The sequence below is a fragment of the Anabrus simplex genome, chromosome 10 (genome assembly GCF_040414725.1).
Source record: "Anabrus simplex isolate iqAnaSimp1 chromosome 10, ASM4041472v1, whole genome shotgun sequence".
Classification (NCBI taxonomy): Eukaryota; Metazoa; Arthropoda; class Insecta; order Orthoptera; family Tettigoniidae; genus Anabrus; species Anabrus simplex.
In genome coordinates, this window is record NC_090274.1 from 7,104,010 (window position 1) to 7,245,089 (window position 141,080).

The following is a 141,080-nucleotide window of genomic DNA, read 5'->3' on the forward strand; positions in this document are numbered from 1 at the left end:
CCAGGGTGGCTGAGGTTGACCTCCCAAGGCTGAGTGGACCCTGTTTCTGCCCTCGCACCACTTTGTCAAATTTCGTGACAGAGCCGGGAATCGAACCCGGGCCTCCGAGGATGGCAGCTAATCACACTAACCACTACACCACAGAGGCAGACATGTAGTTCATTACTAACGATAATAGGGTTTCTTGTTATTTCTGTAAGCTATAGAAATGTGACACTGAAAATGTTGGTGCAACACCCAGCTTCAGATACCAGCAGCCGTCAGTGATAAATACATACCATTCCGGGAACTTTTTGAACCTAGACTCAATCAGTTGTTTACTAAGTGTTTTCTGAAATATTTTCAAAGAACGTGGAAGTTTTTCAAACGTTTCCCTTGATAAATTATTCCAATCCCTAAGTCCTCTTCCTATAAACTCGCTCAATTTCTCCTCTTGATTTCCAAATTTATTTTCATATTCTTTCCTACTTTTAAAATCTCCACTCAAACTCTACTATTGTCATTCCACACCATCTCTCCACTGACAGCTCGGAACATACCACTTAGTCGAGCAGCTCTTCCCTGCCGAAAGTTTGCAACATTTTCTTAACACTACTCCTTTCTCGGAAATCATCCAGAAGAGATCGTGCTGTTCCTTTGGATTTTTTTTTTTTTTTTCCAGTTCTCTAATCAAGTAGTCCTGGTGAGTGTCCCGTACTCTGGAACTACACTCTAACTGGGGTCTTACCAGAGACTTATACACAGTTTCATTTGCATCCTTAATACAGCCCTGCAGTGGCGTATGCTGGGATCAAGACGTGGGCTACCACTAGACTTAAGTTACCCCTTTTCGATGTCCGGCTCCATGGCTAAATGGTTAGCATGCTGGCCTTTGGTCACAGAGGTCTCGGGTTCGATTTCCGGCAGGGTCAGGAATTTTAACCATCATTGGTTAATTTCGCTGGCATAGGGGCTGGGTGTATGTGTCGTCTCCATCATCATTTCATCCTCATCACGACGCGCAGGTCGCCTACGGCGTCACATCAAAAGACCTGCACCTGGCCAGCCGAACTTGTCCTCGGACACTCCCGGCACTAAAAGCCATACGCCATTTCTTTTTTTCACCCCTTTTCGATAGGTGGTGAAACGTGAAGCCTTCAGCGATCCCCCTGTGGGTGGGGGCGGTAGAATAACACCCACGGTATCCCCTGCCTGTCGTAAGAGGCTACTAAAAGGGGCCACAGGGGCTCTGAACTTGGGAGCGTGGGTTGGCGACCACGGGGCCCTCAGCTGAATCCTGGCATTGCTTCCACTTACTCGTGTCAGGCTCCTCACTTTCATCTATCCTATCTGACCTCTCTTGGTCAACTCTTGTTCTTTTCCGATCCCGACGCTATTAGGTTTGCGAGGGCTAGGGAGTCTTTCATTTTCACGCCCTTCGTGGCCCTTGTCTTTCTTTGGCCGATATCTTCATTTTTCGAAGTGTCGGATCTCTTCCATTTTTCCGTCTGATTATTGTTGTATAGAGGATGGTTGCCTAGTTGTACTTCTTCTTAAAACAATAATCACCACCACCACCTCCTGTCTCGCGAGTACAGATCTTATTTATTTATTTATTTATTTATTTATTTATTTATTTATTTATTTATTTATTTATTTATTTATTTATTTATTTATTTATTTATTTATTTATTTGGGAAACCAAAACAGCGAGAAGCCGAATTACAGAGTTCCGCAAAGGAAAAATATATTTACAGTGGAGTAGCACAAAACAAACATTAAAAAAGTAAGTGGAAGAACAATGAGGAAAAATACATCTAATGATAAAAATAGAGGGAAAAAATTAAAAACTAACAAAAGAACAAAATAACTATAGAGACACAACAATTAAGAACAAAACATAAAGGCAAAGGAAACAACGAGGAAAATTGAAGATTGAACGTAAAACGAAGAAAAGGCACAGTAAGATAAATACAGATATAACACATAAGTAATGGTATAGTGCAGTAAAAAATAAATAAGTAAGTAAATGAATACTGCATTATGTACAAAAGAGAGGACAGCAATGAGAAGAGAGAAAAAAGGAATATGAAGAAAATGAACTAGGTTAGGTTAAGGAAGAATCGATTAAAGGAGGTACACGATGAAAAAACGTCCAAGTTCCTGTCAAGAGATAAGAGTTAAGGAGGGTTTGTATGCGGATAAATAAACTTCTTTGAACGAGAGAGAGGCGGCAATATGGAATATGAAGGGGCGGTTTAGTCCTGGTTTTGCGAGTTGGAACATGTAAGGAAAAGAAGAATGCAGATTCGGGAGAACGAAATAAACCGTTAACAGCGTTATATAGGAATCTAAGGTCGGCTACTTTCCTGCGAGTAGATAAGGGGCGAAGGTTTAACTTATCCAGTATCTGATTACTGCTCAAGTTTCGACAATCAGATTCTCTGGCTCTAACAATGACGCAGAAGAATGACTGTGATTCAGATTAGTGGGTGAAGAGGTAGACCAAATAGGAGACTCGAATCTACCAGCAACAATCAATCAATCAATCAATACTGATCTGCATTCAGGGCAGTCGCCCAGGTGGCAGATTCCCTATCTGTTGCTTTCCTAGCAAAAAGCCTTACCTCCGATTCCACTCCTTTACTCATATCATTTATATATATAAGAAAACATAAAGGTCCGATAACACTGCCTTGAGGAACTCCCCTCTCAATTATTACAGGGTCAGACAAAGCTTCACCTACTCTAATTCTCTGAGATCTATTTTCTAGAAATATAGCAACCCATTCAGTCACTCTTATGTCTAGTCCAATTTCACTCATTTTTGCCAGTAGTCTCCCATGATCCACCCTATCAAATGCTTTAGACATGTCAATCGCGATACAGTCCATTTGACCCCCAGAATCCAAGATATCTGCTATATCTTGCTGGAATCCTACAAGTTGAGCTTCAGTGGAATAACCTTTCCTAAAACCGAATTGCCTTCTATCGAACCAGTTATTAATTTCACAAACATGTCTAATATAATCAGAAAGAATGCCTTCCCAAAGCTTACATACAACGCATGTCAAACTTACTGGCCTGTAATTTTCAGCTTTATGTCTATCACCCTTTCCTTTATACACAGGGGCTACTATAGCAACTCTCCATTCATCTGGTATAGCTCCTTCGGCCAAACAATAATCAAATAAGTACTTCAGATATGGTACTATATCCCAACCCATTGTCTTTAGTATATCCCCAGAAATCTGATCAATTCCAGCCGCTTTTCTAGTTTTCAACTTTTGTATCTTATTGTAAATGACATTGTTATCATACGTAAATTTTATTACTTCTTTGGCCTTAGTCTCTTCCTCTATCTTGACATTATCCTTGTAACCAACAATCTTTACATACTGCTGACTGAATACTTCTGCCTTTTGAAGATCCTCACATACACACTCCCCTTGTTCATTAATTATTCCTGGAATGTCCTTCTTGGAACCTGTTTCTGCCTTAAAATACCTATATATACCCTTCCATTTTTCACTAAAATTTGTATGACTGCCAATTATGCTTGCCATCATGTTATCCTTAGCTGCCTTCTTTGGACTAGTTCGTTTTTGGGTGCCTTCATTCCTTCTGCTGACCTCACTGACCTGTTCGAACTTCCGTGCGGGTAGCAACACAGCTGTCTGCTGGGGGTCATCCCAGATCATTACAAATCTGACGAAACTGCGAGTCTGACGTCTGACAATACAATATGACGTTCTCAGTTAGGATTAGGCAGATCTTTTTCATAACTGGAGAGACCTTGATGACCTCTTAAAAGCCTGTCGTCAAGGGTACTGGGAGCATGAAACATTGCATTTTCTGATGATGTTAAATGAGGACCAAATTAGCCAAGACTCGATTAGATTTTGTATCGAAAACATTTCTCAGCAGATGAAGTAGGGGTCCCCATACTAAGAAAAGCGCAAAATTAAGCAGTTTCTTCAACTGTGCCGAAAGTTGAAGGACCCGGAAAGGTTTCAAATTGTGAGTCTTGGATAGCTCTATATATATATTAAAAAATTACCAATCGAAAATCACTTCCGGCCTAAATACAGTTCCGCAAAAACAGCCTAAAATCGCTTTTTTGTTTACTCGATTTCTTTTCTATTCAAATCCTAGCAAAATTAACATATTTACATAATTCTTTCCGTAATCTGTTCCTTGATTCAACGCTCCCAGGATTTTTTTTTTTAATTTTTTGAAAAATGTCCACACGGAATGTAGTTATAAGGGCTTAAGTGAAACTCCGCATTGACTTACATTAGCGCTCGTAGTGGTAGAAAAGGACAAACTGCTAATCTAATCGACCGGATAACAATGGTTAAGAAAAGGATTGTAATGTTTAGGAATAATAATAAAGTATATATTCTTATTATTATTTCGTATGGCGTATAGAGGGCACAGAGAAACTATATACACTTAAAGTAGATAGAACAGCAATCGGACAAAGGATCAGTGGATGGTAATATAACTTAAGCCAATTCACTGCCTCTTCACTTTCTTTCCTTCTTAATCTGTTTACCCTCCAGGGTTGGCTTTTCCCTCGGACTCAGCGAGAGATTCCACATCTACCGCCTCAAGGGCAGTGTCCTGGAGCGTGAGACATTGGGTGCTGGGATACAACTGGGTAGGATATCTAGTACCTCGCCCAGGCGGCCTCACTGCTATACTGAACAGGAATCTTGGTGGAGGATGGGAATATTGGAAGGGATAGACAAGGAAGAGGGAAGGAAGCGGCAGTGGCCTGAAGTTAGGTACCATCCCGGCATTTGCCTGGAGGAGAAGTGGGAAACCACGGAAAACCACTTCCAGGATGGCTGAGGTGGGAATCGAACCCACTTCTACTCTGTTGACTTCCCGAGGCTGAGTGGACCCCGTTCCAGCCCTCGTACCACTTTTCAAATTTCGTGGCAGAGCCGGGAATCGAGCCCGGACCTCCGGGGGTGGTACCTAATCACACTAACCACTACACCACAGAGCCGACCCTGCCTCTTCACTTGCTGCATGAAGTTCGTGGTATCCTCCCTGGAAGCTCCGAAGTTGCTTTACGTCCGTAGGTATGACCTTAACCTTAACCACACGTGTCCCCCGGGTGGTGCTAAGTAAGCAACAACATCGGCAGCTGGACCAAAATAAATTTTCTTGCGGATATCCCAGCAAATAGAGGATGCATCACAAGCGTGATCACGAGTACAAACGGTTCTTCTCAGAATCAAACAGCAACATAGGACCTAAGAATATATTCTCATACTTTATTATATTTTACTGTATTTACGTAAAATTCCTAGTTCATATCCGTTAAGAAGTTTTCAACACTGAAGCGCTACAACTGTGGATCTACTTTAGCTCGCACCGTCACAGGTAGGTCTTATGGCCACGATGAAATGGGAAGGGGCTAGAAGTGGGAAGGAACACCGTGCCCTTAATTAAGGTAGAGCCCCACCATTGGCGTGGAGTGAAAAGAGGAAACCACGGAAACCCACCCATCTTCAGAGCTGCCGACAGTGGGGATCGAACCCACTAACCCCAAAGCGCACAGCCACTAGCTCGGTGACTGGGTTAGTGAATGACGGGCTACTCATGGAATCGAAAACGGGAACCTCGGTTCGAATCTTATAGTCTGTACGACTAACCTTGTTAGCCACGCGGTACGTGTGCTTTAAGCTTAAATTCCGATCATCATCACCGGGCGAGTTGGCCGTGTGCGTAGAGGCGCGCGGCTGTGAGCTTGCATCCGGGAGATAGTAGGTTCGAATCCCACTATCGGCAGCCCTGAAGATGGTTTTCCGTGGTTTCCCATTTTCACACCAGGCAAATGCTGGGGCTGTACCTTAATTAAGGCCACGGCCGCTTCCTTCCAACTCCTAGGCCTTTCCTATCCCATCGTCGCCATAAGACCTATCTGTGTCGGTGCGACGTAAAGCCCCTAGCAAAAAAAATTCCGATCATGGTCGGTCCGAACCCGATTGTAGGCAACTCTCAACTGGGTCGAATAAATAACACCACCTTGCGCGTCTATAAGGCCAACTATCATATTTCAATAATAATAATAATAATCTCCGTCTTTTGCCGTTCATGCGGGGTGGATGTTTGTGACTAGTCATTTCCATTTTCCTCGGTCCCAAATGGCATTTTTTAAAACTTATTTTCCCTGAGATCCTCCCGCACACAATCCATCCATCTTCTGGGTATATCTCTCTCGCTCCTACCTTCCACCTCCATGTCAAGCATTCTTTTCCCGCATAATTTTCATCCCTGCGCTTAATGCGGCCATACCACAGCAATCGTCTTTCTTGGAGATATACAAGGAAAAGGGAAGGAAGCATCCGTGGCTTTTAAGTTAGGTATCATCCCTGCATTTGCCTGGAGGAGAAGTGGGAAACCACGGAAATCCACTTCGAGGATGGCTGAGGTGGGAATCGAACCCGAGCCTCCAGGGGTGGCAGCTAATGACACTAAGCTCTACACCACAGAGGCGAACATTATTATTATTTGGCCGGCAGAGCGCTCCGACACTTAATTATTTCGTCACGAGAAATTGGAAGCTCACCGTAGTGGAGAAGTGATGTCATCTACAAAATCGGAAGGGTACTTGTTCGAGTCCCGAGGACATCTATTTTTTCCTCTTAACTCTTGGTTAGAAGACTGTCTGAAGTCTGTCAGACGTCACAATCTGAGTGATGATAGCTATATCACTCCCCCTTTTTAACTACGTCACACATTATCAAGATCACCATGACCCGACCTACATTTCGCCATGGTTACGATGCAGATGACTTCAGAGGGCGTTGCTACCCGCGTGGAGTTGTTGATAGCGAGATAATCTTATCTCCAAGATGTAGAAAGGTGAAGGAAAAGACCTTGGTGCAACAGCCCCGAAGGGCCATGGCGTACCAAGCGACCGCTGCTCAGCCCGAAGGCCTGAAGATTACGAGCTGTCTTTTGGTCAGCGCGACGAATCCTCTCGGCCGTCATTCTTTGCTTCGTAGACCGGGGCCGCCATCTGTCCTTAGTTGTAATCAAGTGAGCTGATTGGACTTCGAACCACCCCTCAGATCCACGTAAAAACAAAAGAAAAAACACCACCACCACAACAACAACAACAAAAACAAGAACAACAACTTCACACTCGTACACGGATACAAACATGGATTAGAAGATGAGAGAGCGAGTACAGATTCTTTGATTGTTCCCCTCTTAGTAGCCTCCCGGATGCGCACCCCTAACCGCACGGCCAACTCGGTCTGTTAAAGGCTTCGAATGCTGTAATACCGTCAGTGTCGGAAAATAACAAGAGTTGACCGAGAGAGGTCGGATAGGAAAGATGAAAGTGAGGAGCCTGCCACAAGTGGAAGCAATGCCAGACTCATCTAGGGGAAACCCTGGTCGTCAACTCACGCTCTCAAGATGAAAGCTCCTGGGTACCTTTTGCAGCCTTTTAGGTAAAACTTCACCTAACCCTCACCAGTATAAATAGCGTAATAATCATGGCTGGCAGTGTTTCGATTGGACTCTGTCACTGGTTGAAGATTGACCCAATGAAACGTCATTCTCATAATTCAAGACCAACGTAGGCGGTATAAAAAGCCCTAAAGCGATGAGACATTGTTACCGACACACTAATCATCGTTTTAGTCGGGAGGAAGAATGGAAAGAAGAAACATGTAATTAATAACAATAATAACATCTCGCTGTCTTGAATTATGGGAGTGACGTTTCTTTGGGCAGACCTTCAGCCAATGGCAGAGTCCATTCGCGCCACCGCCAGTCACGGTTAATAATATCAATGGCAAGGAGAAAAAATAACATTTTTGAATGTTCCACGGCTAGCCATACAGTAATTTCGAATCTCGTCACCGTAAAGCCTAGATTTCGCTGATGTCACTCGTGTAATTCATGGGACAGAATTTACAGAAGTAGAATTGTGTACAGGAGTAATAACCTTTGTGAAAGGTCCAGGGCGAACCATTACGTTTGGTCCGAGGGAAATAATATCATTTTTAAATGGTCCAGGGCTAGCAGTAATGTTTCGTCCAGGAGAAAGGAAGCGTGATGATTATTGTCAAATTTGACCACTGTAAAGCTGATGTCAGTCTTATAATTGATATGAGAGAAATTATGAAAATAATATCTTTTTTACGGGAGGAATGAAAACATCTGTGGCTAGCCATATTTTTCTGAAAAGTAAAACTAATGGTCTAGGGTAGACAAATGCGGAAAAATTATTTCATACGCACACATAAACTAAGTATAACGTACGAAGGAAGAAGGAAGGTTTATACCGAAATTTAGCATACCTTATTGGATAAGTTAGCACCTAAAGAATAAATCGTTCCCTCGCCGAACACTGAGTTTGGTGCAATGCCCACATTTCTCACAATTCCTTTCCCTAGTTATCAGGCCGTGGTTAACATAAAACGACAATAAAACTTCAAACTTACTCTTGAAAACATTAAAATAAGTAATTTTGACATAGCAACCTCCGCACAGAACATAATCCATGTTTAACAGTAAGTCGTGGATTACCATAGGAACGAAAAATTTATTTATGACCGTAGCAACTAACCACGAATAAATTAAACAGCGCGCCCAAAGTAGGTAGTAGGAACTAAGTTAAGTTGGTTGTGAGTTCGGGAAGATTCATCGCCTTTTACAACTGGCAGGGGATACTCTGGGCGTATTCTACAGCCGCTAACCATAGGGGAAGTTATTGAGATGCTATATCACCATCCCTAGACAGATAACAAAAAAGAAGTCACCTGTGATGACCCGTACTTACTAAAGAATTTTATTGTTTGTTGGTGGTTGTCCTGGGAGAGCCATTCCAAACATTTCTCAGGAAGTGGTGTTCTTCTATTGTTCGCGTGACCCGACTGTTATTGAGATGCACTGCAAGCTCTTCAATATTTCATTAATCCATTGTTAATCCTTGAAACAAACACACAGGCTACCTCAACTTTTCCCAAATCAATAAACATAACCCCAATTCTTACGCACGCGTTTCTATTCCGACTGCTCCGACTTGGTAACACTGTTCACAAAAACAATTATCTATGTGGTAATTGAGCTTCATTCATTTTCGAGTTAAAACTTTCACTTCCTGATCCAAAGCAAAAGCCTCCGGTTAGTGACAGGGAAACATGCGCTACTGGTACTTCGGCGATGTAAATTGTGAATTGACATGGAAGAAGAACATTATTGCGATGGAGGTGCACAAAGATCGTAAGCTTATGAAAGACAAACATATCACGCCTGAGATTTGGCAGAATCTCTATCCAAAGACCTTGAAAATCTCTAACACTAGTGATCGCTCTACCTGAACTGATGCAGGGGCCCTTGGTGCTACAATTGAATATCTCGCCCAGGAGCCATATTCCCCCAACAATTTTAAATGATTTCAAAGCAATTGCAAGTTTATCAAACACCTCCTTTAATAATTTATTCCAATCCCTATTCCTCTTCCTATAAAAGAGTATATTTCCCCTTGAATTCCAACTTTATCTTCATATTGTAATCTTTCCTACTTTCAAAACCTCCACTCCAAGCCTTCTCTCCACTGACAGCTCAGCTTAAAACATTACGCATACTGCTGCTCGTCTCCTTCCTCCCAAGTCTTCCCAACCCAAAGTTTGCAACATGTTCATAACACTACTCTTTTGTCGGAAAACACCAAGAACAAATCGTGCTGCTTTCATTTGAATATTTTTCAGTTTTCATATCAAGTAGCGGGATCTCTGCGGGGCAATGTTTGAAGCTTATGAAAAGCCACGTCTCCACCAACGACCATGCTCAGTTGGAAAGCCAGCATTTCTAGCTATAGCTCGACAACGTAATTTCCACTGTAGCAAACTTTCTCGCAGAGCGAGGCTGATAGGCTTTCCAGAGGCCATTGATAATGCATGGACGTTTATTTCCTAAGGTCCTTTTTAGGTGTCTGAATGCACCGAAGTCGATGAGTGACCTATTGAGAGCCTTCACAGAGTGTCAGTAAAAGGAATCGCACGGATTCCATTTTCCATCTCCATTCTTTCGAAGAACAGACGGGTCGAACGACAGTGTAGTTGGATGCTTTATCTTGATGTACCCGTACCTGATTTTTCGCCCTTCCATACAGTGCTAGGATTCTGTGCTGTAAATGGGTGTTAAAACCTCTTGCTGACATGTAGAGTTCACCTTCGCATTATTAGCGACACGACAGATGGTTAACTTGCCACTGTAGCAGTATCCAGCGATGATCCTGAAACCCCTCGGAAAACTTTCCTGGCATTCTTTATACAATGTTTGATCATTCTTTTTGTCTCTAGGGCGCTAGTAAATCAAGTGGGATTTGTTACATTCATTAAGGTACACATATGCTTTGCCTAATGTCACCACATTTTCCCTGCCAGATAGCCCTCATACAACTGCCTTGTGTTAGTGTGACGTTCCGAAATGTGACGAGGCAACAGCTGGTGAAGTCGGCGCTTATGCTGCTTCTCTAATTTTAGATCCTTCTGAATTATGGTGTTAACTGTTGAAACAGAAATCCCGAACTTATGTGCGATAGTCCTTAGGGGGCGAGGGTTACCACCTGAGACAAGGGCCTTCACTTTTCTCACCACTTATGGTGTACGGCTGATCGTGGATTTGCCCGTATTTTCCCCTCTGGAATTAAACCCAGTCGGCCTTTGTCTTTTCTATTCAATAGAACACTGATCCCGTTCTTTGATATGACGCTTCTTGCACATTCGTTGAATTGCAGAACAGGTATATTTAGCATCGGAATTGGCTGTTATGTAGCCCTCCCAGTAGGAGTCAATCCGCTTCGATATCATTGCAGCTAATGTCACAAAACTCTACACACACATTCTCAGTACGGACGTGAATCATCACTCCCCGTTTTTACGTGCTCAAGTTGATAACAGCCCCGCTAGCGGCCTTCAAACTCTTCACCAGAGATCTCGAACGACCTTGCGTAACCCTGTTGAGAGTCTCTTACACTAGAACCATCTGCTTTTTTTTTTCTAGTGGCTTTACGTCGCGCCAACACAGATAGGTCTTGTGGCGACGATGGAATAGGAAAGGGCTAGGATTTGGAAGGAAGCGGCCGTGGCCTTAATTAAGGTACAGCCCCAGCATTTGCCTGGTGTGAAAATGAGAAACCACGGAAAACCATCTTCAGGGTTGCCGACAGTGGGATTCGAACCCACTGTGTCCCGGATGCAAGCTCAGAAATGCGCGCCCCTAACCGGAACCATGCTCTAACTGGAAATTTACCAGAGCGTATACAACCTCTCCTTTTCACCCTTTCTACAACACCTAAATACCTCCATTACCATATGAAGAGATACATAACCTTTAACTACAATCCCGGTTCTGTGATTACTCCACGAAGCTGTAGGTACTTACAGTAATACCCATTAGAAACTGTCATTGCGTCAACACAGTAATTAAATCTGAGAGGACTTTTCCTTCTGATGAAACTTTTAACTTGACTTTTCACCCCGTTAACCATCACAGCATTGTTTGGTATCCATCTCGCAACTTGATCGCTTACAATTCTTTAACTTATTTATTAGACTACTTTATACAGTGTAACAATATTATTTCATCTGAGTCTGCAGAAGATTTGGAGAAATTGCTGAATGGTGTAGGCACAGTGTTGGAGAAGGGGTCTTCTTCTTCTTAATCTGTTTACCCTCCAGGTTCAGTTTTTCCCTCGGACTCAGCGAGTGATTCCACCTCTACCGCCTCAAGGGCAGTGTCCTGGAACTTCAGACTCTGGGTTGGGGGATAAAACTGGGGAGAATGACCAGTACCTCGCCCAGGCGGCCTCACCTGCTATGCTGAACAAGGGCCTTGTGGAGGGATGGGAAGATTGGATGTGACAGGCAAGGAAGAAGGAACGAAGGAAGCGGCCGTGGCCTTAAGTTAGGTACCATCCCGGCATTTGCCTGGAGAAGTGCGAAACCACGGAAAACCACTTCCAGGATGGCTGAGGTGGGAATCGAACCCACCTCTACTCAGTTGACCTCCCGAGACTGAGTGGACCCCGTTCCAGCCCTCGTACCACTTTTCAAAATTTCGTGGCAGAGCCGGGAATCGAACCCGAACCTCCGGGGGTGGCAGATAATCACACTAACCACTACACCACAGAGGCGGACTGGAGAAGGAGTACGAGATGAAAATAAATGAGTCCAAAACAAAGGTCGAATTAAGTCAGGTTATACAGGAAATATTAGATTACGAAGTCAAAGGAAGTGGATGAATGTTGTTACTTTCGTAATAAAATAACTAGCATTGTATGGAACTGAAACGTGGACGATAACTAGCTCAAAAACAAAGCGAATATAACTTTTTGAAATGTGGTGTTACAGAAGAATCCAGAAGATGAGATTGGTAGATAAGAGATACTGAATCGAATTGGTGAGAGAAGAACGATTTGGTCAGATTTGACAGGAAGAAGAGAGAGAATCAAGAATAGGCGGTAAGAACGGTAGGGTTAGACAAAGGCATGAATATAAGACGTAGATTAAATCAGAATTAGGATGTAGTAGTTATGTAGAAATTAGAAATTTAGCACAGGATAGGGTGTCACGGAGTGCTACATCAAACCCAAACATCAACAACAGTATAACATCATCTGCATTAAGCTCTATCTGTAATTCCTGTTCTATAACGAAAGACAGAGGACCAATAACACTCCCTTGCGGTACCCCTCTTCTTTAATGATTACAGGATCTTCATCTCCGAGCTCCATATTCTAGATAATTGCCCATCAATTCAGTTACTTTTTGGCCTATTTGTCCTAGAAATTCAAGCTTACTCTACATGTTTTTAATTTATTTTTCATCACTGAAAACCTTTCACACAACTAAAGCGTATTCCTTCAAGGTCGTGATTGGTTGGTGTTTTGTTTATCATTTTCCATCACTGTAGTTCGATAGTCTATGTTCCTGAAAAAATATCGTTCCAGGTTTCTTCAAAGAAAAGAAAAGAAAGAGAGAAGTTTTTGTGCGGTCTCTCATTTCTTGCGCGACCTCCCCGCCAGCCCATCACTCGCACATATCGAGCGATGACGTATCTGCAGTAAATGGTTGTATATTAAATCAGTAATGCAGTAAATTGTTGTAATGATATATTGAGCGTCGTGATTTACTGCGCTGTAACTTTCTGGTTTATAAGAACTTCTTGACAATTTTGTACTTCTGCTGCTGACGTCAATATCTCGTTCCACCACGCGCGGTGAAACCAAATTAGAAGCTATATTTGAAACAAGCCAAATCCGGGAATATGCAGGTTGTCACAAAAGTTACTTTACCGTCGTACGAAGAAAATAATGAATATCCAACGATCGCAATTAAGAGGAAGGAAAAATTACTATACTTCCCCTTTTGAAAAATTAAAAAAAAAAAAGTTGCTTCAATAAAATGTGAGGCAATGTTACCTAGTAACCGTCCAGGTTGTAATGTGAAGTATTGTTGGATGGCCATGACATATAGCTCTCAAGGTGCTGTTGCTAGGTAACACGACATCACACTTTATGTTAATAGTGGTGGTGTTGGTGATTATTGTTTTAAGAAGAAGTACAACTGGACAACCATTCTCTATTAACACTAATGGTGGTAGTGATTATTGTTTTATGAGGAAGTACAACTGGACAACCATCCTCCATTAACGTTAATGGTGGTGGTGATTATTGTTTTATGAGGAAGTACAACTGGACAACCATCCGGTATTAACATTAGTTAGAGGGGAAAAAATCTAAGGGACCTTACACTTACAAAGATCTATCTGCTTCATTACTTTTGATAGGAGAGATGAGGTCATTCGGCCCCTTAAAATAAAATAAAGAAACGTTTAATTTTGTACTTCACCGCTTATGGTAACCTTAACACTAACGATATATTTTCTTGGTGCACGGTGATTGCAAGGCATGGTATGCAAACTCCGTGTTGAACAAAATTATGTCCTTACAGGAAAGAATATAATTGTGCACGGAGTACCGTAGTTGCGCACCTGTATTGTACACCCCTCCAGACTTAAGCTATCTGATAACGTCCTGGGCTAGCGGTCGCAGCAGCTGTTTCTCGTGCACGCAGAACTGTCAGTCATCTCGTCACTTTCATCAGCTGCCACCCCAGGAGGCCCGAGTTCGATTCTCACCTCAGCCGTCCTCGAAGTGGTTTTTTTTTCTAGTTGCTTTACGTCGCACCGACACAGATAGGTCTTATGGCGACAATGGGACAGCAAAGGGCTAGGAGTGGGAAGGAAGTGGCCGTGGCCTTAATTTAAGGTTCAGCCCCAGCATTTGCCTGGTGTGAAAATGGGAAACCACGGAAAACCATTTTCAGGGCTGCCGACAGTGGGATTCGAACCTACTATCTCCCGAATACTGGATACTGGCCGCACTTAAGCGACTGCAGCTATCGAGCTCGGTGGGGGATGGTAGCAAGGCCACGGCCGCTTCCTTCCCTCCTCCTTGTCTATCCCTTCCATTCTTCCCACCCCCCCACAAGGCCCCTGTTCAGCATAGCAGGCGAGGCCACCTGGGAGAAGTACTGGTTCTCATTCCCAGTTGTATCACCCTGACCCAAAATATCACGCTCCAGGACACTGCCCTTGAGGCGGTAGAGGTGGGATCCCTCGCTGAAACCGAGGGGAAAACCAACCGTAGAAGGATTAAGATAGAACAAAGATTTTTATTATTGTTATTATTATCTTCTTCTTAATCCCACCTCTAGCGCCTCAAGGGCAGTGTCCTGGAGCTTCAGACTCTGAGTCGGGGGATACAACTAGGGAGAATGACCAGTACCTTACCCAGGCGGCCTCACCTGCTATGCTGAACAGGGGCCTTGCGGGGGGATGGGAAGATTGGAAGGAAGCGGCCGTGGCCTTAAGTTAGTTACCATCCCGGCATTTGCCTGGAGGAGAAGTGGGAAACCACGGAAAACCACTTCCAGGATGGCTGAGGTGGGAATCGAACCCACCTCTACTCAGTTGACCTCCCGAGGCTGAGTAATCACGCAGCACATAAGTCTCTGAAGTTGTGGTAGGACGACCAGAACATCAGAAATGAGTCCAGTAAGGGAAATGAAAATGAAAATCCACACCCTGTTTTCCAGTCAGTGACCGGGTGAGGGATGGAATGAATGAAGCCCCATCTAGCGGCGAGGATAGGAATTGTGCCGGCTGCCGAATCACTCCTCTGGGGCAATGATTAATGAATAACAGATGAAATGAAATGATATTGGAGAGTGTTGCTGGAATGAATGACAGCGAAAACCTGAGTACCCGGAGAAAAACCTGTCCCGCCTCCGCTTTTTCCATCACAAATCTCACATGGAGTCACCGGGATTTGAACCACGGAATACAGCGGCGAGAGGCCGGCGCACTGCCGCCTAAGCCAAGAATACCAATAATTAAACGAGATAAAATTAAATGAGATAAAAGAGCGCCTAGTAGGACTGAGGCTGCTGGCGAGGTCCCATGGTGTAATGGTTAGCACTCTGGACTCTGAATCCAGCGATCCGAGTTCAAATCTCGGTGGGACCTAGAATTTTAATTTCGAGGTACTAACTGATTCATAATTCTCGGATTAATTTATTTCCATTCCCAAAGATTATCGGGAGACAGACATAGCCTGGCTATATCATCTTGTACTGTGCGTTTTCTGAACTTCATCGCACTCAAACATTGTTTCTCTACATACTTCATGTGAATGATCTGGAATTGTACAGTAATACTATCAGGCCATATTCGATGACCAAGCTAGTGCCTGTGTGGTTTGGGTGACGCAGCTATAAGCTTGCTTTCGGGAGGTAGTGGGTTCGAACCCAAAAGTCGAAAGCCCTGAAGATTGTTTTCCGTGGTTAACTGAACTTCCTGGTGAAACAATCACCATCACCATTAGTGTTAGTTGAGGATGGTTGTCCAGTTGTACTTCCTCTTAAAACCATAATCACCACCAACCACAACCAGATCAACTGCTACTTACCAGTCTCCTTAATCAAGGATGTGCTTAAGTTTACGGCGGTCATAAAGGAGAGAAATATTTCTCCAAACGATAATGTGTCGATCGCCGACGTGAGATAATTCGGCTGAGTGCTGTATACAATAATTGTGAGAACGAGGGCAATGACATGCTGCCTTAAGACCGTGGGATCGGACACCTGGTTAGCATAAGAAGTAGACAAAGAAAGGAAATCTACTCGGTGGATTCCAAGATCTACAGAACACGAATATCCTCAATTATTCCCTGGAGGTGCATTTTATTAAAAGGTTCGTCAATTAAGTTTGGGTAGCACATTGCTTTCACAATTCAGTGATGTGTTGATTTTATTTTTTTCATTGTTAATCCGTTTATCATCCAAGGTTTGTTTTTCACAACTCTACCGCCTCAAGGTCAGTGTCCTCGAGTGTGAGAGATTGGGTCGGGGATACAACTGGGAAGACTGGAAGGGGTAGACAAGGAAGAGGGAAGGAAGGGAAGTTAGGTACCATCCCGGCATTTGCCTGGAGGAGAAGTGGGAAACCACGGAAAACCACTTCCACTCCTATTCAGTTGACCTCCCGAGGCTGAGTGGACCCCGTTCCAGCCGTCGTACCACTTTTCAAATTTCGTGGCAGAGCCGGGAATCGAACCCGGGCCTCCGGGGGTGGCAGCTAATCACACTAACCACTACACCACAGAGGTGGACGGGATTGTAAGTGATAGACAATAAAGAGCGAATGAACTGGCTGCGGCGTTAAGTTAGGTACTATCCCGGCATTCGCCCGGAGGAGAAGTGGGAAACTACGGAAAACCATTTCGAGGATTGCTGAGGTGGGAAGTCGTATTACCAAACAACAAAATATGCGACTCTGTGTTGTAGTGCTTACTGTGATGAAATGCGACCCGCTTAGGCCCGGGTTGGATTTCTGGGACGAGTACTGGAACGCTGTCGACTGAGTCTCGGGAGTTCAACCGATTCCCACCTCAGCCATCCTCGAAGTGGTTTCCCACTTCTCCTCCAGGCAAATGCCGGGATGGTACCTAACTTAAGGCCACGGCCGCTTCCTTCCCTCTTCCTTGTATATAACTTCCAATCTTCCCCCTCAACAAGGCCCCTGTTCAGCATAGCAGGTGAGGCCGCCTGGGTCTAGAACAGTACCTCATCCTTCCAATTTGTATCTCCGACCAAATGTATCACGCTCCAGGACACTGCCCGTGAGGCGGTAGAGTTGTGATCGCTTGCTCAGTCCGGGGGAGAACTCAGTTGACCTCCGGAGGCTGAGTGGACCCCAAACCAGTCCTCGTACCACTTTTCAAATTTCGTGGCAGCGCCGGGAATCAAATTCGGCCCTCTGGTAGTGGCAGCTAAGCACACTAACCACTACACCACAGAGTTAGGCAATAAATAAATTAATAGATAAATAAAATCCGCATTTCCTAACGCCCGACAAATCAAAATGTCACCATGTTATACTTAAGACAATGTGATTCTACACAGATTTTAAAAATCTTCGACCGTGACAGGACTCGAACCTGCAATCTTCGGATCCGAAGTCCGACGCCTTATCCGTTAGGCCACACGGTCGTTGGCTGTGGATGGGCAGCGTTTCCTGATTGTAAAGGCAATCGATCTTTATAGTATATGTTTTGCGTCTGTCATTCGGGAAAATCTATACTGCAGATCGTCAACAAGGTTCATATATCTACCACAAGAGAATTCAGTCCCCGCGATAGGTCAAGGAATAATGACTACTTCTTTGTATTAGGTAACTTGGTTTTTGACTAACAAGTATAGGGCAGGTAACTTTGTTTTTGACTAACAAGTATAGGGGGTGTTGGGATTGCACTACGACTTCTCAACCAGATTCACAGGAATGCATGCACCAACCGGCACCTATGAGGGACATGGTATAATATATAACAGAGACTGATAGCTCTGAATATGGTTATCCATGGTTTCCCATTTTCGCAACAGGAAATGCTGGGGCTCTACCTTAATGAAAGCCACGGTGCTTCCTTCCTCTGCCCATATTAGTGTTGACTACTGTGCGTATGCTGCGAAGCTGTGTATCGATTCAACTATGCTTCCTTCAACTGTGCGATTGAATCGAATCACAACGACAGCGATCTCACGGCACACGAGTCAGCTGATTCGCAGCAGACAGTGCTGAGTGAAACGTGAATCAGTGGGACACAACACCTACGCGGAAAACTCGACATTGGCGGGGAGCCGAAGTTCCGCTGCGAGCGAGTCATAAAGAGCCATGCCTCACTGATACAATTGTACCGAGGACCCCGCCGCCCAATAAAACAATTCTCAAAACTCATTCAAACTAAAAATATCCCCCCACTAAGTTCCTGTCTAAATACCACTGAATCCAAATAGGATCTATTTACCCTTGGATTTTCCCTCGGATTCAGCGAGGGATCCCACCTCTACCGCCTTAAGGACAGAGTGCTGGAGCTTCAGACTCTGGGTCGGGGGATACAATTAAGGAGGATGACCAGTACCTCGCCCAGGTAGCCTCACCTGCTACTGAACAGGGGCCTTGCGGGCGGATGGAAGGGATAGACAAGGAAGAGGGAAGGAAGCCGCCGTGGCCTTAAGTTAGGTACTATCCCGGCATTTGCCTGGAGGAGAAGTGGGAAACCACGGAAAACCTCTTCCAGGATGGCTGAGGTGGGAATCGAACCCACCTCTACTCAGTTGACCTCCCGAGGCTAAGTGGACCCCGTTCCAGCCCTCGTACCACTTTTCAAATTTGGTGGCAGAGCCGGGAATCGAACCCGGGCCTCCGGGGGTAGCAGCTAATCACACTAACCACTACACCACAGAGGCAGATATCATAATCAAAAGTACTTTTTGTATTTTATGGAGGACTGTTAAATCTTGATTGATATCTATCAATTGCGTGTTTTTTATGTATGCAAGCTCTTAGTGGAAGAAAGAAGGAGAATGTAGTGAATTTTTTCCCTGGTAGGCATGCTAATCTCTAATTTCTTACTAATATATTTTACGTCAAAGCAAACGGAACTTGCCCTCGACATTGTGTCCGACACCTCTCATTTGAAACGTAATCACCTGATTGACGCATTTCGATGACATTTAACCAAGCGGTCATTATCCAACGATAGAATTATTTACTGTTATGTGTACTCTTGCCCTTGAACTCGATAAGAAATCAGTGCGTCATCAGATTACTGCCTGGGGCGGTTTCCATTTACCGGCGGAAAGCGAACACGTGTGCCTGGTGTCCTCAATACGGAAGTTAATTTCGATTGGTGTATGTATTACAGTGGAGGAATGCACTTAAAGTAGGTGTACGCACCCTGCGAAATGTCAGTGCGTCCGTACTTATTTTGGTTTTGAGGACAGAGGGGAAGCGCCAAGAAATAAAACACAGGCCATTTCTGTTCATCCACATACAGTGAGCACAGCCGGCTATGATAGAAGATCGTTACGCCAGATGACGCTCAGCTGCGTCAAAGTACATGGGAGTAAAGCTATTCTACTAGGTTGATATTTTTAACCTAGATTACCTTGATTTATTATTTTAGGATCTGCTTCGTCAAAAGCGAGCCAAAAGCCGTGGTCATAGTTACCATTGTTGAGTAGAATTTAAACGAATGGAGAGTTGCTATGGTAGCCCCAGTGTACAAAGGAAAGGGCGCTGAACGTAAAGCAGATAATCAGGCCTACAGGCCAATTAGCTTGACTTGTGTAAGTTCTGGGAATTGCTAAATGGTTTGAGAGAAGGCAGAAATGCCGTATGGGTTTTAGTGCCAAGAGTGTCCGAGATCAAGTTCGGCTTGGCAGGTGCACGTCTTTTGAAGTGATGCCCGTAGGCGACCTGCGCGTCGTGATGACGGAGACGACACATACACTCAGCCCCCGAACCAGGGGAATTAACCAATTATGGTTAAAATTCTCGACCCTGCCGGGAATCGAAGTGGGGACACCTGTGACTAAAGGCCAGCACGATAACCATTTAGCCATGGAGCCGGACTACTTGTAGAATTCCAGCAAGGTACATAAGATAATTTACATTCATGAGGTCAAATGGACTGTACCACTATTGACCTGGAGGGTGGAACATGCAGGATTATTGACGAAAATGAAGGCTATTAAAATAGACAAAAAAAATGACTGAATGGGTGACTAAATTCCTGGAAAAATAACTCAGAGAATTAGAGTCTTAGGTGAAGCGTTATCTCATCCTATAATGATTAAACAAACCATTTATATACGTAGGTCGAGTCATCAGTCATGGCAACTATTTTTTTCTCGCGAACAGGAGACAACACGGAAAATCTAACATATGCATTTGGAAACGCATGGTTTGTACTTGCAGATGATGTCACTAGATGGTGTATGTAAACAACAGAGTGGGTCTGAGCATGCCCCCAAGTTCAGTGTGTGAGCGAGAGCGTCACAAAATGGAAGTCAAGCAGGAGCAACGTTCGTATATTAAAATAGCAGTTCTCCGCGGCAGAAATGCACGCCAATGCCATGCAGAGCTGCGGGAAGCATTAGGTGTGCATGCCATGCCCTATAGAACAGTGGCGAGGTGGGTGGAGACGTTCAAACGGTGGAGAGTATCAACTGGCGATTTGCCTCGCCCAGGCTGTCCAGTGTCCATGGACAAAGATGTACGGATAATGGTGATCGATCAGTGTACAGTGCGAACCAAACGTCCAGATCTTTTGGACAACGCCATAATCCTACACGATGACGCGACAGCTCATACAGCAGTCATCGTTCAGCGTCGCTTACAACGGTGGGGATGGGAGGTTCTTCTTCACCCACCTTATTCGCCTGATCTGAGCCCATGTGACTAAGATCTAATCCCCAAAGTTAAGAAGCCATTATGTGGACAACGGTTTGCTAACAAAGAGGACATCGTAACAGCATTTCGGAGGGAGGTGTCACACGTTAGCGATACACGTGCAGCGAATGGCATTCAGTGCCTGCCCCACCGCTGGCAACGCACAGTGGAAGCCTTGGGTGATTATTTCGAAGGTCTGTAACCAGTGGAGAACTGCCCTTTGTACGTAGTCTTCTGTATTTGCTCTCTATACCATAATAAAACAATGTTTACCAATGGCCTGTGTTCTGTCACTTTCCTACGAGAATCTCCTGCAGTCAGAATTTGTCTTCAGGCACTATACATAAGTACATGCCCTATATTTCCAAATGTATATCTTAGAATTCCCATGTTGTCTTCTGTTCGCGAGAAAAAAAAAATAGTTGCCATGACTTATGACTCGACCCTCGTATATAAGGAAAGACAGAGGACCAATGACAGTGCCTTGCGGAAGATTTCACAATACAGTGAATATTGTTTTTTTCAGTGTATAACGAACTCTTAAAATTAAAAGTCACTGTGATGTTAGAGATTTATAAATTTAAACAATACTGAAAATAATTAATTAAACAATAAATTAAAAGCTACAAAAACATTTTGAACATTTGAAAAGACTTAAGAACAAGTTGATAAATAATTTCTGTTAAACTTAAATAATAAGTGTATGGGATCGACACCAGGTGGAGAGGAGCACGGTTTGTTCTGGCTGATTTCGGACAAATGAGTAGTGTTACGTAAATGCTGAAAACTTTGGGCTGATAAGACTTGGGAGTAAGGAGACGAGATGCTCGGCTAAGCGGTATGTTCAGAGCTGCCTGTGGAGACAGAATAAGATTGAGTTGAGTTTTGTAAAAGTAGGTAAGATAAAGTGGAATTTGTTCATAAGAAGAGGAATGATGGATTGGAATAATTTATCAAGGGGGGTGTTTGATACATTTCCAACTTGCTTGAAATCATTTAAGAACAGACTTGGTAAACAACTGACAGGGAATCTGCCACTTGGCCGACAGTGGTGACTGATTGACTCCGAGTGTGAAACATAACCTGCAGCTTATCAAACTGACTTCTTTATTCATTGGCTATAATTAGGCACTTTTTCCCTATTTACATTTGTGGATGGAAGTCTCAAATCCATCTGAGATAAAAACAGGCATGAGGCAAGGAGATAGAGATTCTCCACTCCTGTTTAATAGCATCCTAGAAACGTTCGTCGGGGAATGGAGGTCGTAATCTAATATTTCCTGCATCACTTGACTTCGTTCGACTGGACTACCATTACTTTTGTTTTATATTTACATCTCCAACACTCTGCCCACACCATTCAGCAATTTCTGCACACTGATTTCCATTACTACCTGTCTTGTATAAACATTGAAATAGAAAAGGGACTAACTGCAGCCTTACCTCACTCCCTTATGGATTGATGCTTCTTTTTCATAACCCTCGATTCTTATCCTGCATACTATTTTTTTTTTACAGATTGTAGATAATCATAATTTTTCGAAATCTGATTCCGATCACCTTTAGAATGTATGGTGCGATTATTATTTACTTCGATGGAGAAAGGAAGCATAGGTATATCTTTTCTGTTTTTCTTTTTACAATTAACTTTACGTCGCATCGACACAGATACATCTTGTGGCGACGATGGGACAGGAAAGGACTAGGAGTGGGAAGGAAGCAACCGTGGCCTTATTTAAGCTGTCTGGTGTGAAAATTTGTAACAACCTTCGACTATGATAACGATATAAATGTTTACGTTAAATTACAACATTGTTCATTTTTAAAAACAAAAATACAACACTTCCTACTGTACTTCCGAAGACATTTGAAGAAAACTTTTTTTATCGTTTACCGTGGTCTTGAAGGCAGATCAACAACGGCCTCCTTTTGGCTTTTGGTACGTCACTAGTGTTCTTACACGTGTATGAGGCGTATTCTTGCGACAGAACCTCAAGGTGTAATTTTTTACGAATTTTGCTCTTGTGATAAGCACTATCTCGTAGTCAGTTATCGGTGGGAAGTTGAAGGCGATATTGCTAAACACAATCTCTTTTGCAATACTAGCGGTCATTTTGCTCGTCATAGCACCACGTATCTATTATTGAAGTTCGATGTATAGGAGTAATTATGGGTTGTGAGCGAAACAAAGACTCAGGGCGAAAAGCTAATGATCATGTATATGTCTCAATATTATATCAAGGAGAATTGCAACTCTACATCAGAGGAACCTTACTTGTAGCCACAGCATCTTTGGCGACCAAGGCCTACAGTAACGACTAATGTGACGTCACTGACGGTACACTTTCTATTTCAATACACTCTGTACAAATCCACAGCCGCAGCATCATTGACGACCAAGGCCTACGGTAACGACTAATGTTACATCATTTCCGTCACACATTTTGTCGCGTCATGTTACACAAATTTTCGGATGACCCCAACCGTCAGACATATCTATGTCGAAGAGGGAGGAGGGTGGGGATTAAACCGTGGACAAGCAGAACTATATTCAGATCTATATCCCTTCCCAACCTAACATATTTTGAGTGATGGCATGACGTACTCTTTCACGAAAACTTACTAAAGTTTGTCCCTTTACCATGAAGCTAATGCACAATCTTACGTCGCAATAATAGGTAGGGCGTGCGGCAGTAATACCTTATCAACGTTCTCCAGTCCCGTGTTATGTCCACTGAACAGAATTTTACAACTACAACAAATAGCGGATTGCGAGCACACAGTCAAACGGAAGTGTAACTACGCTAGGGGTGTATCAAGAATCGGCCGAAAATGAAGTCACTTCGGAATTGGTTTTCATAACAAGGTTTGATCCACACAATATGGTAATGGGGTTATAACAACAATAAGAAGGCATTTTCCAGGTTTATGCATAAGTTTGTGCCTGTTTTGTGGTAAAGAAAACACGTAATTTTAAAGAGAAATTCATTTTTTGTTGATTCAAAATTTTGGCCTTCGGCTTCTACGCACTTCCCCCATCTTTCGGGTAAGTTATGGATACCATGCCAGAAAAACTGCTTGTCTTTTGCGGCAAACCGTTCGTCGAGCCATTTCCCACCTTCCTCGAAATTGCTGAAGTGCTGCTCTGCGAGCGCGTGTTCCAGTGATGCGAAGATGTGGCGTTGTGGTGAGGATTAGACGAAGCCCTCTATGGCACCCTATCCTGTGCTAACGTTTTCATATGTCTGTGTAACTACTGCATCCTATATATAATCTGATTGTCATGTTCATACCTTGATTACCCTCACCGTTCTTCCCGTCTACACTTCCTTCAAAAAGCAACTGAAAAAGTCTTGTCTGTCTCAAGATATGTTCTATCATTATGACTCTTTTTCTCGTCAAATTTAGCCAAATCGATCTCCTCTCACCAATTCTATTCAGTATCTCTTCATTTGTGATTCGATCTATCCATCTCACCTTCAGCATTCTTCTGTAACACCACATTTCAAGAACTCCTCTTCTTTTTCTTTCTGAGCTGCTTATTGTACACGTTTCTCTTCCATACAATGACACGCTCAAAAACATATTTCTAATTCCTATATCGATATTTGAATTGAGCAAATTTCTGTTCTTAAAAAAGGCCTTCCTTACTTCTGCCATCTTTATTTATTTTACTACCCAAGTAACTATATTCATCTACTTCCTTTAAGACTTCATTTCCTACATCACCCCACTTCGTTCGACTGCACTCCATTACTTTTGTTTTGGATTCTTTATTTATTTTCGTCTTGTACTCCTTCCCCAAGACTGTGTCCATACCATTGAGCAATTTCTCCAGATTTTCTGCAGAGTCAGATAGCATAACAATATCGTAGTTTTCATTTCATCTCCTTGGATTGTGATTCCCTTTCCAAATTCCTTTGTCATTTCATTCTATTACACTTATTTTTCATACTCTGACGTTATACTTAACAATGGTTTAGATAACTACGACCATGGCAGAGTACGCAGCTGTTGATAACGCTGTTCGATTGTCTCTTTTGAAAAAGTATTCTGCGATAAGACGTCAAGACATTCGGGCAATTTACTTGGTTTCACACGATATACCTATCTCTATGGTAACCAGGCTGTTCAGCGGGAAGTAAGCACGGCCTCCTGGAACTCACCGCGTATCGTGAGAACGCCCGCGTTGCGCAAAGCTAACCACAGCCTGCGTGGTGATGATGCAAGTAGGAAAGCCACACATACACCTTGAACAGGCTGTTAACACGTGCTTACATAGGGCGTACTTTGTTTCATCCTATATAGACCACACTGATTCGGTTCTCCAATCGATAAGTTATGGAACCCCAATGAAAAACACAATTTCAAAATTGAACGGGTTGCTTCAGAGCGGCCATCGCAAGGTTTATGACGTTAAATTCCTCTTTCTGACGGGCGTCCAATGGTGGAAGGTGGTTAGGCTTAGGTGCGTACCGGATCGCATCCGATCTAGAAAAAGGAGATACAGTACCTAACAAAAGTTTAAAACCACCAGCGAAAATCAGTTAATGAACTCCTGGTTCTATATTTGTGGTGCGAATTGGTCTGCAGAATTTTTTTTGGCTCACTAATGTTGATATGCAACTTTCGTTGAAATATCGAATGAAGTTTATAAGTTATAAATTGTTGAAACATTTTGAGAACTTATAAAAGTGCCGCGCGTTTGGGTGTAAATGCCATCCCGTTCATTAAACTACAGTTGGTATAATGACTACCATGGTTGAACTCATTTAGGACCTTTTTGCTTTCTTCTTCGCATTAAATTTTTCATGCGCTCATCTGTCCAGTAGTTCTGGTCTTGGTTTCTTCTGCAAATTGCTCATTATCAGTTTACATCAATCCCGTATAATTTCCTCGGTGATGTTCATTTCTTGGACGTCTGTTACAGTATCACTAAGGACAAGGTTGAACATTCTTTTTGTAATTCTATCCTTACTCATTTCCAGAATATGCCCATAGAATTGCAGTCGCCTTTTTCTGAAGGTGTGTGGACTTTTTTCGGCATGACAGTATATTTACTGAGATTTCCTTTTCATCCAGGTTCCATCTCTAGAAACTGGGCCGAAGATTTTCCGTAGAATTTTCCTTTCTTGCTTTTCTATGTCTTTAATCAATGATCCACCGTCCATGATTAAGATTTTCGATGTCTGTTATGCTTCGGGATTGATTATTATTATTATTATTATTATTATTATTATTATTATTATTATTATTATTATTATTATTATTATTATTATTATTATTATTATTATTATTATCCGCCTGTGTGGTGGTTAGTGTGATTAGCTGCCACCCACGGAGACCCGGGTTCGATTTCCAGCTCTGCCACGAAATTTGAAAAAGTGGTACGAGGACTGGAACGGGGTCCACTCAGCCTCGGGAGGTCAAACGAGTAGAGGTGGGTTCGATTCCCACTTCAGCCATTCTCGAAGTGGTTTTCCATGGTTTCCTACTTCTCCTCCAAGCAAATGCCGGGATGGTACCTAACTTAAGGCCATAAACGCTCCCTTCGCTCTTCCTTGTCTATCCGTTCCAATCTTCCCATCCCCCCACAAGGCCCCATAGCAGGTAAGGCCACCTGAGTGAGGTACTGGCTCTCCTTTCCAGTTGTATCCCAGGCCCAAAGTTTCACGCTCCAGAACACTGCCCTTGAGGCGGTAGAGCTGGGATCCTTCGCTGAGTCCGAGGGGAAAACGGATTAAGAAAGAAAGAAAGAAAGAAAGAAAGAAAGAAAGAAAGAAAGAAAGAAATACACCGACTGACAGTGACAATGCAACACCAAGGAGGAGTGGTTCGAAAGGGATGAAAGTTGGGGAAAAAACAGAGACGGCACGGATGAATAATTGATGTTTGTTTCAAACCGATATGCAGGTTACACAATGCGCACGGCATCGACTCAGTAGGATGTAGGACCACCGCGAGCGGCGATGCACGCAGAAACACGTCGAGGTACAGAGTCAATAAGAGTGTGGATGGTGTCCTGAGGGATGGTTCTCCATTCTCTGTCAACCATTTGCCACAGTTGGTCGTCCGTACGAGGCTGGGGCAGAGTTTGCAAACGGCGTCCAATGAGATCCCACACGTGTTCGATTGGTGAGAGATCCGGAGAGTACGCTGGCCACGGAAGCATCTGTACACCTCGTAGAGCCTGTTGGGAGATGCGAGCAGTGTGTGGGCGGGCATTATCCTGCTGAAACAGAGCATTGGGCAGCCCCTGAAGGTACGGGAGTGCCACCGGCCGCAGCACATGCTGCACGTAGCGGTGGGCATTTAACGTGCCTTGAATACGCACTAGAGGTGACGTGGAATCATACGCAATAGCGCCCCAAACCATGATGCCGCATTGTCTAGCGGTAGGGCGCTCCACAGTTACTGCCGGATTTGACCTTTCTCCACGCCGACGCCACACTCGTCTGCGGTGACTATCACTGACAGAACAGAAGCGTGACTCATCGGAGAACACGACGTTCCGCCATTCCCTCATCCAAGTCGCTCTAGCCCGGCACCATGCCAGGCGTGCACGTCTATGCTGTGGAGTCAATGGTAGTCTTCTGAGCGGACGCCGGGAGTGCAGGCCTCCTTCAACCAATCGACGGGAAATTGTTCTGGTCGATATTGGAACAGCCAGGGTGTCTTGCACATGCTGAAGAATGGCGGTTGACGTGGCGTGCGGGGCTGCCACCGCTTGGCGGCGGATGCGGCGATCCTCGCGTGCTGACGTCACTCGGGCTGCGCCTGGACCCCTCGCACGTGCCACATGTCCCTGCGCCAACCATCTTCGCCACAGGCGCTGCACCGTGGACACATCCCTATGGGTATCGGCTGCGATTTGACGAAGCGACCAACCTGCCCTTCTCAGCCCGATCACCATACCCCTCGTAAAGTCGTCTGTCTGCTGAAAATGCCTCCGTTGACGGCGGCCTGGCATTCTTAGCTATACACGTGTCCTGTGGCACACGACAACACGTTTTACAATGACTGTCGGCTGAGAAATCACGGTACGAAGTGGGCCATTCGCCAACGCCGTGTCCCATTTAGCGTTCGCTACGTGCGCAGCACAGCGGCGCGTTCACATCATGAGCATACCTCAGTGACGTCAGTCTACCCTGCAATTGGCATAAAGTTCTGACCACTCCTTCTTGGTGTTGCATATGCTCTGTCAGTCAGTGTAAATAAAACAAGAGTACTAGATCAATCAGAGACTATGCGACCAATGGTGCAAGTGTTAAATTGTTATAACACCTTTCACTAATGTATGGCTATTTTGCTGCAATAAATATTTTATTTATTATGATTATTATTATTATTATTATTATTATTATTATTATTATTATTATTATTATTATTATTATTATTATTATTATTATTATTATTATTATTGTTACCGAGTTTTGGTGGTAGGTAGAGGTGTAAGAAGGTGCGGGCGTGAATGGGTCTCAAACTACGGAATCTGTTGTAACCAAGGTTGAAATTTACAAACACAACTTTTATTTGCTTCACTTTATGATATTTACACAAATAACTGAAATTTATTTTGAAGCAAAAAGGAATATTGAATCTTGAGAAAAGTCTGTCTTTATACAATATGTACAGGTTTACAGTCTTTATATACACTTCTATCTTGAAAAGATAGTCTTTGTGAATTGACACGTTGATAGTCGAGAACTATCTGGCACACTAACATAAATGTCTTTGAGAGTCCTTGTTTGTTGAAGTGCCTGAATTCCTAAAAAGCAAGTTCAATTGATTGAAGAAATTCCACCTAGCGAAACTAAGGGAGCTTGCATAACTTAGGGAATGAAAATGGCTTGTGAAAGAATTACGGAACATAGGCAGCGGAAACAGGTAAGGGAGCGGTGACCAGAGGTGAAACCTCGTACTGCCAGAAATTCAGTCCACCTGGTCGAAGCACATTTTCAAGAGGAGTAGCCTCCGTGCTCGACGTAGGGTGTATTCTGGAGCTGGACACCGGGGCAAGTGGGCAAGTGAGCAGGCAGGGAGCTCATATTTATAGTACACTCGATGGTCAGGCACGCGCACTGAGGGCTGCGCGTCGAAGCTAGCAGAATGATACACAGGCGCGCGTGCAGCTGGCTGGCGGAGGCGAGAAGGGAGCGCCGGACATACAACAGAATCAAAGTTAATGTAAAAGTTAACAAGGTTATATTTCCTTTTCAATATTAAGTAATAACAAAGAACAGGTACTTAGTAGCCGAAACACAATTTGAAATGTACAATTACAGGGATTACAGAGTTTGGGCTTCGAGCCCTGAGTTCACAATTTTTGAGCAACTAGCCCAACTTTCCGATATACAAATTTTAACAAAGGGGCAGAAGACCCCAATCAAACCCTGGAGCACTTGCTCCAAATTACGCAGTAAAGCCTCCTCGAGGCATACAACACTCCGTTTCCAAAAGAGCCACACGCTCTTTAATTTAAGCCTCTCCTAGGCCACACCAAACTCCACCTTCAAGTTGTCCTCAACGGACACAAACACAGGGGTAAAATACCCAATCTACTGAGGTCTATTAAATGAAAAGCAGGTTAATTGAATGACCTCTAAAACAATTTGAGAGGAGGCGAACTTGCACTCCTAATACACTTTGATTTTAAAACCTACTTTGGCACTAGGCCGTTATTACAAGGGCTAATCCCATACTACAGAGGTGACTTAATAGCAATTTACATTACATTACGGAAGAATTGGTTGAGAGAATAAGTTCACCTCAAGACGATGTGAGTGGGAGCTCGAGAGGGTTAAGCACTCTCTATCCCGATATGTCGTTTTAAAATAGAATAGATACCAGTTGTTTTTACATTTTAGGAAAAGGTTACATGGTTGAACGCTTAGAACCCGCCCCGAAAGTTAAACTGCTGAGCAAGAAAAAAAAGAATTTATTAATCAGCCATTACCTTATTGTTGACCGCCGCCGAGGAAAGAGGCGCTTCCCGCCTCCTGCTATGTACTTAATACACTGAAAGATGGAACAGAAGTGGCCCGGAGACCCTAAAATCAGCAGTTTATATACTCTCGCGGAAGTTTCTAGGCGTTAGGGGAATGAAAACACCCGCCCACAATGTTTTTATTGGATAGGACCCCGCAACAGATACAAGTTGGGGGAAGATACACCAGATTGGTCAGAAATTACTAAAAGAAATTCGGGATTGGATAAATCTAAAACAAGGGGAAAAAGAGGGGTATACAGCCAACTTAAACAATAACAGAAAGAAATTTAACAAGAAATAAACTTTTGAAATAAAAATTTCTCCAACAAATCGTTCTTTGACTCCGCACTAGGGTGCGCTATTGTTGATCTTCAGTAGTGTCCTCTAGAAGAGAAAGTTCACACTTCTTACTTCAAGCGAAACAAAAACACATCAAAAGTGACACAGTTCAAAAACTCAAAATTTTCCACGTGGTGACATCTTCTGAGAAAGTAGAGAATTAATAGAGTAGATAAAGTTCAACCTTCCTCCAGAAGAGGAGTTTCAACTGGCGCAACTTTTAAATAAACGGTGTAGAGGTGTACCGCCCGGTACAGACCTCCCCCCCCAAAAGTTCCTCCAGGGGTGACACATGAAATCAGTTTGAAACAAAGTCCAAGTAATGATGTTGATACAAAGATAGATAGCAGAAGCATTTACAAGATTTCTTAATTCAGTTTCAAAATGTTGTTGTTGCAGGTGAATGAAAGTCTTTAAGTTTGTAGAATTTGAATATCTGAAGATAAACTTTTAATACTTAGAAGTGAAGAAAAATTTTTTGCACGGTCCACCAAATATTGCTGTAGAATTCCCAAATGTAGTTATCTCTTATAGTAACTGTCCATGTAGTTGATGTTGATGAAGTTGGATGGCCGGACCGGCCGTTGCAGCTTGCGTCCAAAAGGAGGCCGCTCGGACCCCTCAAGTACCCTGAGATACCGCTCGCCCGCACTATGAGGGGAGCAGGGGTGTTGAAGCACGCCGCGCCCGCGGTGAACATATACAGGCTGCGGGCAAGTAGCAGGTCGTGCGGCGCACGTCAGCCTTGGCCGGGAGGAGAGCTCCGGCTCGCCGTGCACATGTCGTCCTCGCTGGGGCCGAGGGGGCCCGACCTTGGCTCCAGTTGCTGCACGGCGCCGCGCGGCTGCGGGGGCACTGAAACATTAAGCTAGGCGGCAGAATTGTGTTGGACCATCATGTTTCTTTTAAGGGCACAGGCATGTAAAGAGATTGAGGGGCCAGCGGCGTGCAGATATCCATGGCATTTACTATTATGAAGCCACAGTGTAAGGTGGAGCAGGAGACGGGAGCGTGGTAATGGCCGTGGCAAGGACAGGATGGCAGTTTAACGGGTCGGGGCAGATTTTACACAAGGCTTACATCTAAAACCAAAATATTACAGAAGGGGCAGAATGCCTTAAAAGTGAAACTCAAAAAAAAAAATATAACCTTCATATCCTTTCAAAATAATATGAAGCAAGTTAACACAGAAATTACACCGGTTTCACCTGGGACAGGTGAACTCTAAATATCCTTTCGGTGGCTGGATTACTTAGCAATAAGGTAACCGGCGTAAGAAAATCGAGAATGATACAAGGCCCATGAAATCTGGGGGCAAGCTTGCCCGCGGGAACAAAATTTTTGACCATAACCTGGTCACCTACCTTCAAAGTGGTGGGTCTCCGTCCACGATCATACCTTTCCCTAACCTTTTCATGAGACACTTTAAGATTGGCTTTAGCCATCTTCCAAAGATCTTTAATATTGTCCGGATCTATTGTCTCGGGTAGAATGTCACTCAGAGACCAGAGGTTAGAGAGCGGCGTGTTGGGAACAAACTTGAACATCAATGAAGCTGGAGTGAACTTATGAGATTCATGAATCGCCGAATTCAAAGCAAAAGCTAACCAATGCAGGGACGTGTCCCACCTGGAAGGATCTTCATGATGATAGGCGATAAGTGCGGACCTGAGATTACGATTAACCCGTTCAGCCAGAGATGGTTGAGGGTAATAAGCAGAAGTGGTTACATGAGAGATGGACAAGTCAAAACAGAATTTACGAAAAAGATTTGATGTGAACGCCTTAGCATTATCAGATACAATATATTGGCACGGACCAAAAGAAGCAAAAATAGAATTTAGACAGGTAATGGTGGACTGAGCGGTAGCCAGCTTAGTCGGAAATAACCAAGAAAATCTGGTAAAACCATCTACACATACAAAGATGAATTTGTTGGCATTTCCCTTCGACTGGGGGAAGGGTCCTACATAATCAATATACAGGCGTTCCATGGGGCGCGACGCTTGATGAGAAGACAAAAGGCCTACTTTAGTGGACATGGTGGGTTTACTGATCAAACAAGATTTACAAGCTTTTACAAGTTCCCGAATTTCACCGTCCATACCTTTCCATATGAACATTTCACGAATCTTTTCACGAGTTTTAAAGATTCCAAGATGCCCCCCCAATGGGGTCTCATGATAGTATTTGAAGATCAAAGGTACAAGAACCGCTGGAACAACAACTTTCATCAACTTATCATGCCTCGAAGGGCAACATAGAACACCATTCCTCAGAACATAAGGGACAGCATGTTCCCCAGAAGAAAGGGTTTCCATTATCGGAGCCAGCGTCGGATCTTCACGTTGGTATTTCTCAATATCCCTAAAAAGCATGGGAGCATCTGTTAAGATGGCATTAACACCAGATAGTATGGACTCGGAAGGTGATGAACTGTCGACCGGTTCGTGGGTCTCTACGTCGTTATGAAACATACGGCTGAGTCCATCAGCAACAACATTTTCGGTACCTCTGATATGTCTAACATCAAACTGGAAGGCGGAAATACGAATAGCCCAGCGGGCTATACGACCAGTACGACGCGGCCTACCTAAAACCCAGCTTAAGGCTTGGTTATCTGTCTCCAGGTCGAATTTAACGTGTTCCAGATAGAGACGGAACTTTTCTAAGGCAAATAAGACTGCCAAACCTTCGAGCTCATAGATGGAATACTTGGCTTCTTGAGCCGACAATGTCCTAGACGCATAGGCGATGGGTCGCCTCCCTAGTTCAGTCTCTTGAAGAAGGACTGCAGCTACTGCTGACGACGACGCGTCGGTTTGGACGATGAATTTCTTCGAGAAATCAGGCATAGCAAGTACAGGGGCATTACAAAGAGCTAATTTAAGGTCTTCAAAAGCGGCTTGTTGAGAAGGTCCCCACTCGAATTTGATGCCTTTCCTACGAAGAAGGTTTAAGGGCGCCGCTCTATTAGCAAAGTTAGGAATGAACTTTCTGAAGAAATTCACCATACCAATGAACCTGGCGATACCTTTAATGTCCTTGGGAGGTTTAAAATCACGGATGGCCTGTGTTCTAGAATGATCAACTGCTACACCATCGGGTGACACAATATGCCCTAGGAAAGACATAGAGGGCTTAGCGAAGGCAACCTTGGACAACTTAACAGTTAACCCAGCCTTACGAAGGCGATCGAGAACTTCTCGCAGATGATCTAGGTGTTCTTCAAAAGTCTCAGAAAATACTACGACATCATCTAAGTAGTGATATAAGTACTCGAATTTGATGTCGGAGAAGACCCTATCTAGTAGCCTAGTGAGCACAGCTGCCCCCGTGGGGAGCCCGAAAGGCACGCGGTTGTATTCGTATAAATTCCAGTCCGTGGCAAACGCTGTAAGGTGTTTAGACTCTTCGGCAAGGGGAATTTGATTATAGGCCTGATTTAAGTCCAAGATGGTGAAGAACTTGGCCTTACGAAACTATGAAAAACAAGAATGAAGGTCGGGAAGGGGCACAGATTGTAACACCACCTTCCGATTGAGAGCCCTGTAATCAATGACAGGCCTGAAACCTCCTTGGGGTTTCGGTACTAGAAAAATAGGCGAAGAATACGCTGACTTAGAGGGCCTAATAATACCGTCCTTCAACATCTGATCGATGATTTCCTTCAGAGCCTTCATTTTAGGTGGAGATAGCCTATACGGTGGAAAACGGACAGGAATCGAATCCGTAACCTCAATTTTGTATTCAATAAGGTCAGTGACACCAAGAGTATCAGAGAACACCTCGGGAAATGACTGACACAGTTTGCGAATACTATCAGCCTTCTTCTCAGGTAGATGTCTAAGGTCTAACAACATCTCATCCTGGATAGGCGACATAGAAGAACATGACACAGAATTACACTTTAATAGTGGGATTTTACAACTAGAAGCAAATTTGAATGTGCACGACCTAGACTGCAGATCGAGCACAAGACCAGTGTGAGAAATAAAGTCAGCTCCCAATATAATGGGGCAAGACAATTGCTTGGCCACAAACAATTTAACTTTCCATGTAAACTTAAAAACACGAATTTTGACCAGTAAGGAACCTAGAATTTCTAATGGAGATGAATTAGCCGAAACGTATTGAACAGGAGAAGAGACATAGTCAGGAAGTTTACAAACCGTTTTCAATTTAGAATACCATTCAGCCGCAATAATCGAATAAACACTACCTGAATCTAAGAGAGCTGTTATAGGCTCGTTATTTACCTCAATCTTAAGAAAAGGAACAGGTGCGGGGGTATCCGCCGGAATCCTAAGACATTCTTTAGGGCATTCAAAAGATGAACTTGAAGGCTGATCGTTCTCTGCATTTACAATCTGTTTACTAGGGACTGAGTCTCGGGAAGATGGATTAGTCGACTCAGCCGAAGCCACTAGTCACTTTTTATTATTGGCATAGGTGGAATTTGCACCAGAAGTTGAGCAGGAGGGGGTGCTATTTGAGTTTGGGCAATTCTTGGCGATATGTGAGAAGGCCCCACATTTAAAACAGCCTTGTGCTGAACCAGCTCCATTATTTGCCCTACTAGACTTGATCAGAGGACACTTATTGCGCAGATGGTCAGGCGACCCGCAAGCATAACATTTACGAGGGGTAACTGATCGGCGAGGTGGAGGCCGAGTATTACTAAAAGAAGGCGGGGGTTCTTTTGCTACACGCAAAGAATCGGCGTATCTAACTCCTTCCGCTGAGACGGCCAACGCTTCAAGTTCAGAGAAAGTTTGCGGGCACGCCGCAAAACACAAGTATGACCTATAAGATGGTGAAATGCCTTCCACAATAGCTTGTACAATTTGATCCTCAGGGAAGTGAAGAGCAAACACCCTGGTATAAAACTTAATGTCTTGTATGAAATCAGCCAAGTTTTCATCCAACCTCTGTACTCGATAATAGTACTTTTGAATCAGAGATGACCTCGCGCGGGCGGGAATAAAGTTTGCAAGCAAGTGTGCATGAAAATCTTCAATAGATGACTGTTCAGCTATGGCTCTTACTATTTTGTCGGAGAGAATACCAATAGCATACGGATAGATAATTTGCAAGATTTGACATGGAGACAGAGAAAAAACAAGGGCATGATCCTGAAATTCCACTAGAAATCTTAAAAATGAAATTACGTCACTGGTGGTATTAACAGAAAACTTGGATATACCTCTGAGCAACATTGCCAATGGATGAGGCAAGCTACTAAATCCGGGTGACATAGTAGGTAAAGGTTTCAATGGCAAGGAAGTCAATTCAGAACGGATGTTACTCAATGATGCACGACGTTCAGATTCGTTGTCCAATGGGGCAGGGATAGTTTGAGCAGCAACGGTTATCCTATTAACTTCTCCCTTGGGAGGCGCTTCCTCACTACCTGGATTCACTATGGTGGGTTGATCAGATTTGGGAGGAAATTCCCCAGTTAACAATTGAGTGACCTTACTAGATAACTCGGAAATATTTTCCAGGAGCGTACTAGCTTCCTTCCTCTGAACGTCATTCAGTTTTAGAGACAACAGATCGTTAACCCTATTCGAAAAATGATATAGCCTGCCTTGCACACGCTTAATTTGATTTGGAGACGGATCATTTTCATCAAAAAAACTAACTACAGAAGCTAGCCCAGTAATATTCTCCGTGATCGTGGAAAGAGAGTCGTCAATTTCTTTCTCTCCCAAATTGGGGATGGAAATGGGCAAATCAAGGGACTCTCTAAGCTTGTTAGTGTCTACTGCAACCGTGCCTCCAGATTGTACATTTCTAATAGTCAATTCATAGATCAACTCCTCCTTGCGCAAATAGTTAAGAAGGAGAACATCGCGAGGGCCGGGCATGATGACAGAACAACTTGGAAAAAAATCAAAAAATTCCAGCAACTGAGAAAATGGTTAGAGTTCGGAACAAACAATGTTTAGCCGTCAAAAGGGGCTAAATTGAGACCCATTCAACCACGCTCTGCTACCACTTGTTACCGAGTTTTGGTGGTAGGTAGAGGTGTAAGAAGGTGCGGGCGTGAATGGGTCTCAAACTACGGAATCAAAGTTAATGTAAAAGTTAACAAGGTTATATTTCCTTTTCAATATTAAGTAATAACAAAGAACAGGTACTTAGTAGCCGAAACACAATTTGAAATGTACAATTACAGGGATTACAGAGTTTGGGCTTCGAGCCCTGAGTTCACAATTTTTGAGCAACTAGCCCAACTTTCCGATATACAAATTTTAACAAAGGGGCAGAAGACCCCAATCAAACCCTGGAGCACTTGCTCCAAATTACACAGTAAAGCCTCCTCGAGGCATACAACACTCCGTTTCCAAAAGAGCCACACGCTCTTTAATTTAAGCCTCTCCTAGGCCACACCAAACTCCACCTTCAAGTTGTCCTCAACGGACAATAAACACAGGGGTAAAATACCCAATCTACTGAGGTCTATTAAATGAAAAGCAGGTTAATTGAATGACCTCTAAAACAATTTGAGAGGAGGCGAACTTGCACTCCTAATACACTTTGATTTTAAAACCTACTTTGGCACTAGGCCGTTATTACAAGGGCTAATCCCATACTACAGAGGTGACTTAATAGCAATTTACATTACATTACGGAAGAATTGGTTGAGAGAATAAGTTCACCTCAAGACGATGTGAGTGGGAGCTCGAGAGGTTTAAGCACTCTCTATCCCGATATGTCGTTTTAAAATAGAATAGATACCAGTTGTTTTTACATTTTAGGAAAAGGTTACATGGTTGAACGCTTAGAACCCGCCCCGAAAGTTAAACTGCTGAGCAAGAAAAAAAAGAATTTATTAATCAGCCATTACCTTATTGTTGACCGCCGCCGAGGAAAGAGGCGCTTCCCGCCTCCTGCTATGTACTTAATACACTGAAAGATGGAACAGAAGTGGCCCGGAGACCCTAAAATCAGCAGTTTATATACTCTCGCGGAAGTTTCTAGGCGTTAGGGGAATGAAAACACCCGCCCACAATGTTTTTATTGGATAGGACCCCGCAACAGATACAAGTTGGGGGAAGATACACCAGATTGGTCAGAAATTACTAAAAGAAATTCGGGATTGGATAAATCTAAAACAAGGGGAAAAAGAGGGGTATACAGCCAACTTAAACAATAACAGAAAGAAATTTAACAAGAAATAAACTTTTGAAATAAAAATTTCTCCAACAAATCGTTCTTTGACTCCGCACTAGGGTGCGCTATTGTTGATCTTCAGTAGTGTCCTCTAGAAGAGAAAGTTCACACTTCTTACTTCAAGCGAAACAAAAACACATCAAAAGTGACACAGTTCAAAAACTCAAAATTTTCCACGTGGTGACATCTTCTGAGAAAGTAGAGAATTAATAGAGTAGATAAAGTTCAACCTTCCTCCAGAAGAGGAGTTTCAACTGGCGCAACTTTTAAATAAACGGTGTAGAGGTGTACCGCCCGGTACAATTATTATTAATACTGTACCGGGAGGTACACCTCAACGCCGCGCAATCAAAATTACCGCCTAAATGAACTCCTCTATTGGTAAAACAGGGAAACTGAAACTAAACCAACTCTGAACTTTAATCAGAAGATGTCACCAATAAAATAGTGAGTTATTTTGTTATTGTGAAGTTTCCTAAACTGATTGAATTTCTTTTAGTTTTGTTTGCTATACATCAATAAGTTTGGACATTTCTCCATAGGTGACACTACCAAAAAACTATGAACATGCAGCCTGAAAGAACTTATAATTTAAAGTTTTGTATTTCTAGGTTTTTGTAACTGATTGATGTTCATTTATTTTTTATTTTTGGGTTGGCAATATTTCCTTTTTCTTTCCGCCAGTTTTGAATCTAGCCAATCACTAATTTCTGTAAATAATTTTCAACCTATCACAGGCTTCTTGTTCGATTCTGAGTGTTATTTTTGAATTTAAGCAATAAAATTGAGAGGGTGTGGCTAGTTTAGTCTTGAATGATTTCGAACCTTCCCTGAGGGTTTATAAACTGCGGCTTTTCACGTTTCTTGGCCAATTGATCGACGCATATCTGAGTGTGTGTGTGTTTAGCAGGAGGCGGGCGGCCTCTTTCGTCGGCAGCTAGAACATCTACAAGGTAATGGCCACATAACTTTATTCTTTCTTGCTACCTCCGCAGTTTAATCCGAGGGAAAGGTCCGAATCTTTAACTGCAGTATGTAAATCATCTTTCGGCTAATGAAAAAATCTTTAACTGTAAATCGGGGATAGAGAGTGAGTTACCCTCTCGAGCTCCCCTTCATCTTGGTTTGAGGTGACTACGTTTTGTAACCTTTTTTTTCTTTTGTAAGGTAATTTCTATACGAGTCACCTCGTAGTTTGGGAATAGCCCCTGTTCCATCGGCCTAGAGCCCTTTAGGTTTCAAAGTGTTCATATCTAGGAGTGCAAGTATACGCCTCCAGTCATTTCGTGTTCGAGCCATTAATTGAACCTGTTATTATCCCACGAAGGACCAGTAGATTGGGTATTTAATCATCATCATCATCTGTTTACCCTACAGGTTCGGCTTTTCCCTCGGACTCAGTGAGGGATCCCACCTCTACCGCCTCAAGGGCAGTGTCCTGGAGCTTCAGACTCTTGGTCGGGGGATACAACTGGGGAGAATGACCAGTACCTCGCCCAGGCGGCCTCACCTGCTGTGCTGGACAGGAGCCTTGTGGAGGGATGGGAAGATTGGAAGGGATAGGCAAGGAAGAGGGAAGGAAGCGGCCGTGGCCTTGAGTTAGGTACCATCCCGGCATTCGCCTGGAGGAGAAGTGGGAAACCACGGAAAACCACTTCCAGGATGGCTGAGGTGGGAATCGAACCCACCTCTACTCAGTTGACCTCCCGAGGTTGAGTGGACCCCGTTCCAGCCCTCGTACCCCTTTTCAAATTTCGTGGCAGAGCCGGGAATCGAACCCGGGCCTCCGGGGGTGGCATGTAATCACGCTAACCACTACACCACAGAGGCGGACTGGGTATTTAATACCCCTGTAAAAATAAGTTCCATTTGTATATGGTGGTTTGAGAGACCAGATATTGATGTAATGTTACCTTGAAGAGGCTAGAAGATGCTGAGAGCCTGTTCGCTATTTTTCAAAGTTTTTGTAAGTTTAATGAATGCCTCTGGAACAAGTGCTCTTGAATTAGGGGATTTCTGCCCTTAACTAATACCACTTCCATTTTATAATTGTAAAACTAGGGGCTTGAACCCCAAAATTGTTAAGGTTCTGAATCTTGGATTTTTTCCTAATCTGGTTTCAAGATTGGCATTATACCTGATATGTTTTTATGTTCACCAAGTGAGAATTGTTAAGTTGTTGTTTTCTGAAAAAATATAACCTTCAGTTCAAGTTTTATATTAATTTTCATATTGTAGATAGACCCATTCACCTCGGCACCTTCTTTAACCTCTTTCTGCTCCAAGGGTAACCCCGTAACAATTAGTTAAACACATGAAAACCTAGACTATATATACGAATTAATTCTAAATTAGCTGATGGCTAGACGTCGGAACTATTTCCGGTCGTTCTCCCTTTACTTGAGATAAGCGAACCAGACTGCATGTCTGTGTCTCTTGCTCAGATGTCTGATATCTTGACATGTGACTCACCTCGGCTGACCTCGTTATAGCGGCAGATCAGTGGAGCCATCTGACGTTGACAGTAGCAGAGATTTACCACCTCCGCTCCTCAATCGAATTAACGTAAATAATGATTAAGCTGAAGTAGTTCCAGCGTTTCATCTTATGCAGTTTGAAAGTCAAGCCCAAGATTACAATTGTTAGGTTCGACTGCACTCCATTACTTTTGTTTGGGTTTATTTTTGAAATCGATTTGAGTACTGAATACGATCCTCGCTTACATGTAGTACTGAGTATCTTATTGAAACCGGCAAGCAAGCTACATCTGCTCTGATCTGTTTGTCATGTCTTGGTCTACCTCTACCGTTGTCACGGCCTACACATCCCTCAAAAACCAACTGTGCAAGTCCTTGGTGTCTTTAATTTCGTGTGGCTATTTCTAGCCGAGTGCAGCCCTTGTAAGGCAGACCCTCCGATGAGGGTGGGCGGCATCTGCCATATGTAGGTAACTGCGTGTTACTGTGGTGGAGGATAGTGTTATGTGTGGTGTGTGAGTTGCAGGGATGTTGGAGACAGCACGAACACCCACCCCCCGGGCCATTGGAATTAACCAATGAAGGTTAAAATCCCCGACCCGGCCGGGAATCGAACCCGGGACCCTCTGAACCGAAGGCCAATACGCTGACCATTCAGCCTACGAGTCGAACCTCGGTGTCCTAAGATATGTCCTATCATTCTATCTCTTCTTCTGGTCAAATTTCGCCGAATCATTCTCCTCCCACCAGTTCGACTCATTATCTCCTCAACTGAGGTAGTGGGTAGGAAGGGCATCCGGTCGTAAAACATGGCGTACCATTTCCTCTCCTACCAGGAAAGTGAGACTGCTGACTTGTCTAGAAATTGTGAGTCAAATCACGCCGGTCTGATTATTTTAAAATGATGTGGCCCATGGGGGAATCGAACCCACGACCTTCGGGTTATTAGCACGACGCTCTAACCAAGTGAGTGCACGATAACTCTGTTCATCTTCATGAACTCTGAACAGAGTGTATTTGTTCTGGAACAAAGCAGGTTGTAAGGTCTAGGATTTGAAAGTGGCGGGGAAACAGTTCATACGCTAATACAGAATTCAAAGGGAATGCAGAAATCTCCTCATTTTATTAGTCTACACATTTCTTAATCTGTTTACCCTCCAGGGTTGGTTTTCCCCTCGGACTCAGCGAGGGATCCCACCTCTACCGCCTCAAGGGCAGTGTCCTGGACAGTGAGACTTTGGGTCAGGGGGATACAACCGGAAAGGAGGACCAGTATGTATCTCGTCCAGGTGGCTATGCTGAACAGGGGCCTTGTTGGGGGGGGGGGGGGGGGGGGGGCGTTCGGAAGGGATAGACAAGGAAGAGGGAAGGAAGCGGCCGTGACCTTAAGTTAGGTGCCTTCCCGGCATTTGCCTGGAGAAGTGGGGAACCACGCAAAACAGCTTCGAGCATGCCTGAGGTGGGAATCGAACCCACCTCTACTTCCAACGTCAGTGTCGTGTCAGGTTGGCCGAGCGGTCTAAGGCGCCAGACTCAAGGGAGTACCTTGCCTGTTAGAAACAGGTCGGTAGAATTCTGGTCCTCTCTGAGGGCGTGGGTTCGAATCCCACTCCTGACAATGTTTTCCTTTTTTCTTGCTGGTTGATAGCTGAACTACATTTCCATATTAATGTAGGACTGGAAATACAACCTCTATTATATTTTCCATCCGGTGTATAGTGTTAATAGAGTTTCTTAGACAATGTTTACGTGATAATAGTAGAGGGGGAATGTACAGGAACAGACGCTGTTCCCCCCGAAGGTTTTGAGCAACAATACTTTCTTTCTCAATTCGTCCATCATACAGACTAGACGCACTACTTCATAGAGTTTCCTCCGAATGTGCATAAATTACATTTGGAACGGGGTCGCAGATCTGTTACCCTATGAATCTAGATCTTTACAGGAAAGAGCACAGCATCTACTCGGAAGAATAACTCATTTACGATTCAAGGATAGGACTAATACTATCTCATACAATAATCTCCGCTCCTTTAGATAGTATCTAGAGCTCTATGTCAATGCATTTGATACACCAATAAAAACTCATAAAAATCACTTGACCCCGACGTGATTTGAACACGCAACCTTCTGATCTGGAGTCAGACGCGCTACCGTTGCGCCACGGAGTCACTGATATTTTACTACCAACTACTATAAATATTAGAGCTGGAACACATAAAAACAAGCGTTTTATTTCTAACAGTTCGGAGACACAATTGTTCTTCAACGAAACGAAATAATTGCAAGAAAACACTTGTTGCAGTGCCGCCCTGCCACCCATCAAGTGACGTTTCATTCTGTTCGCGATCGTACCTTCCTTGAGACTGGACTTATAATCAATTCGAGCATGTTTTCTGGGCACATACGCGAATTTTACATCCCCATGGACGCAATACATCGCTGTAATGTCCCCAGATGTTAAGCTGATCGGTATTGTTAACATCCGCTACCTTTAACAACTTCAGAAGCTGTTTGAACTATATCCGCGTCGTTCTGGAACTAATAGAGAAGACCTGGATTGCGGCTGTCAGGATGGCCGAGCGGTCTAAGGCGCCAGACTCAAGGATAGTCCTTGCCTGCTTAACGCGGGTGTGAAGAATTCTGGTCCTCTCTGAGGGCGTGGGTTCGAATCCCACTCCTGACAGTATTTTTGGGAACTTAATTCCACTCTTACAATACGTGCCTGGTTTCTTGTCTCACACATTCATTTACTTAAGTTACAGTGTTTATAGTTTGGTGAGGGTAATGAGGTCCGCCTCTGTGGTGTAGTGGTTAGCGTTATTAGCTGCCACCCCGGGAGGCCCGGGTTCGATTCCCGGCTCTGCCACGAAATTTGAAAAGTGGTATGAGGGCTGGAACGGGGTCCATTCAGCCTCGGGAGGTCAACTGAGTAGAGGTGGGTTCGATTCCCCCCTCAGCCATCCTGTAAGTGGTTTTCCGTGGTTTCCCACTTCTCCTCCAGGCGAATGCCGGGATGGTACCTAACATAAGGCCACGGCCGCTTCTTTCCCTCTTCCTTGTCTATCCCTTTCAATCTTCCCATCCCTCCACAAGGCCTCTGTTCAGCATAGCAGGTGAGGCCGCCTGGGCGAGGTACTGGTCATCCTCCCCAGTTGTATCCCCCGACCCAAAGTCTAAAACTCCAGGACACTGCCCAGGACACTGCCCTTGAGGCGCTAGAGGTGGGATCCCTCGCTGAGTCCGAGGGAAAAACCGACCCTGGAAGGTAAAGAGATTAAGAAAGAAAGAACAGGATGAAGAACCCCTGAAGGGGTGGAGTGGACCACCTAGTCATTGTCGCCCTCTCTCTGCCCATTAAAGTAAGATAGATACATAAGTTTTGATGTGGATGATGATTGTGACCAGTGGTAGAGTCCAGCAGGAACTGGACAGCGATAAGCGAGTCGTGTTTACTAGAAAGCAGTGTTGATGTAGTTTCTGTGTGGCCCATTAGCTCAGTTGGTTAGAGCGTCGTGCTAATAACGCGAAGGTCGTGGGTTCGATCCCCCCATGGGCCATTATTTTATTTATCGCCTCTCCTGGTTGAAGAACGTGCTCGTCAACAAAAACATGAATTTCTAATGTTCAGACATTGGCAATAAATATATTGTGTCTTTCACAGATGTTAAAAATTAGGCTGTACAAATTTTTAATAGTCTTTAAGTATTTCTCGGTTCATTTATTCTTCTCAATCTGTTTACCCTCCAGGTTCGGTTTTTCTCTCGGACTCAGCGAGGGATCCCACCTCTGCCGCCTCAAGGGCAGTGTCCTCACCTGCTATGCTGAACAGGGGCCTTGTGGAGGGATGGGAAGATTGGAAAGGATAGGCAAGGAAGAGGCCAGGTACCATCCCAGCATTCGCCTGGAGGAGAAGTGGGAAATCACGGAAAACCACTTCCAGGATGGCTGATGTGGGAATCGAACACACCTCTACTCAGTTGACCTCCTTCGTACCACTTATCAAATTTCGTGGCAGAGCCGGGAATCGAACCCGGGCCTCCGGGGGTGGCAGCTAATCACGCTAACCACTACACCACAGAGGCGGACTGCGAAAAACAAATGATCATAAATATGTCTCTCGGTCGTGGCCACCTATTAACGGCTGCTAATTTCAGATGGCCATAAGACATAGCCAGCACGGTTGCTAGGTAACAATACTTTACATCACGGTTGCTATTGTTACATTTCCGTTACACAAATTAAAATCGGATGACTTCCAGCAATAAGACGTATTTATGTCAAAAGTTTCCAATACCATAAATAGAAGAGTACGTCATCAGAATATTTATATTTTCCGGAGATTTAACGTGAAGTAATTCTTGGTTAATATCTTCACGCAATTGTCAATAGTGTCCAATTTCAGCGATTGATCACATGGGAAAAACAAAGGGGCTCGAACCAACCACAACAAAAATACTTCTAAGAATTCCCTACTGTGAGTTGACATCCAAAGTCCAAAGCCACTACAAGTCACAAGAGCGAGTAACGGAGACTCTGGATACTGAAGGAAATTTCATGGCCTCCTCCAATGAGTAGGAAGTTCCGTGTCAGGATGGCCGAACGGTCTAAGGCGCCAGACTCAAGGGAATACCTTGCCTGTACGACGCAGGTGAGAAGAATTCTGGTCCTCTCTGAGGGCGTGGGTTCGAATCCCACTCCTGACAACGTTTTTCGTTTTTCTTACTGGTCGATAGCTAAACTACATTTCCATATTAATGTGGGACTGGAAATACAACCTCTATTATATTTCCCATTCGGTGTAGGATGTTAATAGAATTTCTTAGACACTGTTTACGTGATAATGATAGAGGGGGAATGTAGAGGAAGATTTTGAGCAACAATACTTTCTTTCTCAATTCGTCCATCATACAGACGAGACGCACTATTTCATAGAATTTCTTCCAAATGTGCGTAAATTACATTCGAAACGATGTTGCAGATCTGTTACCCTATGAATCTAGATCTTTTCGGGAAAGAGCACACCATCTACTGGGAAGAATAACTCATTTAGAATTGTAGGACAGGACTATTACTATCTCATAGAATCCTCTCGGCTCCTTTAGCTAGTATCGAGAGATTTATGTCAATGCATTTGATACACCATTAAACACTCGTAAAATTCACTTGACCCCGACGTGATTTGAACACGCAACCTTCTGATCTGGAGTCAGACGCGCTACCGTTGCGCCACGGAGTCACCGATATTTGTCAACCGACTACTAAACATAAAAACAAGCGTTTTATTATTAACAGTTCGGAGACACAACTGTGTACAACGAAACGAAATGGCAAGAAAACACATGTTGCAGTGCCGCCCTGCCACCCATCAAGTGACGTTTCATTCTGTTCGCGATCGTAGCTTCCTTGAGACTGGACTTATCAATTCGAGCCTGTTTTCTAGGTACAATACTCGAATTTTATATCCACACGGACGCAATACGTAGCTGTAATGTCCCCAGATATTAAGCTGATCAGTATTGTTAACACTCGCTACTTTTAACAACTTCAGAAGCTGCTAGAACTATATCCGCGGCTTCCTGGAAGTAATAGAGAAGAACTGGATTGAGGCTGTCAGGATGGCCGAGCGGTCTAAGGCGCCAGACTCAAGGATAGTCCTTGCCTGCTTAACGCGGGTGTGAAGAATTCTGGTCCTCTCTGAGGGCGTGGGTTCGAATCCCACTCCTGACAGTATTTTTGGGAACTTGATTCCACTCTTACAATACGTGCCTGGTTTCTTGTCTCACACATTCATTTACTTAAGTTCCAGTGTTTATAGTTTGGTAAGGGTAATGAGTTTTAGCAAAAAACGGTGTCAAACTATCTTTGGAGAAACCAAACGATATTAAATATGTCTTTCAATAAATGAAACTACCGAGCTCGATGGCTGCAGTCGCTTAAGTGTGGCCAGTATTCGGGAGATAGTGCGTTTCACAACAGACAACTGCTGGGCCACGGCCCCTTCATTCCCACTCCTCGCTCTTTCCTGTTCCATCGACCCCACGAGTCATATCTGTGACTGTGCATCGTAGAGCAACTTGTAAAAAATAACATAAAATACATCTTTAGTTTAGTATGAAGTTCAATTATTATATTAATATTCTTCTTATTAGTATTAATATGTTTACACTCCAGGGTTGGTTTTTCCCCCGGACTCGGCGAGGGATTCCACCTCTACCGTCTCACGAGCAGTGTCCTGGAGCCTCAGGCTCTGGATCGGGTGATACAACTGGCGAGGATGACCAGTACCTCGCCCAGGCGGCCTCACCTGCTATGCTGAACAGGGGCCTTGGTGAGGGATGGGATGATTGGAAGGGATAGACAAGGAAGAGGGAAGGAAGCGGCCGTGGTCTTGAGTTAGGTACCATCGCGGCATTTGCCTGGAGGAGAAGTGGGAAACCACTGAAAACCACCTCGAGGATGGCTGAAGAGTGAATCGATTCCCCCCCCCTCCCCCTACTCAGTTGACCACCCGTTCCAGCTCTCGTTCCACTTATCAAATTTCATGGAGAGCCGGGAATCACACTAACCACTACACCGCAGAGGCGAACTCCTTTTCTGATACATGAAATGAGTAGAGGAGTGTTCGGTTCCCACCTCAGCCATCCTGGAAGTGGTTTTCCATGGTTTCGCACTTCTCCTCCAGACAGATGCCTAACTTAAGGCCACGGCCGCTTCTTTCCCTATTCCTTGCCTATCCCTTCCAATCTTCCCATCCCTCCACAAGGCCCCTGTTCAGCATAGTAGGTGAGGCCGCCTGGGCGAGGTACTGGTCATCCTCCCCAGTTGTATCCCCCGACCCAAAGTCTGAAACTCCAGGACACTGCCCTTGAGGCGCTAGAGGTGGGATCCCTCGCTGAGTCCGAGGGAAAAACCGACCCTGGAAGGTAAAGAGATTAAGAAAGAAAGAAAGAACAGGATGAAGAACAAAAAGATTATAAACACTTGTAACTTTATTTTTTCACGAACCATTTTTCCTGTAAAACCAACCATAAAAAAGTGTTCATTCTTCTCCCTGAAGGGGTGGAGTGGACCACCTAGTCATTGTCGCCCTCTCTCTGCCCATTAAAGTAAGATAGATACATAAGCTTTGATGTGGATGATGATGACTGTAGTTTAAAGGGGCATGACGGCCAGAATACGTGTATAAATTCGGAACGTTAACATATCCCATTAAAGCAGTAACCAGTGGTAGAGTCCAGCAGGAACTGGACAGCGATAAGCGAGTCGTGTTTACTAGAAAGCAGTGTTGATGTAATTTCTGTGTGGCCCATTAGCTCAGTTGGTTAGAGCGTCGTGCTACTAACGCGAAGGTCGTGGGTTCGATCCCCCATGGGCCATTATTTTATTTATCGCCTCTCCTGGTTGAAGAACTTGCTCGTCAACAAAAACATGAATTCCTAATGTTCAGACATTGGCAATAAATATATTGTGTCCTTCACAGATGTTAAAAATTAGGCTGTACAAATTTTTAATAGTCTTTAAGTATTTCTCGGTTCATTTATTCTTCTCAATCTGTTTACCCTCCAGGTTCGGTTTTTCTCTCGGACTCAGCGAGGGATCCCACCTCTGCCGCCTCAAGGGCAGTGTCCTCACCTGCTATGCTGAACAGAGGCCTTGTGGAGGGATGGGAAGATTGGAAAGGATAGGCAAGGAAGAGGCCAGGTACCATCCCAGCATTCGCCTGGAGGAGAAGTGGGAAATCACGGAAAACCACTTCCAGGATGGCTGATGTGGGAATCGAACACACCTCTACTCAGTTGACCTCCTTCGTACCACTTATCAAATTTCATGGCAGAGCCGGGAATCGAACCCGGGCCTCCGGGGGTGGCAGCTAATCACGCTAACCACTACACCACAGAGGCGGACTGCGAAAAACAAATGATCATAAATATGTCTCTCGGTCGTGGCCACCTATCATCATCATCATCATCATCATCATCATCATCATCATCATCATCATCATCATCATCTGTTTACCCTCCAGGGTCGGTTTTTCTCTCGGACTCAGCGAGGGATCCCCGCTGTATCGCCTTAAGGGCAGTGTCCTGGGGCTTCAGACTCTGGGTCGAGGATACAACTGGGGAGGATGACCAGTACCTCGCCCAGGCGGCCTCACCTGCTATGCTGAACAGAGGCCTTGTGGAGGGATGGGAAGATTGGATGGGACAGGCAAGGAAGAGGGAAGGAAACGGCTGTGGCCTTAAGTTAGGTACCATCCCGGCATTTACCTGGAGGAGAAGCGGGAAACCACGGAAAACCACTTCCAGGATGGCTGAGGTGGGAATCGAACCCACCTCTACTCAGTTGACCTCCCGAGGCTGAGAGGACCCCGTTCCAGCCCTCGTACCACTTTTCAAATTTCGTGGCAGAATCGGGAATCGAACCCGGACCGGGGGTGGCTGGTAATCACGCTAACTACTGTGTGTATTATTACGAATTTAAAGGAACGTCAGAGTATTGTTCTGTATTAAAGATAATAATGTTACGGCCATAGTCACGATATTGATGTCTTAATGTCACTATCGTATTTTACGACTTATTCTCCGATTGTATCTCTAAACTAAGTTGTAAATGTCATAGCAACAGGTAGGATGCCGTCACTGCAACAAGAAAGAAACCTTTGCTCGTGTTGGCGAACTCGAAAAAAGAATCTGAAGTTATTGACGATGTACCTTCAAGCGCACAATCATTGGCCTTCTTTGAAATCCCTGTTGTTTTTAAGAGAATGAAAATATTGTGCCGGTGGTAGGATTCCTGGTATCATCTCTTCGGCCACCGGCTGTCCGCAGATTACGACGACAATGTCAGTTTGTGTGTAGGCGTGGCATCATCGCGGTGATCCATAGGGAAGAAGTCTATTGAAGCAAGAGGTCTGACGTTTCGAAGAACAGAGCGATCGGCAGGAAAGAAAAGGGGAGGGCTGTTAAAGTCGTGGTAGCGTTAGGGTTGGAGTAGATAACCAAGATGCTACAAACAGGCGTTTGCCTAACTTCTTTTTTGTGAAAAACATTCTTATGATCATAAAATTCGAGCATGCAGTATCTGTATAAAAAAGAAACCACTTTCTTATTTGCAAAAAAACAAATGATCATAAATATGTCTCTCTGTCGTGGCGATCTGTCAACGGCTGCTAATTTCAGATGGCCATGAGACATAGCCAGCACGGTTGCCAGGTAACAATACGGTAACAAGGTAACAAGGTAACAATACAATACGGTTGCTATGGTTACATTTCGCGTCACGTTACACAAATTAGAATCGGATGACTTGCAGCAATAAGACGTATTTATGTCAAAAGTTTCCAATACCATAAATAGAAGAGTACGTCATCAGAATATTTATATTTTCCGGAGAGGTAACGTGAAGTAATTCTTGGTTAATACCTTCACGCATCTGTCAATAGTGTCCAATTTCAACGATTGATCACATGGGAAAAACAAGGGGGCTCGAACCAACCACAACAAAAATACTTCTAAGAATTCCTTACTGTGTGTTGGCATCCAAAGTCCAAAGTCACTACAAGTCACAAGAGCGAGTAACGGAGACTCTGGATACTGAAGGAAATTTCATGGCCTCCTCCACCGAGTAGGAAGTTCCGTGTCAGGATGGCCGAGCGGTCTAAGGCGCCAGACTCAAGGGAATACCTTACCTGTACGACGAAGGTGAGAAGAATTCTGGTCCTCTCTGAGGGCGTGGGTTCGAATCCCACTCCTGACAATGTTTTTCTTTTTTCTTACTGGTCGACAGCTAAACTACATTTCCATATTAATGTGGGACTGGAAATACAACCTCTATTTTATTTCCCAATCGGTGTAGGATGTTAATAGAATTTCTTAGACACTGTTTATATGATAATAGTAGAGGGGGAATGTAGAGGAAGATTTTGAGCAACAATACTTTCTTTTTCAATTCGTCCATCATACAGACGAGACGCACAATTTCATAGAATTTCTTCCAAATGTGCGTAAATTACATTCGAAACGATGTTGCAGATCTGTTACCCTATGAATCTAGATCTTTACGGGAAAGAGCACACCATCTACTGGGAAGAATAACTCATTTCGAATTGTAGGACAGGACTATTACTATCTCATAGAATCCTCTCGGCTCCTTTAGCTAGTATCTAGAGATTTATGTCAATGCATTTGATACACTAATAAACACTCGTAAAATTCACCTGACCCCGACGTGATTTGAACACGCAACCTTCTGATCTGGAGTCAGACGCGCTACCGTTGCGCCACGGAGTCACCGATATTTATCTAACGACTACTAAACATAAAAACAAGCGTTTTATTAACAGTTCGGAGAGACAACTGTGTACAACGAAACGAAATGGCAAGAAAACATATGTTGCAGTGCCGCCCTACCACCCATCAAGTGACGTTTCATTCTGTTCGCGATCGAGCTTCCTTGAGACTGGACTTATCAATTCGAGCCTGTTTTCTAGGTACAATACTCGAATTTTATATCCACACGGACGCAATACGTAGCTGTAATGTCCCCAGATATTAAGCTGATCAGTATTGTTAACACTCGCTACTTTTAACAACTTCAGAAGCTACTAGAATTATATCCGCGTCTTCCTGGAAGTAATAGAGAAGAACTGGATTGAGGCTGTCAGGATGGCCGAGCGGTCTAAGGCGCCAGACTCAAGGATAATCCTTGCCTGGGTAACACAGGTGTAAAGAATTCTGGTCCTCTCTGAGGGCGTGGGTTCGAATCCCACTCCTGACAGTACTTTTGGGAAGTTGATTCCACTCTTACAATACGTGCCTGGTTTCTTGTCTCACACATTCATTTACTTATTTTACAGTGTTTATAGTTTGGTAAGGGTAATGAGTTTTAAGAAAAAAAACGGTGTCAAACTATCTTTGAGAAACCAAACGACATTAAATATGTCTTTCATCATCATCATCATCATCATCTGTTTACCCTCCAGGTTCGATTTTTCCCTCGTACTTAGCGAGGGATCCCACCTCTACCGCCCAAGGACAGTGTCCTGGAGCTTCAGACTCTTGGTCGGGGGATACAACTGGGGAGTATGACCAGTACCTCGCCCAGGCGGCTCCACCTGCTATGCTGAACAGGGGCCTTGTAGAGGGATGGGGAGATTGGATGGGGCAGGCAAGGAAGAGGGAAGGAAGCGGCCGTGGTCTTACGTTAGGTACCATCCCGGCATTTGCCTGGAGGAGAAGTGGGAAACCACGGAAAACCACTTCCAGGATGGCTGAGGTGGGAATCGTAGCTGCCACCCCCGGAGGCCCGGGTTCGATTCCCGGCTCTGTCGCGTAATTTGAAAAGTGGTATCAGGGCTGGAACGGGGTCCACTCAGCCTCGGGAGGTCAAATGAGTAGAGGTGGGTTTGATTCACACCTCAGCCATCCTCGAAGTGGTTTTCCGTGGTTTCCCACTTCTCCTCCTGGCAAATGCCGGATTGGTACCTAAGTTAAAGCCACGGCCGCTTCCTTCCCTCTTCTTTGTCTATCCCTTCCAATTCTCCCATCCCCCGCAAGGCCGCTGTTCAGCATAGCAGGTGAGGCCGCCTGGGCGAGGTACTGGTCATTCTCCCCAGAGTCTGAAGCTTCAGGATACTACCCTTGAGGCGGTGGAGGTGGGATCCCTCGCTGAGTCCGAGGAAAAAACCGACCCTGGATGGTAAAGAGAAAGAGAAAAAGAAGAAGAAGAATGTATAATGCAATAGTGAGGCTTTGTTAGCACTATCTATCTATTAAATGTTTTCATTCCCCACCCTGAAGGGGTGGGGCGGGCCACCTAGAGGGCAACGCCCACTCTCTGGCCAAGTTGGGGAGATGTGACGGAAGAAGGATGTAGGTAAAGGATGTGAATATATAGGAGATGGGAGGGGTTAGTGCCAGGGGTAAGGGAAAGGGGTAAGATGCAATGGACACAGGAGAAGTTATGAAGGGAAGTGAGTAAGGTGTGGAGGGGTTTGTTGGGGGTGGTATTGGAGGAGAAAACCCGGGTGGAGGAGGGTAAAATGGATTTGTGGATTCGCTGGAACGAAAGGATTAGTTGGCTGGGGACGGCGACGGGGTGTATGAGATCGGTTAGCGAGATGGTTCAGTGTGATGATGGCGGCCTTGAAGATGGATTCCATTGTTGATGAAATGTTGGGCGATGTCCGGAGTCGGTAGACGAAGGCGAACGCGGTGGGTAGGTCCTGTAGCGTTGAAAATCCTAGTTGCTCTGCGAACTGGTGTTCCTGTCTAGCGGATGTCTTGGACTATGTCGTCGTTGGATAAGAGCGGGTCCACTTCTCGGATGATGCAGGTACGAACGGCCAAAGGTGGCGTCATTATGTCGGTGGTAGTGTCAGTTGCATGTGCTACTTGTAGGGGTGGGATGCGTGGTGATAGTAGTGGTCATGATAGGGATAGGATGGGTTGTTACCGTAGTCGTGAGGGAGATGTGAACTGGCGAGGTTGTGAGGGTGGTAGTAGTGGTGCAAGGAAAGGACAAGGGCTGTGGCGGGGGGGTGTAAGGAGGTGGATCAGGGGAATAGTCCGGGAGTTGCTCTAAAATACTGCTGGGAGTGTCTTCCGTGCGATGGAGGCGTTGGCAGATTTGTGCACCAGTGGCGAGAAGATGGTCACGTTCGGTGGATGTGTTGAAATATAGTAGGACGTCGGCTGATGGTACGGAACTTTCATTAAGCCTTGTTGCGCAGTATATTCCAAATATGATAGGATGCTTTCTTCAGTGATGGATTGTTGGACGTCCAGGACAACACAGATGTACATGTTAGGAGGTCGACTTGCAACTTGGTGTCTGGCTTATATGCTTTGTTGGGTCAGCTGGGTGCGAAGATATAGTTAAGCCGACACCCGGCCGAAGAAAAAGTAAGTGAAGATGTTGCTGTCGTGATATGATCTGTGTGATGGCAGCATTATTTTAATTCCCCGCGGGGCGGGGTGGGCCCCCTAAAGCGTTACGCGCTCTCTCGGGCCGGGAGAAGCGATGAGAACAGTGCGGTGTTTTAGATGGAGAAGATGGTAGACGATTTGAAAAAGTTAGTGAAGGGGAAGACGATGAGAGGAGTGATTGAGGATGTGCGGTAGGAGTGAAATTTAGAGGAATGTACCAGGATGAAGATGGAGGGCTAGTAGATGCAGGGTTCGTAGTGAGATTATAGATGGAAGATGTGAGGAATCGTAGGATTTCAAACGTCCGAGGTAATTGAAGGAAGAAAGTAGTCGGGGGAGGTGGTGGACTAGATTGCAACGGAGGGACTGGCCGGGGGCGACGAGGAGTATTGATGGCTCAGCTTTATGGCGATGGCGATAGATGTATTCTCCGTTGCTGATGAGGTGTTATTCTTCGGCTGTCGGGAGATGGATGCGAACCATGTACGTTGGGCCGGAGGTACTCTGGATGCGGAAGATGCGACGTACTGGGACGCCTTCAGCTTGGAGTCGGTGGAGAAGGGTTCGGTTTCAGAGAGCAGGATCCACACCTCGGATCACACAGCTGTACATTTTATAGAGCGGTGGTGGCGGCTGGATCGTCGATAGTGGTGCGACGGCAGCTGCTGCTTCGTTGTCTTGTGTAGATTGTGGACACGATTGCGGTGTTGCTGCGGTGGAATCTAAGCTGTCGTCATGGAGTTACTGGGGTTGAAGTTGTGTAGACGGTGGGGAGTAAGGTAGGGAGGATATCATTACGGATAAAGGATGGCAGGTAGTAATGATTTTGGCGGGAATATGGGTGGGAATATAGTCACTCTTCGTAATGGTGGTGTAAGTGGAAACGGGAGGCGATGAAGGCTGTGGCGATGTATAGCTACTCCGGTGTTGAGGAGGCGCTTCAAATCACCCAGCGTTGGTAGATATAGCAGGATCTGCGAAGACGAAGATGAGGTGGAGCCTTCCAACAGCCGGTAAGTTTCGTGGACTCGGAAATTGGCTGAACGGAGTGCGCTGAAAATGCCGTGTTCTGAGATGGCGGGATCAACCTCGGGAATGATGCAGGTAAACATTATTGGGCGGGGGGCGGGGGCGACTGCCAACTAGGTGTCAGCCTATTTCCTTTGTTGAGGTCGGCGAGGTAGCGAAATAAAGATGATAGCCACCGGCCGAGCGAACGTACTTGGGAGCTGCTACGTAGATTAAATATCCGTGCGTTGGTGTGTGATGGCAGTACTGAATGTAACACATCACAACCTATATAAATTGCATATAATTCATGAGTGTCAAGTTTTCTTTTATAAAACAGAAGTTCATCCACTTGTAATTTGGAACTTTTGTGAAATAAGTCCAAAGGGGAAGTAAATGACGCGTGTCTTTCCAAATAAAATATTGGGCCATGGGGGAATCGAAACCACGACCTTCGCCTTAGTAGCGGGACGCGCTAACCAACAGAGGTAATGGGCCGCAAGAATTGCTGTACTAGTTATGATAGATACGGCTCCTTTATCGCCCCAAGTTTGTGGTGCAGATCTTCTGAATTGGTGGCTCACAACCTCAAGAACAATTTGTGGGTTGACAAAAATGTAATGTGACGTGGTCATCTTGTTAAAAATGTTCACAACACGTACATCAGTTGTTTTGAGAAGCTTTCCGATAGGAAATAAGCTCTCAAAAAGAGTGTCAGGAGTGGGATTCGAACCCACGCCCTCAGAGAGGACCAGAATTCTTCAGACCTGTGTTTTCCAGGCAAGGATTATCCTTGAGTCTGGCGCCTTAGACCGCTCGGCCATCCTGACACATGAGGTGCCAGGCGACATACGAGGTCGCACACTCACGTTCACTATTGAGTGTTCCAGGGTTTGTTTTCCCTCGGTCTACCGCCTCAAGGGTAGTGTTCTGGAACGTGTGACTTTGGATCGGGGTGATACAACTGTGGAGGAGAACTGTGGAAAGCACTGAAAACGTCTTCGAGGATCGCTGAGGTGGGAGTTGCACCTCCCTCTATTCAGTTGACCTCCGGAGGCTGAATGGAGCCCGTTCGAACCCTCGTACCACTTCCAGTTTCATGGCAGAGCCTCGAATCAAATGCGGGCCTCCGGGGGTGGCAGCTTATCACACAAACCAGTACACCACAGAGAAGGACGCGGTTGGCTGTTAATTTATGTATGAAACAGAAATTACCTTTAAATGTTAAATTTGTAACTTGTAAAGACGAATTTGTCCGCCTCTGCGGTGTAGTGGTTAGTGTGATTAGGTGCCATCCCCTGAGTGCCGGGGTATATTCCCAGCTCTGCCACGAATTGTTCTTGAAAAGTGGTAGGTGGGCTGCAACGGGGTCCACTCATCCCCGGGAGGGCAACTGACTAGCCAGCGTTCGATTCTCCCCTCAGTCATCCTCGAACTGGTTTCCCGTAGTTTCCCACTTCTCCTCCCGGCGAATGCTGGGATGGTACCTAACTTAAGGCCACGGCCGCTTTCTTTCCTCTTCACACCTGGGGAGGTACTGGTCGTCCTCTCCAGTTTAACCACCATGCTCCAGGGCACTGCCCTCACTGAGTCTTCGCTGGAAACCAACCCTGGAATATTCAACAATGAATGTGATTGTATGACCTCGTATGTCACCTACGCCTGGTTGTGTCAGGATGGCCAAGCGCTGTAAGGCGCCAGTTTAAGGGAATACTTCGCTTGTACAATGTTTATCACAGGAATTCTGGTCCTTTCTGAGTGCGCACGTTCGAGTCCTACTCTTGACAATATCTTGACAATATCGATAGCTAACCTCTACATTTCCATATTAATCTGGGACTGGAAATACAACCTCTATTTTCTTTCTCATCCGGTGTATGATGTTAATAGAATTTCTTAGACATTGCTTACGTGATAATAGTAGAGGGGGAATGTAGAGGTCTTGAGCCACAATACTTCCTTTACCGATTCGTCCATCATACAGACTAGACGCACTAGCCTCCAAGTGTGCGTAAATTACATTTGGAGCCATGTCGCAGATCTGTTACTCTGTATATCTGTGTATCTCTAGATCTTTACAGGGAAGACCACACCATCTATTCGGAAGAACTCATAGACGATTGTAGGACATGGCTGTTACTATCCCATAGAATTCACTCCCCTCCGTTAATTGTATCTACTTTCAGAGATCTGTGTCAATGCATATGATACACCAATAAAGACTCATAAAAATTACTTGACCCCGACGTGATTTGAACACGCAACCTTCTGATCTGGAGTCAGACGCGCTACCGTTGCGCCACGGAGTCACTGATATTTTACTACCAACTACTAGATATTAGAGCTGGAACACATAAAAACAAGCGTTTTATTTCTAACAGTTCGGAGACACAATTGTTCTTCAACGAAACGAAATAATTGCAAGAAAACACCTGTTGCAGTGCCGCCCTGCCACCCATCAAGTGACATTTCATTCTGTTCGCGATCGTAGCTTCCTTGATACTGGACTTATCAATTCGAGCCTGTTTTCTGGGCACAGTACTCGAATTTTACATCCCCACGGACGCAATACATCGCTGTAATGTCCCCAGATATTAAGCTGATCAGTATTGTTAACACACACTACCTTTAACAACTTCAGAAGCTGCTAGAACTATATCCGCGTCTTTCTGGAAGTAACAGAGAAGAACGGGATTGCGGCTGTCAGGATGGCCGAGCGGTCTAAGGCGCCAGACTCAAGGATAGTCCTTGCCTGGGTAACGCAGGTGTGAAGAATTCTGGTCCTCTCTGAGGGCGTGGGTTCGAATCCCACTCCTGACAGTATTTTTGGGAACTTGATTCCACTCTTACAATACGTGCCTGGTTTCTTGTCTCACACATTCGTTTACTTAAGTTACAGTCTTTATAGTTTGGTAAGGGTAATGAGTTTTAAGAAAAAACGGTGTCAAACTGTCTTTGGAGAAACCAAACGACATTAAATATGTCTTTCAAGAAATGAAACTACCGAGCTCGATAGCTGGAGTCGCGTAAGTGCGGCCAGAATCCAGTATTCAGGAGATAGTGGGTTTCATAACAGACAACTGCTGGGCCACGGCCCCTTCCTTCCCACTCCTCGCTCTTTCCTGTTCCATCGTCGCCATGAGTCCTATCTGTGACGGTGCAACGGACAGCAACTTGTAAAAAATAAAAATTAAAAAACTCTTTAGTTTGGTATAACGTTCAATTATTAGGTTAATGTTCAAAAAGCAGAAATAGTTGTAAAAAGACATTAGAACAATGCCTGAGTGATCCCCGTAGTATGGGTTGTCGGCTCGTGGACTTGAACTTTCACATAAGCACCGCTAATGCTTACCTTATATTTCATGTATCAGAAAAGGATGAAGAGCATAAAGTTCATAAACACTTGTGACTCTATTTTTCACGAGCCATTTTTCCTGTAAAAGCAACCGTAAAATAAGTGCTCATTCTTCTCCCTGAAGGGGTGGAGTGGACCACCTAGTCATTGTCGCCCTATCTCTCTGCCCAGGAACGTAAGAGGGATACATAAGTTTTGATGACTGTTGTTTAAAGGGGCATGACAGCCAGGACAAACAGGCACCTTCGGCTGCAGAATACGTGTATAAATTCGGAACCGTTAACACATCCCATTAAAACTGTACCGGGCGGTACACCTCTACACCGTTTATTTAAAAGTTGCGCCAGCTGAAACTCCTCTTCTGGAGGAAGGTTGAACTTTATCTATTCTATTAATTCTCTACTTTCTCAGAAGATGTCACCACGTGGAAAATTTTGAGTTTGTGAACTGTGTCATTTTCGACGTACTTTTGTTTTGCTTGTATTAAGAAGTGTGAACTTTCTCTTCTAGAGGACACTACTGAAGATCAACAATAGTGCAACCTAGTGCGGAGTCAAAGAACTATTTTGTTGGAGAAAATTTAATTTCAGGAGTTTGTTCTTTGGTAAATTTCTTTCTGTCATTGTTTAAGTTGGCAATATTTACCCCTTTCTTCCCCTTGCTTTGAATGTATCCAATCACGAATTTCTTCAATGAATTTCTGACCAATCAGGGGTATCTTCCCCCATCTTGTATCTGTTGCGGGGTCCTACCCAATAAAATCTTTGTGGGAGGGTGTTTTCTTTCCCCTAACGCCTAGAATTTTCTGCGAGAGTATTTAAACTGCTGATTTTAGGGTCTCCGGGCCACTTCTGTTCCATCTTTCAGTGTATTAAGTACATAGCAGGAGGCGGGAAGCGCCTCTTTCCTCGGCAGCGATCTACTACCAGGTAATGGCCTATTAATATCTTCTTTTCTTGCTAGGTCGGCAGTTTAACTCTCGCGGCGGGTTCGAAGCGTTTTCCATCATGTAACCTTTTCCTAAAATGTAACTACTCTTTTCTTCTATTCTCTTGTAAAGCTACATTATGGGATAGAGAGTGCTAACCCTCTCGAGTTCCCACTCACATCGTCTTGAGGTGAACTTATTTTTCTCAACCAATTCTCCCGTAATGTAATGTAAATTGCCTTTAAGTCACCTCTGTAGTATGGGATTAGCCCTTGTATTAACGGCCTAGTGCCAAGTAGGTCTTAAGCAAAGTGTATTAGGAGTGCAAGTTCGCCTCCTCTCAAGTTGTATTTTAGAGGTCATGTATTAATCTTTTCTCACCTAATAGACCTCAGTAGGTTGGGTATTTTACCCCTGTGTATATGTCCTTTGAGGACAACTTGAAAGTTGAGTTTGGTGTGGCCTGGGAGAGGCTTAACTTTAAGAGCGAGTGGCTCTTTTCTAAAACTGAGAGTTGTATGCCTCGAGGAGGCTTTGCTGTGTAATTTGGAGCAAGGGCTCCAGGGTTTGAGTGGGGTCTTCTGCCCCTTTTGTTGAAATTGGTATATCGTAAAGTTGAGCTAGTTGCTCAAGAATTGTGTTTTCAGGGCTCGAAGCCCAAATTCTTTAATCCCTGTAATTGTACATTTCAAGGTGTATTTCGGCTACTAAGTACCTGTTCTATTTGTTGTTACCTAATTTTGAAAAGAAAATATAACCTTGTTAAATTTTAAAATTTAATTTCTCTTTAGTAGCTTGAGACCTATTCACCACCCAGCACCTTCTTTCATGCTTAGCTACCACAAAAACTCGGTAACAAGTGGTAGCAGAGCGTGGTTGAATGGGTCTCAATTTAGCCCCTTTTGACGGCTAAACATTGCTTTGATTCGAACTCTAACAATTTTCTCAGTTGCCGGAATTTGTTGAGTTTTTCAAAATTGTTCTGTCATCATGCCCGGCCCTCGCGATGTTCTCCTCCTTAACTACTTGCGCAAAGAGGAGTTGATATATGAGTTAACTATCAGAAACGTTCAATCTGGAGGCACGGTTGCAATAGATACTAACAAGCTTAGAGAGTCCCTTGATTTGCCCATTTCCATCCCCAATTTGGGAGAGAAAGAAATTGATGACTCTCTTTCCACGATTGTCGAGAATATTACTGGGCTAGCATCGGTAGTCAGCTTTTTTGATGAAAACGATCCATCTCCTAATCAAATTAAGCGTGTGCAAGGCAGGCTGTATCACTTTGCAAATAGAGTTAATGATCTATTGTCTCTAAAGGTGAATGACGTTCAGAGGAAGCAAGTTAATACGCTCCTTGAAACTATTTCTGAATTGTCTAATAAGGTCACTCAATTGCTAACCGGCGAAGCTCCTCCCAAAACTGATCAACCCGCCACGGAAGAGCCTCCTCAGGGAGAAGTCAATAGGATAACCGTTGCTGCTCAAACTATCTCTGCCCCATCGAACAACGAATCTGAACGCCGTGCGTCATTGAGTAACATCCGCTCTGAATTAACTTCTTTGCCCTTGAAACCTTTAACGACTATGACACCTGGGTTCAGCAGCTTGCCTCATCCATTGGCAATGTTGCTTAGAGGTATCTCTAAGTTTTCCGTCAACACCACCAGTGACGTAATTTCATTTTTAAGATTTCTAGTGGAATTTCAGGATCATGCCCTTGTGTTTTCTCTTTCCCCATGTCAAATTTTGCAAATTATCTATCCTTATGCTATTGGTGTTCTATCTGACAAGATAGTTAGAGCCATTGCCGAGCAATCTTCTATTGAGGATTTCCATGCCCATTTGCTAGCTAACTTCATCCCGGCTAGGGCCAGGTCCTCCCTTATTCAGAAATACTATTATCGGGTACAGCGCTTGGATGAAAACCTGGCAGACTTCATCCAAGATATTAAGTTTTATACTAGGGTGTTTGCTCTTCACTTCCCTGAGGATCAAATTGTACAAGCTATTGTGGAAGGTATTTCACCACCCTACAGGTCATATTTGTGTTTCGCGGCGTGCCCGCAAACCTTCTCTGAACTGGAAGCATTAGCCGTCTCTGCGGAAGGAGTTAGGTATGCCGATTCCTTGCGTGTAGCGAAAGAACCCCCGCCTTCCTTCAGTAACACTCGGCCTCCACCTCGCCGACCAGTCAATCCCCGTAAATGTTATGCTTGCGGGTCGCCTGAACATCTGCGGAATAAGTGTCCTCTGATCAAGTCAAGTGGGACAAGGAATGGAGCAGGGTCATCACAAGGCTGCTTTAAGTGTGGGGCCTTCTCACATATCGCCAAGAATTGCCCAAACTCAAATAGCACCCCCTCCTGCTCAACTTCTGGTGCAAATTCCAGCTATGCCAATAATAAAAAGTGACTAGTGGCGTCGGCTGAGCCGACTAATCCATATTCCCGAGACTCAGCCCCTAGTAAACAGGTTGTAAATGCAGAGAACGACCAGCCTTCAAATTCATCTTTTGAATGCCCTAAAGAGTGTCTTAGGATTGCGGCGGATACCCCCGCACCTGTTCCTTTTCTTAAGATTGAGTTAAATAACGAGCCTGTAACAGCTCTCTTAGATTCAGGCAGTGTTTGTTCCATTATTTCGGCTGATTGGTATTCTAAATTGAAATCTGTTTGTAAACTCCCTGACTATGTCTCTTCTCCTGTTCAATACGTTTCGGCTAATTCATCTCCATTAGAAATTCTAGGTTCCTTACTGGTCAAAATTCGTGTTTTTAAGTTTACATGGAAAGTTAAATTGTTTGTGGCCAAGCAATTGTCTTGCCCCATTATATTGGGAGCTGACTTTATTTCTCACACTGGTCTTGTGCTCGATCTCCGGTCTAGGTCGTGCACATTCAAATTTGCTTCTAAGTATAAAATCCCACTATTAAAGTGTAATTCTGTATCATGTTCATCTATTTCGCCTACCCAGGATGAGATGTTGTTAGACCTTAGACATCTACCTGAGGAGCAGGCTGATAGTATTCGCAAACTGTGTCAGTCGTTTCCCGAGGTGTTCTCTGATACTCTTGGTGTTACTGACCTTATTGAATACAAAATTGAGGTCACGGACTCGATTCCTGTCCGTTTTCCACCGTATAGGCTATCTCCACCTAAAATGAAGGCTCTGAAAGAAATCATCGATCAGATGTTGAAGGATGGTATTATTAGGCCCTCTAAGTCAGCGTATTCTTCGCCTATTTTTCTAGTCCCGAAACCCCAAGGAGGCTTCAGGCCTGTCATTGATTACAGGGCTCTCAATCGGAAGGTGGTGTTGCAATCTGTGCCCCTTCCCGACCTTCATTCTTGCTTTTCATGGTTTCGTAAGGCCAAGTTCTTCACCATCTTGGACTTGAATCAGGCCTATAATCAAATTCCCCTTGCCGAAGAGTCTAAACATCTTACAGCGTTTGCCACGGACTGGAACTTATACGAATACAACCGCGTGCCTTTCGGGCTCCCCACGGGGGCAGCTGTGCTCACTAGGCTACTAGATAGGGTCTTTTCCGACATCAAATTTGAGTACTTATATCACTACTTGGATGATGTCGTCGTATTTTCCGAGACCTTTGAAGAACATCTAGATCATCTGCGAGAAGTTCTCGATCGCCTTCGTAAGGCTGGGTTAACTGTTAAGTTGTCCAAGGTTGCCTTTGCTAAGCCCTCAATGTCATTCCTAGGGCATATTGTGTCACCCGATGGGGTAGCTGTCGATCATTCTAGAACACAGGCCATCCGTGATTTTAAACCTCCTAAGGACATCAAAGGTATCGCTAGATTCATTGGTATGGTGAATTTCTTCAGGAAGTTTATTCCTAATTTTGCTAATAGAGCGGCGCCCTTAAACCTTCTTCGTAGGAAAGGCATCAAATTCGAGTGGGGACCTTCTCAACAAGCCGCTTTCGAAGATCTTAAATTAGCTCTCTGTAATGCCCCTGTACTTGCTATGCCTGATTTCTCGAAGAAATTCATCGTCCAAACGGACGCGTCGTCGTCAGCTGTAGCTGCAGTCCTTCTTCAAGAGACTGAACTAGGGAGGCGTCCCATCGCCTATGCATCTAGGACTCTATCGGTTCAAGAAGCCAAGTATTCCATCTATGAGCTCGAAGGGTTGGCAGTCTTATTCGCCTTAGAAAAGTTCCGTCTCTATCTGGAACATGTCAAATTCGACCTGGAGACAGATAATCAAGCCTTAAGCTGGGTCTTAGGTAGGCCGCGTCGTACTGGTCGTATAGCCCGTTGGGCCATCCGTATTTCTGCCTTCCAATTTGATGTACGACATATCAGAGGTACCGAAAATGTTGTTGCCGATGGACTCAGCCGTATGTTTCATAACGACGTAGAGACCCACGAACCGGTCGACAGTTCATCACCTTCCGAGTCCATACTATCTGGTGTTAATGCCATCTTAACAGATGCTCCCATGCTCTTTAGGGATATCGAGAAATACCAACGTGAAGATCCGACGCTGGCTCCGATAATGGAAACCCTTTCTTCTGGGGAGCATGTCGTCCCTTATGTTCTGAGGAATGGTGTTTTATGTTGCCCTTCGAGGCATGACAAGATGATGAAAGTTGTCGTTCCAGCTGTTCTCGTGCCTATGATCTTCAAATACTATCATGAGACCCCATTGGGGGGGCATCTTGGAATCTTTAAAACCCGTGAAAAGATTCGTGAAAGGTTCATCTGGAAAGGTATGGACGGTGAAATTCGTGAACTTGTAAAAGCCTGTAAATCTTGTTTGCTTAGTAAACCAACCATGTCCACTAAGGTAGGCCTTTTGTCTTCTCATCAAGCATCGCGCCCCATGGAACGCCTGTATATTGATTATGTAGGACCCTTCCCCCAGTCGAAGGGAAATGCCAACAAATTTATCCTCGTATGTGTAGATGGTTTTACTAGATTTTCCTGGTTATTTCCGACTAAGCTGGCTACCGCTCAGTCCACCATTACCTGCTTAAATTCTATTTTTGCTTCTTTTGGTCCGTGTCAATATATTGTATCTGATAATGCTAAGGCTTTTACATCTAATTTATTTCGTAAATTCTGTTTTGACTTATCAATATCTCATGTAACTACTTCTGCTTATTACCCGCAACCATCTCTGGCTGAACGAGTTAACCGTAATCTCAGGTCCGCTCTCATTGCTTATCATCATGAAGATCCTTCCAGGTGGGACACGTCCCTGCATTGGTTAGCTTTTGCTTTGAATTCGGCGGTTCATGAATCTCACAAGTTTACGCCAGCTTCTTTGATGTTCAAGTTTGTTCCCAACTCGCCGCTCTCTAACCTCTGGTCTCTGAGTGACATTCTGCCCGAGACAATAGACCCGGACAACATCAAAGATCTTCGGAAGAAGGCTAAAGCCAATCTTAAAGTGTCTCATGAAAAGGTTAGGGAAAGGTATGATCGTGGACGGAGACCCACCCCTTTGAAGGTAGGTGACCAGGTTATGGTCAAAAATTTTGTTCCCGCGGGCAAGCTTGCCCCCAGATTTCATGGGCCTTGTATCATTCTCGACTTTCTTACGCCGGTTACCTTATTGCTAAGTAATCCAGCCACCGAGAGGATATTTAGAGTTCACCTGTCCCAGGTGAAACCGGTGTAATTTCTGTGTTAACTTGCTTCATATTATTTTGAAAGGATATGAAGGTTATATTTTTTTTTTGAGTTTCACTTTAAGGCATTCTGCCCCTTCTGTAATATTTTGATTTTAGATGTAAGCCTTATGTAAAACCTGCCCCGACCCGTTAAACTGCCATCCCGTTCTTGCCACGGCCATTACCACGCTCCCGTCTCCTGCTCCACCTTACACTGTGGCTTCATAATAGTAAATGCCATGGATATCTACACGCCGCTGGCCCCTCAACCTCTCCACAAGCCTGTACCCTCAAAGAAGATGATAGTCCAACACAATTCTGCCGCCTAGCTTTAATGTTTCAGCGCCCCCGCAGCCGCGCAGCGCCGTGCAGCGACTGGGGAGGGGGATGGGCCCCCTCCTCTCCAGCGAGGACGACATGTGCACGGCGAGCCGGAGCTCACCTCCCGGCCAAGGCTGATGTGCGGCGCACGACCTGCTACATGCCCGCAGCCTGTATCTGTTCACCGCGGGCGCGGCGTACTTCAACACCTCTGCTCCCCTCATAGTGCGGGCGAGCGGTATCTCAGGGTACTTAAGGGGTCCGAGCGGCCTCCGTTGGACGCAAGCTGCAACGGCCGGTCTGGCCATCCGACTCAATCTACATCAACTACATGGACAGTCACCATAAGCAATAACTACATTTGGGAATTCAACAGCAATATTTGGTGGACCGTGCAAAAAAAAAAAAAAAAAATTTTTTTTTCTTCACTTCTAAGTATTAAAGGTTTATCTTCAGAAATTCAAATTCTACAAACTTAAAGACTTTCATTCACCTGCAACAACAACATTTTGAAACTGAATTAAGAAATCTTGTAAATGCTTCTGCTATCTATCTTCGTATCAACATCATTACTTGGACTTTGTTTCAAACTGATTTCATGTGTCACCCCTGGAGGAACTTTTGGGGGGGGAGGTCTGTACCGGGCGGTACACCTCTACACCGTTTATTTAAAAGTTGCGCCAGCTGAAACTCCTCTTCTGGAGGAAGGTTGAACTTTATCTATTCTATTAATTCTCTACTTTCTCAGAAGATGTCACCACGTGGAAAATTTTGAGTTTGTGAACTGTGTCATTTTCGACGTACTTTTGTTTTGCTTGTATTAAGAAGTGTGAACTTTCTCTTCTAGAGGACACTACTGAAGATCAACAATAGTGCAACCTAGTGCGGAGTCAAAGAACTATTTTGTTGGAGAAAATTTAATTTCAGGAGTTTGTTCTTTGGTAAATTTCTTTCTGTCATTGTTTAAGTTGGCAATATTTACCCCTTTCTTCCCCTTGCTTTGAATGTATCCAATCACGAATTTCTTCAATGAATTTCTGACCAATCAGGGGTATCTTCCCCCATCTTGTATCTGTTGCGGGGTCCTACCCAATAAAATCTTTGTGGGAGGGTGTTTTCTTTCCCCTAACGCCTAGAATTTTCTGCGAGAGTATTTAAACTGCTGATTTTAGGGTCTCCGGGCCACTTCTGTTCCATCTTTCAGTGTATTAAGTACATAGCAGGAGGCGGGAAGCGCCTCTTTCCTCGGCAGCGATCTACTACCAGGTAATGGCCTATTAATATCTTCTTTTCTTGCTAGGTCGGCAGTTTAACTCTCGCGGCGGGTTCGAAGCGTTTTCCATCATGTAACCTTTTCCTAAAATGTAACTACTCTTTTCTTCTATTCTCTTGTAAAGCTACATTATGGGATAGAGAGTGCTAACCCTCTCGAGTTCCCACTCACATCGTCTTGAGGTGAACTTATTTTTCTCAACCAATTCTCCCGTAATGTAATGTAAATTGCCTTTAAGTCACCTCTGTAGTATGGGATTAGCCCTTGTATTAACGGCCTAGTGCCAAGTAGGTCTTAAGCAAAGTGTATTAGGAGTGCAAGTTCGCCTCCTCTCAAGTTGTATTTTAGAGGTCATGTATTAATCTTTTCTCACCTAATAGACCTCAGTAGGTTGGGTATTTTACCCCTGTGTATATGTCCTTTGAGGACAACTTGAAAGTTGAGTTTGGTGTGGCCTGGGAGAGGCTTAACTTTAAGAGCGAGTGGCTCTTTTCTAAAACTGAGAGTTGTATGCCTCGAGGAGGCTTTGCTGTGTAATTTGGAGCAAGGGCTCCAGGGTTTGAGTGGGGTCTTCTGCCCCTTTTGTTGAAATTGGTATATCGTAAAGTTGAGCTAGTTGCTCAAGAATTGTGTTTTCAGGGCTCGAAGCCCAAATTCTTTAATCCCTGTAATTGTACATTTCAAGGTGTATTTCGGCTACTAAGTACCTGTTCTATTTGTTGTTACCTAATTTTGAAAAGAAAATATAACCTTGTTAAATTTTAAAATTTAATTTCTCTTTAGTAGCTTGAGACCTATTCACCACCCAGCACCTTCTTTCATGCTTAGCTACCACAAAAACTCGGTAACAAAAACCATGACCAGTGGTCCAGTCCAGCAGGAACTGGACAGCGATAAGCAAGTCGTGTTTACTAAAAAGCAGTGGTGATCTAGTTCCTGTGTGGCCCATTAGCTCAGTTTATTAGAGCGTCGTGCTAATAACGCGAGGATCGTGGGTTCGATACCCCCATGGGCTAAGATTTTATTTATTCCCTCTTCTGTTTGAAGAGCTTGCTCGTCAACAAAAACATGAATTTCTAATGTTTAGACATTCACAATAAAATTATTGTGTCCTTCACAGATGTTATAAATTAGGCTGTACAAATTCATTCACAGTCTTTAAGTATTTCTCCGTTCATTTACTTAATATGAATCGTTCTAAATTAATCCATTTTTTTTTTTTCAATTTCTTGGACGTAAGGAGTGCATTTGCTTTTTTCGTGAAGAGAAACTGATGTCTCTGCTCAAGTACTACTACTGTTAGAACTTTTTCAAGTTTGAGGCAGTAGAGGTGGGATCCCTTGTTGAGTTCGAGGGAAAACCAACCCTGGAGGGTTACCGTCTCACCCATTACCTCTGTTTCCCAATTCCTACTTACCCTCCCTTCCCTCCTCTGACGCACAGCCATTTGAATTGCGCTCCCCGAAGTAACAAAGCACCTCCAATCCGATACATCCTGTAAAACACAGAATATCTGACCCTTTGGACGAAGTCTTGCTGTAACAGGAATAGGGAAGATATTAACTGCACCTTGGAATTCAAGAAGACAATGCGGGGCAAATATTCGTTTATAGGAAGAGAAGTTAGCGTTAGGAATAATTTACCGAGCGAGATGTTCAATAAACGTACAATTTTTCTCAAATATTTTGAGAAAAATTATGTATACAACTGACTGATTGAAGGTGAATATTATTTCCAATATATTTCTTTAACATTAGTGTTACTTTAAGTGGCAATACACGTGTATTGCACACATATTATTTAATTAATCCTGCCTAATAATAGCCACACTCATTATTATTTATAAAACTGTCCAGGAATCATTTGATTATTAATTGTCTGTGGATTATTACGAATTTAAAGGAATATAGGAGTATTCTCCTGCATTAAAGATAATAATGTAACTGACTTTATCACGATATTAATGTTTTAATGTCAATATCTTATTTTACGACGTATTCTCCGACTGCATGTCTAAACTGATTTGTAAATGTCATACCAACAGGTAGGATGCCGTCACTGCAACAAGAAAGAAACTCTTGCTCGTGTTTCTTGCATTCCGTCCCAGAGATAGTAGTTTTGGCGAACTCGAAAGAAGCTGAAGCTCAAGCACACAAACATTGGTCCTCGTAGAAGATAGCTTCCTTTCAAAATCCTCTTGTTTGCAATAGAAGTGTGGAAATATTGTGCAGGTGATAGGATTTCTGGTATCATCTCTTCGGCCACCGACTGACCACAGTTTACGAATATCCTTTCATTAGGAAATGTCAGTTTTTGTGTGGTTGAAAGTACCTTATGACTCAACTGATGGGCCACATAAGTGAGCCAACATTGATAGGAAAAAAATCTATTGAAACTAGAGGTCTGGCGTTTCGAGAAATCAAGCAATATGCAAGAAGGGAAAGGAAAGGGCCATAAAAGTCGAGAAAATGAAAGAGTACCGGAAACGTAATATAGTTATGGTTTGAAGAGTTAACCAACATGCCACAAACAGGCGTTTGCCTAATTCCTTTTTTTTATGTGAAAACATTTCTTAGGATTTTCAAATTACAGGATTTGTATCTATATTAAAGAAAGACACCTATTTTGCCCTTGCGATAATTACATTATTATAAAAATGTCTCTCGGCGATGACCACCCATCAACGGCTGCTAATTCCAGACGGCAACCTGCCATAAGACATCGCCAGCACGGTTGCTAGGTAACAATACCTTACATCACTGCCTGTACGGTTGCTAGGTAACAATACCTTACATCATCGCCTGCACGGTTGCTAGGTAACAATACCTTACATCATTGCCTGTACGGTTGCTATGGTTACACTTCCCTCACACGTATTGTCGCGTCACGTTACACAAATTAAAATCGGACGACGCCATCTAAGACATATTCATGTCAACAGGTTCTAATACCAAATCATAGACGAAGTGGGTGAAATAAAGAGAAGAGTACGTCATCAGAATATTTCTATTTCCCGGAGATTAACGTGATGTAATTCTTGGTCAATATCTTTACGCATCTGTCAACAGTTTCCAACAATAGGTTCTTCAAAATTTCAGCGATTGACCGCATTGGAAAAACAAATGCGGCTCGAAGCAACCACACGTCTAAGAATTTCCTTACTCTGTGTTGCCATCCAAAGTCCAAAGCCACCGCAACAGCTACCAGTCACAAGAGCGAGTAACAGGAAACTCTGGATACTGAATGCATTTCCATAGCCTCCTCCATTAAATGTAAAAAGTCGTGTCAGGATGGCCGAGCGATCTAAGGCGCCAGACTCAAGTTAGTACCTTGCCTGCAGGACGCAGGTTGGGCGATTTCTGGTGTTCCCTGAGGGCGTGGGTTCGAATCCCACTCCTGACACAAAGGTTTTTCCCCATCATTCCCGTGTGAATAGGGAAATGTTGTATTCTTTTTCACAACTTCGTTACGTCGCACCGACACAGATAGGTATAGGAAAGGGCTAGACCGTGGCCTTAATTAACGTAAAACTCCTTCATTTGCTTGGTATGAAAATGGGAAACTACGGAAAACCATCTTCAGGCCTGTCGACCGTGCGATTCCAACGCGCTGTTTCTTGAATGCAAGCTGACAGGTAAAACAAACTTTAAGACATGGTATTATAATGCGTCGCCTCTGTGGTGTAGTGGTTAGTGTGATTAGCTGCCACCCCCGGAGGTCCGGGTTCGATTCGCGCTCTGCCACGAAATTTGAAAAGTGGCACGAAGGCTGAAACGGGGTCCACTTAGCCTCGGGAGGTCAACTGAGTAGAGTTGGGTTCGATTCTCTCCTGAGACGTCATTGAAGTGGTTTTCCGTGGTTTCCCACTTCTCCAGCAAGCAAATGCCGGATGGTACCTAACCTAAGCTCACGGCCGCTTCCTTCCCTCTTCCATGTCTACCCCTTCAAATCTTCCCATCCCCCCATAAGGCCGCTCCTCAGCATAACAGCTGAGGCCGCCTGGGTGAGGTACTGTTTCATTCTCCCTAGTTGTATCCCCCGAGCAGATGTCTCACGCTCCAGGACACTGCCCTTAAGGCGGAATGTTCCTAACTTGAGCCCCTTGGCTCCTTGAGGGAGAGGTGGGATCCCTCGCTGAGTCCGATGGAAAAACGAACCCTAAAGTATAAACAGATTATTAAAGAAAGAAAAATGGTAAATAAATTTATAGGAAAGAAAGAATGTATACACAGACCTTATTGAATGTATTCTGTCTGTTTAATCAATATTTTTTATGTAATACAATCCATAGCAATCCACAGCTGCAACTAACGTCAGATATACTATGTGAACATCACCCAGCACAGAGGAGTCACGCATGAGTTTACGAAATCTCCTCCAATCTCTGACAACTTGCACCATGCACTTAACGGTTGACATCAGTGTGTTGACAGCAAATGGATGGATTCACATCAGGGCCATGGCGATCCCGTAGGATTCTCTTCCCTCCTGTAGTTACTACATACTTGCAGAGCTCTACATCAAATAATATGATGCTCGAAAGTACGCGCATAAAAAACTCTTGACCCCGACGTGATTTGAACACGCAACCTTCTGATCTGGAGTCAGACGCGCTACCGTTGCGCCACGGAGTCGCTCATGTTTACGAGTTCTCCGCGTTTTATCATCAACAGTTCGAAAACACAACTGTTGTACAACGAAACGAAACAATTGCAAGAAAACACCTGTTGTAGTCTACAGCCGCCAACCAGCCAAACGTCGTTCGCGATCGTTGCTTCTTTGACACTGGACTTCTCATCAGCTCGTACCTCTTTTCCTGGCTCAGTACCCGAAATTTACTTCCTCTCCCTCCGGACGAAATGCGTCGCAGTAATGACCCAGATTTTGAGCGTATCCGTGTTGTTAACGCTCACTTTTTTTAAAGACTTCAGACACTACTTGAGCTATATCTATTTCTTCCTGGAAGTAATACTTTGCCGGGGGATTTTTCTTCAATAAATATGATGTGAAATCCAGATTGAGTGTAGTCATGCTTGCCATCTTAACTAAGTTCAACATCACCTGTTAGAAAACTGGGTTACTAGAAGACAACTGCAACAATATTCACTCTTCTGTTAAGTAGCAAGGCCTTCCTAGTTGAAGTTATTGAGAACAACGAGTTTGCGGCTGTCAGGATGGCCGAGCGGTCTAAGGCGCCAGACTCAAGGATAATCCTTGCCTGGATAGCACAGGTGTGAAGAATTCTGGTCCTCTCTGAGGGCGTGGGTTCGAATCCCACTCCTGACACTGATTTTGAGAACTTCATTCTACTTTTACAAAAATCTGGATTTCCCTCTCACATATTTGTTTAAAAATGAAAACCTACAACCTGTTTTCCAGTCAGTGACCGGGCCAGGGATGGAATGAATGAAGCCCCCATCTTGCGGCGAGGATAGGAATTGTGCCGGCTGCCGAGGCCTATCGCACTCCTCTGGGGCCGTCTGAGCCACCAAGGCCACTATATTTCTTTTAAAAATTGAATGAAGTTTCTCTTGGGAAAACAAATCCTCGGTGGTGCAGTGGTTAACGATTGGCTGCCACCCCCGGAGGCCCAGACTCAATTCCTGGCTCTGCCACAAAATTTGAAAAGTGGTACGAGGGCTCGAACTGGGTCCTCTCAGTCTCGTGATGTTAACTAAGTAGATGGGAGTTCGATTCCCACATCAGCCTTCCTCAAAGTGGATTTCCGTGGATTCAAACTTCTCTTCCAGGCAAATGCCGGGATGGTACCTAACTTCAGGCCATGGCCGCTTCCTTCCCTCTTCCTTGTCCGCCCCTTCCTAACTTCCCATCCCCCCACAAGGCCCCTGATCAGCATAGCAGGTGAGGCCGCCTGGGCGAGGTACTGGTCATCCTCCCCAGTTGTATCCCCCGACCCAGAGTCTGAAGCTCCAGGACACTGCCCTTGAGGCGGTACAGGTGGGATCCCTCGCTGAGTCCGAGGGAAAAACCAACCCTAGCGGGTAAACAGATTAAGATGATTAAGAAAGAAAGAAGAAAGAAGAAATCCATCCATTTGTAATCTGGAACTTTTATTAAATAAGTTCAAAGGGGAAGTAAGTGATGCGTGTCTCTCCATTGGGGGGGGGGGTCGAACCCACGACCTTCGCGTTATTAGCACGACGCTCTAACCAACGGAGGAAACGGGCGCGAGGATTGCTGTACCAGTTGTGATAGATCATCATCATCATCATCTGTTTACCCTCCAGGGTCGGCTTTTCCCTCGGACTTAGCGAGGGATCCCACCTCTACCGCCTCAAGGGCAGTGTCCTGGAGCTTCAGACTCTTGGTCGGGGATACAACTGGGGAGAATGACCAGTACCTCGCCCAGGCGGCCTCACCTGCTATGCTGAACAGGGGCCTTGTGGAGGGATGGGAAGATTGGAAGGGATAGGCAAGGAAGAGGGAAGGAAGCGGCCGTGGCCTTAAGTTAGGTACCATCCCGGCATTCGCCTGGATGAGAAGTGGGAAACCACGGAAAACCACTTCGAGGATGGCTGAGGTGGGAATCGAACCCACCTCTACTCAGTTGACCTCCCGAGGCTGAGTGGACCCCGTTCCAGCCCTCGTACCACTTTTCAAATTTCGTGGCAGAGCCGCGAATCGAACCCGGGCTTCCGGGGGTGGCAGCTAATCACGCTAACCACTCCACCACAGAGGCGGACCAGTTGTGATAGATACGGCTCGTTTATCGCCCCAGCCATGTGGTGCAGACCTTCTGAATTGGTGGCTCACAACCTCAGGAACAACATGTGGGTGCTAAGTGACAGTCTGTCAAAACGGTTCACAACACATACATCAGTTGTTTTGAGAAGCTTTCCGATAGGAAATAAGCTCTCAAAAAGAGTGTCAGGAGTGGGATTCGAACCCACGCCCTCAGAGAGGACCAGAATTCTTCCGACCTGTGTTTTCCAGGCAAGGATTATCCTTGAGTCTGGCGCCTTAGACCGCTCGGCCATCCTGACACATGAGTCGCCGGGCGACATACGATGTCATACACTCACGTATATTACTGAGTGTCCCAGGGTTGGTTTTCCCTCGGACTCAGCGAGGGATCCCACCTCTACCGCCTCAAGGGCAGTGTCCTGGAGCTTCAGACTCTTGGTCGGGGGATACAACTGGGGAGAATGACCAGTACCTCGCCCAGCCGGCCTCATCTGCTATGCTTGTGGAGGGATGGGACGACTGGAAGGGACAGGCAAGGCAGAGGGAAGGAAGCGGCCGTGGCCTAAAGTTAGGTACCATCCCGGCATTTGCTGGAGGAGAAGTGGGAAACCACGGAAAACCACTTCCAGGATGGCTGAGGTGGGAATCGAATCCACCTCTACTCAGTTGACCTCCCGAGGGTGATTGGACCGCGTTCCAGCCCTCGTACCACTTTTCAAATTTCGTGGCAGAGCCGGGAATCGAACCGGGACCTCCGGGGGTGGCAGCTAATCACACTGTCTGTAATTCGTATTCTTAAAGCGAAGCAAAGTCACCTCCGCCATGAAGGCCCTTGGAGGAGTGGAAAGTAAAGGCTTCCACCATTGTTAATATCGGTACGTGATAGGGTAGAGTGGTTAGCTCTACGCCCGGCCGCCTTTGCCCCCAGGAATTAACCTGGTACTCATTTTTGGTGTAGGCTGAGTGAACCTCAGGGCCATATGGACCTCCGGAAGTGGAAATCTCGTTTCTTAAATTTTACGACTTCCTTCCGGGCGAACCGACCACGCCTTTACCGCCTCGGCCAGGCAGCCCCTACAATTCAAATTGTGTTTAGCAGAAACAGAACTACAATACGCCGGAAGGGAAACATTAAATGAATTTTTGGAGCACCTAAATTCCATTAACAGTAAGATCAAGTTCACAATGGAAGTAGATAATGTGTCAGTATATCAGAAGAATGACAGTACACTAGGCCATGCAATGTACAAGAAACCTACACATTCTGAAAGATACCTTCATAAGTCCTCACACCATCACCCCTGGCAAAAAGCAGCTCTCCTTCTAACGTTATTTACTACGGTGAATAACGTTGCAGACGCTGATAACCGCTCAAGTGCCTTAAGAGAACTGACAACATCCATGAAGGCTATACGTCAGGAGACATAGCACGAGCTTGTGAAGACCAAGGAGCCAAACAGGGATAGTAGTCTATCAACCAGGACTGCAGTAAGAAGAAGAAAGTATTCCTTCCTTACGTGGCAGGTATATGTGACAGAATAGGGCGCAATCTTAATTTTAGTTTTCACCACAGACCGGGATCTCAAATCCCTGTTTCGACCATTCAAAGAAAAATCACATCTTGAAACACCGGGCGTGTATGAAGTTCCATGTGGTTGTGGTTGTGGTTGTTCATATATTGGCATGACGAAAAGGCTTGTCAGCACCAGAGTGAAAGAACACATTAGATCGGTAAAGAATGTCGCTCTTTCATCCTCCACGAAGAATGGCATAAGCCAGTCTGCCATAGCAGAACACTTCTACAGTACAGACCATGAAATCCTCTTTGACCAGGCGAAGGTCATCACGCCTATAAAAGACTTCAATGCTCGTCTTGTGTGGGAAGCCATTGAGATAGAGCTGCGCCCAAATAACATCAACAGGGAAAACGGCCTCAGGTTATCAAATACATGGAGACCTGTACCGCAGAAATACATGCATAACAGCACCATGGAACAGCGGGACGCATTCACGAAACCGTGGACAGTACGGCCATTCTTCCACGTTCCTTCGAATTTCTTTGCTGAGTGTCGGAGGCAGAACTTCACATGCCCTGATAAAGGCCAGTGCAATTTGGCTTCATTAAATAAATATGTATAGTGGTTTTAATCCAGTACTCATTTATTTCTTTATGTAAGTGAATTGTCTGCCTGCTGTCATTTCTTGATGGATACAGTACTTTTGCATCCATCTCTTGACACAGGCCAGAGTAAAGTGTACTGTCCGCACAGTTTATCTTGGTGCAGTTACATCCTAGTGCTGAATCGGTCGACCTCGGCGATCTTCGAGATTCATACTGGCAACCTTTGCAACACAAACTATGAATAGCTTAAGCATCATTGTGCGACATCTGGCGTAAACTTTACGTACTAGTACTGTTGTTGTTTACACATCAAAGTCAAAGTATAGAATTCATGCTAGCAACAAGATTCGCATCGAGAGATATGTTTTATAATGTTATATTATGTGTATGTGACATAGTTGTTGGCTTAAGATGATAACGGTTTAGAAATTTCATATCGATAGATCATATTCTCGATTCAATTCAGATTTCATTTTCATTCAGTTGGCAGCACCAGGCAGCACTATCGATACCGGGACAGCTCGCTCCTTACTCCTCACCCCGTACACAAATGCATCAAGATAAAGTGTAGCTTCCACCGAAGTCCCAGTCAACATCCATGGCTGTGACAATATGGAAGTTGCTGGGGTATGGGTGGTGCTGAGTAATGACATTCAGAGCATGACTAGTGCATCTGAGTGTTATGAAAGGTGCTGCTCATAGGGTCAGTCATGCTGCAGTAGTACTTTCTGACCCAGTGAGGAAAGCAATGGCAAACCACCTCACTCCTCATCTTGCCTAGTACGCCTCATTTTGGTGCTGCCATTGGTTTTTGGGTTTCCTTATAACCGCATAACCTTTGGTGGTGCTATTTGAGGATCCAATCAGCCTCTGGGCTGATGACCTAACAGACAGACAAGTTAATTGTGTCCGCCTCTGTGGTGTAGTGGTTATTGTTGCCACCCACGGATGCCCGGGTTCGATTCCCGGCTCTGCCACAAAATTTGAAAAGTGGTACGAGGGCTGGAACCGGGTCCACTCAGCCTCGGGAGGTCAACTGAGTAGAGGTGGGTTCAATTCCCACCTCACCCATCCTGGAAGTGGTTTTCTGTGGTTTCCCATTTCTCCTCCAGGCAAATGCTGGGATGGTACCTAACTTACAGCCACGGCCGCTTCCTTCCCTCTTCCTTGCCTGTCCCATCCAATCTTCCCATCCGCCACCAAGGCCCCTGTTCAGCATAGCAGGTGAGGCCGCCTGGGCGAGGTACTGGTCATACTCCCCAGTTGTATCCCCCGACCCAGAGCCTGAAGCTCCAGGACACTGCCCTTGAGGCGGTAAAGGTCGGAAACTTCGCTGAGTCCGAGGGAAAAACCAATCCTGGAGGGTAAGCAGATTGAGAAAGAAAAGAAAGAAAGAAAGAAAGAAAGAAAGAAAGAAAGAAAGAAAGTGAATTGTTTCTCTACACTTGCGCCATTCTACTTACAGGCAGGTTCCTATCATATGGTGAAAGTAGTGGGAAAAGATCTCCAGAGGTCGACGGCTCGGACAAATATTTTTTTTAAAAGTGCACTGTTTAAATATGTGCGAGTTTTAGGTTGAAAGGCCTTTCTGAGTAGAGCTTTCCGCGAAAATTGCAGCCTTATAAAATGGTAGTGTTGACTTTAGAGAGTGTAGTGGGGCTGCGATTGCTTATATTTAAAATCATTTTTTGCCGCTGGGGTAAGGAATGTTGTCACCACACGCCACTGATACGATAGCTGAGTGCGTGAAGTCCTTTAGGATGCAAGTGACCAAAAAGTTTTGTCAGGAGTGGGATTCGAACCCACGCCCTCAGAGAGGACCAGAATTCTTGAGACCTGAGCATTCAGGCAAGGGAGCTGCGTTGAGTCTGGCGCCTTAGACCGCTCGGCCATCCTGACATACAACCAAATAGTAAGAGAGCACCTTGCTACGAACGAGAGGATACCAATTTTTTTTTAAGTTTGCTGGGGACGATGAGATAGGAAAGAGGTAGGAGTGAATAGGTAGCAACCGTGGCCTTAATTAATTATGGCGTGAAAATGGGAAAGCACGGAAAACCATCTTCGGGACTGCCGACAGTGGGGTTTGAACCCACTATCTCCCGAATGCTGACGTGGAGGTTGTGATGGACGGTATTCTGCGAGAAAGGAAGTGTAATACCTGACAGAAGTACATTTCCGACGGCGAGTTCTCAGACCGATAGCCAAAGCTTGGAGATCTTCCCTAGAGTCAAATTCCTTGTAAAAGAAGAGTGTCTTCAATATTCTATAAGGTTCTAACTCCTGATAACACTGATAAAAATATTGGCCCATGGGGGGATCGAACCCACGACCTTCGCGTTATTAGCACGACGCTCTAACCAACTGAGCTAATGGGCCACAAGGCCATCCTGGCTTGACTGTAGTACTTATCTCAAACAAGGCTGGCTTGTCACTGTCCAACTTCTGTCATTAGTCATCCTTAACCTGAGTCAGAAGTCGCGCGCGGCCTCCATGCTTTACTGTAAGCGTGTATATGGAATCTTACCTTAGAATTAATGATGCTGGCACTGTATCTGGTACCCACATTCTGGCTGGCGTGAGCGAGTTCTGCCTGTATAATGTTTCAGATTTCATTCGTAATGTTTTCTTTCTGTTCGTCGAATGTGTGACGATTTGTTCGATATCACACGCTGTTAGATATGGAGATGCAGGGGGAAACAGACCAGCACTGATCACTCTGTCTGCAAACACTTCCGAGAGGTAAGAAGGGCATGTGCCTCTGTGGTGTAGTGGTTACTGTGATTAGCTCCCACCCCCAGAGGCCGGGGTTCGAACCCAGCTCTGCCACGAAATTTGAAAAGTGGTAGGAGGGCTGGAACGGGGTCCACTCAACCTCGCGAGGTCAACCTCCTCAGCCATCCTCGAAGTGGTTTTCCGTGGTTTCCCACTTCTCCTCCAGGCAAATCCCGGGGTGGTACCTAACTTAAGGCCACGGCCGCGTCCTTCCCTCTCCCTTCCAAACTTCCCATCACCCCCACAACGCCCCTGTTCAGCATAGCAGGTGAGGCTGCCTGGTCATCCTCCCCAGTTGTATCCCCCGACCCACAGTCTGAGGCTCTAGGACACTGCCCTTGAGGCGGTAGAGTCCGAGGGAAAAACCGACCCTGGAGGGTAAACAGATTACGAACGAAGAAGGGAATGTTCTGCTGTAAGAGCACAGTGGCTCAAATATCTTGAAACCATCCACGGGATTTTTCTTCTTCCGTTAACTGATGGGAGAACGGCCTCAATATTTACTGACGTCCGGAAGTAAATATGTCCAATTATTCGTCTTGCACCATTAGCGACAGTTATGAGTGTTCACACGACTATTAAGACGAAACCAGGCCTCATCCTAAAAGAACACATGCTGCGGGTCGAATAAACGGTCATTCAGTGATGCAAGATGCCTCTCGCAAGTATCTCACTCTGTGGTTGGATAATCAGTAACACGGGGAATTGTGATCAAGACGGATTGTCTTGGCTCGTGCCGCTAAGATCTGGCCGAACCCGGCAGGTGTTGGCGGAGAATGCTCCGTATACACTGGACACAAAGAAGAGCAAATGCCTCCATTACAAAACCTTCATCTTCCCGCGTTAGTGAAAGTTACCTCCAGTTACCGGGACACATTTTGAGGAGAGAAGGAGACAATTTAGAAAAGACATTCTGCAAGGCAAAATTGAAGGCACCAGACCAAGAAGCAGAACAACAAGTAGATGGTTAGACCAAGCAAAGAAGATCACCGGTCTGTCTCCTCACAGTATCTTAAGAAGAGCTGAAGATCGCTCAGGATGAAAAAATCTCGTTAAGTAATGAAGTGAAGAAATGAGGTCACGACGCTCAGCAATGAGTAAACCGACTGCTGATGATGTGGCTGGATCAGCAGGGTTTAAACGATGGGCCTGTACGGTTTGAACAGCTTTGTAACTCTGTGAACAGAAGAAACGGAAACCCCTACTTGTTGTCTTAATTTTGTGAGTGATTTAATCCGTGACCGTTCAAGATCCGCACCAATATTATCTAGCATTTCCTCTGTACGCGCATGTTTTTTACTGGCCATTGACCCAGTAGTTCGGTAGTTTCAAATGTATTTACAATTACGTGAATCTGAGCTCATGAAAATGGCACTTCATCAGGAAATAGCTGAACAAATGCATCGCGTATCCGTAGAGCCTACTCGTCCTTAAAACAACTTTTACATACGAGAATACGGTGTTGCGATCATAACTGTCTCACCATGTTAACAGTTGAGATTCAGACTGGCGACTGATTCTTGCGAGGTAAATAACAATGCGCACAGCGTGCTCAGTCTCGCAATAGCTCACTTGGCAGGGTCGCGCTTGGATCATGAAATCGCGGAATGCTCGAGGGTACGGAGGGACTTCTTTTAATGACAATTGACTGGGATATGGAAATAGTTTGCACAGTTTAATGTGGCCCTCAACAGGCCGATGGCACTGTGACGTAGAATATGGGTGTCGTATCTTGAGCTATTGCGAGGCTTGCATTCCTGATCCTGGTCTGTGTATGCTTCACCCTTCACCTGTTCAAAAGAATTACGGGTTCAGGGTTTTAGGACAAGGCTACAGCGATTCATAGCATTCGCTCCCCTCCATTGCTTCGCAGGTACTTAACGAGAAATATGACTGAATGCTAATGAAAAATATTTGACCCCGACGTGATTTGAACACGCAACCTTCTGATCTGGAGTCAGACGCGCTACCGTTGCGCCACGGAGTCACTGGTAATTGTACTGAATTGTTGGGAAAGATACAAGCGCTTCGGGGACATGGCCGTTGTATAGAATGTCTTCTTTGCTATTTGCTTTACGTCGCACTGACACAGATATGTTTTATGGCGACGATAGGATAGGAAAGGCCTAGGAATTGCAAGGAAGAGGCCGTGGCCTTAATTAAGGTACAGCCCCAGCATTTTTCTGGTGTGAAAATGGGAAACCCCGGAAAAACATCTTCAAGGTTGCCGACAGTGTGGCTATCTCCCGGGTGCAAGCTCAAAGCCCCCGGATTCAATCATGTATCTTCTGCTTTTCAGCGTATCAGTATTATCTTTCTTTCGTTCGTTCTTTCTTTCTTTCTTTCCTAATCCGTCTATCCTCCAGGTTTGGTTTTTTCCCTCGGACTCAACGAGGGATCCCACCTCTACCGCATCAAGGGCAGTGACCTGGAAGGTGATTCTTTGGGGGTGGTAGGGGATACAACGGGGTAGAAGGACTAGTACCTCGCCCAGCCACGCTCATCTGCTATGCTGAACACGGAACTTTGTGGTTAAATGGGCGATAGGAAGGGATAGACCTTCAGTTAGGTACTATACTGGTATTTGCCTGGAGGAGAAGTGGGAAACTACGAAAAACCACATCCAGGATGGCTGAGAGCGGAATCGAATCCCCTCTACGCAGTTAACACACGAGGCTGTGTGGACCTCATTCCAGCATCCGAAACGATTTTTGAAATGTCGTTGCGGAGCCGGGAGTCGAATCCGGGCCTCGAGGCTGACTGACCAATGCACTTATATTTATTTAGTCAGTTTATCACCAAAATTGATCTTCTCTTCCCATTTTCAAATGATCCTCTGAAGTTATGCGCAAACATGTCGATAAGATAGCTTACTGCGTAAAGTCCTTTCGGAAGCAAGTGGCAAAAAGAATTTGTCAGGAGTGGGATTCGAACCCACGCCCTCAGAGAGGACCAGAATTCTTCAGACCTGAGTAATCAGGTAAGGAAGTTACCTTGAGCCTGGCGCCTTAGACCGCTCGGCCATCCTGACATGCTAAGACAGTAAGAGAGCTCACCCATTCCGCGTAGACTTTACACAGAATTTACCGGGGATACAACTGGGGAGTATGACCAGTACTTCGCCCAGGCGGCCTCACCTGCTATGCTGAACAGGGGCCTAGTGGAGGGATGGGCAGATTGGAAGGGATAGACAAGGAAGAGGGAAGGAAGCGGCCGTGGCCTTAAGTTAGGTACCATCCCGGCATTCGCCTGGAGGTGAAGTGGGAAACCACGGAAAACCACTTCCAGGATGGCTGAGGTGAGAATCGAACCCACCTCTACTCAGTTGACCTCCCGAGGCTGAGTGGACCCCGTTCCAGCCCTCGTACCACTTTTCGAATTTCGTGGCAGAGCCGGGAATCCAATCCGGCCCTCCGGGGATGGCAGCTAATCACAGAGGCGGACTTAAATTAGTTTCGGGGATTATACGGAAGTCGTCTTCTAATTATTATCATCATGATCGGAGCTGCCGCCTCTGTGGTGTAGTGGTTAGCGTGATTAGCTGCCACCCCCGGAGGTCCGGGTTCGATTCCCGGCTCTGCCACGAAATTTGAAAAGTGGTACGAGGGCTGGAACGGGGTCCACTCAGCCTCGGGAGGTCAACTGAGTAGAGGTGGGTTCGATTCCCACCTCAGCCATCCTGGAAGTGGTTTTCCGTGGTTTCCCACTTCTCCTCCAGGCGAATGCCGGGATGGTACCTAACTTAAGGCCACGGCCGCTTCCTTCCCTCTTCCTTGTCTATCCCTTCCAATCTGCCCATCCCTCCACTAGGCCCCTGTTCAGCATAGCAGGTGAGGCCGCCTGGGCGAGGTACTGGTCATACTCCCCAGTTGTATCCCCCGACCAAGAGTCTGAAGCTCCAGGACACTGCCCTTGAGGCGGTAGAGGTGGGATCCCTCACTAAGTCCGAGGGAAAAACCGAACCTGGAGGGTAAACAGATGATGATGATGATGATGATGATCGGAGCTGCGATATGTATTTTGAATTATTTAGCGAGTTCACAGATGCGATGCCAGAAAGGAAGTCTATTACCTGGCAGAATTACATTTAGGTCGGCCAGTTTTCAGACCGGCACATAGCCAAAGCTTTGGAGTAGTCCCCTAGATACAAACTCATTATAACACAAGTGTGCCTTCACTATTCCATATCGTTCTCACACAAGATAACACTACTAAAATTACTGGCCCATGGGGGGGATCGAACCCACGACCTTCGCGTTATTAGCACGACGCTCTAACCAACTGGGCTAATGGGCCACATGGCGGTTGTCACTGTCCAGCTTGTGTCATTAGTCATCATCAACCTGAGTCAGATGTCGCGCGCGGCCTCCCTTCTTTAAGCACGTATACAATCTTGTATGAAATATGAAAAGATGCTGGAAGTGTCGTCCTTCCGGTGTTGTACTGTATCTGGTAAGCACACTGTGCCTGACGCGAGTGAATTCTGCCACTGTAGTATTTATTTGTTCATTCCTAATGTTTTCTTTCAGTTCGTCCAATGTGTGAGGGTTTGTTCGATACACTTTTTCTCTCACTTTACCCCACAAGAAAAAATCACACACTGTTATATCCAGAATTTAAGGGGAAACAGACCAGCACTGATCAGTCTGTCTGCGTACATTTCCATACCAGCGGAGTTGGCAGTACGGTTAGGGGCGCACGGCTTTGAGCTTGCATCCGGGAGCTGTTAGGTTGCAATCCCACTGTCGGCAGCCCTGAAGATGGTTTTCCGTGGTTTCCTATTTTCACATCAGGCAAATGCTCGGGTGGACCTTTATTAAGCCCACGGCCGCTTCCTTCCAACTCCTAGGCCGTTCCTCTCCCATCGTCGCCAGAAGACCTATCTGTGTCGGTCCGACGTAAAGCAACTAGCAAAAAGAAAATTAAAATATTTAAGAAAACACTTATGAGATTGTAAGAAGGGAATCCTCTGCTGTATTGTTGAAAACACCCACGCGATTTTTCTTCCTCGGTTAACTGATAGAAGAACGGCTTCAAAATGTACCTCTCTGCATTTACTGTCGTGTCAGAAAAGTAACCCCAATTATTCGCCTTGTACCAACAGCAATAACAATAGCGAGAGTTATGACTGTCCACACGACCATTAGCATGAAAATAACACGAGCTGTGGGTCGAATAAACGATCATTCAATGATGCCAGATACCACTCACAGTATATCACTCTTGTGGCTGGATCAGCAGGTTTTACACAAAGGGCCCCTGTATACCTGTACGGTTTGATGTGTAACAGCTTTGTAGCTCTGTGTACAGAAGAAACGGAACGCCCTACTTGTTGCTCTAATTTTGTGAATGATTAATTCCGTGACCGTTCAAGATTCGCACTAGTGTCATCTAGCTTTTCCTCTGTTTGTGTGAATGCAGGCTATTTATTTACAATTACATGAACCTGTTTAGGTGTCACTGCATCAGGACATTGCTGAACACATGCATCGCGTTCCCGTCGAGCCGACTCGTATTTAAAATAACTTCGCAGTGGCGACTCATGCTTGCCAGGTCGAACGCGTGCAGGCTGCTTGCAAGGTCAAGGACTGTGCGCGCGAATCAAGTACTGCGGCTTACGCATCGGAGAGTGTAAACGCCTCTTATGAGAGACCGTGTATAGCGTCGGAACTGCGTGCACCGTGCTCAGCCTCGGAATAGCTCACTTGTCAAGGCCGCGCTTTGAGTATGACACCGGACAACGATCTAGGGTACAGAGGGTCGTCTTCTTCTACTGACAATTGCCTGGGATGTGGCAAAGGTTGCCTGTTTAATAGTTTCGACCCTTGTTCTGTTTATGTGGCCCTGAACAGGAATGTTGGTACCGTGACATAATGTACGGGTCTCATATGTGAGCTATTGCGAGGCTTACAATGCCTGCTCCTGGCATGTGTCTTCATCACCCTCCATCTTTTCGGATGAATTACGTGCGTTTAGGATTTTAGCACTGGGCTACAGGGATGCAACATCATTCTCCTTCCTCCTTGGGTTCGCACGACCTTACTGACATCTGGGGTGAGAAATATGATGTACCAATGAACACTCAAGGAAAATAGTTGATCCCGACGTGATTTGAACACGCAACCTTCTGATCTGGAGTCAGACGCGCTACCGTTGCGCCACGGAGTCTCTGATAACTGCGTTCTATTGCTGAAAGAAATGCAACCTGTTCGGAGACATGACCGTTGTATAGATTGAAACCGTTGCAAGAAAACAATTGCAGTCACGCTTCATAACAAAGTTTCACTCTGTACGTTAGAAAGCGTCCTTGACACTGGACTTCTCATCTGTTCGTAGCTGGCCAAAACAGTTGCAGCAGGTGCTCTTCTTAGGATCAACAGTCGTCGAATTTTACTTCTTGTCCTCGGACTCCAGGATTGTCCCCGGATTCAATCATACATCTCCAGCTCTTCAGCGTATCAATGTCGCCTATGATGTGAGTTCACCGTCCACTTTTCATTTCTACCCCGAATTTGAAGTGAACCACTGCAGTTGGGAATATAGCTGACTGCATTAAGTCCTTTAGGAAGCTAGTGACAAAAAAGTGTGTCAGGAGTGGGATTCGAACCCACGCCCTCAGAGAGGACCAGAATTCTTCAGACCTGAGTGTTCAGGCAAGGGGCATTACCTTGAGTCTGGCGCCTTAGACCGCTCGGCCATCCTGACATACAGCCCGTTGTCCGCCATGATAGTAAGACAGCATATATTATCAAGGAGTGAACACCCAGTCCACGGAGATTTTACACAGACTGTATTTCTTTCTTTCTTAATTTGTTTGCCCTCCAGGGTTGGTTTCTCCCTCCGACTCAGCGAGGGATCCCACCTCTACCGCCTCAAGGGAGTATCCTGGAGCCTTAGACTCTAGGTCGGGGATACAAGTGGGGACGATGACCAGTACATCGCCCAGGTGGCCTCGCCTGCTATGCAGAACAGTTGCCTTGGTGGGGGATGGGATGGTTGGAAGGGATAGACAAGGAAGAGAGAAGGAAGCGGCCGTGGCCTTAAGTTAGGTACCATCCCAGCATTTACCTGGAGGAGAAGTGGGAAACCGCGGAAAACCAAAGGAAGTGTATTACTACGTTTACATGGGGATTGAGATCGATTTGAGTACACTCACCGTATTGAATACGATCCCCGTTTATATGTAGTAGGCCATTTGAGTATCGTATTGAATCCCCAGGCAACATCGATGTATACAGATGATGCAGAATTGTAGTAAGATCTATATCACCTCTTAGAATTTAAAAACGCCAAATGAAGTAGAAGCCCAGGAGATAACTTTCAGTTTTGAAAGTTTGTGTGGTATAGATAGAACGCACATTCCAATTTTACCGCCAACAGAAGATTATCGTGATTTACTTAACCACCAGCGCTGGCCGTCTTATAGTATGATTGCAGTTGCCGATCATTTATACAGGTAAATATACTTACTGACTTATTATATTTGTTATTTCGACAGAACATTAATGATGATGATTTGTCAGAACAAACATGGAGTGTGTGCGCAGTCGTTTTCAATACGATCTCAGTACGATCCGCGTTTACATGGCGTATTCAATACCTGAAGTGTACTCAAATCGATCTGAATCCTGCATGTAAACGTACTCTATTACCTGGCAGAATTACATTTACGTCGGCCAGTTTTCAGACCGGCACATAGCCAAAAGTTGGAGTTCTTCCCTAGATACAAACTCATTGCAACACAAGATTGTCTTCAATATTCCATATGGTTCTCACACAGGATAACACTACTAAAATTTCTGGCCCATGGGGTGGATCGAACCCACGACCTTCGCGTTATTAGCACGACGCTCTAACCAACTGAGCTAATAGGCCACAGAGCTGGCTTGTCACTGTCCAGCTTCTGTCTTTAGTCATTGTTACCCTGAGTCAGAAGTCACGTGCGGTCGCTTTACCCCATATTTTATATGAAATGTTACGTTATAAAAGAAGCTCCAAGTGGCGTCCTTCCTGAGTTATACACACACTGTGTCTTCTCGCTGACACAAGTTAATTCACCTACAGTCTCCGATTTCATTCCTGATTATTTCTTTCAGTTCGTCCAATGTGTGAGTGTTTGTTCGATACACTTTTCCTTCACACTGTTACATGCGTAGATTGAAGGGGGAAACAGACCAGCACTGGTCACTCTGTCTGCAAACACATGCGTACCGGGCGAGTTGGCCGTGCGGTTAGGGCGCGCATCAGGGAGATAGTAGGTTGGCAGCGCTGAAGATGGTTTTCCCATTTTCTCACCAGCCAAATGCTGGAGCTGTCACGGCCGCTTCCTTCCAACTCCTAGGCCTTTCCTATCCCATCGTCACAATAACAACTATCTGTTGGATGATATTGGTGCTTTTCCTCTGTTTGTGTGTATGCATGTTCTTTATTGATCACTGAGCCAGAGCTATCAAAATTTATTTACAATTACATCAATCTGTTTAGGTGGCACTGCATCGGGAAAATGTGAAGAAATGCAGGCGTTCCCGTCGAGCCGACTCGTACTTAAAAATAACTATTGCATAGGAAAATACGGTGTTGCATTGATAACTGTCTCGCCATGTTAACAGCTGAGATTCAGACTGGCGACTGATGCTTGCCAGGTCGAACGCGTGCAGGCTCTTGCAAGGTGAAGAACTATGCGCGCGCATCAAGTACTGCAGCTTACGCATCGGAGAGTAAAAACGCCCCTTGGGCGGTCCTAGTTCTTATGAGAGACTCTGTACGGCGTGCAGCGTGCTCAGCCTCGGAATAGCTCACTTGGCAAGGCTCCACTTTGCGTATGACATCAGGCAATGATATAGGGTACGGAGGGTCTTCTTCTACAGCCAGTTAACTTGGATGTGGCAAAGGTTGCCTGCTTAAGAGTTTTGTCAGTTGTTTTGCTTATGTGGCCCTGAACAGGAATGTTGCTACCGTGACATGAAGTACGAGTCTCATATGTGAGCTATTGCGAGGCTTACAATACCTGCTCCTGGCATGTGTCTGCACCACCCTCCATCTTTTCGGAAGAATTATGCGCTTTTAGGATTTTAGGACAGGGCTACAGCGATGCAACAGCATCCTCTTTCCTCCTTGGGTTCGCACGAACTTACTGACATCTGGGGTGAGGAATATGATGTACCAATGAACACTCAAGGAAAATACTTGACCCCGACGTGATTTGAACGCGCAACCTTCTGATCTGGAGTCAGACGCGCTACCGTTGCGCCACGGAGTCTCTGATAACTGCATTTCTTTGCTGGAAGAGATGCAAGCGATTCGGAGACATAACCGTTGTATAGATTGAAACCGTTGCGAGAAAACAACAATTGCAGTCACGCTTCATAATAAAGTTTCACTGTGTACGTTAGAAAGCGTCCTTGACACTGGACTTCTGATCTGTTCGTAGCTGGCCAAAACAGTTGCAGCAGGTGCTATTTTTAGGATCAACAGTCGTCGAATTTTACTTTTTGTCCTCCGACCCAGGAATGTCCCCGGATTCAATCATACATATCCAGCTCTCCAGCGTATCAATGTGACCTATGATGTGAGTTCACCGTCCACTTTTCATTTCTACCCCGAATTTGAAGTGAACCTCTGCAGCTGGGAAGATAGCTGACTGCATTAAGCCCTTTAGGAAGCTAGGGGCAAAAAAAAGTTTGTCAGGAGTGGGATTCGAACCCACGCCATCAGAAAGGACCAGAATTCTTCAGACCTGAACGATTCAGGCAAGGGGAAATACCTTGAGTCTGGCGCCTTAGACCGCTCGGCCATCCTGACATACAGTTCGCAGTCCGCCACGATGGAAAGACAGCTCTCAATTATTAATGATTGTATACCCATTCCGCGAACATCTTACACAGAATTTCTTCCTTAATCTGTTCACCCTACAGGGTTGGCTTTTCCGTCGGACTCAGCGAGGGACCCCAGTGTCCTGGAGCGTGGAATTTGGGTCGGGGGATACATCTGGGGAGGATGACCAGTACATCGCCCAGGTGGTCTCACCTGCTATGCTGAACGGGGTCCTTGCGGGAGGATGGGAAATTTGGAAGAGACAGACTAGAAAGAGGGAAGGAAGCGGCCGTAGTCTTAAGTTAAGTACATCCCAGCATTTGTGTTGATGTGAGTTTTGAAACCACGGAAAAACACTTCAAGGATGGCTGATGTGGGAATCGAACGTACGTCTACTCAGTTGACCTCCCGAGGGTGAGTGGATGCCGTTCCAGCCCTCGTACCACTTTTCGAATTTCGTGGCAGAGCCGGGAGTCCAATCCGGCCCTCCGGGGGTGGCAGCTAATCACAGAGGCGGACTTAAATTGGCTTCGGGATTATACGGTAGTCGTCTTCTAATTATTATCATCATGATCGGAGCTGCGATATGTATTTTGAATTATGTAGCGAGTTCACATTTGGGATGCCAGAAAAGAAGTCTATTACCTGGCAGAATTACATTTAGGTCGGCCAGTTTTCAGACCGGCACATAGCCAAAGCTTGGAGTTCTTCCCTATATAGAAACCCATTGTAACACGTGTGTGTCTTGTACAAGATAACACTACTAAAATTACTGGCCCATGGGGGGATCGAACCCACGACCTTCGCGTTATTAGCACGACGCTCTAACCAACTGAGCTAATGGGCCACAAGGTCGTGTTGGCTTGACTGTTGTAGTTATCTCAAATAAGGCTGGCTTGTCACTGTCCAGCTTCTGTCATTAGTCATCATCAACCTGAGTCAGATGTCGCGCAGGCCTCCCTGCTTTAAGGATGTATACAATGTTATCTGAAATATGAAAAGATGCTGGAAGTGTCGTACAGGCATTGTACTGTATCTGGTAAGCACACTGTGGGTGACGCGAGTGAATTCTGCCACTGTAATATTTTTTTTCAGTTCGTCCAATGTGTGATGGTTTGTTCGATACACTTTTTCTTTGATTTTACCCCACAAGAAAAAAATCACACACTGTTATATCCAGAATTTAAGGGGAAGTCCGCCTCTGTGGTGTAGTGGTTAGCGTGATTAGCTGCCACCCCCGGAGGTCCGGGTTCGATTCCCGGCTCTGCCACGAAAATTTGAAAAGTGTTACGAGGGCTGGAACGGGGTCCACTCAGCCTCGGGAGGTCAACTGAGTAGACGTGGGTTCGATTCCCACCTCAGCCATCCTGGAAGTGGTTTTCCGTGGTTTCCCACTTCTCCTCCAGGCGAATGCCGCGATGGTACCTAACTTAAGGCCACGGCCCCTTCCTTCCCTCTTCCTTGTCTATCCCTTCCAATCTTCCCATCCGTCCACAAGGACCCTGTTCAGCATAGCAGGCGAGGCCGCCTGGGCGAGGTACTGATCATTCTCCCCAGTTGTATCCCCCGACCAAGAGTCTGAAGCTCCATGACACTGCCCTTGAGGCGGTAGAGGTGGGATCCCTCGCTGAGTCCGAGGGAAAAACCGAACCTGGAGGGTAAACAGATGATGATGATAAACAGATGATGATGATTGATGATGAGATGGAGAAGAGTGGAAGTGTCCAGGCTGGGTTGGTAAGAGGGTGGGGTTGTGTGGTTTAGTAGAGGGAGAGGTAGTTTGGAGTATTTTAGGTGTCCTGAATGCTTGTAGTGAGGCCTAATTGCCCGTTTGATGAAGGGACATCCAGGAAACGAAGCGGCGTGATTACCAAGGCACTTCACACACTTCGCCTGGTCCCGAGGTACCTTTCAATCTGGGTGGCGGTGAGGACAACCACACCGATTGCAGCGGGAATGTTCCTTGCATGTAGCAGCAGTGTGATGTAGCTTTCGGCAATTATAATACTGGATTATTAGGAAGGTTTGGTTGCGGGGGTGTGGTCGAGACTGGGTGACCAATTTGGGGGTGCGGGTACGTATGATGAGGGGAGGGGTTGAGTAGGTCGGTTAGGGGGTGATAAGGGTTGGGGTGGGGATATCGATGGGTCGTCGGGCTTCACTGTGATACTTATCGCAAACAAAACTGGTTTGTCACTGTCCATCTTCTGTCATTAGTCATCGTTACCCTGAGTTAGAAGTCGGGCGCGGCCGCCCTGCTTTAAGCATGTATACAATGTTATTTGAAATCTTACACCTCTACCTTAGAAAAGATGCTGGAAGTGTCGTCTTTCCTGGGTTATAAAGGCATTTTATCTCCTAATCACATTCTGGGTGACGGGATTGGTTTCTGCCAATGTAATAATTATGATTTCATTCGTAATTCTTTCTTTCAGTTCGTGCAACGTGTGAGGATTTCTTCTATACACTTTTCCTTTCAGTTTTCTCACAAGTAAAAATCATTCACTCTTAGAACAGGAAATGTAGGGGGAAACAGACCAGCACTGATCACAGTGTCTGTAGGGAATGAATCCTCTCCTGTATGAGCAGGGGATGAATATTGTTGAAACCACATACGCGATTTTTCTTCTTCCGTTAACTGATGGAAGAAATTTACCTCTCTGCATTTTCGTACGTGTCAGAAAAATAGCCCCAATTATTCGCCTTGCACCAACAGCAATAACAATGGCGAGAGTTATGACTGTCCACACGACCATTATAATGAAACCAGGCCTCATCCCAAAATAACACGAGCTGTGGGTCCAATAAACGATCATTCAATGATGCAAGATACCACTCACAGTGTCTCTTTGGCTGGATCAGCAGGTTTTAAACAAAGGGCCCGTGTATACCTGTGCGGTTTGATGTGTAACAGCTTTGTAGCTCTGTGTACAGAAGAAACGGAACCCCCTACTTGTTGCTGTAATTTTGTGAGTGATTAATTCTGTGACCGTTCAAGATTCGCACCAATGTCATCTAGCTTTTCCTCTGTGTGAATGCAAGCTATTTATTTACAATTACATGAATCTGTTTAGGTGTCTCTGCATTAGGACATTACTGAACACATGCATCGCGTTCCCGTCGAGCCGACTCGTATTTAAGGTAGGTAAGGGTTATACTGCCCGAAGGCAGGTCCGAACCTCCGCAGAGGTGTTCCTGAGCCTGACTTTACGTGCGGTAGGGTGGCCAGTTCCTTTCCGTTCCTCCATTCCCTTACCCCCCCCCCACCACCAACAGCGCGTGGCAACCCATCCAACTCCTCACCACGCCCAATGTTACTTAACTTCGGAGATCTCACGGGATTCGGTGTTTCAACACGGCTACGGCACTTGTATTTAAAATAACTTGTATATACTAAAATACGGTGTTGCAGTGTTAACAGGTGAGATTCACACTGGCGACTCATGCTTGCCAGGTCGAACGCGTGCAGGCTGCCTGCAAGGTCAAGGACTATGCGCGCGCATCAAGTACTGCAGCTTACGCATCGCAGAGTGAAAACGCCTCTTATGAGAGGGTCATCATAGCGTGGGAACTGCGTGCACCGTGCTCAGCCTCGGAATAGCTCACTTGGCAAGGCCGCGCTTTGAGTATGACATCGGACAATGATCTAGGGTACGGAGGGTCTTCTTCTACTGCCAATTGCCTAGGATGTGTCAAAGGTTGCCTGTTTAATAGTTTCGACACTTGTTTTGCTTATGTGGCCCTGAACAGGACCGTTGGTACCGTGACATAAAGTGCCGTTCTCATATGTGAGCTATTGCGAGGCTTACAACACCTGCTCCTGGCATGTGTCTGCATCACCCTCCATCTTTTCGGTAGAATTACGTGCGTTTAGGATTTTAGGACAGGGCTACAGCGATGTCACAGCATCCTCTTCCCTCCTTGGGTTCGCAGAACTTACTGAGATCTGCTGTGAGGAATGTGATGTACCAATGAATACTCATGGAAAATATATGACCCCGACGTAATTTGAACACGCAACCTTCTGATCTGGAGTCAGACGCGCTACCGTTGCGCCACGGAGTCTCTGATAAGTGCCCAGCCTTGCTGGAAGAGATACATTGTATAGATTGAAACCGTTGCAAAAAAACAATTGCAGTCACGCTTCTTAATAAAGTTTCAATCTGTACGTTACAAAGCGTCCTTGACACTGGACTTCTCATCTGCTCGCGGCTGGTCAGAAAAGTTGCAAGCAGGTGCTATTCTTAGGGTGAACAGTCGTCCAATTTTACTTTTTGTACTCGGACCCGGATTCAATTTATGTGTCCATCTTTTCAGCGTATCAATATTACTTATTTAGTGAGTTCACCGTCCAATTTTCGGTTCTACCCAGAATTTCAAGTGAACCTCTGCAGTTGGGAAGATAGCTGACTGCATGAATTCCTTTAGGAAGCTAGGGACAAAAATGTTTGTCAGGAGTGGGATTCGAACCCACGCCCTCAGAGAGGACCAGAATTCTTCAGACCTGAACGATTCAGGCAAGGGGAATTACCTTGAGTCTGGCGCCTTAGACCGCTCGGCCATCCTGACATACATCCCGCGGTCCGCCATGGTAGTAAGACTACTCTGTTAGTGACGACTGTACACCCATTCCGCGCAGATTTTACACAGAATTTATTTGTTTCTTTCTTAATCTATTTACCCTCCAAGGTTGGTTTTTCCTCGGACTCAGCGAGGGATCCCACCTCTACCGCCTCAAGGGCAGTATCCTGGAGCTTCAGACTTTGGGTCGGGGGATACAACTGGAGAGAATGACCAGTACCTCGCCCAGGCGGCCTCACCTGCTATACTGAACAGGGGCCTTGTGGAGGGATGGGAAGATTGGATGGGACAGGCAAGGAAGAGGGAAGGATGCGGCCGTGGCCTTAAGTTATGTACCATCCCGACATTTGCCTGGAGGAGAAGTGGGAAACGACGGAAAACCACTTCTAGGATGGTTGAGGTGGGAATCGAGCCCACCTCTACTCAGTTGATCTCCCGAGGCTGAGTGGATCCCGTTCCAACCCTCGTACCCCTTTTCAAAGTTCGTGCCAGAGCCGGGAATCGACCCCGGACCCACAGAGGCGGCTTGTCCATATTGAACTTGAAAATTAAAGAGTTTACTGTTAATTATATTAATAGTAGTATTATTCTTGAGGCCGCCTCTGTGGTGTAGTGGTTAGCGTGATTAGCTGCCACCCCCGGAGGTCCGGGTTCGATTCCCGGCTCTGCCACGAAATTTGAAAAGTGGTACGAGGGCTGGAACGGGGTCCACTCAGCCTCGGGAGGTCAACTGAGTAGAGGTGGGTTCGATTCCCACCTCAGCCATCCTGGAAGTGGTTTTCCGTGGTTTCCCACTTCTCCTCCAGGCGAATGCCGGGATGGTACCTAACTTAAGGCCACGGCCGCTTCCTTCCCTCTTCCTTGCCTATCCCTTCTAATCTTCCCATCCCTCCACAAGGCCCCTGTTCAGCATAGCAGGTGAGGCCGCCTGGGCGAGGTACTGGTCATACTCCCCAGGACACTGCCCTTGAGGCGGTAGAGGTGGGATCCCTCGCTAAGTCCGAGGGAAAAACCGAACCTGGAGGGTAAACAGATGATGATGATGATGATTATTCTTGAGTCGAAAACGTACAGATTTACGTTAATGTACAAGTCAGTTAGAAGTGACATATTTTTTCATTTTGCTTTACGTGGCATCGACACAGATATATGGTACGGTGACGATGAGATAGGAAAGGGCTGGCAGTGGGGAGGAAGCAGCCGTGGTCTTAATCAAGTCTCAGCACTCTTCCGCTGCCTTGGGCATGCCCAAAATGAAAAGCATTCAAAAATATTATATTACAGTATACGCGCGTAGAGTCTCACAGTACGCCTGACAATGTTGGAATACATAAGTATGGAGCTATGATTTTTTTAAATTGCCCGCAGTTTATTTTTATATATGCTGAATAACAGCTGAATCTGAGATAGCCACCGTTGTGGCAATATGGCGCTTTGTTCGACCAGACTGGCCGCGTGAGTAACAGGAGAGCAGAGGGTGGGTAAGACTATCTGTACTATCACAAGCTACACTTTGACTTTTTTTAACTGGACGATTCACCGCTAAGTTTTAAACCTAGGCCATCTATGACAGCTGATGGTGGAGTTGTTTAGGATCCAACCAACCTTCGGGCTGAGGACTGAATATACATGCAAGAATATCTTCCGTTGCTTGTGAAAAATAATGGCCCATGGGGGGATCGAACCCACGACCTTCGCGTTATTAGCACGACGCTCTAACCAACTGAGCTAATGGGCCACTGTGGTGGTCGGTATTACAGTTAAAGTTTCCAACTCGCTGTTTACTTTCTGCTCAAGGCACATTGGACTATACCCGCGGTAGGAACTGCGATGGTTTAGGACACTGAATTAATTACCCTAATTAATTAACTCATGTATTTATTGATAGAGTATTCTTCTCTACCGGCTACCAACTAGGAGAACGTTCTATAATAAAGATCATTCTATGTTTGTTCAAGTTCTTGACTACGAATTACTCACGCTAAAATCTCCGCAGAATGTGTGTGCCTACGTTAATAACAAGGTGCTCTTTTTCTATCTTGGCGTAGGCTGGGCTTTGTGTCAGGATGGCCGAGCGGTCTAAGGCGCCAGACTCAAGGTAATTCCCCTTGCCTGAGTTGTTCAAGTCTGAAGAATTCTGGTCCTATCTGAGGGCGTGGGTTCGAATCCCACTCCTGACAAGTTTTTTTGCCATTTCTTTTATGAAGGAGTTGAGGTAGTCTACTTAGCTATCTTACTGAACGTCCCGACATCGGTCTGGACATAATCTTATTTCTTCTTTATCTGTTTACCCTCCAGGGTGAGTTTTCCCTCGGACTCAGCGAGGGATCCCACCTCTACCGCCTCAAGGGCAGTGTCCTGGAGCGTGAGAGTTTGCGACCGGTCGATAAAACTGGGGAGGAGGACCAGTACCTCGTTCCTGCTGACTCACCTGCTGTGCTGAACCGGGGCCTTGGGTGGGGGGGGGGGGGGATGGAAGAGGGAAGGAATCGACCGCGATTTTAAGTTACATACCTTCCCGGCATTTGCCTGGAGGAGAAGTGGGTAATCACGGAAATCTACTTCGAGGATGGCTGAGGAAGGAATGCCACCCCTCCCCACCGAACTCAGTTAACCTCCCGAGGCTGAGTGCACCCCGTTCCAGCCCTCGTACCACTTTTCAAATTTCGTGGCAGAGTCGGCAATCGAACCCGAGCCTCCAGGGTTGGCAGGTAATCACAGTAACCAGTACACCACAGAGTTCGTTCGGGGACGAAAAATAAAATTGTGGGAGTGTCTCCGGAAACCGTGCGGTTTTCTAAGAATTGTAGCATGCAGTAATTGTAATGGCGATTTTGTCCAGCCACGAACCGATGAGAAGTCCAACGAATGCGAGCTGCTCCTTGTATATGACGTACACAGACTGAAAATGTAATTGTGTTGAAGTTCGGATGTATACACAGTAATAGCTTAGAATACAAACTTACTGAAGCGACCAACAAGTACGGTGTGTGCTTTGAGTTGTACATAAGCATTAGGGGCGCGGCCTATCAGAACCCCTAGTATTTATGCCACTCTCGCTCCATTTTAGAACACCGGGCAAGGCTGCACTTCCTAACCGGTTCTGTAAAAGTTGCGCAGAGTAAAATTTGCGCCGTGGAGATTTCCCGCCGTGAGTAGAAGTGGTTTGACAGCTGTCTTAACAAACTGCTACCTGCGCTGCACCGCAGGGGGTTATTTCCAGGTCCAGCGAATGGTGTGAATATCTGTAGTATTGAGATTTTGAGTCCGCCTCTGTGGTGTAGTGGTTAGCGTGATTAGCTGCCACCCCCGGAGGTCCGGGTTCGATTCCCGGCTCTGCCACGAAATGTGGGCTGGAACGGGGTCCACTCAGCCTCGGGAGGTCAACTGAGTAGAGGTGGGTTCGATTCCCACCTCAGCCATCCTGGAAGTGGTTTTCCGTGGTTTCCCACTTCTCCTCCAGGCGAATGCCGGGATGGTACATAACTTAAGGCCACGGCCGTTTCCTTCCCTCTTCCTTGCCTATCCCTTCCAATTTTCCCTTCCCTCCACAAGGCCCCTGTTCAGCATAGCAGGTGAGGCCGCCTGGGCGAGGTACTGGTCATTCTCCCCAGTTGTATCCCCCAACCAAAAGTCTGAAGCTCCGGGACACTGCCCTTGAGGCGGTAGAGGTGGGATCTCTCGCTGAGTCCGAGGGAAAAGCCGAACCTGGAGGGTTGAAATTAATATATATATATATAATGTTATTCACTCTATCAATGTTGGTTTCTTGTACATTTAGAAGACCTACATCGTATTTATATCAGTGTGTGAAATATGTATAACTACGTAGTTTGACTTTATTTACAAACCAAATGTCAAAACATGGAATCATCCTTTCAGTCTTATGAAGAATGTCCACAGCCTGTTTGTAGCTAACTGAGAGGGTCAGGAATAGAATGAGTGAAGGATGAAATACCGCTAAAGGAAGAAAATGCTGCCAAATGCGAGGTCTGACGTGCTTTTCCGGACAAATATTAATGGATGGTGTACCGGTTGGTACACCTATACGCCGCACATTTGAATTTTCCGCCTTAAAGTACTTCTCTACAGCTGAAACTCTAAACTTTAAAACTGAATTAATTCAACCGTTTACCAGAAGATGTCACTGAGTCAATTTCGAATTGTTTTTGTTTACTAATTATCAAGAGAAGTGGACATTCTCTCACAGATGTCTCTACCAAAAGCTATGATCATGCACCCTGCTGCGAAGTGAAGGAACTTTTCTTGAAGATATTTTGTATTCATAAGTTTGTTCTTTACTAAATTTTGTTCCTTCATTTGTGGGATTAATCTTTTCTTTCCGCCAGTTTTGAAATTAGCCAATCGTAATTTTCTGTCATTAATTTTTAGCCAATGGCGTCTTTCTTCCCCATTGTTGAGGTGTAACTGTAAGTTACCCAATAAACGACTGTGGGTGTGTCTTAATCATTCATGAAAGGTCTCGAATCTTCCCCGAGAGTGTAAAAACTGCTGATTTTCCTGGCTCTCGGCCACTCGTACAACATCTAGCTTAGTGTATGGAAGTGTAGCGGGAGGTGGGAAGCGCCTCTTTCGTCCGCCAGCAGCTCTTCTACAAGGTAATGGCCTTTTAACATCTTTATTTCTTGCTAGCTCAGCAGTTTAGCCCTCGGGGAAGGTCCTAAACCTTTTCAATGTAACCTACCTTTCTAAAAATGTAACTTAGTGCCGGCTTATGTAACATTTTCTTATTACTTTAAATGTAAATCGGGGATAGAGAGTGCTTTACCCTCTCGAGCTCCCCTTCATTTTTGAGTTGAGTGACTACGTTTTCTTAACCGATTTTCTACTCTTAATGTATTAAAATTTTCTTATACGAGTCACCTCCCTAGTTTGGGAGTAACCCCTGTGTCAGCGGCCTAGTGCCCTGTAGGTTTTATAAGGTTTCATGTACGAGCGCAAGCTACGCCTCCATTTACCTTGGTATTTTGGGCCATTTAATTACTCTGTTCTTTTCCACTGAGGCCCAGTAGGTTGGGTACGAGATACCCGCGTTTCATTTGATGTAAGTTGTGCCTCGAAGGCAATTATGTGTAAAGTCTGGTATTGCCTTTTTATAGGCTTGAAAAATTGAGATCGGTTCAGCTCTTTCTTGTGTTCGAAAAGTGCCTCTGGGAGGCTTGAGGTTAAAAGTTGGGAGCAAGTGCTTCTTGAATGAAGGGGTTTTCTGCCCTTTATATGAGTGTACCTTGTTAATGTTGGGCTAATAGCTCAAGGACTGTGTAACTGAGGCTCGAAGCCAGAATTTTTAAAGACCCCTTAACTTGTGCTTTCGTTTCTAAATGTATAATTGTACCTGATTTTCATTGTTATTTCACCTAGTGAAAATTTGTTAAATCTTGTTGTCTATTGAAAATATAACCTTTATTTAAATTTTAATTAATCTTTCAGCTTTGTACTTAGACCCATTCCAGCTCGCACCTTCTTTCACCTCTGCTGTTCCACAGAGCATTCGGAACAGATGGCAAGTGAAATGAAATGATAGCGAATTTGTTGAATAAAGAATGACCAGTGAAAACAGAAAAAAACTGTCTCATCCTACGTTTCCCCCTACATGCACTCCTTATGAAGTGATAGGAGTCAAGAATGAACGATAACTACAGCCAAGGAAAGGAAATTGCGTGCCCTGGCTAGGCCTGTCGCATTCCCCGGGGCATAAAATATTAATAAATGACAAATGAAATTGTTTCAAACAGTGATGCTGATATAAAGATGAAGAAATCAGAAATAATATTTTGAACGCCAGCATAAACGCTACCTAAAGTGATCTCGGACATTGAAACCCCGAAGCAGTGATGGGAGACCTGCGTTCCATCATCAGCGCCATGAAGAAGCTTTTTTTAATCTTAACAATAACTGAAATTTACAAAAGTATAGTAAATATTCGTAACATCGCCATATTTTTTCAGAATATTACATTTAACATGTATTACATTGAAATTTAAAGTTTTCCATCGCAAATGTTCATTTGATCAGCGTTGTTTCATTATGTCTTATAGAGACGATCTCCGTTGAATTTAGAACACCCGCTTAAGTATTACTTGAATGATTTGGCTGGAGAACACTGATAAGGGGTAAGTAGGCAGTGGACACTGTCACATTCTGAAACACGAAACTTCCCTGTGGAATTCCCAAACAAACAAGACGTCACGCTTATGAGATCCTAGAATGATTAATGACCATGGCGCAAGTTATACGACACCTCCTAACCACCAGATTTGTTTGCATTTTATCATCATGCTGCCCAAAATCGCAGTCAAATTATTGTGAAAAGACACTTGATAGGTCGCAGGGCGACACTGCAAATGCAACTAATGTTTTATTGCAAGGGTTTGGTCATACAATGGTTGTGTCCTCGAACCTGTTATCACAAAAAGCTTGAGTTGTATCTGTCTAACACCAGTAGAACATGCTTGCACGTCAGTGACTTCGTGGCGCAACGGGGTCAAGTATTCTTAATGAATGTCATGGGATAGTCACCTAACAGCGTGTGGAGCCTCCTCTGGCCATGCGAACTGCAGTGAGACGCCGTGGAAGTGAGTCGACAAGTCCCTGGTAATCCTCTGGACACAGCTGAAACCAAATAGTTTGCAGAGCGGCCGCCAATGCTGGTCTGTTCGTGGGTGCAGGATCCATGGCACGGAGCCAGGACATCACAGATATGCTCGATAGGGTTCATCAGTGCTCCGCTATCGCATGACATTTGCTCAGTCAGTGTAGAGCTCTGCAGGTACATGGGAGATCAGTAGGAAAGGGAATCTTATGGGATCGCTATAACACATAACACTGCTCTGAAATGAGTCATCCTGTGTTGTCAGAGTCAGCAGCCGTGAGTCAAACCTATATAGCTGTCTGCACGCAGGTGCTGTGTGGGGGTCACTGGTTGTGTGAGATGAATTGAAAGTAATGCGGGCCTGCATCTCTCTCAGGCAATCATCTGCTGAGTAAAGACGACACAGAGTTGTAAATAGCCAGCAATTGGCGAGTGTCATCCTGAAATGCATTACAGCGATACAACAGACGATGTTTTATTCATAAAAACTGAAGTTCGGATTATTTGAGGACAAGAGCTCCACTGAGATCCAACCATTTTACGAATAATGTTGTTTGTGTGGTGTTTTTAATCTTATTTCTCTTACAATGGGTTTCGAACGTAACAGGGGTCGCTCCCAGGTATTTTGGAGTGTGACAGTGGTACAATTGGATACCTGACCATTCCCTAGATGGAACGTACATACTTGTGTCTGAGAAGGACGGGATCGGAGTTGATTCTGATTGTAGTATCTTGGCGGATTTCTAAGGGCAGATGTCAGATTTATCGCCACGGATTAAAAGCCTGAGCCGTGTGCACTAACGGGTAGACTTACGCATCTAAGAACCTTCTTCTGTCCGACTTATTATTTCATTCTGTTAATCAGTTATCTTGTTTTAACAATGTATGGAACGCCTACCTTCATCCCGTCTGGTCTGACTGCCAGTATCCCCAACTGTCCAACAGTAACAGAGGCGACAGCCATTGCCAATCTTCGTTCATTTACAATTTTGATGTTGTCCAAAATGAGCACAGAATAGCAGTCTTCTAAAACAGAACATTGCGAAATTCATCGGGAGTTTTTTTTAAAAATCTTCAGCACTCTGCTGGTGGATCGCCCGTGCGCAGGATGAAAATCGTTGAGAAAAAAATAATTATGTATACGAGAAGAGTATGTAGTGCAGTACGCTTGACAATGTTAGAATGGGTACTGTACTTTCCTAAGCATATCATGATTGAAAAAATACACACTTATTGAATATTCAGTGATGAGCAACTGAATTAGACATAACCTACGTTTTGGCAAAATAGCGCTGTGGACGTCTCGGGGGGTTCTCGACTCTGATGACGTCAGACCTCGTACTGGCCGCATGAGTAACAGGTGAGCCACTGATCTCTATACCTGGATGGCTGGTAGCTTGGGTAGCAGTAAGCCGGATAGAAGATGGCAGCGAGCGCATGGTGCAATAGACCACGAGGAGCGTGCTTGCTTTGTTTATGCTTAGTTCAGTGACGCCAGGCCTCTTGATTGTAGTTCCACGAGTGTTCTGTGCTGTGTTATTGCAAAGTAAATAGTAGTGTATTTTACGAATTTAGGTTCGTTGCCTCGTAGTATACTTGTGGATTACAAGATTAAATTTAAATATGTATGTGTTTATCTGAAATATGAATGAAGAAACATTCTACGGGGTATTAACATACCGCAGTATTCAGCTTATGGATGTACAAACAGAACCGATCAGCAGAAGGAGAAATCATTTCATCGGGGAGTTTTAATAATAATGTTATTTGCTTTACGTCCCACTAACTACTTTTTAAGGTCTTCGGAGACGCCGAGGTGCCGGAATTTAGTCCCCCAGGAGTTCTTTTACGTGCCAGTAAATCTACCGACACGGGGCTGTCGTATTTGAGCACCTTCAAATACCACCGGACTGAGCCAGGATCGAACCTGCCAAGTTGGGGTTAGAAGGCCAGCGCCTTAACCGTCTGAGCCACTCAGCCCGGCTCGGGGAGTTTTATACTGTACATAAGAATCTTCCTAGGGTAGTGTTTTGAGGTTTAGGTTTATTGTATCTTATTTCGCATATTCCGGGAGCAAAATGGCAATTAATTTTTGTAGGTTTCCTTTCTCGAGACCCGAACATCTAAGATCATCGATTAGGAGTATCAGGCGGGAGAATTGGGAGCCTTCTAAAACAGCTCTTTCTCTGCTCGGATCACTTAGAGGAAGACTGTTTTGATAGAAATGGACAAACTGTACACCTTAGAAGTGATGTACAGCCAACTGTTTTCAATTTTACTGAACATTAACTGCAAGTAAAGATTTACTTATATTTTTTTTATTTCTCATGCCATAACAGTAGCGGCTCAGGAAACAATCCCCAATAGACCTAAAGGGAACAAGCATCCGTGGTGGTCCAGCGAATGTGATAAAGCTATAGAAGCTAGGCGGCTAGCGTGGATCAAATGGAATGTACATAAGAACGAAGCTAATTTACAAGCCTTCATTGCACAGAGGAAAACTACGTCGAGCATCATAAGAGGGGCCAAGAGGAAGCACAACCAGGAACTGATTAAGCAAGCAGAGGAGGATTTTGTAAGGAACAACTCTAGAGATCTATACAAGGGCCTCAAGCAACAAACAACCCAATTCGCTTCCCCTGCTTTACATCTCCAGAGACCAGATGGATCGCTGTGTCTTAATGACAGCGATTGTACCAAGACCCTAGCTAACTACTTCAAAGGACTCTTAAATGCAGAAGAACCTATTGAACGTCTCCAAGTTACAGAACCAACTAACCCCAATACTGAGTTTATCCCTCCTCCAACGTATGAAGAAGTCAGAGATGTAATTAAATTACTCAAGAACAATAAAGCTTCTGGAGAAGACGGGATAGTAGCAGAAATGCTAAAACATGCCGGAGAACACACCTTCAGGAGCATACATAAAGTAATTCTGGACATATGGACTAGTGAGAGGCTCCCAGATGATTGGACGTCAGCCATTATCCATCCAATCCACAAGAAGGGAAGCAAAACAGATCCCAGTAACTACAGAGGAATATCACTCCTTGCTGTTACCTATAAGATATTTTCCAAGATTCTGGAACGCCATGTCACAAGACAGTTGGATAAAGAGTTAGGAGAATATCAAGCAGGGTTCAGAGCATCGAGGTCCTGTACCGAGCAGATACAAAATCTGAAGACCATCCTTCAATACAGCAAATCAAGAGCTCGACAATGGGTAGCTATATTTGTCGACTTCCAGAAAGCATACGACTCAGTAGATAGAATTACTCTTTACAATACATTAAGAGAACTAGGACTTAACGACAAGATCAACAGGCTGGTGCAAGCAACCTTGCACAATACCACAGCCAGAGTAAAGTTTAGAGGACAACTCTCGGAGAGTTTCGCCATTAAAACAGGGGTGAGACAAGGAGATGGCATCTCATGTATATTATTTAACTGCGTTCTGGAAAAGATAATTAGAGAGTGGATGAGATTCCTTCCAGAGAACACTGGATTACGGATGGGGATTAAAGCAGACAACCTGAGGATACCATGCCTAGCCTTTGCAGACGATCTGACTTTATTGGCAAATGACATACAGGAGGCTACTACTCAGCTCCAAACACTGCACTCAATAGCGGCTAAAACGGGTCTTTTGATCAACATAGGAAAGACCGAGTTTGTTACTAACATCAAAGATGCCCCTGGAAAGATGAGAGTCAGTGATAATATCTACATCAAGAGAGTCAAAAGTGTAAAGTACCTTGGGGAATGGTTCTCAGAGGACCTCAGCGAAACAATGGCTCTTGAACACAGGAGACTCAAACTAGATAAGGCTTACCATGCCTGTAGAAAGCTGTATGCTTCAAAAAATCTGTCGATGAATGTCAAACTAAGACACTACAATGCAGTAATCAGACCGTCAGTCCTCTATGCAGCAGAGTGTCTATATTTAACTAAGAAGACCCCACTAAGAGCCCTCGAGGTACAAGAAAGAAAGTTCCTGAGACGGATAGTGGGACCAAGAATTTTACCAGATGGAAGCCGATGGTATCAACCAAATCGTGAGCTATATAAACACCAAGAAAATCTCATAGATGCCATCAGAAGAAGGCGACTGGCTTTTTACGGACACCTATCCAGAATGGACTCAAATAGATTATCTCATAGGATCTTCAAGGCTGCTAACAAGGGCAAAGCTACTGGGTTCGTGTGGATGAAGCAAGTGGAGAAGGACCTTTCGGAACTCCACATAAATCAAAACGACATAGCTGATCGGAGTAACTATCATACAACTCTTAAAACTAAATCCTTTGTAACATCCCTCACAGAAGTTACCCACAGACCAAAAGACGAGACCAGGAAATGGTCTGAGGAACGTAAGATTGAATTTAGCCGGAAAATGAAGGACTACTGGGCCATCAGGAAAGCTCGAGGTACCAACAAGAAAAGAGCTGCCAAACCAGCCGCTAAGAACACCAATTGTGGCAAACAACGACGATGACTTCAAGAAACAGCTAAAACACAAGCACCGTGGTCCATAGATGGCCCTAACGAATTAAAAAAAAACTGACGTTTTCGATGAAATAATTGACGTGACCTTATAACAATCTTAGAAAATGAAGTCTGGAGGAGTTCTAGACCTTATTTACATCAGTAATAATTATGGGTTTCAGACACTGGAGTGGTAGGAGAAGGAAAAGTGTGGTGGGTGTTTGGGGCTATTCCACTATACTATTCGTGGTGTTTGGGACTCTTTTAACTGGTGTTACATATTTCTGATGATGACTATCAATATCGCTTTGCTAGCTGAATTTAATTAAAGAGGTCTGTAATAGTAAATTAAGCTGCAGGTAATGTGATATATTGACTAGTTTTGAATATTTGCTGGTTTTATAAATGTGTACATTTGCTTCAATGATATTTTAATTTGATAATATGCGCGTTATTTCATGGAAACAGGAAACAGAAATTAATTATCAAGCACCGATTACGATATGTCGAATCTAGGCCTGTATATTGAGCTACGTTTATAGGTACATCATTTTAAGAATGCATAATTTCGTGGCATACATGTATACAATTTACAGCAATGTTTCCAGAAACTGGTTTTCACTCGTGTTGTGTTACCGATCGCTAATTGCATGTATTCAGCACCTAAGTTAATATTTGTCGGCCGTTATTATACACTCATGTTTATTGCTATCCCGGAGATTTAGTGACCTCGGAATGACATGTCAGTGATCCCAATGTCCTTATGCTTTGAGTGAACATGTCTCTATATTTTTAATTATTCCAATGCGCCATTAATTGCGACTTAAAATTGACTATATTATCATTGCTTCCCCATAAGGAGAGCTCGACGTTGGGTACGCCAACATGGCGAACCGCGCGTTCAACTTGGCGTACTTTCTCCTGCAGCGGAGACCTGCCATCAGCGATCCATGTATAGAGATCAGTGAGGTGAGCGGAAGATATGGAGGTTGTGATATCTGTACTATCACAAGGTACACTTTGACTCAATCTGGACAGCCCATCGCTGAGTTTCGACTAGTTCTGATGAGTTAAGAAGATGCTACGCCTTTGCCAACGACACCTGATGTTAACAGTGACCTAAGCCTCCTGCTATGCGACTTCTGTGGCGCGTCACACACCATGGAGTAAATAGGTCGAAAATCCAGCAACATAGCAACGTGTATGCCTCAATTTATTTTATGGCCATATATATTGTACCGGTTGCTACACCTATACACCGCACATTTGAATTTTCCGCCTTAAAGTACTCCTCTACAGCTGAAACTCTGAACTTTGAAACTGAATTAATTCAACCGTCTATCAGAAGATGTCACTGTGTTAATTTCGAATTGTTTTTGTTTACTGTTACCAAGAAGTGTGGACATTCTCTCACAGACGTCTCTACCAAAAAACTATGATCATGCACCCTGGTGCGAAGTGATGGAACTTTTCTTGAAGATATTTTCTACGCATAAGTTTTCCTATAACTAAATTTCGTTCTTTCATTTGTGGGTTGACAATATAAATCTTTTCTTTCCACCAGTTTTGAAGTTAGCCAATCAAAAATGTCTGTCATTAATTTTCAGCCAATTGTGTCTTTCTTCCCCAATTTTTGATGTGTAAATTTTAGCCAGCCAATAAACGACTGTGGGTGTGTCTTAATCACTCATGAAAGGTCTCGAATCTTCCCCGAGAGTATAAAAACTGCTGATTTTCCTGGCTCTCTGCCACTCGTACAACATCTAGCTTAGTGTATGGAAGTATAGCAGGAGGCGGAAAGCGCCTCTTTCATCCGCCAGCAGCTCTTCTACAAGGTAATGGCCTTTTAACTGCTAGCTCAGCAGTTTAGCCCTCGGGGAAGGTCCCAAACTTTTTCAATGTAACCTACCTTCCCAAAAATGTAACTTAGTGCCGGCTTAAGTAAAAGTTTCTAATTACTTTAACTGCAAATCGGGGATAGAGAGTGCTTTACCCTCTCGAGCTCCCCTTCATCTTGAGTTTAGGTGACTACGTTTTCATAACCGATTTTCTACTCTTAATGTCTTAAAATTTTCTTATACGAGTCACCTCCCTAGCTTGGGAATAGCCCCTGTATCATCGGCCTAGTGCCCCTTAGGTTTTATAAGGTTTCATGTAGGAGCGCAAGCAACGCCTCCATTCATATTGGTATTTTGGGCCATTTAATTAACCTATTATATTTCTTTTAAGGCCCTGTAGGCTGGGTACGAGATACCCCTGTTTAATTCTTGTATGTTGTGCCTCGATGGCAAGTTTGTGTAATAGTCTGGTATTGCCTTTAATAGGCTTGAAAAATTGAGAGCGGGTCAGCTCTTTCCGGTATTTTGAAAGGTGCCTCGAGGAGGCTTGACATTACTAGGTGGGAGCAAGTGCTCCATGTAATTAGGGGTTTTCTGCCCTTTGGTAATTCGTGGTTGTGAGCTAAGAGCTCATGAATTGTGAAATTGGGGCTCGAAGCGCAGGATTTGTAAGGACCCCTTAACTTGTGTTTTCGCTTGTAAAATTATTATTGTACCTGAATTTTCATTGTTATTTCACCTAGTGAAAATTTGTTAAATCTTGTTGTCTATTGAAAATATAACCTTTATTTAAATTTTAATTCATCTTTCGGACTGTAGTTAGACCCATTCCAGCCCGCACCTTCTTTCACCTCTGCTATTCCACAGATACCTCGGAACATATATATTACAAATCTTATCGGGTTAAAGCTATAATATATCATATTCTACAAATTTACCCGCTTTTTAAAATTTAATTTTCAGTGATGCTTACAAAATAAAATCTTGAAACACTAAGGTCCGCCTCTGTGGTGTAGTGGTTAGTGTGATTAGCTGCCAACGCTGGAGGCCCGGGTTCGATTCCCGGCTCTGCCATGAAATTTGAAAAGTAGTACGAGCGCTGGAACGGGATCCACTCAGCCTCGGGAGGTCAACTCAGTAGAGGTGGGTTCGATTTTCACCTCAGTCATCCTGGAAGTGGTTTTCCGTGGTTTCCCACTTCTCCTCCAGCCAAATGCCGGGATGGTACCTAACTTAAGGCCACGGCCGCTTCCTTCCCTTTTCCTTGTTTATCCCTTCCAATCTTCCCATCCCCCACAAGGCCCCTGTTCAGCATAGCAGGTGAGGCCGCCTGGGATAGGTACTGGTCATCCTCCCCAGTTGTATCCCCGGACCTAGAGTCTGAAGCTCCAGGACACTGCCCTTGAGGCGGTAGGGGTGGGATCCCACACTGAGTCCGAGGGAAAAACCAACCCTGGAGGGTAAACAGATTAAGAAGAACAAGCAGCACATTAGGGAGTAGAAATTTGACACGCTAGTCTATAAAGTGTTGCCATCACTGTTAGATCATTGACCTGTCTAAGCCTCATCCTTGGCTTTGACAAGGTGCGATAACAACCAGTCCTTGCTCTCATTGGTGTTACAATGTTGTTCATAGGGTCGATTGATGCGTGCATTTCAGTGGACTTTGGCGGACTGATATGTAATAGCAACTTCTGGCTCAGTGACGAAAGTAACGGGAAACTACTTCACTCCCCATTTCCCTAGTATGCCTCTTCAGTAATGCCCAGACCATGTATCACAGCTAATGGTAGATGTTGTGAGGACTCAACCCGCTTTCGGGCTGAGGACTGAAAATACACCACTGCATGTGAAAAAAAATGGCCCATGGGGGGATCGAACCCACGACCTTCGCGTTATTAGCACGACGCTCTAACCAACTGAGCTAATGGGCCACTGATACTGCTCCACTTACCGCTGATAATGATCGTGTATCACCGTTCACATTCTGCTAGAGACACATTGTAGGCCTATTATATTGGTGCTAGCCACTGGGATGGTTTAGGACAGTGAATTAATTAATAGAATACTCTTATCTTTCAGTCACCAACTGGGCATTATGTTCTATAATTAAGACCAATACAATAATATTCAAGTTCTTGACTGCGAATTCTTCTCGCTAAATTCTGTGCAAAATCTGCGCAGAATTAGTGTGCTTTCCTTAATGGCAAGGTGCTCTTTTACTATCTTGGCGTATGCTGGGATGTGTGTCAGGATGGCCGAGCGGTCTAAGGCGCCAGACTCAAGGTAATTCCCCTTGCCTGAATGACTCGGGTGCGAAGAATTCTGGTCCTCTCTGAGGGCGTGGGTTCGAATCCCACTCCTGACAAGTTTCTTAAAAAATCAAATTTTTCGAGAAGGGCTGGATGTAGTCAGCTATCTTATCGAGTGTCCGACATTAGCCAGGACATTATTTTATAGGTTCATCTGAAAAAACACCAAAGGGAAGTAATTGGGTTGAACTAGAGTTTCTCATCATCTATCCTCCAGGGATCCGACCTGTACCGCCTCAAGGGCAGTGTCCTGGAGCGTCAGACTCTGGGTCGGGGGATACAAGTGGGGAGAATGATCAATACCTCTCCCAGGCGGCCTCACCTGCTATGCTGAACTGGGCCTTGTGGGGGGGATGGGAAGATTGGAAGGCATAGACAAGGAAGAGGGAAGGAAGCGGCCGTGGCCTTAAATTAGGTACAGTTTCGTGGCACAGCCGGGAATCGAACCCGGGACTATGGGGGATGGCAGCTAATCACACTAACCACTACACCACGAAGGAGGACCACAGAGACGTGTGACTAAATATGTGGACATTGCAGCGACGTATTTCGACCGGGGACGAAAAATGAAATTCTGGGACTGTCTCACGGAACCAGGGGCATCTGTTTTCATTTTCAACTGTAAAAGCGGTTTTGCGCAGCCGCGAGCTGATGAGAATTTCAACGAATGGAAGCGACGCTTTGTAAATTAAATGGCGTATGGTTTTTAGTGCCGGGAGTGTCCGAGGACACGTTCGGCTTGCGAGGTGCAGGTCTTTTGATGTGACGCCGTAGGCGACATTCGCGTCGTGATGAGGATGAAATGATGATGAAGACAACACATACGCCCAGCCCCGTGCTAGCGAAATTAACCAATAATGGTTAAAATTCCCAACCCTGCCGTGAATCAAACCCGCGACCCCTGTGAACACGCTAACCATTTAGCCATGCAGCCGCACAGGTACGCATACAGTTCGGATATTGGACAGTAATCGTTTAGAATTCACACTCTCTGAAGTATCCTGCACAACAGTTATGCTATGAGCCTTATATAAACATTAGAGGCACGGCCTGTCAGAACGCCTACAATGTATGTTACTCTCGCCACACTACGGAAGAGCGGGCTAGCGGACACTTCCTAATAAATAGTTATTGCGAAACGACACTGGGTCAGGGGCAGGCAGGATAGCACTGCAACCGTCTCATCGTACGACGGCTGTGTCCCCAAATCGATTATGACAAAACGCTTGCGTTCTATCTGTCCTTCATTACCACATAATACTACAGCTGTACCGTGGCGCAACGGTAGCGCGTCTGAGTCCCGATCAGAAGGTTGCTTGTTCAAATTACGTCGGGGTCAAACAGTTTTAAGACGTATTCATTAGTGTATTGTATTCGTCGCCTAGAGCTTTTCATGTACGGAAGAGATCGCTGTAGCACTGCTCTGAAATCCTAAATGAGTCATCGTGGGGCAGGAGCCGTGGGTTCAAACCAGAGGTGCTCACGCTGGGCATTCCGTCCGTCCCGTGGGCGCTTATCGCAAGCAGGCGATGAAGGTTGGGCGAAGTTCTTCCAGTCACTCTCGCTGCTACGTACCCGAGTCTGAAATGGAGGCTGAAAATAATGAGATAAAGAGGGCAGTAGTCGGCGTCATTTGTAATTTACGTTGTAAGAAATAAGTTATTGTCCGCCTCTGTGGTGTAGTGGTTCGTGTGATTAGCTGCCCCCCCCCCGCAGGCCCGGGTTCGATTCCCGCCTCTGCCATGAAATTTGAAAAGTGGTACGAGGGATGGAACGGGGTCTACTCAACCTCGGGAGGTCAACTGAGTAGAGGTGGGTTCGTTTCCCACTTCTTATCCAGGCAAATGCCGCGATGGTACTTAAGGCCCCTGTTCAGCATAGCAGGTGAGGCCGCCTGGGCGAGGTACTGGTCTTCCTTCCCAATTGTATCCACCGACCCAGAGTCTAAAGCTCCAGGACACTGTCCTTGAGGTTAGGTGGGCCTCGCTGACTCCGAGGGAAAACCGACCCTGGAGGGTAAACAGATTACGAAGAAGAAGAAGAAGAAGAAGAAGAAGAAGAAATAAGTTATTTACGTGGGAATCGAACCCACCTCTACTCAGTTGACCTTTCGAGGCTGAGTGGACCCCGTTCTAGCCCTCATGCCACTTTTCAAATTTTGTGGCAGAGCCGGGAATCGATCTCAGGTCTCCGGGATCAGCTAGTAATACTATTCCTTATGCAGCCAGTCCCTGTTATGAAGGTGTTGTGAAAATCTTGGTGCATGCATTTCAGTGGGCTTAGGAGAGATATATAAAAGCGTTTTCTGGCTCATAGAAAAGCAACGGGAAACTACCTCACTCTGCATTCCTCTAGTACACCAGTGATGACAGCTCGTGATGGAACTGGTGAGGATCCAACCAGCCTTCTATCTAAGGACTGAACATACATACATGCATACAAGAATATGCTCCACTGCATATGGAGACAAATTGGCCCATTGGGCGGTCAGACCCACGACCTTCCCGTTTTTATCACGACGCTCTCACCAACTGAGTTAATGGACCACCGTGAGGGTATACGGCTACAGCTATTACTGATAAAGTTCACGTATCGCTTTTTACATTCTGCTCAGTGGCGGGAGCCACTGTGATGATTTTTTTTTTGTTTTTTTGTTTTTTGTTTTTGCTAGTTGCTTTACGTCGCACCGACACGGATTGGTCTTATGGCGACGATGGGCAGGAAAGAGCTAGGAGTGAGAAGGAAGCAGCCGTGGCCTTAATTAAGGTACATCCCCAGCATTTGCCTGGTGTGAAAATGGGAAACCACGGAAAACCATTTTCAGGCCTGCCGACAGTGGAGTTCGAACCTACTATCTCCCAAATACTGGATACTGGCCGCACTTAAAATACTGCAGCTAACGAGCTCGGTCTGTGATGCTTTAGGATGGTGAATTAATTAATTCATTAATAGAATACTCTTCTCTCGCAGTCACCAACTGGGCATTCCGTTCGACAATAAAGACCAATGCATGTATGTTCAAGTTCTTGACTACGAATTACTCTCGCTAAATCCGCTGCAAAATTTCCGCAGAATGCGTGTGCTCTCTTACCACCTTGGCGTACAACCGAGCATGTGTCAGGATGGCCGAGCGGTCTAAGGCGCCAGACTCAAGGTAACTCCCCTTGCCTGAATCACTCAGGTCTGAAGAATTCTGGTCCTCTCTGAGGGCGTGGGTTCGAATCCCACTCCTGACACAGTTTTTCGCCATTTCCTTCCTGAAGGTCTTGATATAGTGAACTATCTTTTGAGGGTCCCGACATCACTGTCGGCATAAGTTCTTAGGTTCATTTGAAAATTAAAGTAATTTAAAGTCATTTAATCTCTTTACCCTCCAGGACTCCGCGAGGCATTCCAACTCTACCGCCTCAAGGGCAGTGTTCTGGAGCATGAGATTTTGGGTCGGGGGTGAAGCTGGGGAGGATGACCAGTACCTCACCCAGGCGGCCTCAGCTGCTACGCTGAACAGGGGAAGATTGGGAAGGATAGGCAAGGAGGTACCATGCCGGAGGAGCAGTGGGAAACCACGGAAAATCACTTAGAGGATGGCCGAGGTTAGAATCGAATCCCTACTCCACTCATATGACCTCCTGAGCCTGTGTAGACCCCGTTTCAGCCCTCGTACCACTTTTCAAATTTCGTGATAGAGCCGGGAATCGAACCCGCACCTTCAGGAGTGGCAACTAATCACACTAACCACTACACCACAGACGCGGAAATTCCATTTATTTATTTATTTATTTATTTATTTATTTATTTATTTATTTATTTATTTATTTATTGCTAATGGTTTAACGACGCACGAACATAGATAGGTATTATGACTACGATACGGCATGAAAGGTCTAGGAGTCGGAAGGAAGCGGCTGTGGCCTTAATTAAGGTACAGCCCCAGCATTTGCTTGGTGTGAAAATGGGAAACCATCTCCACGGCTGCCGACTGTACGGTTCGAAGCCACTATCTCGCCCCTAACCGTACAGCCATCTTGCTCGGTCATGTTTCACCTATCATCTCCAATAACTTCATGAGATGTGTTCGAAAACTTCTGCTCTTTTCTCCATGTTGAGAAAAAATTACTGGCCCATGGGGGGATCGAACCCACGACCTTCGCGTTATTAGCACGACGCTCTAACCAACTGAGCTAATGGGCCACACATGAACCAGGTCAACACTGCTTTCTAATAAACACGATTCGCTTATCGCTGTCCATTTCCTGCTATACACTACTACTGCTCACACTGTTTTATACTTGAGATAAGTCTCGGTTATTGCTGTCCAGGCTGTATCGGTGTCATAGGGACATCACGATCCCTAAAAAGCAGTAGTTACTTATTGAAATCACGAGACATAAGCAACAACAAACTGACCTCAATGTATCAATAATAGAGGTTCCCTTCTTCTTCTTCTTAATCTGTTTACCCTTCCAGGGTTGGTTTTCCCCTCGGGCTCAGCGAGGGATCCCACCTCTACCGCCTCAAGGGCAGTGTTCGATTCCCTCCTCAGCCATTCTGGAAGTGGTTTTCCGTGGTTTCCCATTTCTCCTCCAGGCAAATGCCGGGATGGTACCTAACTTAAGGCCACGGCCGCTTCCTTCCCTCTTCCTTGCATATCCCTTCCAATCTTCCCATTCAGCATATCAGGTGAAGCCGCCTGGGTGAGGTACTGGTCATCCTCCCGAGTTGTATCCCCCTCTCCAAAGTTTCACGCTCCAGGACACTGCCCTTGAGGCGGTAGAGGTGGGATCCCTTGCTGAGTCCGAGGGAAAAACCAACCCTGGAGGGTAAACAGATTAAGAAAGAAAAACCGATACACTATTACGCACAATAACACAAGTTTTGAAACTTCAATTGCCTTCGCTGATTGTACATAAAACAAGTTTGTATCACGGACTTTAAATTGCTTTGGTAATGAAAAAAGAAATGGCGTATGGCTTTTAGTGCCGGGAGTGTCCGGGGACATGTTCGGCTCGTCAGGTCTTTAAATTTGACACCCGTAGGCGACCTGCGCGTCACGATGAGGATGAAATGATGAAGACGACACATACACGCAGGCCCCGTTGCCAGAGAAATTAACCAATGCTGGTTAAAATTCCCGACCTTCCGGGAATCGAACTTGGGACCCCAGTGACCAAAGGCCAGCACGCTAACCATGGAGCCGTTCCTTTGGTAATCATGCCCAAGTACTTCTTTATTTACTCTACTTTGGTTAGCGTTGGCCGTTGCTGTCAAGCCCTACATGTCGTACAGCCTCGCGCGATATTGTAATCTACGGGTGTCAAGACTACCGTATTGAAATCAATTTCAATCCCCATCGAAACGTGGTAAGTGTATTATACTGGCGGCAGCCACTGCGATGGTTCTGGAGAGGGACGACGAATTTTTTTTTTTTGCTAGGGGCTTTACGTCGCACCGACACAGATAGGTCTTATGGCGACGATGGGATAGGAAAGGCCTAGGAGTTGGAAGGAAGCGGCCGTGGTCTTAATTAAGGTACAGCCCCAGCATTTGCCTGGTGTGAAAATGGGAAACCACGGAAAACCATTTTCAGGGCTGCCGATAGTGGGATTCGAACCTACTATCTCCCGGATGCAAGCTCACAGCCGCGCGCCTCTACGCGCACGGCCAACTCGCCCAGTGGACGACGAATTAATTAGTTCATTCATTAATCAAAAGTTCTATAATAAAGACCAATGCATGTATGTTCAAGTTGTTGACTAGGAATTCCTCTCGCTAAATCATCATCATCATCATCTGTTTACCCTCCAGGTTCGGCTTTTCCCTCGGACTCAGCGAGGGATCCCACCTCTACCGCCTCAAGGGCAGTGTCCTGGAGCTTCAGACTCTTGGTCGGGGGATACAACTGGAGAGTATGACCAGTACTTCGCCCAGGCGGCCTCACCTGCTATGCTGAACAGGGGCCTTGTGGAGGGATAGGAATATTGGAAGGGAGAGACAAGGAAGAGGGAAGGAAGCGGCCGTGGCCTTAAGTTAGGTACCATCCCGGCATTCGCCTGGAGGAGAAGTGGGAAACCACGGAAAACCACTTCCAGGATGGCTGAGGTGGGAATCGAACCCACCTCTACTCAGTTGACCTCCCGAGGCTGAGTGGACCCCGTTCCAGCCCTCGTACCACTTTTCAAATTTCGTGGCAGAGCCGGGAATCGAACCCGGACCTCCGGGGGTGGCAGCTAATCACGCTAACCACTACACCACAAAGGCGGCATTTCTCGCTAAATTCTGTGCAAAATCTACGCAGATTTAGTGTTCTTTCGTTGGTAGCAAGGTGCTCTCTTACGATCTTAGCGTATGGTTGGTTGTATGTCAGGATGGCCGAGCGGTCTAAGGCGCCAGACTCAAGGTAAATCCCCTTGCCTGAATCATTCAGGTCAGTAGAATTCTGGTCCTCTCTGAGGGCGTGGGTTCGAATCCCACTCCTGACAAAGTTTTTACCATTTCCTTTCTGAAGGACTTGATTATCTTGTTGAGGGCCCCGACATCACTCTGGACATAATTGTATACGTTCATTTGAAAAGTAAAAGGAATTGGGTTGAACTACACTTTATTATTATTATTATTATTATTATTATTATTATTATCATCATCATCATCATCATCTGTTTACCCTCCAGGTTCGGCTTTTCCCTCGGACTCAGCGAGGGATCCCACCTCTACCGCCTCAAGGGCAGTGTCCTGGAGCTTCAGACTCTTGGTCGGGGGATACAACTGGGGAGAATGACCAGTACCTCGCCCAGGCGGCCTCACCTGCTATGCTGAACAGGGGCCTTGTGGAGGGATAGGAATATTGGAAGGGAGAGACAAGGAAGAGGGAAGGAAGCGGCCGTGGCCTTAAGTTAGGTACCATCCCGGCATTCGCCTGGAGGAGAAGTGGGAAACCACGGAAAACCACTTCCAGGATGGCTGAGGTGGGAATCGAACCCACCTCTACTCAGTTGACCTCCCGAGGCTGAGTGGACCCCGTTCCAGCCCTCGTACCACTTTTCAAATTTTCGTGGCAGAGCCGGGAATCGAACCCGGACCTCCGGGGGTGGCAGCTAATCACGCTAACCACTACACCACAGAGGCGGCACATTATTATTATTATTATTATTATTTAATCAGTTTACCTTCCAGGGTTGTTTTTTTCTTCTCCGAATTCATCGAGAGATCCAACCTCTACCGCTGCAACGGCAGTGTCGTGGAACATGAGATTTTGGGTAGGGAATACAACTGGGAAGGATGACCAGTACCTCTCCCAGGCGGCCTCACCTGTTATGTTGAACAGGGGTCTTGTAAGGATAGGGATATTGAAGGAAGAAGTAAGGAAGCACTCTTGGGCTTACATTAGGTACCATCCCAGCATTTACCTTGAGGAGAAGTTGAAAACGACGGAACACCACTTCGAGGATAGATGAGGTTGGAATAGAACCTTTCTCTACTCAGTTCGTGTCCCGAAGCTGAGTAGACCCCGTTCCAGTCCTCGGACCACTTGTTAAAATTTGTGGTAGAGTCGGGAATCGAAACCGGGACGCCGTTCATGGCAGCTAATCTCCTTAAACGCGTCAATCTTTTTGAAGGAGAATCTCTCACTGCCGAACTATTTCTTCTAGGGAAATGAAGACATAGTTCACGCGGCTTCTGAAGTTGTTGAAAATCGCGAGTTTTTTAACGTTATTAATAATTTATATTAGCAATAACGAGAAGCTGAAAATCTGGGAATATTCCTGTGACGTATTTCATCACGGAACAAAAAACAAACTTCATGCACTGTCTCCGGAAACCGGGGGCATCCGCAAACCGCAACCATAGTAACTGTAAGCCACCGGAAAAATAGCGAGCTGGTGAGAAGTCCAGAGACTGCGAACGACGCTTTGTACACTGTAAATGTTATTGTTGATGATGATGATGATGATTGTTGTTTAAAGGGGCCTAACATCGAGGTCATCGGCCCCCAATGTTATTGTTAAAAGTTCGTATTTTTAGAATGCATATTTATTGAAGCGACTAACAACTACACTCTTTCTGGCACAACGTTTATCTCATGAGTGTTGCATAAACATTAGGGGCACGGCCCATTAGAAACCCTACAATTTATGTTACTCTCGCTGCATTACAGAACAGCGGGCTAAACTACACTTAACAACGATTCCGTCTCATTGCTGCCTAAAAATTCGGAGTCTAATTATTGTGAAACGTCACGTGATCGGTTGTAGGGCGCCACTGCAACCGTTGTTTTCTCGCGAATGTTTCACGATACAACGGTTGTGTCCCAGAACCGGTTTTGATAAAACGCTTGAGTTGTAGGACTATCTATCCTGTCTGGATCTCCTAGTAGAAAACTTCGGTGTATCAGTGACTCCGTGGCGCAACGGTAGCGCGTCTGACTCCAGATCAGAAGGTTGCGTGTTCAAATCACGTCGGGGTCAAACATTTTAATGTGCGTTCATTAGTACATTATACTTATCGGCCTGGGGCTCTGCTAGCACGTGGGAGCTAAAGGAGGGAAGAGAATCATCTGAGATCACTGTAGTCCTGTCCTAAAATCCTTTTCTTCCGAACAGATGATGCTCAGATGCAGATGTCAACTGTTAAATGCCAGTCTGAGGAGGTCAGAGTTGAGGTGGGTTCGATTCCGTGCTTTCCCACTTCTCCTCCAAGCGAATGCCGGGATGGTACCTAACTTAAGGCCTCGGCCGCTTCCTTTCCTCTTCCTTGCCTGTTCTTTCCAATCCTCCCATCCCTCCACAAAGCGATGCCGCCTGGGCGAGGTACTGGTCCTCCACTCCGGTTTTATCCCCGACCCAAAGTCTTACGCTCCAGGACACTGCCCTTGAGGCGGTAGTGGCGGGATCCCTCGCTGAGTCCGAGGGAAAAGCCGAACCTGGAGGGTAAACAGATGATGATGATGATGACATGTATATCAGGCCTTACGAGACTGGGTTTTGAATTGTCATGGAAGCCCTCTGACGGAAGAACATTCAGATGCCCAGGCTGGACCAAGTGCAGTAGTGCCCACTTTGAAAGGCCTTACCTAAACTCGGACCTTGGACTCCTGATGCCATTATCACAGTGGTACAACCTGTGTTGAAGCGAGGCTGGACAATATGCCAGCCTTATCTCAATTACAAAACAGTAGTAAGCAAGTAACATCGCGGCCCATTAGCTCAGCTAGTTAGAGCGTCGTGCTAATAACGCGAAGGTCGTGGGTTCGATCCCCCCATGCGCCAGGTAATTTTTATTCACATGCACAATAGAGCGTGACTTTTCGAATACATCTTCTTTCTCATAAAGTTATTGGAGATGGTAGATGGCGCAGAACCGTGTGAGTTACGGCCGCGCAGTTGTGAGCTTGCATTCGAGAGATAGTGGGTTCGAACCACACAGTCGGCAGCCCTGAAGATGGTTTTCCGTGGTTTCCCATTTTACACCAGGGGAATGCTGGGGCTGTACTTAATTAAGGACACGACCACTTATTTCCCAATCCTAGCTCTTTCCTGACCGTAGGTCGCAAAAACATTCAGTGTGTTAGTCCAAAGTTGCAATAAATAAATAAATAAATAAATAAATAAATCATCATCATCTGTTTACCCTCCAGGTTCGGTTTTTCCCTCGGACTTAGCGAAGGATCCCACCTCTACCGCTTCAAGGGCAGTGTCCTGGAGCTTCAGACTCTTCGTCGGGGATACAACTGGGGAGTATGACCAGTACCTCGCCCAGGCGGCCTCACCTGCTATGCTGAACAGGGGCCTTGTGGAGGGATGGGAAGATTGGAAGGGATAGACAAGGAAGAGGGAAGGAAGCGGCCGTGGCCGTAAGTTAGGTACCATCCCGGCATTCGCCTGGAGGAGAAGTGGGAAAAGCACGGAATACCACTTTCAGGATGGCTAAGGTGGGAATCGAACCCATCTCTACTCAGTTGACCTCCCGAGGCTGAGTGGACCCCGTTCCAGCACTCATACCACTTTTCAAATTTCGTGGCAGAGCCGGGAATCGAACCCGGGCCTCCTGGGGTGGTAGCTAATCACGCTAACCACTACACCACAGAGGCGGACAAGTTACTGTAATAAGGGTTATAATTAAATTGATGTCGTAAAATAGACTTTTTAAAATATTGTTAAAAGTAATTCATTCATAGATATATGTTTTGATTATGTCTGTACGTGCTCAAAAATGGTATTCTCTATATTTCGAAATAAAATTTACCTCCCGAGCTGATTCAAATTATCGAGGTTCCGCTGTAACTCTCTTCCCTACTTTAGTTCCCGTGTACTAGCCGAGGAATGTAATGTACCAATGAACGCTCATTAAAAATACTTGACCCCGACGTGATTTGAACACGCAACCTTCTGATCTGGAGTCAGACGCGCTACCGTTGCGCCACGGAGTCACTGAAGTGTGAGGATTTTCTACTGGTATTAGAGTTAGGACAGATACAGCCCAAGTGTTTTATGATAACTTGTTTGTGGATACAACCGTTATACGATGAAACAGTTGCAATGCCGCCCTACAACCGATCTAGTGGCGTATCACAATAATTCAACTCCGAATTTATAGGCAGTATAAGGTTAGAATGGAAACGAATGTAGTTGTGTGTTGGAAGTGTAGCCTAACCCGCTGTTCCGTAATGTAGCGAGAGTAACATGAACACTAGGCGATCTTGATGTGCCGTACTCCTAATGTTTATACAACACGCATAACACGGCCGTTGTGCAGGTTAGTCTATACTTGTTAGTCGCTTCAGAAGTTTGCATGATTAGCTGCCACCACCGCAGGTCCGGGTTCGATTCCCGGCTCTGCCACGAAATTTGAAATGTGCTCAGAGGACTAGAACGGGGTCCACTCAGCCTCGGGAGGTCAACTGAGTAGATGTGGGTTCGATTCCCACCTCAGCCATCCTGGAAGTGGTTTCCCGTGGTTTCCCACTTCTCCTCCAGGCAAATGCCGGGATGGTACCTAACTTAAGGCCACGGCCGCTTCCTTCCCTCTTCCTTGTCTATGCCTTCCAATCTCCCCATCCCTCCACAAGGCCCTTGTTCAGCATAGCAGGTGAGGCTACCTTTGAGTTACTGGTCGTCCTTCCCAGTTGTATCCCCCGACCTCAGTACACTGTCTTTGAGGCGGTAGAGGTGGGATCCCTCCCTGAGTCCGTGGGAAAAACCAACCCTGGAAGGTAAACGTACTAAGGAAGAAAGAACCTGGAGTTCACCCAATTCCTTCTTTTTTTTTTTTTTTTCAAACAATCCTCTGAACTTATGTCAAGATCGTCAAAATGGTAGATGACTATATCAAGTCCTTCAGAAAATAAAAGACAAAAAACTGTGTCAGGAGTGGGATTCGAACCCGCGCCCTCAGAGAGGACCAGAATTCTAAAGACCCGAGTGCCTCAGGCAAGGGTAATCACCTTGAGTCTGGCGCCTTAGACCGCTCGGCCATCCTGACATGCATCCGGGCGTATGCCAAGATAGAAAGAGAGCACCTTGTTTTTAACGAAAGCACACTAATTCACCGGAGATTTTGCACGGATTTTAGCGTGAGTAATTTATAGTCAAGAACTTGAACATACATGCATTGATGTTTTATTACACGACCAGTTGTTGACTGGGAGAAAAGAGTATTCTATTAATAAATTCCCTGCCATAAAGCATCACAGTCGCCCATTAGTTCAGTTGGTTAGAGCGTCGGGCTTATAACGCGGAGGTTGCCGGTTCGTTATCCCCACGGGCGAATTCTTTATTACATGCAGCGGAGTATGTTGTTAACTCTGCAGAATTTGTTAAAACTCGCCGACAGTCCGGCCCGTTAGAGGTGAAGTCGAAATGTAGCTTGTGATAGTACAGATATCTCCGCTGCTCACGTGTGACTCACGCGGCCAGTACGAGGTATGACGGCATTACTGCCGACAACAGCGCCAGTTGCTCATTAGTATACCTAGGTATATATATTCGTTTACGGACATTAGAGACCACGTTAGGTAACAGTTACATATTTCCGGAAGCCTTCTTTCTTTTCTTTCAATCTGCTTACCCTCCTGGGTTGGTTTTTCCCTCGGACTCAGCGAGGGATCTCACCTCTACCGTCTCAAGGGTAGTGTCCTGGAGTGTGAGACATTGGGTCGGGGATACAACTGGGGAGGATGACCAGGCGGCCGTGGCCTTAAGTTAGGTACCATCCCGGGAGAAGTGGGAAACCACGGAAAACCACTTCCAGGATGGTTGAGGTGGGAATCGAACCCACATCTACTCAGTTGATCTCCCGAGGCTGAGAGGACCGCGTTCCAGCCCTCATACCACTTTTCAAATTTCGTGGCAGAGCCGGGAATCGAAGCTGGGGCCTCCGGGGGTGGCAGCTAATCACACTAACCCTACAGCACAGAGATGGACTGGAAGACTTCTTTACAGCCCAAAACTTTAGCATCCTTTCTCTGGGAACCTGTCTTCTTTCTTCTGTCCACCCACGGTTAAGTTTTGATTCGTTATGCAATCCCTGGAAGTTGTCGATCACTGACCTAAACTTTGTTTAGTTTGAGATGCTTTCTCACCTCCCTGAACCATTTGTCCGACACTTTAGGTCTGCTGTCTAGTATTGCGAAAATCCTTTTCGTTAGTCTCTTCGCATCCATTCTAAATAAATGCCCATAGAATTTAAGCCTCCGTTTTCTCACGGACTCGGTTAGCCTTTCATTGTCTCAATTGCGACAATCTTTGGACCCATTATTTTGCGAAGAATCTTTCTTTTGAATTTCTCGGCTTCTCTCAGTCCCCCTTTCCCTGTCATCTGGAGGCATTCACTAGCGTACAGACATTCCGTTTTAATCACTGTATTGCAGTGCCTTAGTTTAGCTCGCCTGGAGGTGGTCTTCCTCTTGTCCTACGAAAAGCCGCAGCTGTCTTCTCCCTCTGGTGTTGTTTACTTCTCTTTCATCAGTTTTCAGTTGCACTCTTTCACCCAAGTACTTTACTTAAAGCTATGTCCGGCTCCATGGCTATATGGTTAGCCTTCTGGCCTTTGGTCAGAGGGGTCCCGGGTTCGATTCCCGGTAGGGTCGGGAATTTTAACCATCATTGGTTAATTTCGCCGGCTCGAGGGCTGGGTGTATGTGTAGTCTTCATCATCATTTCATCCTCATCATGACGCGCAGGTCGCCTACGGGTGTCAAATCAAAAGACCTGCACCTGGCGAGCCGAACATGTCCTCGGACACTCCCGGCATTAAAAGCCATACGCCATTTCATTTTACTTAAAGCTATATACCTAGGTATATATGTATATTGTATAAACGTGTAAATGACTGGGTGTAACTTTATAACACCATATCCTTAGCAAAGTACGTACCTGAGTATTCCAACATTGTCAAGTGTACTGCGATACTCTACTCCTATATCTGATTACTTTTTTCTCAACATTTTCATCCTGCGCATGCGCCACCGACTAATAGAGGGCTGAAGCAAGACCATCTACAATAATCAGACCTTAATACAAAAACAACATGGCCGACGCATCGGTTCCATGTAAACACGCCTGTGATACATAAACATAACCTTTTGATTATCGTATTGAATTGCTAAGCTGTCAATAATAACGAACAGAAACTCTACTTTGGATAATAGACCAACACTATCTAGAAATAGCCTCTGTTTAGCTAAGCAATATGTGGATAATTCAAATTATACGGTACATATTTTCTTTGAACTAGTATGGTAAAGGAAATAGCACCCTTGGTAAATTATTCCAGACTGTAATTCTTCTTCCTACAAATCAATACTTGTTTTAGAAATACATTTATTTGAATGACTTTTCTATTACCATATGTTTTAAGTAGGCCTATAATACCCTACCTCGTTCAAGATTTTTTTTAGAAACATAACCTTGTCGCGAATTTCAATTCTCTCATAACAATGATTCTGATAGGACCTAATGAACCACCAAACTGCTACATCTGTTCACTTTAGAGAATCTATAGGAGAATGAACTTGAAATTCACTGGTAGCATATTATTTTCGTTTAAAGCACTTTAACACCAACATCGTTGGTAACGTAAATACGTACTATAAGGTACAGTATATCAATTGATAACTTGTCCTCTAATTTCATCATCATCATCATCATCATCTCTTTACCCTCCAGGTTCGGTTTTTCCCTCGGACTTAGCGAGGGATCCCACCTCTACCGCCTCAAGGGCAGTGTCCTGGAGCTTCAGACTCTTGGTCGGGGGATACAACTGGGGAGTATGACCAGTACCTCGCCCAGGCGGCCTCACCTGCTATGGTGAACAAGGGCCTTGTAGGGGGATGGGAAGATTGGAAGGGATAGGCAAGGAAGAGGGAAGGAAGCGGCCGCGGCCTTCAGTTAGGTACCATCCCGGCATTCGCCTGGAGGTGAAGTGGGAAACCACTTCGAGGATGGCTGAGGTGGGAATCGAACCCACCACTACTCAGTTGACCTCCCAAGGCTGAGTGGACCCCGTTCCAGCCCTCATACCACTTTTTCAAATTTCGTGGCAGAGCCGGGAATCGAACCCGGACCTCCGGGGGTGGCAGCTAATCACGCTAACCACTACACCACAGAGGCGGCGTCCTCTAATTTAACGAGGAGAATATCATCTCCATTCACAGATAAATAGCTTTATCACTTTTTATAACCTCACTTTTAAAATCCTCAAAAGGTATAGTAATTGAGAAATGTACTAGGATTGGCACCAACACAGAGTTTTGGTCTTATCCGAAAAAAAAACCAGCTCATCAAGTACACGGAACACATCCTCTCTATTGACAAATTTATCCTCGAATGTTTTAATGCACCGTAATAAATTACTTGTAACTACGAAATCGCCATGATGCATTAAGTACACTTGATCTGAATGCGAGTGTATCTCCTGTAATATGAATTACATCCAGGCATACAATACGATCGACACGTCCTAATATTATATCAAAATAGTTTTAAAACCATATTCAAAAAAACATGACTACACTAACGTTTCCTAATCAATCCAAACCAACAGAAAGAAATGAACAGATGCTTCGCACATGCTCATGTTTACATTTGAACAAACCGATCGGGCCGCCATTTTAACTAATATCGATAGCTGCATTAAGATCTGATATATTGTAGTTGGTCTTGGCTGAAGGGCTCTAACCAACTTAGCAAATCGGTCACGGAGTTCTTTCCCAACATTTGCCTGGAGATGAACTGGGGAAAGCACGGAAAACAATTTCGAGCTTGGCTGAGGAGGGAATCGAACCCCCTCTACACAATTCAGCTCCGTAGGCTGAGAGAACTCCGTGCCAATCCTCGTACTACTTTCGAAATTTCGTGGCATAGCCGTCAATGGAACTCTGGGCTCCGGGGGTGGCAGCTAATCACTTTATCGACAACAGCACAGACAAATCCGTTCCCTGTTTCTCATTAAATGAACGCCAGGTAAACATTCTAGCTGTCGCTTTGTCTGTGAAGTAATATTTAGTTGGAACGCATTTTACGATGCTTGTTCCGTGGTTGAGGCGTGCTCCAGCCATGAGTTAACTGCTGAACTAGTTGGAGCTGACTAAGACCTTGTATTACATCATACAGAATACTGCCCAATGCAGTGAGAGGGATGACAGCAAGTGTACATCACGCCAGAATCGTCCCGGAGATAAGGAACCTCACGCTACATTGCAGTCACAGAGATAACCTCTAGCCTGCCGGATTTTTTGGGGCGGTAATAGGTTACAATGTACTTGTTCGTGTGATTAGCTGCCACCCCCGGATAACCGGACATTTCACCTTTACTCTTCAACTGCGTCCTTGAAAAAAAGTGATACAAGAATACCACAAACAGAAATTGGTCCTCAAAATTCACCAACCAATGACTTTAGGCAGAGCAAAACTAGCGATGGATTGCCTAGCATTTGCGGACGACCTAGCATTATTAACCCCAGACATTTCAGCAGCCAAAATGAGATTGAACTCCTGAAATAAATTGCGGGAAAAGGTCGACCTTCAGATGTTTTTCAAAAGACAGAATACAAGACCTGCAACGAACAAGCACCAAAATTCATGGAGATAAAATTAAACGATGTCCGCCTCTGGGGTGTAGTGGTTAGTGTGAGTAACTGCCAGCCCCGGAGGCCCAGGTCCGATTTCTGGCTCTGCCACAAAATTTGAAAAGTGGTACGAGGGCCGGAACGGGGTCCACTCAGCCTCGGGAGGTCAACTGAGTAGAGGTGGGTTCGATTCCCACCTCAGCCATCCTGGAAGTGGTTTTCCGTGGTTTCCCACTTCACATCCAGGCAAATGCCGGGATGGTACCGAATATAAGGCCACGGCCGCTTCCTTCTCTCTTACTTGCCTGTCCCTTCCAAGAAGGCCTCTGTTCAGCATAGCAGGTGAGGCCGCCTGGGCGAGGTATTGGGCACTCTCCCCAGTTGTATCCCCCGACCCAGAGTCTGAAGCTCCAGAACACTACCCTTGAGGCAGAAGAAGTGGGATCCATCGCTGAGTCCGAGAGGAAAACCAACCCTGGAGGGTAAACATATTAAGAAAGAATGTTAGTACTTTTTAGAAGACAGGATACAGTACACACAGTCGTGAAACACGAAACATACCTCGGTTAACAGCTTTGGAAAAAATCCGACGGTCTCTTCTGTTTGTTACTGTTCACCTTTCCTCCCTTCACATTCAACTTCTGGTCAATACCACTCAGCCCAGATTCGTAAATGGAGCTTGTCATTCGCGACCTCGGCGGTTGGTTCCGTACGTGACCGGTAATTAATTCACACCCGAGAAACTGCGAGGCTTCGCCGATTTTCCGGTCACTAGAAGTTTTAGCTTTTCTTTTCCCGACATCACTGTAGGCCTTTCTTTAAGGGGCAATATTATTGCGCAATATCCCGTTCTCCCGCCAGTTGGTATCAACAAGCGTTGGAGAAGGTATCGTGATGGCAGGCAAAAAGGAGGAGAAAAAGTTTATTTTGGAGTTTATCGAAGTGTACCATGGCCTTCCGGCTCTGTGGGACGTTAAGAGCAAAGCGAGGAGTTCATCATACAATTCACCATTCATGCGCAAAAATTTCGAAAATCATTTGGTTCCCATTTTCTCAGTTTATTGAGTAAATTTTCGTGAGTGTACTTTTCTCTGTCTAGAAACCTCTGTTTGGCCCTTGTGCTTCTTTTCCGTTTCTGCTCCTTTTTGGCACTTACGCCCACGGCGATCGAAACGCGGCAAAGATCAGTGTCACTCAATATAATCACCAAATAAAATACCGGCATGGACTGACTATATATTTCACAACTATCAATATTATCTCCACACGATTCTATTTATTGCACAAACTCGATTTTTGTGCAATAATATTGCACGTCTATGGGCCCCTTTACTTGTTAACTGTTCCTCACAAACCACACATGCCTTATTGCACAAAATTAGAGTTACAGAGTATTTTGGTTCGACAAATCGAGAAATTCGTATTTGGAGTAATAGAGAAATAAATACACGTGAAGAATAAGACAAACTGCCGTGAAATTTAAGTTGCTTCGAGATACTGAAAATTCGAGGGATGGAGGTTCGATTGTATTACTATCTACAATTCAATTACCTAATGATAGGGAGATAGAGTATTTTTATGTTCATTCTTGGTGTGCTCTTTGCTACTCATTTCGACAGCCATTTTTGGGTCAATGAATTGCCACAGCGTACTGACAGGTATAGATTGTTTTTAAATGCTACACTAGACGTTGCTGGCTCAGATCGTCTTTTGTCCTGAGAATGGTTATCCGTGGTTTTCCATAACCCTCACTAAAGCGGATGTTTGGACAGTTCTTTTATAAGTGGGGGCCACTCCCCTCTCAACTTCCCCGCATCTCAAATCACTGCAACTCATCCCTGACCTCAGGGAGGCATAACTTGCTAGGGGCGCCGCTCTTTCGCTACCAGGTGTCACTACAGTCTGTCTCTTCTATCCCAAACAGTTCCCTAGCAACATGTCTGAGTTCATCCATCAGAAGTAGTCTTGTTATCGCGTAACAGATAAGTAGATAGGAGTAAATCCTCTCGTGGCGAAGATTACTGGTCTCGCAATGACATGACTCATATCATATCGCACCATTACCTGCGTCAAACAGGATATGTCTTGGAATTAATTGCCGCATATCTTCTAGAAACAGTAATAAATGACGTTATTCTCAGATGAACTACATTATCCTTTTCATAATCATGTGAGCACTCTTGCATAACGTAATTACAACATCTTTCAAAACCTTAAGAATACATTCCAAAAACATAAAATGCCATCTAGAAAATAAACTTCTAATCTAGAAATGCCTTTATTGACATGGAAGGTTTTCGTGTATTTGTAATTACCGTCAACTGTTTCTACCACACCGCTGTAACCATGACAACCACTAGGTCAGTAGCGACATCTTCTCACTGCCCTACTTCTTAGTCCAGAATTAAAATACTTGAACTGGCCGGAAAACGAACCCAGAGCTTTGAATAAGAGACAGGCACGCTACCTATACACCACAGCTCTGGCTAATAATAATAATAATAATAATAATAATAATAATAATAATAATAATAATAATGTGGTGTGATTAGCTGTCATCCATGGAGGCCCAAGTTAGTTTCCCCGTTCTGCCACGAAATTTGGAAAGTGCGGAAGGTCAACTGAGTGGATGGGGTTCGATTCCCACCTCATCCATCCCGCAAGTCGGTCTGCGTGGTTTCCCACTTCTCCTCCAGGCAAATGCCGAAATGGTACCTAACTTAGGGTCACGGCTGTTGCCTTCCCTATTCTTTGTGTATCTCTTCCAGTCATCCCATCCCCCACAAGGACCCTGTTCACCATAGCAGGTGAGGCCGCCTGGGAGAGGTACTGGACCTTCTCCCCAGTTATATCACCCCAAACCCCCAAAGTCTCACGCTCCAGGACACTGACCTTGAGGCAGTGGAAGTGGGATCCCTTGCATTATTATTATTATTATTTATATTGTTACCGTGTTTTTGCGGTAGTTATGCGTGAAAGAAGGTGCGGGGTGGTGAATAGGTCTCAAGCTAAGAAAGTAAAATTAATTTAAAATTTAACAAGGTTATATTTTTCTTTCAAAATAAAGAAATAACAAGCATGGCAGGTACAGAGTAGCAAGTCAAAAGGTAGTTACAATATTTACAGGATTTGGGCTTCGAGCCCCGAATTCACATTTCTAGGGCAATTAGCCCAACCTTACTCCAAAATAAGTTTTACCAGAGGGGCCGAAAACCCCATTCATGTCCCAGAGCACTTGCTCCAAATTACACAGAAAAGCCTCCTCGAGGCATACAACGCTCAATTTTCGAAAAGAGCCACTCGCTCTCAACTTTAAGCCTCTCAAAGGCCACACCAAACTCCACCTTCAAGTTGTCCTCTCGGGACATAGACACAGGGGTAAAATACCCAACCTACTGAGGTCTATTAAATGAAAAAGGGTAATTACATGACCTCTAAAATAACAATTTGAGAGGAGGCGATCTTGCGCTCCTAATACGCTTTGTTTAAAGCCTACTTGGCACTAGGCCGTTAATACAAGGGCTAATCCCATACTAAAGAGGTGACTTAATAAGGAAATAATTTACATTAAGTCGAAGAAGAATAGGTTGAGAAAAATATAAGTTCACCTCAAAAAATATGAGTGGGAGCTCGAGAGGGTTAAGCACTCTCTATCCCAATATGTAGTTTAAAAGATAGAATAGATAGAAGTTTCTTTACATTTTAAGGAAGGTTACATAATGGAAAAACTTCGGACCCGCCCCGAGAGTTAAACTGCTGAGCAAGCAAGAAAAGAAGTAATTAGTCGGCCATTACCTGGTTGTTGACTGTCGCCGAAGAAAGAGGCGCTTCCCGCCCCCTGCTATGTGCTTTACACACTGAAAGATGGAACAGAAGTGGCCCGGAGACCCAAAAATCAGCAGTTTATATCCTCTCGCGGAAGGTTCGAGGCGTTAGGGGAATGAGAACACCCTCCCACAAAAACTGTTATTGGGTAGGATACCGCAACATATTCCAGTTGGGAGAAGCTACATTCAATTGGTCAGAAATAAATTAAAGAAATTCGGGATAGGCTAAATACAAAACAAGGGGAAAGAGAGGGGTATACAGCCAACTTAAGCAATAACAGAAAGAAATTTAACAAGAAACAAACTTTTGAAATAAAAATTTCTCCAAAAAAAAAAGAAAAACAGTTCTTTCACTCCGCACTAGGGTGCACTATTGTTGATCTTCAGTAGTGTCCTCTAGAAGAGAAAGTTCACACTTCTTACTACAAGCAAAACAAAAATACGTCGAAAATGACATAGTTCAAAAACTCCAAATTTTCCACGTAGTGACATCTTCTGAGAAACTTGAAGATTAATACCATCAATAAAGTTCAGACTTCCTCCAGCAGAGGAGTTTCAATTGGTGCACATTTTAAATTAGCGGCGTGGAGGTGTACCGCCCGGTACAATTATTATTATTATTATTATTATTATTATTATTATTATTATTATTATTATTATTATTATTATTAAAGGACTCTCAGAAAGGCATGGGCCTGATGAGTAAGCATATTTCTTGGTCCCTGGGATGACCACAACAAGGAGTTATCTTTGAGATAGAAGGAAACGGAAATACCGTTGTTATATTTAAACTGTAAACAGAACTAAGGCTATTATTTTGTACATTATGGTTGCTATCTCCGTGCCGCTGCTATGACAACAAACAAAGACGCTGGACATCATGGCCTTGTGGAATATCACCTCTGACAAGGCCAAACACGCACTTCAATTGTCTTCTCCCGCTGATAACTAATTATCTTAAAGTATATATTTAGCAGTAGATCTGAACAAATTGACGTACATGTAGACTAATATGCCGAGTGTTTCCGTGATGGGGATACAGTCGGTGGAGAAGGGTACGTGTATCAATTTCAATCACTGGCTATTGGAGGGTTTTAAGAACGTGGTATAAAATAAATAACCTTTATTTACCTGCTCTGTATACACACACGCTACGAAGACATGTAACACACTTGTTCAAAACAATATTCCCACACATACAGAGAAACATTGAATTATTGATACGGTTTTAGGCTTAGAAGATGAGACAGCGAGATTACTTTGGTTGTTTTTCTGCCCTTTTCAATAGTTGTATGAACATTTAATACCAGTACATAATAACTGATTCATTAGTAATGTAGTTTATAAAACTTATTTCCGTACAATATTCACCCTCCTTCGACCATTCGAGCGTATCTGGATCTTAACTTTTTCAAACGATGCTGCCCGAGATAGTGCAATATACAGGTCCTACCAAACGTTTAAGAACACCTGGATATTTCATGAACGTGTTTCCTGTCCTTAAACTTTTGGTCCCAGGCGTATGATTTTCTTCAAGGAACTAGTACATATTTAGAGGAACATTTGCTGAATTTTTCATTAAAATATCACGATTTCTTTTGAAGTTATTTTGTTTATAATAATTGGGAAAAATATTTTTTTCTTAATACTTTAGGAGATCTGGAGAGTACAACATGGAGATTCCATGAATAACCTTTGCTATGGAGAAGCACAGATACCTTTAGAATATTCATAATTATAATATAGCAATAACATAATATATTTCTATTTAAAAATATCCCTCGTTTCACAGCTCGCAATAAAACGACAGCAAGTGGTGAAAAATGCATCCTGGACCTTGGCTTGACAGGAGACTCATCAAAGAAGACCGACTCCAATCCTCAGGGCGTACGCCGAAGAAGCCGAATTACGCCAAAATATCACGTACAATGGCGGTAATTTAACATGATAAATGTAACATCGAAGGGAAAATCACTTTTTCACGTACGAAAACGCTTCCCCAACAAGTACCCACCACATATAATCAATTAGAATCACATATATTCTACTAGAAAAGAGAACAACAAGCTGATTATTTGATTTAATCAAATAACGTTTTCTCTTAGATTTCACTTCGCTGGATAGATGAAAATACATGATAAAACTCTTAAAATTATATTTATAACATCATTTTGAATGTTTAAAAATAATTAAAGTGCGAAATTCCTCGATTTATTCGCTCTCATGAGAACTATGAAACGTAATTTGTCGAAGTCGTGGACAATTTATTAAATTCAGTACGCCGAAGTGCCGGAATTTAGCCCTGAAGTAGTTCTTTTACGTGCCAGTAAATCTACCGACATGAGACTGGTGTATTTGAGCACCTTCAAATACCACTGGACTGAGCCAGTATGGAACCTGCCAACTTGTGGTCAGAAGGCCAGCGCCTGAACCGTCTGACCCACTCAGCCCAAGTACAGAACCGGTCAAAAGTTTAGGACCACATAAAGAAATCACGAAATGTCATCTAGAACCTAAAATTGTCCCTCTAGACCTCTGTAATTTTCTTTCTGAGCTCTCATATATAATAGGATATATGTCGGCTTATTTCATTGAGTTAGTCCAAATACTGTAGAAGTTATGAATTTTTAAATCTTAGAAGCTCACACCAAAAAATAAAAAAATGTTGGTAATATAATGTACTGAATGCTCTAAATGGTTGCAAGTATCACCAACAAGATTTTTTGTAGACTTAGGAATAGGTGGGGGCCATTTTAGTATAAATATAAAAAAATCCGAAAATATGCGGCACCGGTTTTTGCGTGTTTTATTATTTTTTTTGAACCAGGGCCAAAATTGTTGATTTTACTTTGCCTTTGTCATGTATGGCCCAAGGTCTCAGGAAGAGCTATCGGTGTCAAACTTATCTGCCCTGATAGTTACATTTTCACTCTGCGGATGGCATCTAAGAACACATTTCTGATGATCATAGCTCACACTGAGACCTATGTCAAGAACAAGGAAAAATTGACTATTTTAGCGCTGGTTTAAAAAAACGCACAAAAATGGGTGCCGCATTTTTTCAGAATTTTTATAGTTATACTAAAATGACCCTTAACTATTGCTAAGTCTCTACAAGAATCTTGGTGGTGATACTTGAAACCAATTAGAGGATACAGTACATAATATTTCCAAAAATGTTGACGTTCTGATGTGACCTTCCCACAGTTAAAATTGTATAACTTATACAAAACTTGGCGTAAATCACTGAAATCAGGCGATGTATATCATATTAGATACAAGAGGTCAGGAAAAATATACAGAGGTCTAGTATCAAAATTGTAGGTCCTAGATGGAACTTCATGATTTTTTAATGTGGTCCTAAACTTTTGACCGGTACTGTACACCCGAAATGATGATGTTAACTCAATGAACGGCCCTAGTAATGTTAATATAATGTTGATATATGGCATAGCAGCACTTCACACAATGAAGCTAACCTTAGTAATGAAACGTTCAGACACTAAAGATATAATAGGTGTTTACCCATTAAAGAACATGAGAGCAAAATCTCTATTGACTCTAAACACTGATATTTGACCACATGGACGAGCTTTTTTCCAGTTCTTGAATCAAGTAATTCTGGCGAGAGCCCAATACACTGGAACCATACTCTAGTTGCGGTCTCTCCTTTACATCCTTACTACAAACCCTAAGTACACTCATAACCAACCCCGCAGGCAAGCTCATATTATTGTAGAATACACTTGCATCTAAATATCTCGATTCTTTAAAGCAGTTAGACACTGACGGAATATCACAATATCAAATATATTCTATCTAAATTAATATTTTTTAGAAACACGAATAGGTTCACCGTTTGGAATTAGAGAAATGTCTTCCCTAACCTCAGATTTATTCTCAAAATAATATATCCACACTACAGTTTACTCATCGACTTCAAAATAATCACGATGCATATTCCTAATGCATCACTCTCTTAATGTTTTATTCCGTAGAAAACTTAAGAATAGATGTATATGAGGCATTGGCATAGTTAGTCGTAAATCTGGTTCACAACACGATCAAAATAAACGCAATTCTCACATTTCCATGCATGATTACAGATACCAACTGTCCACTGACTCATATAAATACACTTACACACTTATATTCTACAAGGAAACTAATATTAATCGTCAACTTTCATGAAATGACACCGACTACATACGATAACAACAAACCAAAACAAACCCACATTTCCAACATGTCCGGCTACTCGATTCGCCATCTTTGAACGATCGAGAGTAGCATGAAGGTCTGAGGATTGGAGTCGGTCTTGCCTCAAAGTGCCGAGATCATTTGTGTGTTCCGTTTTATCGGGATATTTACACTACAACTTAAAACACAGACGACCTCTATAGCTCTAGGGGTCTCCGTCCATACAAGTTCAGGGTATGTGGTTCTATTGCGAGCTATAACGTGGGGGGGAGGGGTGTATTTTTAAATGCAAACATATTCATTGCTCTATTACGATTATAAATATTCTACAGGTATCTGTGCCTCTCTATAACAAAGATTATTAATGTAATCTACATATTGTACTCTCCAGATCTCCTCAAGTATTAAAAAAATAACTATTTTCTTTCCAACTATTACAAATAAAAATTTAGTAACTTCGAAACGAAGAGTGATATTTTAATGAATATTTCAGCAAATGTTGCTCTTAATATGTACTAGTTACCTCTAAACAACTGTATGCCTGTGACCAAAATGTACAGATATGAATCATGTTCATGGAATATGCAGGTTTCCTTAAACTTTTGGTACGACTAAATACTGGTTCGGGTAAGTAGACATTCACTTTATCACTAGTAATGGCGTGTGCGTACGTCCATGTATTTATTAACAGCATGCAAGTTCTGCCATCTGTTGAGTACATTAAGAAGTTGGGGAAGGTCAGAAAATGAAAGAGTATATAGCACAGAATAATATTCTTCCATGATCAGAGGAAGTGTATACTCTCTGGCTGGACAGGTTGTAGTCAAACATGGCTGCATTTAGTAACATTATTAAGGATGAAAATCACATATACAAGAATATTAATGGAAGTGTTCGTCGCTTAGCAACCTGCTAAGTTCAGAATGTATTGCGGGTTAGGGTAAGCCTTCGCCTGCAATTATTGCAGTGGTCGTTTAATGTTTTGATTTTACGATTACTCGAAGTTGGCTGAACTTAGAGATCTATCAGTGTCTCATGATTCACCATCAGGTAATTGCGGAGAGAATTAAACAACAGATGACCGGATTTGTCAAAGTTTTTTTAGTAAACTCTGTTAATATATAGATTATTATTTGGTTTCGGCCAGCAATGGACCACGGTGTTTTGAGCTTAAACACTCCGGTATCCTTCTTCGGTGAGCTTCCTTCCGTTTTACGGTCCACGTCTTGTTTGTTTGTTTGTTTGTTTGTTTGTTTGTTTGTTTGTTTGTTTGTTTGTTTGAAAAGTCTGTAGACCTTCAAATGTCTTCTTTAAAAGGTCACGTTGCAAGATGTCATCACGTAAGATCCCCAGTTTTTGTACATCGTTTTTCACCTCGGTGAACCAGATCCCTTTAGTTTTCTTATTCAGAAAGTAGGCAAAGATCCGAGTGGAGAATATTTCTGGTCTCGTTCGTGTTAAGATCCTTCTTTTCCTAATAGTGTCTGTTATTTTCTCCGCATGCAGATGTAGTACATGATTCCGCCGTCTTCTGTGTTCACCATTCTCCTTTAATGGGCCCAGAATCTTCCTTAGAATCCTGCTTTCTTTGCGTTCTAGTTGTTCTGGCAGACCTTTCTTATTCCATTCTGCTGCATATAGAGCTTCAGATCGAATGTCTAAGCTTGGATTTGAAAGATGTTGACCGTATCTTCGGTGAGGTAGTACGCCATTTCCATCTTGTTGATTCTTGATTTAATTGCCTCTTTCTCACACATATTAAGGTTCTATCCACTCGGCTAGGTATTTGAATTTCTCTGCCCGGTTTATTTTTTCCTGATTGACCTGTAGATTTATGAGAGCTCTCTTAATGTTTATTATGAATTGTGTTTTCTCAAATGAAATATGGAGGCTTGCTTGCATTTGAAGTTGGTTTATTTGGTTTTTGGCTGTGTCAAGTGAATCAGAAAAAATCGCTAGATCATCCGCGAAGAGTAAGCAATCAATTGTTAGGTTTTTGCTGTTAAAACCTAGTCTGATCCCATTCTCAAGATCTTCATTACTCAGATTTTTGCGCCATTCTCGAGCAACTTTCTCCAGAACACAGTTGAAGAGTAGAGGAGAGAATCCATCTGCTTGTGTCACTCCTGTCTTAATTTGAAAGTTGATTATTACTATTATTTCCTTCCTTCTTTCTTTCTTTCTTTCTTTCTTTCTTTCTTTCTTAATCCTTTTACCCTCCAGGGTTGGTTTTTCCATCGGACTCAGCGAGGTATCCCATCTCTACCGCCTCAAGACCAGTGTCCTGGAGCTTCAGACTCTGGGTCAGGGATACAAGTGGGAAGTAGGACCAGTACCTCGCCCAGGTGGCCTCACTTTCTATGCTGAACAGGGGCCTTGTGGAAGATGGGAAGATCGGAAGGGATAAGCAAGGAAGAGGGAAGGAAGCGGCCGTGGCCTTAAGTTAAGTACCATCCCGGTATTTGCCTGGAGGAGAAGTGGGAAATCACGGAAACCCACTTCAACCGTGGCTGAGGTGAGAATCGAACCCACCTCTACTCAGTTGACCTCCCGAGGCTGAGTGGACCCCGTTCCAGCCCTCGTAACACTTTTTAAATTTCGTGGCTGAGCCGGGAATCGAACCCGGTTCTCGGCGGGTTGGCAGCTATCACACTAACCACTACACCACAGAGGGGACATTTATTATTATTATTATTATTATTATTATTATTATTATTATTATTATTATTATTATTATTATTATTATTATTATAAAAACAATGACCCCATCCTTAAAAACATCTTCGTACGCGACTAGTCCCACAGATTACGATAGGCTATACCCTATGTACAGATTATGTTCTATTCTTAAGGATGTCATCAGACAATTTACATCAATGAAGGCGACGACATTGTTTTCCATGTGTCCATTGGCAGTGTTTGTGAAAAGGTCAAGAAAGAAACTATCGTCTCATATGCTTCCACCATGAAGCGATGACCGCAGGGCTGAATCTGGCATTGGTTATTACATTGATTTTAACTTTCCTTGTTGAGGCACACTCGATATTTACGTCAAGGAGTGATGCAGCGCAGTAAATACCAGCGGTCTTCTTGCGGGTGGGGAAGACTAGCTTACGCAAGAATAGAACACTCGTCAAATGAGCCGAACAATTAGCTGCAACTGACGAAATAAGCCGAGAGGCGTTCACCAAGGTAAGGATACCGCGAGTTTCTTAAACTGAGGGGAAATGTCATCGGGTTTGTTAACAAGTCTCCGGGTGTTGTTTCGTGGTCCACAGACGTGTCGTGTTTGTAAGGTAATAATAATAATAATAATAATAATAATAATAATAATAATAATAATAATAATAATAATATACAAGACACTTTTCCATCCCATGGGAATTCTTTGGAGCAGTCTCTAAAGGGGGAATCTAAGGAAATCTCATGACATGTACCAACATTCAGAGAAAATCTCACGTACATTTATTTTTATTATTAATATTATGCCTTTGCTGGCGAGATGTAGTCTTTTCAGTGCACTAAGTCTTTTGGTATAGGCTAGAGCAAATTTGTTACTTTCATTGACCTATCTCAGTCTCATCCTTGGCTTTGAAAATATGAAAGTGACTGAGGTATGAGTGATGCTAGTAATGCCACTCCTTATGCAGCCAGTGCCTGCTATGAATGGTGTGAAAATATTGCTCATAGGGTCGGTTGATGCCTGTATTTCAGTGGGCTTGGCAGACTGATATTTAATAGCAACTTGTGGCTTGGTGGGGAAAGCAGTGGGAAACTACCCCACTCATTTCCCTTGTACGCCTCTTCAGTGATGCCTAGGCCATCTATGAGAGCTGTTGGCGTATCTGTGGAGGATCAAACCAGCTTTCGGGCTGAATACCCAACATACATTACTATTATTATTATTATTATTATTATTATTATTATTTCTTTCTTTCTTTCTTTCTTTCTTTCTTTCTTTCTTTCTTTCTTGCGAACCGGCCAAACTTAGGACCACGCCAATACTACTTCACTTCCTTATCATCCCTTCTTCCTTCCTCTCTCTCCACAGTGCCTTCATACTTTCAGAGTGTTGCATTCTTCTCTCTTCAGTCCATCTTCCCCCTCTGCGCTCTTTCTTTTCTTCAACAAGAACTTTTATGTTGGAAAGTATTTTCCTTTATCACGACATTCTTCATCTGCAATTCCTAACCTCTTGAGTTCTTCCTTCATCTGCTTGGTATATCCCTCCTGGCTCTTCAAGTAGTATATTTTATTAAAAATTTGTTTATTTAACCTTGCTGGATCCATTCTGACCATGTGTCCGTAGAACCGCAGCCGTCTTTTCCTTATTGTTGTTTCCAGATCTTCTGTTCTTTTGTATATCTCCTTATTTGATCGTAATCTGTAGTTTTCCTCTACCACCCTTGGGCCGTAAATCCTCCTCAATATTCTCCTTTCAATCTTTAGTAGTTTTTCCAGGTTCGTTAGTGTTGCTGTTTCCACCCCATACAGAAACACAGTTTCGCATTGATGGAACGATTCTTTTTGTTGTAAATGGCTTTGGTGGCAATGTTTAGCCTTTCCAACTTCTATTTTCCATGGCCTCTTTATCCATCCCGTTGCTGCTGATAATCTCTCCCAGGTATTTAAACTGCTTTGTGACCTTCACTTCGCCGTATTTCGTCTTCATTGTTCTCTTCACATAATTATTATTATTATTAGGAACAAATGCATCGCAATTGATAAACATCCTAGTGGCAGTGATCCCTTACAGTAGAGCGATAAGAAAGTTAAAAAGATATTAAACAACTACAAGAATACAACAAGCAATTGAATGGAAATACAATATTACAATAAATACTACTAGATTAACATTCTAAATCCAGCATCATCACATACAAATTCACTCATACCTTTCATAATTCAGAAATCTTAATACTACAATTTACAGTGGTTTGAGGGTTACATTAAAATGTAACACCATCACATAGAAATGTACAGACAGTTTACAGAATGCTGGAGTCTATTCATTTAGAAAAGATGTTTGAAAATTTACGGACATATTCTCAGAATGAGTAATCAGAAATTGACTAAAAGAATCCTGAACCTTCCCTATCAATGGCAGTAAAAAACATTTGGCAGCTCGAAGTTGGAAAAGATGTTCAGAAAATTAGTCGACAATCGCCGCTCTACACAGCATCCAAGCGCTAGCACCAACAAAACCTGGTCAGAAGATTGCAACAAAAGCAGCAGCGAGAAGATGAAGAGATTTGGCAACGCCATCAGCTAAATACGTTAGTCGGGCATAAGTAAGAAAGAAGAAAAAGAAAAGTTACTTTTTCCTTTGCGAAAAACATATGAATATGTTTTCCAATGAATGAAACTCAAATATTAATAACGACGACCAAGGCCTACACTAACGACCTTTCTTTTCTGCTAGTTGCTTTACGTCGCACCGACACAGATAGGTCTTATGGCGACGATGGGACAGGAAAAGCCTAGGAATGGGAAGGAAGCGGTCGTGGCATTAATTAAGGTACAGCCCCTGCATTTGCGTGGTGTGAAAATGGGAAACCGCGGAAAACCATCTTCAGGGCTGCTGACAGTGAGGTTCAAACCCACTATCTCCCGGATGCGAGCTCACAGCTGCGCGCTTATAACCGCACGGCCAACTCGCCCGGTAGCACTGACGACTAATGTGACGTCACTGACGGTACACTTTCTATTTCAAAACACACTCTATTTATACAAATCCAGAGCCGCAGCATCTTTGTCGACCAAGGCCTACAGTAACGACTAATGTGACGTCACTGACGGTGCACTTTCTATTTCAAAACACACTCTATTTATACAAATCCAGAGCCGCAGCATCTTTGTCGACCAAGGCCTACGGTAATGTAATGACTAATGTGACGTCACTGACGGTGCACTTTCTATTTCAAAACACACTCTATTTATACAAATCCAGAGCCGCAGCATCTTTGTCGACCAAGGCCTACAGTAACGACTAATGTGACGTCACTGACGGTGCACTTTCTATTTCAAAACACACTCTATTTATACAAATCCAGAGCCGCAGCATCTTTGTCGACCAAGGCCTACGGTAATGTAATGACTAATGTGACGTCACTGACGGTGCACTTTCTATTTCAAAACACACTCTATTTATAGAAATCCAGAGCCGCAGCATCTTTGTCGACCAAGGCCTACGGTAATGTAATGACTAATGTGACGTCACTGACAGTACACTTTCTATTTCAAAACACACACTATTTATAGAAATCCAGAGCCGCAGCATCTTTGTCGACCAAGGCCTACGGTAATGTAATGACTAATGTGACGTCACTGAGAGTACACTTTCTATTTCAAAACACACTCTATTTATACAAATCCAGAGCCGCAGCATCTTTGTCGACCAAGGCCTACAGTAACGACTAATGTGACGTCACATCCGTCACACATTTCGCGTCATGTTACACAAAGTATCGGTTGACCCCAGCCAGAAAACATATTCCATGTCAAAATCTGGTGAAGAATTTTGGAGCTGTGTCTAATCTGTCTCTACAGTGCTGGTTACGGAATGGAAATCTTTGGCACTGACTGCCCACCACACCTGTGGGACATTGCGTAGCATTTTTGTTCAAGAGCTTCTAGCTTGGTTGTTTCCATTGTGATATATATATAAACCATTCCGTATCTAGTTCTAGGCCTACGGCGATTTAGAACGCATCCATGGAAATGTCGCAATCTCTCAAGAAAATACTGTTAGCTACAGACGAGAACATCAGACATTTCTTCAGGCTACTTGGCTCATGCCTTCCTCGAAGTTGATAGAATATTTGTTACCTGAGGAGAATATCTCTTCCCCGACACAAACAACTCCTGACTTCCTATTTATTTGCTCAACACAGCCTGGATCATTCTACAAATGCAGGCAACATAACTCTACTAATCACCAACAACTGTGTGCTTCAAAAAGATGAATGAAATAAGCTCACCGGACAAAAAATTAGTCATCCCTGGGGTACAGTGGTTAGCTCTCCACCTGGCCGCCTTTGCCCCCAGGAAATAATCTGGTTCTCATTTTTGGTGTAGGCTGAGTGAATCTCAGGCCCATGTGGAAATCTCTTTTACCGGGAGAGTTGGCCATCCGGTTAGGAGTCCGCAGCTGTGAGCTCGCATCCGGAAGATAGTGGGTTCGAATCCCACTGTCGGCAGCCCTGAAGATGGTTTTTCGTAGTTTCCCATTTTCACACCAGGCAAATGCTGGGGCTGTACATTAATTAAGGCCACGGCTGCTTCCTTCCCATTCCTAGGCCTTTCCTTTCCCATCGTCGCCGTAAGACCTGTCAGTGTCGGTGCGACGTAAAACAAATTAGCAAAAAAGAAATCTCGTTTCTTGAATTTTACGACTTCCTGACGAGGAATCGAACCCACGTCCTTTACCGCCTCGGCCAGGCAGTTCCTGAATTCATCAGAAGCACAATTTAATACCATGTAACCCGCTGGTTTCGGTTAGGAAGTGAGTTCACAAGGTTGTGCAGGTACATCCCATCCAGGTTAAGCCACTCGCTGAGGATTTTTCGCGCAATTCCACCAGATTGCGGGGATGCTGCTGTCGGCGTTTTACCCGCTGTTCCCACAGATTTTCAATGGGGTTCAAGTCAGGTGAGTTTGCAGGCCAGTCGAGATGTAATGGTGTGCGGAAGTGTTCATAAAACCTGTCACATGTGTGTCCAGCCCGATGAACTTCGCTGTTGTCATCGGGTACCTATAGCACACTCATCATGCAGATGTTGACTGAAAGACAACATCTGATCATCCAGAATTTTTAAATTAACATGCTAGTTCGTCTTAGTGGTCACCTCAGTGAGCATTTTTGACACCATTTGGCTAACATTGAGGTTCTTATTTGACGTACAGTTCAGAATAACCCTGAACACAGACAATGGACTACGGAGTTGCATACTTGTAACTGCATGAATTGAATCAACGTCTTGAACAGCAGTACGACCAGGTTCTTGGTATCTTCTTCTTCTTTATCTGTTTACCCTCCAGGGTCGGTATTTCTCTCGCACTCAGCGAGGGATCCCACCTCTACCACCTCAAGGGCAATGTCCTGGAGCTTCAGACTCTGGGTTGGGGGATACAACTGGGGAAGATGACCAGCACCTCGCCCAGGCGGTCTCACCTGTTATGCTGAACAGGGGCCTTGCGGGGGGATGGGAAGATTGGAAGGGATAGACAAGGAAGAGGGAAGGAAGCAGCCGTGCCTTAAGTTAGGTGCCATCCCGGCATTTGCCTGGAGGAGAAGTGGGAAACCACGGAAAAACCACTTTCAGGATGGCTGAGATGGGAATCGGACCCACCTCTACTCAGTTGACCTCCCGAGGCTGAGTGGACCCCGTTCCAGCCATCGTACCACTTTTCAAATTTCGTGTCAGAGCTGGGAATCGACCCGGACCTACGGGGGTGGCAGCTAATCACACCAACCACTACACCACAGAGGCAGACTGTTTGTCACTTTCAGAAAATTAATTAATGCAATGAACATGTGTCAGACGTTACCTTGGTACTGTGATTCTTGGACATGGAAGAGTATGGCGCGGAAATTGAAAGGAAATCTGGACATAGAACAAAACGGTGTCCGCCTCCGTGGTGTAGTGGTTAGTGTGATTAGCTGCCAACCCCGGAGGCCCGGGTTCGATTCCCGGCTCGGCCACGAAATTTGAAAAGTGGTACAGGGGCTTGAATGGGGTCCGCTCAGCCTCGGGAGGCCAACTGAGTAGAGGTGGGTTCGATTCCCACCTCAGCCATCCTGGAAGTGGCAAATGCCGGGATGGTACCTAACATAAGGCCACGGCCGCTTCCTTCCCTCTTCCTTGTCTGACCCTTCCAAACCTCCCATCCCTCCACAAGGTCGTTGTTGCGCATATCAGGTGAGGCCGCCTGGGCGAAGTACTGGTCATCCTCCCCAGTTGTTTCCCCGACCCAGAGTCTGAAGCTGCAGGACACTGCTCTTGAGGCGGTAGAGTTGGGATCCCTCGCTGAGTCCGAGGGAAAAACCAACCCTGGAGGGTAAAGATATGAAGAAGAAGGAGGAGAAGAAGGAATATTATATTCATTTTCAGTGTTTATCGCCTCCACTATGTTAAATATCACTGCTGGTGTCTTGTGTTGAACAACATTTCACAATCGGAAATAAGCAGTTTTGTTGGTTAACATTCCAAATCCCTTTTGGATATCAAAATAAATCGTTTACGAAAGATAACACGATGCTCTTACCTTTTATCAAAGAAATGTTATAAAAGGGCATTTTATAATAAGTTATATTCTTCCATTACTCTGATATATATATATACGTTTTAAGATCTTTGATAATGTATTTGATAGTGCAATACTATACCAAAGCCTACTAGATACTAGAAGGCCTGGACATAGAGCCAATTTCTTGCATTAAAAGCGGGGTAATAGTTTTTCTCTTTTCCACCGCTAGGTTCGCGTTTATGTTCTGTTGTTTGGCGCGAATTCTATGATTACGTGTGTTACTGCAACATGTTTTATGAGAAGAAATAACATATTAAACTTCGTTTTATAAGGAAAGGCCTTATCTAACATGAAATATGAAGAGTTTTGTATTTTTTAAAATTTATTTGGTCTCACGATTTGCAATATATGGATGATTGCTGAGATGCATTTAACATTTGTTTAGTTATGTGCTTCCAAATTACCGTGAAGGTGGTGGTGGTGATTATTGTTTTAAGAGGAAGTACAACTAGGCAACCATCCTCTATATAACACTAATCATAGAGAGAAACTGGAAGGGACCAGACACTTCGAAAAATGAGAGTATCGGCCAGAGGGCCACAAAGGGCGTGAAAATGAAAGACTCCCTCGCCCTCGGAAACCTAATAGCGTCGGGGTCGGCAAAGAACCAGAGTTGACCAAGGAAGGTCGGATAGGATAGATGAAAGTGAGGCGCCTGGCACAAGTAAGTGGAAGAAATGCCAGGACTCAGCTAAGGGCCCCGTGGTCGCCAACCCACGATCCAAATTTCAGAACCCCTGGGTCCAATTGCCGTCAAGTTTCTCTTTCCATTATGTGGGTTAAGGTGGTTTATTGTTGCGTGCCTAAATGCACATCTGACACTGCGAAGATATATACACAAATATAAATTTTCATCTTTTTCCTAAAGATCCGAGTTTAGGGGACAAATGGAGGCTTGCTATTTCTCGACAGGATAGCAGAAAAGGATCTCTTTGGGCTCCTAATGATAACTTCAGAATATGTAGCTTGCACTTTGCCGAATCAGATTACAGTGTAAGTACAGTGAGGGGAATTCTGCTCCCCGACAAAGTGCCGGCGCAAATTCGTCTTCTTCTTAAAAATGTATTAATATTTACAACGCGAGCGTTAGGATATCTCGGAAAATGTAACCTTGTCCGAAAGCTGAAATTCCTCACCGGTCCAAAGTTTAAAGAGACGTTTAAGTGCCGCGACTGTGATCA

The 141,080-nt window shown here is 44.6% G+C and overlaps 44 non-coding genes across 44 annotated transcripts; 18 read left to right on the top strand and 26 right to left on the bottom strand.

Annotated features, from left to right (window-relative positions):
• Window positions 1-15,477: 15,477 nt before the first annotated feature.
• Window positions 15,478-15,549, top strand: TRNAQ-CUG (transfer RNA glutamine (anticodon CUG)). Its single transcript has one exon. It is a non-coding gene; the product is annotated as a tRNA-Gln (tRNA).
• Window positions 15,550-17,500: 1,951 nt separating this feature from the next.
• On the bottom strand, window positions 17,501-17,573 carry TRNAR-UCG (transfer RNA arginine (anticodon UCG)). Its single transcript has one exon. It is a non-coding gene; the product is annotated as a tRNA-Arg (tRNA).
• A 23,728-nt stretch (window positions 17,574-41,301) lies between these two features.
• TRNAL-CAA (transfer RNA leucine (anticodon CAA)) lies at window positions 41,302-41,419 on the top strand. The gene is made up of 2 exons: window positions 41,302-41,339; window positions 41,375-41,419. It is a non-coding gene; the product is annotated as a tRNA-Leu (tRNA).
• A 481-nt stretch (window positions 41,420-41,900) lies between these two features.
• Window positions 41,901-41,972, bottom strand: TRNAW-CCA (transfer RNA tryptophan (anticodon CCA)). The gene has a single exon. It is a non-coding gene; the product is annotated as a tRNA-Trp (tRNA).
• Window positions 41,973-42,369: 397 nt separating this feature from the next.
• Window positions 42,370-42,487, top strand: TRNAL-CAA (transfer RNA leucine (anticodon CAA)). Its single transcript has 2 exons — window positions 42,370-42,407; window positions 42,443-42,487. It is a non-coding gene; the product is annotated as a tRNA-Leu (tRNA).
• Window positions 42,488-43,287: 800 nt separating this feature from the next.
• On the top strand, window positions 43,288-43,361 carry TRNAI-AAU (transfer RNA isoleucine (anticodon AAU)). Its single transcript has one exon. It is a non-coding gene; the product is annotated as a tRNA-Ile (tRNA).
• Window positions 43,362-44,389: 1,028 nt separating this feature from the next.
• TRNAL-CAA (transfer RNA leucine (anticodon CAA)) lies at window positions 44,390-44,507 on the top strand. Its single transcript has 2 exons — window positions 44,390-44,427; window positions 44,463-44,507. It is a non-coding gene; the product is annotated as a tRNA-Leu (tRNA).
• A 461-nt stretch (window positions 44,508-44,968) lies between these two features.
• Window positions 44,969-45,040, bottom strand: TRNAW-CCA (transfer RNA tryptophan (anticodon CCA)). The gene has a single exon. It is a non-coding gene; the product is annotated as a tRNA-Trp (tRNA).
• Window positions 45,041-45,413: 373 nt separating this feature from the next.
• On the top strand, window positions 45,414-45,531 carry TRNAL-CAA (transfer RNA leucine (anticodon CAA)). The gene is made up of 2 exons: window positions 45,414-45,451; window positions 45,487-45,531. It is a non-coding gene; the product is annotated as a tRNA-Leu (tRNA).
• Window positions 45,532-47,107: 1,576 nt separating this feature from the next.
• TRNAS-ACU (transfer RNA serine (anticodon ACU)) lies at window positions 47,108-47,180 on the top strand. Its single transcript has one exon. It is a non-coding gene; the product is annotated as a tRNA-Ser (tRNA).
• A 2,262-nt stretch (window positions 47,181-49,442) lies between these two features.
• Window positions 49,443-49,560, top strand: TRNAL-CAA (transfer RNA leucine (anticodon CAA)). The gene is made up of 2 exons: window positions 49,443-49,480; window positions 49,516-49,560. It is a non-coding gene; the product is annotated as a tRNA-Leu (tRNA).
• A 461-nt stretch (window positions 49,561-50,021) lies between these two features.
• Window positions 50,022-50,093, bottom strand: TRNAW-CCA (transfer RNA tryptophan (anticodon CCA)). Its single transcript has one exon. It is a non-coding gene; the product is annotated as a tRNA-Trp (tRNA).
• A 369-nt stretch (window positions 50,094-50,462) lies between these two features.
• Window positions 50,463-50,580, top strand: TRNAL-CAA (transfer RNA leucine (anticodon CAA)). Its single transcript has 2 exons — window positions 50,463-50,500; window positions 50,536-50,580. It is a non-coding gene; the product is annotated as a tRNA-Leu (tRNA).
• Window positions 50,581-54,450: 3,870 nt separating this feature from the next.
• On the bottom strand, window positions 54,451-54,568 carry TRNAL-CAA (transfer RNA leucine (anticodon CAA)). The gene is made up of 2 exons: window positions 54,531-54,568; window positions 54,451-54,495 (listed from the first exon to the last, which is right to left on the bottom strand). It is a non-coding gene; the product is annotated as a tRNA-Leu (tRNA).
• Window positions 54,569-55,975: 1,407 nt separating this feature from the next.
• TRNAW-CCA (transfer RNA tryptophan (anticodon CCA)) lies at window positions 55,976-56,047 on the bottom strand. The gene has a single exon. It is a non-coding gene; the product is annotated as a tRNA-Trp (tRNA).
• Window positions 56,048-56,440: 393 nt separating this feature from the next.
• On the top strand, window positions 56,441-56,558 carry TRNAL-CAA (transfer RNA leucine (anticodon CAA)). The gene is made up of 2 exons: window positions 56,441-56,478; window positions 56,514-56,558. It is a non-coding gene; the product is annotated as a tRNA-Leu (tRNA).
• Window positions 56,559-68,543: 11,985 nt separating this feature from the next.
• TRNAL-CAA (transfer RNA leucine (anticodon CAA)) lies at window positions 68,544-68,661 on the top strand. The gene is made up of 2 exons: window positions 68,544-68,581; window positions 68,617-68,661. It is a non-coding gene; the product is annotated as a tRNA-Leu (tRNA).
• A 1,160-nt stretch (window positions 68,662-69,821) lies between these two features.
• TRNAW-CCA (transfer RNA tryptophan (anticodon CCA)) lies at window positions 69,822-69,893 on the bottom strand. The gene has a single exon. It is a non-coding gene; the product is annotated as a tRNA-Trp (tRNA).
• A 534-nt stretch (window positions 69,894-70,427) lies between these two features.
• TRNAL-CAA (transfer RNA leucine (anticodon CAA)) lies at window positions 70,428-70,545 on the top strand. Its single transcript has 2 exons — window positions 70,428-70,465; window positions 70,501-70,545. It is a non-coding gene; the product is annotated as a tRNA-Leu (tRNA).
• Window positions 70,546-72,145: 1,600 nt separating this feature from the next.
• Window positions 72,146-72,263, bottom strand: TRNAL-CAA (transfer RNA leucine (anticodon CAA)). The gene is made up of 2 exons: window positions 72,226-72,263; window positions 72,146-72,190 (listed from the first exon to the last, which is right to left on the bottom strand). It is a non-coding gene; the product is annotated as a tRNA-Leu (tRNA).
• Window positions 72,264-75,867: 3,604 nt separating this feature from the next.
• On the bottom strand, window positions 75,868-75,985 carry TRNAL-CAA (transfer RNA leucine (anticodon CAA)). Its single transcript has 2 exons — window positions 75,948-75,985; window positions 75,868-75,912 (listed from the first exon to the last, which is right to left on the bottom strand). It is a non-coding gene; the product is annotated as a tRNA-Leu (tRNA).
• Window positions 75,986-76,391: 406 nt separating this feature from the next.
• On the bottom strand, window positions 76,392-76,465 carry TRNAI-AAU (transfer RNA isoleucine (anticodon AAU)). Its single transcript has one exon. It is a non-coding gene; the product is annotated as a tRNA-Ile (tRNA).
• A 2,311-nt stretch (window positions 76,466-78,776) lies between these two features.
• On the bottom strand, window positions 78,777-78,848 carry TRNAW-CCA (transfer RNA tryptophan (anticodon CCA)). The gene has a single exon. It is a non-coding gene; the product is annotated as a tRNA-Trp (tRNA).
• Window positions 78,849-79,774: 926 nt separating this feature from the next.
• On the bottom strand, window positions 79,775-79,892 carry TRNAL-CAA (transfer RNA leucine (anticodon CAA)). Its single transcript has 2 exons — window positions 79,855-79,892; window positions 79,775-79,819 (listed from the first exon to the last, which is right to left on the bottom strand). It is a non-coding gene; the product is annotated as a tRNA-Leu (tRNA).
• A 1,190-nt stretch (window positions 79,893-81,082) lies between these two features.
• Window positions 81,083-81,157, bottom strand: TRNAI-AAU (transfer RNA isoleucine (anticodon AAU)). Its single transcript has one exon. It is a non-coding gene; the product is annotated as a tRNA-Ile (tRNA).
• A 1,800-nt stretch (window positions 81,158-82,957) lies between these two features.
• Window positions 82,958-83,029, bottom strand: TRNAW-CCA (transfer RNA tryptophan (anticodon CCA)). The gene has a single exon. It is a non-coding gene; the product is annotated as a tRNA-Trp (tRNA).
• Window positions 83,030-83,447: 418 nt separating this feature from the next.
• TRNAL-CAA (transfer RNA leucine (anticodon CAA)) lies at window positions 83,448-83,566 on the bottom strand. Its single transcript has 2 exons — window positions 83,529-83,566; window positions 83,448-83,492 (listed from the first exon to the last, which is right to left on the bottom strand). It is a non-coding gene; the product is annotated as a tRNA-Leu (tRNA).
• Window positions 83,567-84,661: 1,095 nt separating this feature from the next.
• TRNAI-AAU (transfer RNA isoleucine (anticodon AAU)) lies at window positions 84,662-84,736 on the bottom strand. The gene has a single exon. It is a non-coding gene; the product is annotated as a tRNA-Ile (tRNA).
• Window positions 84,737-86,048: 1,312 nt separating this feature from the next.
• Window positions 86,049-86,120, bottom strand: TRNAW-CCA (transfer RNA tryptophan (anticodon CCA)). The gene has a single exon. It is a non-coding gene; the product is annotated as a tRNA-Trp (tRNA).
• A 422-nt stretch (window positions 86,121-86,542) lies between these two features.
• TRNAL-CAA (transfer RNA leucine (anticodon CAA)) lies at window positions 86,543-86,662 on the bottom strand. The gene is made up of 2 exons: window positions 86,625-86,662; window positions 86,543-86,577 (listed from the first exon to the last, which is right to left on the bottom strand). It is a non-coding gene; the product is annotated as a tRNA-Leu (tRNA).
• A 785-nt stretch (window positions 86,663-87,447) lies between these two features.
• TRNAI-AAU (transfer RNA isoleucine (anticodon AAU)) lies at window positions 87,448-87,521 on the bottom strand. Its single transcript has one exon. It is a non-coding gene; the product is annotated as a tRNA-Ile (tRNA).
• Window positions 87,522-90,667: 3,146 nt separating this feature from the next.
• Window positions 90,668-90,739, bottom strand: TRNAW-CCA (transfer RNA tryptophan (anticodon CCA)). Its single transcript has one exon. It is a non-coding gene; the product is annotated as a tRNA-Trp (tRNA).
• Window positions 90,740-91,123: 384 nt separating this feature from the next.
• TRNAL-CAA (transfer RNA leucine (anticodon CAA)) lies at window positions 91,124-91,243 on the bottom strand. The gene is made up of 2 exons: window positions 91,206-91,243; window positions 91,124-91,168 (listed from the first exon to the last, which is right to left on the bottom strand). It is a non-coding gene; the product is annotated as a tRNA-Leu (tRNA).
• Window positions 91,244-92,919: 1,676 nt separating this feature from the next.
• Window positions 92,920-92,993, bottom strand: TRNAI-AAU (transfer RNA isoleucine (anticodon AAU)). The gene has a single exon. It is a non-coding gene; the product is annotated as a tRNA-Ile (tRNA).
• Window positions 92,994-93,315: 322 nt separating this feature from the next.
• Window positions 93,316-93,435, top strand: TRNAL-CAA (transfer RNA leucine (anticodon CAA)). The gene is made up of 2 exons: window positions 93,316-93,353; window positions 93,401-93,435. It is a non-coding gene; the product is annotated as a tRNA-Leu (tRNA).
• Window positions 93,436-106,051: 12,616 nt separating this feature from the next.
• Window positions 106,052-106,125, bottom strand: TRNAI-AAU (transfer RNA isoleucine (anticodon AAU)). Its single transcript has one exon. It is a non-coding gene; the product is annotated as a tRNA-Ile (tRNA).
• A 314-nt stretch (window positions 106,126-106,439) lies between these two features.
• On the top strand, window positions 106,440-106,559 carry TRNAL-CAA (transfer RNA leucine (anticodon CAA)). The gene is made up of 2 exons: window positions 106,440-106,477; window positions 106,515-106,559. It is a non-coding gene; the product is annotated as a tRNA-Leu (tRNA).
• Window positions 106,560-109,619: 3,060 nt separating this feature from the next.
• On the top strand, window positions 109,620-109,739 carry TRNAL-CAA (transfer RNA leucine (anticodon CAA)). Its single transcript has 2 exons — window positions 109,620-109,657; window positions 109,695-109,739. It is a non-coding gene; the product is annotated as a tRNA-Leu (tRNA).
• An 881-nt stretch (window positions 109,740-110,620) lies between these two features.
• On the bottom strand, window positions 110,621-110,694 carry TRNAI-AAU (transfer RNA isoleucine (anticodon AAU)). The gene has a single exon. It is a non-coding gene; the product is annotated as a tRNA-Ile (tRNA).
• A 2,168-nt stretch (window positions 110,695-112,862) lies between these two features.
• On the top strand, window positions 112,863-112,982 carry TRNAL-CAA (transfer RNA leucine (anticodon CAA)). Its single transcript has 2 exons — window positions 112,863-112,900; window positions 112,938-112,982. It is a non-coding gene; the product is annotated as a tRNA-Leu (tRNA).
• Window positions 112,983-114,893: 1,911 nt separating this feature from the next.
• Window positions 114,894-114,965, top strand: TRNAW-CCA (transfer RNA tryptophan (anticodon CCA)). Its single transcript has one exon. It is a non-coding gene; the product is annotated as a tRNA-Trp (tRNA).
• Window positions 114,966-115,692: 727 nt separating this feature from the next.
• On the top strand, window positions 115,693-115,766 carry TRNAI-AAU (transfer RNA isoleucine (anticodon AAU)). The gene has a single exon. It is a non-coding gene; the product is annotated as a tRNA-Ile (tRNA).
• A 1,088-nt stretch (window positions 115,767-116,854) lies between these two features.
• Window positions 116,855-116,926, bottom strand: TRNAW-CCA (transfer RNA tryptophan (anticodon CCA)). Its single transcript has one exon. It is a non-coding gene; the product is annotated as a tRNA-Trp (tRNA).
• A 932-nt stretch (window positions 116,927-117,858) lies between these two features.
• On the bottom strand, window positions 117,859-117,978 carry TRNAL-CAA (transfer RNA leucine (anticodon CAA)). The gene is made up of 2 exons: window positions 117,941-117,978; window positions 117,859-117,903 (listed from the first exon to the last, which is right to left on the bottom strand). It is a non-coding gene; the product is annotated as a tRNA-Leu (tRNA).
• Window positions 117,979-141,080: the final 23,102 nt, after the last annotated feature.